This window comes from Lutra lutra, chromosome 1 (assembly GCF_902655055.1).
Source record: "Lutra lutra chromosome 1, mLutLut1.2, whole genome shotgun sequence".
NCBI lineage: Eukaryota > Metazoa > Chordata > Mammalia > Carnivora > Mustelidae > Lutra > Lutra lutra.
The window spans coordinates 8,930,090-9,073,656 of NC_062278.1; the positions used below are offsets into that span (position 1 = coordinate 8,930,090).

At 46.8% G+C, this 143,567-nt stretch overlaps 2 protein-coding genes and 1 non-coding gene across 8 annotated transcripts; all 3 read right to left on the reverse strand.

Annotated features, from left to right (window-relative positions):
* Positions 1 to 4,781: 4,781 nt before the first annotated feature.
* On the reverse strand, positions 4,782 to 111,904 carry DOP1B (DOP1 leucine zipper like protein B). Of its 6 annotated transcripts, XM_047720160.1 has the most exons (39): positions 111,730 to 111,903; positions 105,486 to 105,650; positions 76,924 to 77,105; positions 76,400 to 76,570; positions 70,749 to 70,938; positions 67,820 to 67,918; positions 67,382 to 67,505; positions 65,346 to 65,455; positions 64,971 to 65,085; positions 61,274 to 61,394; positions 59,406 to 59,525; positions 57,547 to 57,649; positions 56,248 to 56,439; positions 53,287 to 53,968; positions 51,161 to 51,432; positions 42,996 to 43,148; positions 42,207 to 42,307; positions 41,317 to 41,507; positions 36,424 to 38,053; positions 35,832 to 35,943; positions 35,011 to 35,199; positions 34,752 to 34,874; positions 32,758 to 32,892; positions 28,362 to 28,417; positions 26,843 to 26,947; positions 26,680 to 26,746; positions 24,683 to 24,827; positions 20,608 to 20,658; positions 19,981 to 20,063; positions 19,631 to 19,740; positions 19,363 to 19,509; positions 18,350 to 18,411; positions 17,718 to 17,846; positions 10,938 to 11,074; positions 7,762 to 7,817; positions 7,385 to 7,540; positions 5,805 to 5,934; positions 5,600 to 5,607; positions 5,061 to 5,278 (listed from the first exon to the last, which is right to left on the reverse strand). In XM_047720160.1, the coding sequence occupies exons 2-39, from the start codon at positions 105,621 to 105,623 to the stop codon at positions 5,248 to 5,250; spliced, it is 6,726 nt and encodes a 2,241-aa protein (XP_047576116.1). In that variant the 5' UTR covers positions 105,624 to 105,650; positions 111,730 to 111,903; the 3' UTR covers positions 5,061 to 5,247. The 6 variants fall into 6 exon arrangements, 5 of the variants coding, with proteins under 5 accessions (XP_047576091.1, XP_047576081.1, XP_047576108.1 ...); XM_047720135.1 differs by lacking the exon at positions 5,600 to 5,607 and having other exon boundaries at positions 4,782 to 5,278; positions 36,424 to 38,050; positions 111,730 to 111,902; XM_047720125.1 differs by lacking the exon at positions 5,600 to 5,607 and having other exon boundaries at positions 4,782 to 5,278; positions 111,730 to 111,902.
* On the reverse strand, positions 104,814 to 104,959 carry LOC125089373 (U4 spliceosomal RNA). The gene has a single exon (XR_007123929.1). It is a non-coding gene; the product is annotated as a U4 spliceosomal RNA (small nuclear RNA).
* A 5,441-nt stretch (positions 111,905 to 117,345) lies between the features above and the next one.
* Positions 117,346 to 124,518, reverse strand: LOC125094716 (carbonyl reductase [NADPH] 3). Its single transcript, XM_047720175.1, has 3 exons — positions 124,055 to 124,518; positions 122,582 to 122,689; positions 117,346 to 117,829 (listed from the first exon to the last, which is right to left on the reverse strand). Exons 1-3 carry the CDS (start codon positions 124,341 to 124,343, stop codon positions 117,393 to 117,395), a joined length of 834 nt encoding a protein of 277 aa, XP_047576131.1. The 5' UTR covers positions 124,344 to 124,518; the 3' UTR covers positions 117,346 to 117,392.
* Between the last annotated feature and the right edge of the window lie 19,049 nt (positions 124,519 to 143,567).

Sequence of the window (143,567 nt, forward strand, 5' to 3'; positions counted from 1 at the left end):
TGTACTGTATACAGAACCTAAAATTTACCATTTTAACCCTTTTTTAAGTGTACAATCGGGTGACATTAATTTTACTCACATTGCTGTGTCCCCTTCACCACCATCCATCCCTGGAAATTTTTCATCCTTCCAAACTGAAATGCTATACCCATTAAACACTAACTCCCCATCCCCCACCCCCAGCCCCTGGTACACACCATTCTACTCTGTGTCTACATTTCTACTCTGTTTCTACATTTCGTCTACAAATGTCCTAGTGATTTACAACAAAGAAGCTATGTGGTTTTTTTTTAAGATTTTTATTTATTTATTTGACAGACAGAGATCACAAGCAGGCAGAGAGGCAGGCAGAGAGAGAGGGAGGGAAGCAAGCTCCCTGCTGAGCAGAGAGCCTGGATGTGGGGCTGAATCCCAGGACCCTGGGATCATGACCTGAGCCGAAGGCAGAGGCTTTAACCCACTGAGCCACCCAGGCGCCCCCAAAGAAGCTATCTTATCAATAGCCCAATTTCCAGAGACAAATAACTCAGTTCCTCAAGCACTAATGTCGCCCTCCCCTCCATAAAAACTGAAGGAGACTGAGGCAGAAGGAAATGGAAATAAAGTTAAATTTCTTCTAAACCTAAATCTCACTAACAAGGACACTTGATAGGAGAAATGTGAAACTTTATCTCTAAACCTCCAAGATAGTGTCAGCAATCATTCCCAAGCATATGACCCACTGATATACATCTAAAGGGTCTCATGAGAAGATTTTTTACTAGTAATAAATAACCTTTATCCCAACAACAGCTAGCCCCTCAAGGTCCTGGAGACCTTGCTTCCAAAATTCCTTAGAGACTAACATCATCCCCTTTGTCCTCACCTACCCAACTCCTGTGTATATGATCAGCCACTCCTCAGGATAGCGGAGCAACATCTCTGTCTGCCTACGGGTCCTGTCCCCGTGCTTTAATAAGCCACCTTTTTGCACCAGAGACGTCTTAAGAATTCTTTCTTAGCTGTCGGCTCCAGACCTCACCCCACTGAACCTCGCCTAGGTTCTAGAACTTCATCATCTGAGACCCTGCTTTCAGTTCTTTTTAGTGGCATTTCTGGATCATATGGTAATTCTATTTTTAACTCTTTGAGGAAGTACCTTATTCTTGTCCTAGACTTAGAGTATTTTAAAGTCTATTTCCTTTCCCCCTTGGCTTAAAGGTGGACTTCCTTGATTTAGATGGAGAACCACTTGGAAGGAGCTCCCTATATGGGAGCAGAAGTAACCTAACAAGCTCAGCTTGCTAGTTTCCTCTTGGCTTCCTTGTAAGTAACCATATTTGTAAATAAATTGCTCTGAAAACTAGTGTTTCTACGAGAACGGTTCAGGAAGCACCTGCGACAAAAACAACTTGTGACACAAGCAAATTCCTGAGTGTCATCCCATCTACTGATCCAGACGCTCTAGGGAGGAGGCTAGGCATTCTGCAAGTTAGCAAGCTCTCCGGGAGGGTCTCCTGCACATCCCAGTGGGAGGATCCCTGCTAAGCATAGTTGCTTTGCTGGATTCCAACTGTAACGGACAGATTGCTGACCTTGGGATACTCATACCTATTCTCAAAAATGCTGGAAGGGGTCTCCTTCACTCTGAACTTCAGAGACAGCACCGAGTCTGGTTGAAGAGGATTGAATAGTCTGGAATGATTACTACAGGACTTAACAAAATATGGACACACGATCGCACACGTGCACGCACATGCACACACACACACACACACACACGACACTCCTGTAACAGTCATAGGCCCAGCTGTTCCTTCATGTAGAATGGGAAAACTCCTTAGTTGGTCCACATCCCGGTCCCAATCATACTTTCTTCTTTGAAGATGTTGGTTTTGCGTGTTCATTGGTTTGCCTCACTGACCCGCAGGTAATACCTCCTCGCAGGTCTCACACTGAAGCATTTTATTCCAACGGCACAGAATTCTGTCCAGTCTCCTGGGTAATCGGTCAAAACTTTTAGGTACAAACTTCATCAACTATTTCCACGAATCTAGCTACTTGTACTCCTAATTTAAATGGGCATAATGTATAACTAATGGGCAATAAGGTTCGTTCTCCTCTAAAACACATCTCACCGCACCTTCAAAGCTAGGAGTGCTGTGGTCTTATACCAGCTGGTTTTACAGGAAGTGATAAATGGGTGGGGTAGTTTCAGAAACTGCCTTCCACACGTTCCCAGAAAGGAGCAGCCACCTCAGGGATTTCCTGTTTCACTTTCTCAGCGCTGAGGTTGAAACATAGGGCTCTAGAGGGAGACAGACTTCCTGGCTCTGCTGAACTTGTAGAATGGGGTAAGCCCCTACTTCCTAAGGAGGTGGTAAGAAAGAAAAGGATTCGGGTAACGCACTTGGTGCCGTGCCTGGCCCCTGGTAAGCGCCCTAGCAGCAGGGATCGTGTTATCCCCACGCACACGTGCCACTCTCCCATCAACACCGCCTGCGGCTCTGGGTGTCCAACTGTTAGAGAGCCTGTGTGTTCTGCTTTGCTGTGGCTGCCCTTGGCAACCCCACCTCTCCCAGCACACTCCCTGCCCTCAGTGCAGTGACTAAGAGCTAAACACAGAGCACCACTTCCTCTGGGAGGAATGGAGTCAGAGCGTTGGCTCCAAAGTGGGGTGCAGAAGGGCCTCTGTTGGGAAGTAAAAAGAAGATACCCGAACTGTTAATCTTGTTCTTCCTCATGTTTCCAGACATTGGGGTGGGCACAGTCTACTTTTTTACTGATGGGTGCAGGATCAAAACTGTTATAGATCACAAAGGCGGCACGGAGATGATAAGTTGCTATGACCCTAAGATACACTTACAGTCGGTATTCCCATTTTATAGCTGAGAAGGCTGAGGCACAAAGTTTTGCTCTAGCTAGTATGTGGGGAAGCTGAGGCACACCCAGGCAAGTTGGCTTTGGAACTTACACTGTCAACTGCTGTGGTATCGCTAACGAAAGACTTAGAGGTACATCATGTTTATAAGACTTCGTCGGTGTTCTAGGAGAAACATAGGGATGTTGTTGAATCCCTGTCTTTTAAAGATTTCTATTTAATAAATAAGGATTAAATGACATACGGTATTTTCAGAAACCATTAAGCTGTTTTAGATACGGGGGAGAAAAAAAATGAAAAACAAAATTTGTAAATCTAGGTACAGATACAAGAACTACCTTCCGCAGCATAATAGCTAATGACATTGTTAGTTTTGTTGTAAATTTTGATATATGAACACATGCACCCACCTTGGTGTTAACTATTCATCAGCAGATGGCTATTTCCTCACAATCTGAATTACAGCTCACTCACAGTGTAAATTACGCAGGAGTTAGAAGTCTACACTTCAATATTTAAAATTTCAGTGACCAAACTTGCACATGTTTTTAAAGATATCCCCTTAGGTGTAAAAAACCATAATTTTCACACACATTTGGATGAATACCCATGTTTCCAGTGGTGCTTTTTTTTTTTTTTCTCTTCAGCCCTTATTTAGGTAATCAGGCGGTTATGTGCTCCCCAGATCCTAGACCAGGGCTAATGATGCGAGCTGCTTTGGCAATGCACACAGACTATTAAGTAGAAGGATGTTAGGAGGAACTTAATGTTGGTTGCATTCCAGAACACCCTGGTTTACAGAAAGGATGGACCTGAGAGCACACATTAGGCCTCGTATGCACCCTCCGGGCGGGAATGAGACTCCACGCAGTGCTCTGGAGGCTGAAAGGGGGACATGAGGTAGGCAAGTCTGGAAGGCAAAGCACGCTTGCTGGCAGAGTGGAGGCTCCCACAGCAGAGCAGGGGCGCCAAGCCAGGACTCTGAATAGGGTAACTGGCAGAAAGACAGAGAGGCTGGGAAAGAGTGGGGTGACCTGCTGCCAGGCGAGAGGAGTCTGTGCTGAGAAAGGGATTATTTTAATGAAAAGGGATGTCTACAAAGTGGGAAAAAGATCCCAGAAAGGACAGTATATGAGGGAAGAGTCCAAAGGGTCAGTTTCTTAACTGTAGCTTAAGGCATTAAAGGCTCCACAATGGAAAGTGCTGGCAAAGCAATTAATTGTACATAACTAAGGTTCCAGCTGTTAGAGTTTTGAAAACCATGTATTTCTTTCGAAGCTGGATGCACTGTGATTTTCTCATGTGATTTTAGAAAAAAAGTTCATTTATCATCTCTGTACCCAATGTGGGGCTTGAACTCCTATAACCCCGAGATCAAGAGTCACATGCTCCACCGACTGAGCCAGCCAGGTGCCCCTTAACATGTGACTTTTTTTAAAAAAAGATTTTATTTATTTGAGAGAGAGAATGTATTCAAGAGTCGGGGGGGGGGGGGAGGGGAGGCAGACGGGGAGGGAGACGGAAAGAATCCCAAGCAGACTCTGCTCTGAGTATGAAGCCCGACCTGGGGCTTGAACTCATAACCCTGAGATCATGATCTGAGCTGAAATAGATGCTTAACCAACTGAGCCACCTACCATGTGCTTTTAATGGGCAAGAGTTAAATACACTCTGGTATCTTCAAGCCCTCAGCACTGCTGAAGCTAATGGTAATGGCAATTATTATTTTCAGAAAATAACATACTTTGGTTTTAAAATATGGTACGAAAATAAATGCTTTAAAGGATATGAGTGAAAGGTTAAAAGTAATATTCAACAAGTGTAAACTTTAAGGGAAATATACTGACAGCCCATATATCTACATCGACAAAGAAAACAACTGATTACCTTCACACTTCATATTACAAATTTTGTGCTAGCATCAGATGATATATTATTTTATTTTCTTTACATAAATTGAGGAAGAAACATACAATCAGATCCAAATATATTACAAGGCATTTAGGGAGGTGTGTTTTGTTGCCCCACAGAAAATTATCTGAAATCGACCTTCAAAATTGAAATAAACTTATTTAAAAGCACTATCCCGGCTCTTTTCTTGTTTAGGATAAATCCTGGTTTTCACAGCGGTATCAGTAAACGGATTTGAAATTCTGTCTTACGTGGTTAACATTCCAGATGTTCCAAAAAATCATACTCAACACATTCTTCTAGTTGTTTCAAGACCCTTGGGCTATCTGTAACAGGAAACTCCAAGACCGGAGGTCCTTGGGTATCAGCAGGCAGTTTACTCTGGGTTTTAAAAGCACAACTGAGAGTCTGGAAGAATGGCACCAGTTGCCTGATGCTGGAAACAGAATGCTGGCGCAGAAGGGGGAATTCATTCTTCATGGTGATCTCATCAGAGCTGCCAATTTCCTGCAAAAAAAAAAAAAAAACACCACCCAATCCCGTAAAGATGATACGGCTTTGCTAAGGGTTAGAGATGCAAGTGAGGTACATGCGGGCTACAGACCTAAGCAGTGGGTTCTTTAGGAACATTCACTACCAGTACTCAGTGGCAGTTTCCAAATGAACTCAAATGCTGGTCTTCAACTGACATTTTCCACCCCAGCCCCTGCCCGTGCCCTCTCCAGCCAGGCTCCAAACATTTTTCCTGCAGGCCTATCCTTAGCATAATAAAGGTACTCTGTGTATAAAACTTCCACAGAACCTGATCCTGTCATCCAGGATGCTTACCTTGGCAACTGGGATGAGAAAGTGACATAAAAATGAGAAAGTAAAGATGGGATTTCTACCACCTCCAAGTTTTAACACTTGGATCAAAGAACTTTAGAAAATTATTCAAAGTCATTCAAGTCAAGCAGCGCGTGAAGGACTTCTCTCGCTGCCTAGATTCGTCCCTTCTGCCACAAATATAAATTGCAAAAAGGAAGACATTTACCCCATATTTTAGTTTTAGAAGTTCCAGAATCCTAACGGTGTGGGGTTTGCATTCTTGGTGACTCTCCTCGAGATCCGACAGGAAGGCAGGGCCCTCTGTGTCCACTTCTGGAACAAATGCCCACCTGTAACTGGACAAAAAAAACAAAACAAAACCTGACATCATGCTCAGAGCCAACTTCAAAAGGAGTTTTAAACAGTTTTCTCGAGATACAACTCACACACCATACGATTCACCCCCCTGAAGTGTATAATTTAGTAGCCTTTCATTTATTTGCAGAATTGTCTATCCATCACCATAATCAACTTCAGGATGTTTTCATCACCTCACGAAGAAGCCCTGCTCCCTTACCTATCAGCCCTCCATCCCTTACGCCCCCTTCATCTAGGCCACCACCCATCTATTTTCTGTCTCTGCATATTTTCTTACTGGGGACAGTCATATAAACAGAATCACAGAACACGTGGTTCTTTGTGACTGCTGTCTTTCACTTCCCATGATGCTGCCAAAGTCCGTCCATGCTGCAAGGACACGTCGTACTTCATCTCTTTTTATTGCTGAGTATTTCATTGTATGAATACTTATACATCGATGGACTTAAGATTTTCTCCACTTTTTGCTTATTACGAATAATGCTGCCATGCATACTCATATATATCAGAACTCACTTAAAAAAAAAAATCTTTCTTCCTTACAGCAGGTTTAGGTTCACAACACAATTGCCTGGAAAGTCCAAAGATTCGGAACTAGCAACAACCCCCAACAGCCTCCACCAGAATGGTATGTCTGTAACCATTGGGGAACTGACATTGACTCGTCATTATCACCCCAAGTCCCCAGTTCAACTTAGGCCTCACTCTTGGTGGTGTGCATTCTATGGGTGTAGATAAATGTACCATGACACGCAGCCACTGTTAGAGTATCAAATAAAGTAGTTTCCCAGTCCTAAAAATCATCTGTGTTCTGATTCCCTCTCTCGTAACCCTTGACCACCTTTTCACTGTCTCCATAGTTTGCCTTTTCCAGAATGTCACAGAGTTGGAATCCTACAGTCTACAGCCATTTCAGATTGGCTTCTTTCACTCTGTAGTCTGCTGTAAAGAAGAATCCACATTGTAACCACAAACATTTCTACATGATTACTCTCTCTAGGGGGATAGGACAGAGAGAAGTGGCATCTGGGGCCAGGCATGAAATTAACCATATGAGCAGCTGTGTTAAGCCCACAGGAAATGTAAGCCAACAGCGGCAAAGTGAGCTGGAGACAGTGTTCCATTTGTTTAATTAGAAACAAACGGATAATGAAATCTACACAAATGCAGGGAGGACCACCAGTCCCGGACTCTTGTTTTATAAACACTCAGTAGCGAAACCCCGTGAACAACCACCCCCCCCCACACTGCCCGAAACCCATCCAAATTCAGGAAACCGCAGGTGTTGCGAGCACTCTGAAACCTGGTCTTCTCGTCGGCCACTAGAAACCACTACCGGGGCTTCCCATACATGGGTCACAACAAAGTAAAAGTGCTGACAAGGAAAGTCACCATTTCAAAGAGGACACATGGTCTTATCTGACTTACATTTGAAATAACGGCATCTTGTCAGGTGGAAAAGAAAGTGCTGTGTCCAGGAATTTGCAAGCTGATAAATATAAGACCAGTTCACTCGGGGGTATCTCCCCCACGGAGGGCCCATTTCCATCGGCAATTTTCATTCTGTTGATTTTATTGCTGTTTCTATAAATTTGCAAAGAAACTCTTGTTACAAATTTGTTCGCATACGCTGTAGTCCATCTGGCTGTGCAAGGTCCATAAGGAGCCTTTTTCGTTTAAGAAATGGTCAAATAGCTGGTCCCTTCCCAAGTACTTCGAGAAAATAACACGGAGTGTTAGATAACCGTGCATCACAAAGTGATGTGCACCACTCACGGATGCACACAGACCCTCGCACAACTCACCTCAACGATTCATCATCGTCTCTCAGATCTTCTTCAAGCTGTATGAATATCTGAATCTTCAAAAGAAAACATAAATACAATTTACTATTTGAGAGCGATGAAACCGAGCTTGATGTTTAGAATGTATATGGCCGGGGCGCCTGGGTGGCTCAGTCAGTTAAGCATCTGCCTTCGGCTCAGGTCATGATCCCAGGGTTCTGGGATCGAGCCCCGAGTTGGGCTCCCTGCTCAGCAGAGTGCCTGGTTCTGCCTCTGCCCACTGTTCTCCCTGCTTATGCTCGCTCTCTTCATCTCTCTTTCTGACAAATAAGTAAAATTAAAAAACAAAAAAGTAACAAAGCAAAAAAATCAGCAACATGAGAAGACAACCTACAGAGAGGGGGAAAATATTTACAAACCAAATATCTGATAAGAGGTCAACATAAAAATATATTTAAAAAGTCATACAACTCAATAACAAAAAAATCAAATAATTCTCAATAACAAAAAAATCAAATAATTTAATGTAAAAATGGGCAAAGGGCTTGAATAGACATTTTTCCAAAGAAGGTATCATGGCGCACAGGTCCATGAAAAGATGCTCTGCATTATTAACCATCAGGGAAATGCAAGACAAACAAACAAACAAAACCCCAGTGAGATATCACCTCACACCTGTCAGAACGGCTACCATCAGAAAGACAAGAAACAACAAGTGTTGGTGAGGATGTGGAGAAAAAGAACACTTGTGTACTGTGGGCGGGAATGTGAACTGGTGTAACCGCATGGGAAGGAGGTTCCTCAAAAAATTAAAAATGGAACTATGCTATGATCCTGCAATTACACTTCTGGGAATGTATCAGAAGGAAAGGCAAACACCGTGTTGACAAGATATCTGCATCCTCATGTTCACTGCAGTGTCAGTTATGAGACATGGGGAAAATCCAAGTGTCTACTGATGGATGAATGGATAAAGAAAATGTTGTAGATTATTGAGTAGAATATCGTTCAGCTATAAAAAAGGAGGAAATCCTGCTGTTTGGAACCACATGGATGAGCCTTGACAACATTATAATAAGTGAAATATATCAGACAAAGATAAATACTGCATAATCTAATTTATATGTGGAATCTTAAAAACAAACACACCAAATTCATAGAAAAAGAGATCAGATTTGAGCTTATCAAAGGCAGGTGTGGGGGAGGGGAAATGGGATGAAGGTGGTCGAAAAGTACAAACTTTCATTTTAAGATGAGTTAAGTACCAGGGCATCATATCCAACATGACAACAATAGTTAAATTGCCGTAGGGTATATATAAAATCATTAAAAGTAAATCTTAAGAGTTCTTATCATAAGGAAGAAACATGTTTTTCTTTTCCTCTTTTTATATCTATGAGATGATCGATGTTAGCTAAACTTACAGTGGTCATCATTTCACCATATATGTTAGTCAAATCACTTTGTACACCTTAAGGTTATATATTACTGTACGTCAACTATATCTTGGTAAAACTGGAAAAAAACAGTTTAAAAAACAGCAAATAGGGACGCCTGGGTGGCTCAGTTGGTTAAGCAGCTGCCTTCGGCTCAGGTCATGATCCCAGCGTCCTGGGATCGAGTCCTGCATCGGGCTCCTTGCTCGGCGGGGAGCCTGCTTCTCCCTCTGCCTCTGCCTGCCATTCTGTCTGCCTGTGCTCGCTCTCTCTCCCTCTCTCTCCGACAAATAAATAATAAATAAAATCTTTAAAAAAAAAAAAAACAACAAAAAAAAACAGCAAATAATATCAAACAATTTAAATCAGTGGAAATAAGCTGATGGTTAAAAGATCAAATATGATTACAGAAGATAAAATATTCTCTATTTAACTAAAACCTATGTGCTACCAACTTGAACATTTTCATATGAAGTTAGATATATATGAAATAGTGCATTGTTCCTGAAAGAGAATTTTGAAAATATTCCTAAATATGTGTTCAGAATCTTAGAACATGTCTTTATGACTAATTTATAATTAAATGTGAGTAAGGAAGAACTAAAATGTGTGGTGTAATTCAGAAATGCTGCTCTTAAAAGCCTACCCACAAACTTACAATGCTTTCTGAGATTAATGGTTGTTAATAGCCTTCCAAACGGCATTAAGCTTTTAATCTTAAATATTTTTTTTGAAGATTTTATTTATTTGACGGAGAGAGAGAGAGCTCAAGCAGGGGGAAAGGCAGGCAAAGGGAGAGGGAGAAGCAGACTTCCCGCTGAGCTGCGGGGCTCCATCCCAGGACCCCGGGATCATGACCTGAGCCAAAGGCAGATGCTCAATGGACTAAGCCACCCTCAACCTTAAATATTTCCCTATAAGATTTGGCTTCAAAGAAACTCACAACATAGACACAGTGAGCCTGTTATGGAAATCTATTATCGGTGAATGTGAACATCTGGCCAGGAAGTTCTTCGACGGAAATATGAGGGATTTAGGAAGGATAATTTTTCATTAGGAATCTTTAGTTATGTGAATTCGTGGTATGGTATGGTATGGTAGGTCAAGGTATGTGATGGTAACATTTCCAGTCATGGGTGTAAACTCTGTAATTTAGAACTTAAAGGATTAATCTGCAGATTATGTAAATAACGTCACCATAAATTACAGTTCACACCAGTAGCTCAGAGACATGATGACCTGACGTCTTCCCTCTAATTTGCTTTTGACTTCACTTGAGATGGCCCCTCCAACCAGATACTGGGAGGGCAAGCATTACCAGAAGATGATCTGACCCTCTTTTCGCCCTAGAGGCACTAGATCTGAAAGACTTTGCCTAGGAACTTTCCTTACCATGGAAGCAGGAAGGTAGTAACTTACAGAGCTTTTTATGTTTCTTGAATTTTACCTTCTTGACCTGTCCAATGGTGGTCAGTTAGTATCGTGTACATAGTTACTCACTGTGCCTTAAAGTTTTATACTCTTCTTATACAAACTACAAAATTTCCCAGGGATGCATTAAATGGCTTTGTCTCAAAACAAATTCCCTATTTAACCTATTTAAGAGCTGATGATGTGCTACCAGCTTGGTTGAAAATTTTGTAGATAAAATTAAGATATAAATGAAATAGTAGATTAATCCTGAAAAAAAGCAAAAAACAAAACAAAACAAAACAAAAAACGCTTCAGCCCCGCTTCCAAGAGTAAAATATTTGTACTTACTAATTCAGAGACCATTATGGGCCACAGTGAAGTCAGATGTTGGGGAGATATTCTTAGCAGCAAAACTCTGAAAAAAAGAAACATCTGAGCAGCAACTATGGATGTCTGTCCAACTCTGAGATTGTCTGTCAGGCGTTCTAAGGAAAGAAGATTTTCAAGATGTCACACAAATATGCAGTTTGAGGTTTCTCACTAGACAAAGAAAAAAAACCAAAACTGTATTTGTTTCGACGTTTAACAACTATGTAGCCTAAGAAATGGTTGCTGGGAGAATGTTTCTGCCCTGCGCGTTTACCACCAGCCCTCTACTTTATGAAGTGAAGCGGTTCATGGTAAGGGGAGTCAAACAACTGGCGCTTCTGCCCCTGCCACAGCTGACCAGAAAGACATCAACCTCTGACTTAGCTTGGAAATCCACCGGATGACCAATGACCACTAAATGCTCTTCTGAGAATATGAAATATAAGACAAAAGAACCCCAGACGGTCCTTGGTGAGTGATGGTGTTGTAGAATCAGACGCTGGCTGGCCACTGACACCCTATCTGGGAGTGAGGAGTGAGAAGTGGAGCGAGTGAATGAAAGGGAGAGGTATTCAGTGAAGTTGGTATTTCATGGCCAAGACTTTTTAAAAAACTTTAATTGCTGTAGGGAAAGAAGGTGTGAGTTCCTCTAGCTCCTAACAGTCTTCCTCACTTCTCTACGGAAGTAATTGTTTGCAGAATGTGATTCCCCCCCCCCCCATAATAATTTAAGGTTTCTTAGGAATATGAAAAAATTGCTATAGCAAACAGCTGAACTTCTGTCATGCTAGTTAAGATTAAACTTCTATTTATCTAAGCTAGCTTAAATAGGTTTTTACGTCTTGCTTTTAAAAATACTCTTGGGGCGCCTGGGTGGCTCAGTTGGTTGAGCGATTGCCTTTGGCTCAGGTCATGATCCCGGACTTCCAGGATCGAGTCCCACATCAGGCTCCCAGCTCTTTGGGGAGTCTGCTTCTCCTTCTGATCTTCTCCTCTCTCATGCTCTCTCTCACTCATTCTCTCTCAAATAAACAAATAAAAAAAAAAAATACTTTTGACTTGGGCACCTGGGTGGCTCAGTGGGTTAAAGCCTCTGCCTTTGGCTCAGGTCGAGCCCCGCACGGGCTCTCTGCTCAGCAGGGAGCCTGCTTCTACCTCTCTCTGCCTGCTTCTCTGCCTACTTGTGATCTCTGTCTGTCAAATCAATAAATAAAATCTTAAAAAAAAAAAAAAGAATACTCTTGGCCGGGGTGCCTGGCTGGCTCAGGCAGTCCAGTATGTGACTCTTGACCTCAGGGTTTTAAGTTCAAGCCTACTGGGGGTGGGGATTACTTAAATAGAAAGAAAAAAATACTCTTGACCAAATGAAGGATCAAGCATAACTCAGACACTTGACAGGTATGTTGGCATTTTTTGCTTTTAAAATTCTTTTTAAATAATCTCTACGCCCAACATGGGTCTTGAACTCAAGATCCCAAGATCAAGAGTTGCACATTTTACTGGCTCAGTCAGTAGAATTTTCTAAAGAGTGGCATTTTTAAGATTTTATTTATTTATTTATATGACAGAGAGAGAAATCACAAGTAGGCAAACAGGCAGGCAGTGTGGGGAGTGGGGAGCAGGCTCCCTGCTGAGCAGAGAGCCCGATGCGGGGCTCGATCCCAGGACCCTGAGATCATGACCCAAGCCGAAGGTGGAAGCTCAATCCACTGAGCCACCCAGGCGCCCCAAGAGTGGCATTTTTAAAGAGTGCTTTGGGTTTCTGGTTCTGGATGAGATGGAAGAAACAGATTACATCCTATTTCTCTAATAGCAATTAAAAAAAAATAACCTGGAACAAAAATACATAAACTGCATCAGAAAACTGAAAAGCGAAGGAAAGGTGACAGGACCGGCTAGGATCCGGGGACTTAAGCAATGACCTGAAGGTGAGTTCCCGAGGGTTTTTAATTTTTTATTTTATTCTGGCCTGGACACCTGAGGAGATGGTAAGCTGGAACACCAAAGTTTCGACCTGAATGAGAAAAGGCATCAAGAGACACAAATACAGAGATGGTAACAGAAGTTTATCAGGAAAGGATTTTAAAAAGATGTGGTCTAAAAATATTCCAATAATCAATTATGGACATTTGAAACAAATAGAAAATGTTAGCAAAGAAATAGGAGAAACAAAGAAGAGCCAGATGGAAATTTTAGAACTAAAAAGTAAAAGAAAATCACTTTTTTTTTTTTAAGATTTTATTTATTTATTTGACAGAGATCACCAGTAGGCAGAGAGGCAGGCAGAGAGAGACGGGGAAGCAGGCTTCCCACTGAGCAGAGAGCCGGATGTGGGAAGCAGGCTTCCCACAGACCCGGATGTGGGGCTTGATCCCAGGACCCTGAGATCATGACCTGAGCTGAAGGCAGAGGCTTCAACCCACTGAGCCACCCAGGCGCCCCAAATAAAATCACTTTAATAGAAAAACCCTCAGTGGTGGGCTCAACAGCACACTGGAGATGACAGAGGAAAGAGGGAAGTCGAAGACAGAATCTGTGGAAATTACTGAAACTGAACAAAAGAAAGAAAAAAAAAGTGAGGGGGGTTAGACGAGCAGGCTCAGGGACCAGTGGGACAACAAAAGATCTAATGTTTCAGTCACTGGAGTCTCAGAAAGAGGAAAAAGGGTATAGGCTGGGAAAATATTTGAAGAAATAATGTCCGAAAACATTCCAAATTTGGTAAAAGATGTACATCTACAGATATAAGAAGCTGAGTGAACTCTAGGAAGGATAAAACCAAAGAAATTATGTAACATTCAGTTACATAATAAAACGTGAAAAAGTAAAGATAAAGTCTTGATAGTGGTCAGAGGGAAATGATACATTACAGTAGTCCCCTCCATCCCCATCTTATCCATGGTCCTGCTTTCTGAGGTTGACCTTGGTTGACTGCCGAAGCAGATGACCCTCCCTCTGACCTATCGTCAGGGGGTCAGTACTGGCCTCACACTAAACATCACATGCCTATGTCATTCACCTCACTTTATCTCACCACATGGCCACCCTTCTGATAATTTGAGGGAGAGAGAGATGACATTCATGCAACTTTCACTATAGTATACTGTAATAATTGTTGTATTATATGTGCCTGATTTATGAATTAAATTAACCACAGGCATGTATGTACAGCAAAAAGCATAGTACATGTAGTATTTGGTACTGTCCATGGTTTCAAGCATCCACTAGTGGTCTTGGAATGTACCCCCTGTAGAAAAGGGGGGCTACTGTAACTAAAAAGGAACAATAATTTGAATGAGAGACTTCCCTCAGAAACCATGGAGTCAGGAAAAAGTAGCACATTTTCCAAGTGCTGAAAGAAAAGAACTTCACCCCAGAATTCCATTTCTCATGAAAACATCCTTCTGGGTGTTTGGTCACCCAGACCAAAAAGAAGGAAGATGAGATAAACAGTCTCCATGAAGGGAAACAGAGAGAACTTGTGGCCAGGAGACCTGTACTCAAAGAACATCCAGAAGGTATTCTTCGATGAATCAGAAATGGTTGGAAACGTGGAGCAACTGAAAGAGCATTCCACGAGTAAAAAAGACATTCTCTATCTTTCTAAACCATGTCGGAAGGTTGAAGCGGTTTTGCTAATGGACCACACTGTGTGAGGTGTTACCAGAGGGAAGCAGGACGCACAGTCACAGGAACGCTCGGTACTGGCTGTGCAGCTCCTTGTCAGTCTTAATCCACTTCGAAATAGAAAGTATTTTTTTAAAGACTTTATTTATTTATTTGACAGACAGAGATCACAAGTAGGCAGAGAAGCAGGAGGAGGGGTGGGGGAGGGGGCGGAGCAGGCTCCCTGCTGAGCAGAGAGCTGATTCCAGGACTCTGGGATCCTGACCTGAGCTGAAGGCAGAGGCTTTAACCCACTGAGCCACCCAGGAGCCCCCAAAACAGAAAGTATTATGGAAAAAGTGGCTTGTACACATATTTCATATTGGTGCTCCAAAGAAGAGCTAAATTCATGAGATTATTCTTCAGCCAAGATGATCTATTTTAGAATCACGGATGTTCTTCAATCTCTAACCCTCCTTCCTTAGCTGAGTGATAAACCTTACAAACCCAAGGAGTTTCTTTGAGCAGAAACGGGGGAGAGCCCTGAGCTCCTACTCTCTCTCCCTCTCAGAGGCATGATTTCCTTAGAACTGCTGGATGCTTAGATCCTGCTGTGGTCAAACCATACCACACTGTTAGAGAAAGGCTCTGGTCTGTTCTTTTCTTGTTCTATACACCCAATACCATCTCTTTAGCTCTCCGGGCCTCAGCCCACTTATTTTAAAGGTGTGTGATGGGAGACGGGGGAGAGAATGAACAGGTCTTTGGTCTCAGGGTGGGAAGGCACCAAAAGGACCATGTGATGCACTGGCCTACAGGTTCTCCTTTCTAGTTTCCTCCTCTTGCCTCCACTGAGAGTGGACTTAAGGCTGCCCTTCCAGACAGTGTTGAGCGGCCAGGAGCATACAGACCACAGACGCTGCACAGACACCTGAGGACAAGTGATTCCTGGTCTTCTCCTCTCCGTGTTTTGTAGGGATGCAACAAGGCTCGGCTTTGACTCTACATTCATTATCTTTTTTCTTTTTAAATTTAAATCCAATTTTGTTAACATATAGTATATTATTAGTTTCAGGGGAAGAACTCAGTGATTCATCAGTTGCATAGAACACTCAGTGCTCATTCCATCAAATGCCTTCCTTAATGTCCATCACCCACTTATCCCATTCCCTCCCCGCCTCCCCTCCAGCAAACCAATTGTTTCCTAGAGTTAAGAGTCTCTTATGGGTCTCTGAATTCAGCCAAATTCTTTGGAGGGCTGCCATCACCCTTACTGGCAATCCTGGCCACCATCTGCCTGAATCAGCAATACAAGAAAGGATCTGTCGATATCGGAACATTTGCTCTCACATATTTCAAGTACTCAGGACTTTATTTTTTTTTATTTATTTTTTTTTAAGATTTTATTTATTTATCTGAGAGGCAGAGATCACAAGTAGGCAGAGAGGCAGGCACAGAGAGAGGAGGAAGCAGGCTCCCCACCGAGCAGAGAGCCCGATGCGGGGCCCGATCCCAGGACCCTGAGATCATGACCTGAGCCGAAGGCAGAGGCTTTAACCCACTGAGCCACCCAGGCGCCCCATACTCAGGACTTTATGATGTGAAAATCTCCTTCTGTGTTTCACTGGTTGAAATTATGTCAGTTTTAGTATAAAGATATTTTATTATTACAAATATAAAATATAGTCATAATTAATAATTGTGAGAGCTATTAATGTTCTGAACTGTAACAATTAAGGCCTTTCAAATAGTTAATCAAGTGGGTATGTAAGCTGACAATTACTACTAATATCAAGAGTCATCAGGATGACTTGGGGAAGAGAATTTGTGAGCTGACAGATATATTTATAAATTTCTTTATATTTATATATTTACTAATGTATACATTGATTAATCGTAGGCTCCATGCCCAGTGTGGAGCCCAGTGCAGGCCCTGAACCCCCCAACCCTGATATCAAGACCTGAGCTGAGATCAAGAGTCAGGCACTTAACCAACTGAGCCACCCAGGTGCCCCAGCTGACAGATATTTATAAACACTTTTTCTTTTAAAGGCCAGAGCAAGAGATTGATATCGTAATTCTACCTGGAAACAACCCGAATGCCCTACCATTGGTGAACTGGTGAGCCAGTCACAGAATGGATACCGTTCAGCAATAAAAACCAACATGCTGTTGATAAATACAGTGCGGACGACTCTCAAAACACATTAGGGAAGTCAAAGAAGCCAGACGCAAAGGCGTCACCCCACCTAATGACATTTAGGATATTCGGGACAAGAGGAAACTATGAGAGGAAGGCAGATTAGCACTTGGTAGGGACCGGGGGAAGGGAAGGGGATGACTTCCAAGAGGCTCAGGGGAACTTTCTGGGGTGATGGAAATGTTCTGCATGTTGACTATGGTGATGGTTCCATGACTGTGTGTGCTTATCAAAATTCACAGAACTGTATACCCAAAAAGGTGACTTTTTTTGTATGTAAATTATACCTTACTTAGTAAACCTGGCCCCCAATAAAGAATTTACACCATAATTCTAATATTTGAAAAATTATTTGATATACTAGTTTTCATAATATTAAACAAAGAAATCCTTTAAGAATTGTATTAATTTTATTTGATTCCATTCAGGCTATGAGTCTTAAAGAAAACACATTTCTATTTGAGAATTCTTTTGTATCTTGGAGAAGGGTGAACTTAGGCAGAATGCCCACTTCACCACCTGCACATTTTATGAGGGGGAAAAAAACCCTTTAAGATCATGTACAATAACGGCAGTAGTTCATTTTTGAAGCAAAGAATATAGAGTACAAAAAAGAGAAAAACTTAAGGAAAGGGACTTCTCCTTCACTAGCCTCGGTTAGTGCTGTGACCTCAAATACCCTGACCGCAGGTGGATCTAGCAGGAGGGAATGCTAAGAAAGTACTCAGATTTTCAGAAACTACCTAAGAAAAACTAACAGCATTATAATCATTGATTTTTAAAATAAAGTTTCAGATTCACTGATAAATTTCCAGAGGTCTTCCACAAGCACTCATTTTAACACTCTGCCATCCGGCCCAACATGCTGTGGGCCACTATGGTAGTTGCCCGAGCTGGGGGTCCATCCACGAGGGGGGTGAGTGCTGGGGCTGAGGGTGGGGTGGCCTTCTTACCTTGTATCAGAGGAAGGTAAAGGTGGTATTGATCAAGTTCTCCACTGAAGACGGCAAAAGCCTGGCGCTTTAGCAGCATGGCTTTCTGCTCAAAACTCGAGAACAGTTTTAAAGAACTGCTCTGCATGTCTAGAATAAATACAGCCGATACGTTCCATTTAGTGAGAAAACCGCAATCAGAGGTAAGTGACAGGACATTCATAATCGTGTCATTTCTATCCTTTCTGGTGAAAAATCATGGTCCTAAGTAATCATCATCTTGTGGTTATTACTGACATATTTATTAGGAAACATAAATACTTCTTGAAGGACATTTAACAATAGAGCATTAGAAGAGGATATGAGGGACAGACAATTACTCCTAATCAATTATGGTAAACCTATCACTACTTTCAAAAGTATACCCCTGTGGTAAAGCTGTAGGGAAAGGTTGTTGGGGCCTTTGGTCAATGCTCTGGAACCGGGAGGCTCATTCGTGAGTCCTGACACATTAGGCACATTACATTACAGTTTGCAGCTTAGACGGCATCGCTGAAGATCCGAGGGAAGTCCTGAGCTATGTGGTAAAAGCGGATTATGAGGGGATCAGACTTTTAAAAGTGTGATTTATGTGCAAGTAACATGCAACTTACTCATTAGATCTTTAAACATTGTTTTCTCGTGAGTCAGAAGATGGTCAATAATGGACTTCCAACTGGATATTAAAAAAAGCAAAGTTAATTAAGTATGTAAGGGATGACAGTCTGATTAGAGGCATCAAGAAAAGAACATGCCCCTTTGAGATCTATTAAAACCTGTTTCCTGAAAAGAAGTTAGTGAAAGGAATAGGTTTTAATACAAGGGAAAGCTGAGCAAAAGCTCTTCATTTATAAACTTAATGACACAGGCGATGAATAACAAAGGAAAGAAAGAATAATTCCCAGCTTATGGTAAAAGAGAAACAGTTTTTTCAAGAGTTGCCCTTGTGCTGATGGAAAGCAGGAGTAGTGATATCAAATACGACTGATTTTCCAAGTGGGCTCCCCAGAAGAGCAACAGGCTTTCAAGGTGAAAGCCACAGGACTGCGAGGAGTTGGGGGTGGGAGGCAACAGAGCAAACTCTGACCGGTCGCTACCTGCCATCAAGGCTATTGATAAAGACGTGAACGTGACGGGGGAGAGCCACTGTGTGGTTCTGTTGACCTTCCAGGAAAGGGCGCAGGGAGTTCACCTCACATCTGTATTTCAGCAGCTACGCCTGGCTGGCTGCACAGTCTCAGTGACAACTCGTGAAGCGTATGCTGAGACGTGGGATAAGGACAGCACGGTGTCACCAGCAGGCTCTGTCATCTTAGCGCTGGGGTACTCTGTGACCCCCAGATGGAGCAGTACTAGGCCAGGGGACACTGGAACCCTGGATTGTGCACTCTGGGGATAACGTGCTCTCGTAACCGAAATCCTTTTGATAAAAAATGCACCTCTGTATTTTTAAAGCACCCAGCCCCCCTGCCATGAACGCAGTTAACACGCGAGCTTGTGACAGGGCCGTCCTAGGATCTGGGCTGATGCTAACTGCTCCCATTTCAAGTAGGAGAATTATGTCAACCAAAACATTTTCTCCACTGGAGGATTTGCAGCAGCCCTTTGTCAGAACAGTGTCTCTTACTGTGCACAGCAAGTGTCCATCTGGAAGAAAGCAGGGTCCAAGAATAACTCCAGGACTTCTTTCTTCCAGGCTCGCTTGGTATAGGCGTAGCCGCTCAGAGAGCTCAGCAGCTGAGCGCCGGCCCGGAAGCTGGGAGTGTTGTAGGCACTGAACACGGGTGGGGAGGGAAAAGGCTCAAGGTCAAAGAGTGTGCAAAGAAAGCCGCCTGGTGCCTTTCCCATACCCGATTTTGCTCCCTACGAGCAGGACACCAGGGAGATGACATTACCTGTGATTGCGTAAGTAAGGAAACACGTAATAAAGCAAGCGGGAGATCAAGGGCACTGCTTTCTCCTTCTCGTCACTTCGATAAACCATGTCCAGGAGAGATGCCAGGACCTACCGGAGCAGGATCACAAGGAAACAGAAACCTTCTGAGGCCAGCGACAGTAAGAATTAGTCCTTGAGGGGCACATAACCTAACAAGACAACTCCCTGGGGCAGCTTGAGGCTGGGAGAGCTCCGGAGGTCAGCCAGGAGGGGCGGCCAGTACTCGCTGGCCCAAGACTGGAGGGCCTGCGCCAAGCTCCGGGCCGGCCGTCACACCATTGAGGGAGGGCAAGTCAGGTGTGCACTGACCTCTGCCAGGAGAGACAGGGCCTGCACGCTGTACACCGACGGGGCAGACGTGGACACCATTGCTGAAGCAGCTGCGGTGGCATCTGCTGACAGAAAGATGTATTTGTGCTTCAATCATGGCGGATGGGCCACCATTTCTGCCCCTGAGACATCTCACAGATGTGAGCGATGCACCCCAGCCTTGCATACTGAGGATGCACATAAGTATCCCTTAGGGGTTCCTTTCTGTTGACATGTTCAACTTCAGGAAGAACCTGGGTATTGAGATCATATAAATCAGCGCTGACTCACTTGTCCTCCTCCCCATCCCTCTTCTCAGCATTGTTCTCAGAATGTCCACATCCCCTTGGATGATCCATCTTACCCTCTGGGCCTCTGACCCCCGACCTCCTCTCTTTCAATAATCTGTTACTCTGGGCCAGCGTGGTCACCCACTATCATCATCACACCCGTGGCCTCACCAATTTCCCAAATCTCCACTTCCAGCCTCCCTCTCTGACCACATCTTGCCTTTCCCGAACCCTTGCACAGACCTCCAACCCTTTGGCCTGGCACTCTGACCACCCACCAACACCTCCGGGTCTGCCCTTCTCGCCTGCCCACCTATACCCGTGGTCTCACATCTACCTGGCAAACATCCTGGGCTCTTTTGCTGCTCTCTCCCTCTGAGGAACTCATCTGGAAAAATGCAAAGCTGGCTAAACCCACAGATCAGCCTGTGGAGTTTCTGTGTAGTTGAACGCTCCGGAGAAAACCAAACAACGATGGAATAGATCTCACTTTCCTTCATGACCGTGAATCTCAAAAAGGACCTGATGCTACCACAGAGTCCTACCAGCCGTGCCCCGGCGGTGTGCTGGCTTTCCTACTCTGCTGCATCATTCTTGCAGGCCTTTCCTCAATAACCATCAACACTCTTCCCTTCTCAGCTGATAACCGCACCTATTTCACTGAGACAATTAATGGAGACAAATGGGAACTCCCTCAGTTTGGCCACATCTCTATGTTCTCTGCGCTGTCTCCTGTTTTGATGCACATGCTCCTGGCTCCTATGGAAGAATAGTAATTCCATTTCTGACATCAAGCCTGGCCCCATGGCCATCGAGGGCTTTGCTTTCGAACTGTCCTTTCTCTCTTTGGTATTTATTTTTCCCTCTCTGCTGCACAATCTGTCACATACAAATATGCTCTGGTATACTCCAATTTAAAAACAAGAAAATAAGGGCTATTCTTTGGCCATTAGTTCTACTCGGTTATTGTCCTATTGACAAGTGAGCTTCAAGGAGTTTTCTGCATTCACGGCCTCCTCCTCCTCTTCTCCTAGCCTCCTCTCCCCCCGCTCCAGTGTTCCCACCCTCGTTGTTCCCAACCTCCATGTCGTCAAGCCCAGTGGGTCTCTGTCGGACCTTCCCCTATTTCTCAGCAGCCTTCCACTGTGTTACTCCTCCCTCCTTCTGAAAGCACCCTCCTCTCATGTTTCATGACTCTGTTCTCTCTTGGTTTCTCTCCTACCCCAGTGACCACTTAAGCATCGTTTCTGGCTCCTTCTCTTTTTTTCTGACATCTCAAATGTAATGCTTGCAAAACCAAGCTCAGTTCCTGTTCCAGAATGTTCTTATTTTGGTCTTCTCCCCCTCGATAAATTGCGTAAGCTAAAAACCAAAGTCATCCTTGATTGCCTTTTTCGTTAACCACCACATGCAGCCCATCAGCAAATTCTGCTGACTCTGCATCTAAATCAGTCCACCTTTCCATCACCCCTGCCTCCGAGCCAGCGCTGTCTCACCCACACTACTGTGAAGTCCTGCTAACCGGCCTTCCCTTTTCCGCTCACTTGATACAGCCCTTACTGCTCATAGCGGCCAAACTGTTGTTTTCTAAAGATGGAGGAAGAGCCCGTCACTGCTTGAAACACATTTAATGGCTTCCACAGCGAGTGGGACGAAATCTAAGCTCCTGACCAGGCTCCCCTTAAGCCCCACAACCCTCAGCTCCCACTCAGGCCCCTGCTCAGTAAGCGCCAGCCAGGCTGGTCTCCTGCTTTCTGGCCCACACCCCACTGCCAGGACTTGCCACCCCTCTGAGCAGTGCCCTCCAGGTCTTTGTGCAGCTGTCCCCTAACTTCTCGCTTCTCGGAGCAACTGTCACCTCCTTGAGGACACACTCTGTAACATCTCCCTGCTCCCAGATGCTCCTTGTAATTGGACTCTTACTGTCCTTACACTAAGAACCACCTGAAATTCCCAGGGTCATTTACTTCTTCTTTTGATCTTTAAAAAGCTTTCATTTTGAAAGAACTTCAGATTTTCAAAAGAGTTGAAAGGTCCCTTTGTTAATGTGCTTTTTGCTTATCCTCTTCCGTGCTGCCCGTGTGCCCAGTGCTGAAGGGCCCGCACGCGGGACACACCACCCGCGGACTCAGAGTGAGAAGCCGCACACCGGGGGCGCGCACACAAACTTTAAATGGGGACAAACACATTATTTGAAGCCTCACTTTGTTTCATGCTTTCTATGGCCCATATGCATACACGTAATTTGTTTAAGTAAAACAAGGGCATGACCTAAACACTCAGGGTTTTTGGTCCTCTATCATTAGCTAATTAGGTTTTAAAGAGAAGCTCCAAAATCACCTCCAGCTTTGGAATTCTCTGATTTCTTTAAACAAAAATAAGGTAATTTCACTCTAGCATTATCTCGAGGTCAAATGAAATCATTGTGCAAAAGCCCGGCCCAGTGACCGTGGTCCGAGTAGTCGGTCCAGCCGCTCTGGTGGAGCAGAAATGACCCCGGGGGAGTGAGCCCAGCAGCGGCAAGAGCCCCCTCCCTGAACCACAGCTCTAAACACAGCCACAGCCTGAGAAAGCCTCACCGCTGCTTCATGTCGGCCAACGACAGGGCACCACTTGTAGCAGCTTCATTACACTATCAAGGGTCATTATTTTTCGTACGCAAACCACTAAACTCGTTACCAAGCCAATATGGCAGAAGTAGCGGCCGGTGGACCACAGTCTGCCGAGAATGCCATCCTTCCTCCTCTTGGGGAGAGAAGCCCCTTCCGGCGGGCACTCGTTTCTCGAGGCTCCCATGCACCAGCCCTTCCCTATCCTCCTCCAGGTCAGCCATGTGGCCCGAGATGAACCACCCGGGGTCTCCGCACGAGACCTGGCTCACCTGAGCCAACTGCCTGATTCCTGCTATGCCTAGAACCAGACACCGACGCAGGGCTTTTCACTTATAGGAGCCAAAGTGTTTTTGTTCTTTTGTTTCTATTATTTCTGCTACCTGTGAGAGAAAAGAGCCCTGACTTCTTGACTCTTTTTTGGCAAAGATCATAGATGTAGCTTTGAGCTGTTGCTGTAACTGTTGCTAATGACAATGAAAGACCCAGTAAAATATCACAGGACAGCTTTTGAACATTGCCTTTGTGGTGGGTACTGTACTATGTAGTTCCTATTGAGAACTTAAATGTAATTTTTTGCCCTTGTGTTCATAAAACTAAGAGCAAACTGGTTTACTCGTTTGGCGTAATCTATACTGGGACTGAGCACATGCTCCTGTCCCCTGGTTAAATAATACCGAGAACTAGCAAAAACAGTTACTTTCTCCAAAATACACTTAATCCTGAAAGAACCACTGAAAACTGACTAAAACAGTTTATGTATCGAAACAGGCAGCGTGCTCGTCAAGATGCACTTCAGGACTCTCACCCTGTGCTGTGCCCACCCATCCAAAACTCTGCCCAATCCCGACCAGTTCCCCACCCTAAAAGATCTGCAACAAAGGACTCGGCCAAGGCCCTGCCACCCTACAAAGGTCCTCCTTGAACTTCCCCAATGAGACGCTACTATGACCCTGCCAAGTCTGTGTCTCCCTGCAGTAGATCTGATCGCCTACGGTCTGCTTCATCGGCAGATCTGTCCAGTGGTCTTCAGGGCACTGGCGATGAACCACCTCCATGGCCGCATTTAAGGCAGACTCCTCTGGAGCACCTGGTTGATCACGGCCAGAGTAGACAGCGGAATCTCCCTCCTCTCAGTGTCTCCTGGCTGCTCTCCTCGGAAGCTGTAACTGAGAGCAAGGCTGGGGTGTGCCGAGCCCATGTGACCTCCACTAGAAAAATCTTCACATACCCGGCAGTGACGAGGCACAAGGATCATTGAGAGGCATGGGCGTGTTAGTCATAAAGAAAAGACACAATCTAATGACTCTAACCGCCTGACGACAGTTCGTTGGTTTACTGAATTTTCTTTCCACAGTTCCACGAAAAGAAAAACATACATTTCCATATTTTTTATACCCCACAGATTTCTTTCACCTAATCTGTGTAGATTATCCTGGGAAGCTACTTTCTTGGATTCTGATCTAGGCTCAGGGAGGGCTGCCATGGCAGCATACGTCACTGGGGGCTCTATCAGTGGAATCCTATTGTTTATTACACACAAATTATGTTGTAAACAGTAAAAACAAACTGTCGGCTTTTTTTTTTTTTTTTTTTTTAAAGTAGGTTCAGTGCCCAGCATGGATCCCAGTGCAGGGCTTGAACTCGTAACCCCGAGATCAAGACCTGAACTGGATCGAGAGTCAGATGCTTAACCATGCGAGCCACCCAGGTACCCCCAGACTGTTTTACTTTTAAGGAAAAACCAGACCCCCTTGCAGTAACTGGCAGCTGGCATTGTCTTCTGACCGTCTCTGTACCTACCACACAAATCTTCCTCAGCATCAGATTCTTCTAGAGAGATCTGAGGCTGGGCCTTCACTTCCAGGTTTCTGCTTAGCCAGCTGGTTTGTTCCAAGGAAGAGCCAGCAATGCTCCCTACGGCTTCTAGGATTTTTTGAGTGACTTCCTGAGAGTAATGGAGAGAAAGAGGAAAGGAGGTTAGCTCAGAATCTAAGAACGCCTACAAGAGCACCAACCAGTAGAAACACAGCCTTCCACTGTGTTGGTCGCGACTAGAACCACACAGATAACATGCAGTTTCCCCGGAACCACATTAAAAATCAGGAGAAACAAGCTCCTAATGTCCAACTTCACACGTCCAAAATACGATCGACTCGTAATCAAAGTAAAAATTAATGAGATTCACACTTATTTTTTGCACGAGGCCTTTGAGATCTGATGCCTGTTTCATACTATGGCACATTCAGTTCAGACAGGCCCCATTCCCCGTGCTTAACAGCCACATGTGACTACCAGCTTCCACACTGGCCACTGCGGGCGCACCGCAGAGAAACGGGAAGTCATGCCGCGCACTGCACCTAGGACTTTCGTTTTCTGGTTTCTCGAGGACCACGGGTTCTTGCTAGAATTGCATCTTTCAGTAACGTACAAGAAACACAAAGAAGAAAAAGAAATGGACTCGAGGAAGGCGAAGTGACGAGTGATCCATGTCAGGAGCACAATCCGCAGAGAAGCGAGTCCCGTGGCTGTGACAGGGAGAGAAATGCTGAGCCCCTTCCTCAAGCCAGCATCACCAAGTGTCACCAGCGGAGACTGGCCTCAGGTCCTGAACATCTGAGAATCGAACCACCCTGACTTCCGCTGTGCTGTGTTTAGGCATGAGGCAAGAGCATGCCCGCCGGCCTGTGGCCGGCAGGGGCGCACTTGAGGGAACAACCTTGTCCTGAGCTTGGGCAGAGGTGTGGTGTGGCTGACCGTGGCGAAAAGAGCAGGAAATGGGACCGAGAGCTCAGAGGAGGTCCCACTTCCCATGCAGTGAGTGATGGGGAAGGGCAGGCCCCGCCTCGAAGCAGGGGTGAGGAGCTGGCATCAGGAGGTTGAGCACTGCGGTACAGAAGCGGCCACAAACGAGCAGGGGCGAGGTGCACCAGCCGTACCAGCTGTGCTAACACCGCGGCCAAAGCTATGCCCAGAATGGACTGAAGGGAGGGGTGTGCTGTGGGCAACGGGCCACAAAGCGGGGCCTTGAGTGGGGAGTTTGGGAAGTGCCGTCCAGGCACTGGTCACACAGCATCCGGGCTTTAATGATGCTTCCGTCGTGACAACTGGAGGCCAAAGGAGACCCTGAGTTTCCTAATGACGACCGACTGTGCTTCAGACAGTGCTCCAGTGGTTCAGCAGTGGGAACTGGACAAACCATTCACCAATGCCCGGGATCGTAAGGATTCGCAGAATTATTGCCAGAGCATAAAACTGATACACGTCCCAGCTGAAATTGAAGCCTTGGCTCCAAAAATCCCTGAATCACTGATTCTCATGGTTGCACAATAGTGACTTCCTCAATCCATCACTCTATTTATTTGTTGCCTTTCTACTCTAAGATTTCCCTTCTCCTAGGGTGAGTTTCACTTTGATTTTTCAGGATTTTTGAGATTTCCTACAAGTATATAGTACTTTAATAAGGGGGGAAAGCAATGTTTGCAGGGAAGGCATCAGTCTGGGAGGAGTTATTAATGTAACGCTGCCGGGGCGGCTCTGGCCGCATCCGGTACCCTGAGGAGTGGGGGCACCCTGTCATCCCACAGGGGACTGCTCAGGTCTGACATGAGAACTCAGGCAGGTGACTCTGGCCGGAGTCTGTGGAGCCCTCTGAAGACAGTAACAGCGGAAGCCAGCTGTGAGGACAAATGCGCATCTAAGAACGATTCTGCCCAGTGTTGCCGATCCACAGGCACGTCCTCTAAAGGTGGACAGCGCTCCCGGAACGGGCACGTCTCCTGGACTTCTCACACACAGACCTGCAGGTCCTTCTGGTCCTTCTTGCTTTCCAGGTTGGGAGTTCTCGTCACAAAATCGTTCAGCATGCTGTTGAGAGACAACCAGCTTCAGACTAAGAATGCTGCAGAAACGAGGGATGTCCTGGCAGAAACACACGGTAACATGAATGCTGGGTCCCAATACCTGAGAAGCAGAAAGTATCCAGGGGGAGCTAGGTTCAACTGTACGGATTCCTTCAACACACCCAGCAATGAAGGGAAGTTCTCTTGCAAGGCTGTGACTGGGAGCCTATTTAAAAAAAAAAAAAAAGAAAAAAAGAAAAGGAAAAACAACAACAAAAAAGAAACAGGAAAAAATACCCAACTGTGAACAAGTCAAAACACGTATTACAAGCACATTTTAGGTCTGGGCAGTTGTAAAACAGAGGTAAGATGGAGTATCTGACTGACCTGTTTGTTCTTTTTTAGATTAAAATATGCACAGACGAAATTTGTGTACTTGGGCAAGAACCCGGAGTGTGGAGACCAGAAATCCTGCTGCTGACAGGTCAGATGCTCCTGGTTTCCTGTCTATCAAATAAAGGCCTTGAACCAGAGGGCTGTCTGATCCCTTGGGCCTGTCCAGCTTGAGTATCTGGCCTCCCCAGTACTGCTGGTACTAGTCGGCCCCCAGGTCCCAAGGTCACCCATCAGGAAGCTCATCTTCAGCAGCTGTCACAGGGAGCCCACACTGAACATGCTGCAGCTCAGCCGCAGCCCGAGGTCCCTGGGTTCAAGGCCTGGTGCCTGACGTACTGCCTTGGGAGTAACCTCGGCAGTGCCTCCTCTGCAAGGGGAGGGTAAAATCCTAACCTGCTGCTGTCTGGCAGCTCACGTATCACGCAGACCGCTGTGGCAGACACTCGTTAGCCTGACGACGCATGGCAGCTACCACCAGGAAAGACGTGACTGGCTTCTCTATAAATCCCAGAGGAAGGAACTCGAATGATGCTTGGGTGAAGCATCAACAGCTGGTCTGAACGGCACCCCAGGCCCGGGAACTCCTGCGATTCTGACCCCCCTTGATCGAGCCTCCTGCAACCTTAGGATGTGGTGAGTTCGAACCATGGAATGGGAACTGTGTTAACCAAGAAGCTCGTATCTGGTCGTCGGGCTGCCCAACTGCGTAACTCCTGCCACACATATGAGGACTGGGTGGCGTCCTTGAGAGGAGGGGCTCTACCCCCACTTCCCCCTTGTTACTGCAACAGAGATGGCCCCACACAGTGGAGGGGCTGCGAGCTGTACCCGGATGTGCCCATGTAAGACCCGAGCAGCCCGGGAAGCTTTGTTTTCCACCTGTGGGAAATCCAAAAGCGCTAGTGAGCTCGGGACACCCAGGCAGAAGCCCCGGGAAAACACTGAGGACAGCACCCAGAAGAACCATTTCTCCTTTTGCTAAAGGAAGTCTTTAACACGTTTAACACTGAACATAAAATGTTTGACCTACAGCACCTGGATTTTATAAAGTCAGATTAGGTCTTTATAAGGAAGGAAAAGTAAGATCATCAGGGTGTTCTCACACCTCAGGAGGAAATTAAGACCCTGTCAAGACATTTTCTGAACTAAGGCTCTCCAGCTGTCAGCAAGTACCATCAACGTTCCATTTAGAACCACTGCGACGGTATATATCATTGAGACGTGTTTGGGAAGGGCTGTGTTACCTTTGGACGAAAGCGTAGCAAAACTGCAACACGGGGATATCCACAAGGGGTGCTTTCTGAAAATAAAAAGTGAAACCAATGACTCCAAGTTGGTAGGAAATGAGGTTAAAAAAAAAAAAAAAGAATTACAATACAAAACGAAATTGAGTCTATATCCTCACCAAGCAAAGGTTTTTAAGCCAGAGCCTTTCAAATTCAGTAACACGTGGGAATGCATCCCCCAGGTGTAACAGAACAAAGCTATGAGGCCCCGAAGCATTACTGACCTTCCTAGCAGACTTCCAGGGCGAGCCCACAGCAGGCTTTTAACAAGTATTCAGGGAAAGTTTGGTGTAATAACTGAACGTCCCTGAACAAAAAGTGGTGGCCGATGCTGACCCTCACTAGTGCGTGCAACCAGCTACAGACAAGAGACGGTAACAAAATTCTAATTCTTAGCTCAGGGAATTTCCTCACACTCCGGCCAGACAGCTTCCCTGAATCCCAAGTGGCTGCAACTGCTTAGAAACTGGTTTTGAAAACACATTTCCCCCCTCCTTGCTTATAAGAAGTTATCTGTAGAGGTTACGGAAGTTGAACTAATTAAACTAACTACACAATGTAATTCTGTTCCTTGAACAGCCAAAAACCAGCCAGTCAGGCTAACTGAATTTAAATAAAACAAATAAACAAATAAAAAACCCCACCAGCCAGATGAGACCTAGTTTTTTGTTTGCAGAGGCTCCTCCTGGAGGCCAGCCTGCTCTGGGGCTGCAGCCAGCACAACGCCCATAGGAAGGCACCACTAGCGCACAGGGTCACTGTCCTGACACTTGTAGCTTGCTCAGGGTTATAAACACAAAGTCACTGTGGATCTGACGGCCCCTCATCCCCGCTCCTCTCTTCGGGGTTGATTAATATTTATGTACAAGAGTGAAAGGTAACAAGACTACTCGGCAATCGTGGGAGGCCCAACAAAGGCCACGGATGTCTCCCACATGCACTGCACATCTGATTCCTTGTTCCATCACCTGGCTGCACGGCTGGCCTATCCTCTTTCCTCAACAAGGACACAGCTAACTGGGGGCAGAAATAGTTTCACTACTTAGGATTCCTTACCACCGAAGCACAAAGCTGATTTTCAATTTTGGAACAAAGGAAGGGGACCAGGGCCCTGAGCGCAACTGACTCTTTGGAAGCCATGACAGGCCTGCCACGCACGGACGTTTCTGCAGAGGCTCCTGGTGCCATGTGCCAGGGCCCCTTTCGGAGGCGGCGCCCAAGGGAAGAGTGCTACCCTAAGACAGGTGAAGCTATAAAAACGGCTCAAGAAATTCTCGGACAGTTTTCTCACTTACAGGTGAGATGAGGATGAAAAGATGGCTGATTCCCAGGTTCAGCTTTTCTTTGCCATCCCCAGTGTGATGACCTTAACATCAGAGCTGTATTCCTTTTACTCATTATAAAAACTTTTTATCGTGGTAAAATATATATACATGGGGCTCAGATGGTTGAGCATCCAACCCTTGATTTTGGCTCAGGTCATGATCTCAGGGTCCTGGGATCGGGCCCTGCGTCAGGAGGGAGTCTGCTTGAGTTCTCCCTCTCCCTCTGCCCCGACCCCACTCGCACTCTCTCCAAAATAAATAAATCCTTAAAATATACCTAAAATTTGCCATTTTAACCATTTTTCAGTGTCCATTTCGGTGGCGCTAACATTCACATCATTGTGCAACCATCGCCACACCATGCACCTCCAGAACTTCATGTTCCCCAAAGGAAACTGTCCCCATTAGACAGGAACTCCTGTTCCCTCTCCTCCTGCCTCTGGCAACCACCTCGCTCCCTTCTGTAGAAAGTATGTATGCAACAGACTACTCCCAAGACCGCAGGTACATGGAATCACGTTTTTGTGACTGGCCTCACTTGGCATGTCCTCAGGGTTCACGCACCGTTACAGCAGGTGTCAGAATTAACTTCCTTTTTAAGGCTGAATGATATTCCACTGCACGGATAGATCTCATTCATTTATCCAATCATTCATCAATGGATACTTGGGTTGATTCTACCTTTTTACTATTTTGAGTAATTCTACTATAAGCACTGGTGTACAAATACCTGTTTGAGTAAAACTCTGTTTTTAAATAATCATCTTGGGGCACCTGGGTGGCTCAGTGGGTTAAAGCCGCTGCCTTCGGCTCAGATCATGATCCCAGGGTCCTGGGATCGAGCCCCACATCGGGCTCTCTGCTCAGCGGGGAGCCTGCTTCCCTTCCTTTCTCTCTGCCTGCCTCTCTGCCTACTTGTGATCTGTCTGTCAAATAAATAAATAAAATCTTTAAAAAATATAGATCTATATAAATAAATAAATAAATAATCATCTTGTCCATTCCGCCAGTTTTCATTTAGGGAATTATTTCTTATTTTTTTCCTAACAATTTTATTTTTTAATTTTTTTTTCATTTTTTATTCTATTTTATTTATTTTTAAAGATTTTATTTATTTATGTGACAGAGAGAGAGAGAGAGAGAGAGACAGTGAGAGAGAGAACACAAGTAGGGGGAGCAGCAGAGGGAGAGGGAAATGCAAGCGCCCCATAGAGCAAGGAGCCCAATGTGGGGCTTGATCCCAGGACCCTGGGATTATGACCTGAGTCAAAGGCAGACACTTAACCGCTGAGCCATCCAGGCACCCCTATTTATTTTTAAAAAGATTTTATTTATTTAAGAGTGTGTGCACGTAGTGGTGTACATGAGTAGGGAGGAGGGGCAGGTGGAGAGGGAGAAGCAGGGTCCCTGCTGTGTAGGGAGCTGGACGTGTGGCTTAATCCCAGAACCCTGAGATCATGACCTGAGCCAAAGGCAACTGCTTAACCCAGGCGTCCCTTTCCTGATAATTTTAAATCATGTGACAGGAGGCAATTATTTCAAAGTCAAAATAAATCCCTGGTTTCTATCAAATTAAGAATAGCTTCTACACTTTCAACAAGGCACCCTGCTTTGGTAAATACAAAAAGCTCTGGGGTGCCAGGCTGTCTCAGTCAGTGGAGCGTGTGATTCCTGATCTTGGAGTCATGAGTTCGAGCCCCACATTGGGTATAGAGATAATTTAAGAATAAAATCTATTAAAAAAAAAAAAAAAGCTCTAAGGGCATAAAAACACGCTAAACCACAAAGTCCTCTCTGTTTCAAAACCACCGCACATGACTGGCAAAGGCCTCAAGGCAGCAAGGACTCTCTTGGCTGCTGTGTAGAAGTGGAGCAGCACAACTCTGGGCGCTTCACGGTTCCATTCTGGTGCCCTTTACCCAGCACTGATGCCACCGCGGCCACACGAAGCTCTTCCTTCTCAGAATGCCTCGAAGGAGTCCTGTCCCCGGACCTGTACTTTTCACTTTTACATAAAAATTATGCAAACTATTAACCTGCCCTTTGACAAAAATGTTCCTCTTCTCTCTGAACTCTGGTCAGGGCTCTCTTCTCGACTAGGCCTGTGGGGAATAGGGCTTTCAGCAGGACTGACTCTATGCCCTAAGCTGAACGAACAGTGCTGTGGTTTCTAGCAGCTCAGGGTGGGGCTCCTCATGATAACCACTGCCCCTTAAAATGCCTGCCCAAGAGAGCTCAAGGCTGCCAAAACAATCTGCCATTTGTTGAGTCAACACGGGATAGGATCTTGACCTCCCTTCTCAGAGCACTTATTAAGAAAAGCATAATTATAAATCCTTCTTTTAAGAGGTACATGCATCTCCTACAATAGAAAATGTCTTTCTCAAGGACCTGGGAGACATCCTCGGAAATACTGCCACTGAAAGAGAAAGGGCCCCTGTGTCCCAGGCTCCTGGAGTGTAGGAGCCTGCCTGCCACGAGCACCAGTCAGCAAACCCGGATGACCACTCACAAGGAGCAAGTCCTCTCCCCCACCTTCTTGGAATTTTCCACTCCCTGACTTTGTTGGAGGCCCTGCTTGTTCACTCTTCGTGCTCCCCCATTTTCCAGCTCAAGTGCCCTGCCGCCCCTGCACAAGCCAGAACAGAGGTCAGCTCCCCCGCAGTATAGGAGCTACTGAACAAAGTCAGTCTCTGCCACCTCTAGCAGTATCTGGCTCTGCTTCCCCAGGATGCCTTTTAGGCTGCAGGTACTTGGTAAGAACCCATTCCTGGGCAGGGCGTGTCGCAGCCGGGGTGCACAGACGAAAGATGGGCCCGCCTCCTGCGGCAACCACCTTCAAACAGGTGCGCCGAAGCCCATTAGGCACACCTCATGGGGTCTCCCCCAAGCCCAGCAGAACACCTCCGTGCCCCTGCCCCAGGAAATCCAAGTTGCTCCTTCGACCACTGCTTCCCTTCCAAACAGTTATAAGACGCGGAGACAGGAGGGTGCTGCGCATCCATCCGGAAGATCCCCAGGCTTCCCACCTCATCCCCTCGGATTTGCGGCGGCCTCTTCACCACCTCCTTCGCCAGGTGCAACACCGTGTCTGTCTGCAGGGTGCTGAGCGCACAGACCAGGTCGACAAGGGTCAGCTGGGATGCACTTGCCACTGGGACAATCTGCCAAGGCAAAAAAATAGCCCCTTAAAGGTCACAGAGAGAAAACAAAAATAGGAATGGTGCACAGAAAGTATTCTACAATAGCGGCCCCGCGGAGAAAGAGCTTTAATCTTTTAAGTAAATATTTAAACAAAAATTGGGTAAAGGACTCTACTGGTAGGGATAAAGAGGAAGTTGAGCATTTAATCACAGGAACGTAGTCAGGAATACATTAGGAATAATGGTCAAGAGATGATGGGGCAGTGACAGTGGTATGTTCAAGCGCAGAAAGCATGTCATTTCATTTTTTTAAAAAGGAATCTCTATACCCATCGTGGGACTCAAATTCACATCCCTGATTTTGAGAGGTGGATGGTCCACTGACTGAGCCAGCCAGGTGCCCCTCAGAAAGCATTTTAGAAACAGACCCACTTAATTGGAAGGAAGCAGTGTGGCCCTGAGAGAGCCCTGAAAGTATGAGGGCAGTAAAAGAAAAACCAGATAAACCAGGTTCTCAATAGTTGGTCTTGGCAGGAAAGCCCTGGGATGGGAGGTCCATTCTGGATGACGGAAGTCTGCATAACGTGGTCGCACGCACTTGGAAGGATCAAGTTTACCACCAGGGAAGACCCCACAGGTGCTAGGCAGGGAGGCCTGGACCACCGACCTCTCGTGCATCCTCAGGGAACAGGAGCCTACGCTGAGCACTGAGAAAGTTTCCAGGGGGTGGGACTGACCCTCTGAGGGAGATCTGAGATAGGAAACTAGAGGGTCAAGAGAGAACAAAGGAAGAGACCTGTTTTTTTTTATTTTGCAGAAAAAAACCATGTCCCTGAAGGACTCAGAGATGGACCATTTGGTGGTTAAAGAACGGGTGAGTTGTGAACTGAAGTTATCTTTGGGAATAGGAATGGGAGGATGTAAATCAGTAAAAAGCCTATGGAACCTGATGTGTCAATGTAGGTTCATGACTGGAACAAACATACCACTTGGGGGGGGGTTGCTGATCGTGGGGGAGACCATGCACACGTGGGGTGGGGGGCATTTGGGAAATCTCTGCGCTTTCCCCTCAATTTTGCTGTGAACTTAAGGCTGCTCTTTAAAAAGAGTAGTCTTGGGGCGCCTGGGTGGCTCAGTGGGTTAAGCCTCTGCCTTCGGCTCAGGTCATGATCTCAGGGTCCTGGGATGGAGCCCCTCATCGGGCTCTCTGCTCAGCAGGGAGCCTGCTTCCCAACCCCCGCCTGCCTCTCTGCCTACTTGTGATCTCCCGCTCTGTCAAATAAATAAATAAAATCTTTAAAAAAATTAAAAATTATTAAAAATTTAAAAATAGTCTTTAAAATAATATTTTAAAGAACAGCTGTAAGATGGACTACAAGCAGGGAAGGATCCACATGTTCTCATAGGAAGGATAAGGTACCATTCCTCGAGCTGGGTGGCGGGTCCACGGTGGTTTCTCTGGTCTGTGGCACACACACACTTGTATGTATGCTAATAATTACCACATTTAAAAGGTTTACCAGAAGTACTAGGTATTCATTACACAGAGATCTGAAAGCCAGCCAGGGCCAGCCCCACTCCCCGACTTGGCCCGCCCACAAGCCTCCCCGGAGGCACAGCTGTGGTACCTGTGCGTCCGCCTGGAGCGCTGCATGTCACACTAACAGTGAAGCATGGACACTGCCTCAAAAACTCATGATGTACTGTTTGGTGACTAACGTAACACAATGATAATAAAAAAAAAAAACCCTAAAAAATAAAACAGTGAAACCACTCCAGCAGTTTCCCCTGCCTGCCTCTGATGTCACCTTTGGTGACAAGCCACCGTGGTATTTCTGGCGGAGTGAGTTCAAGCACAACTTGAGTTCTTAAGACTCTACCTTCATCTTACTGAGGCGCCGCGGCTTCTGTCGGCTCCACACTGTCGCGGCCGCGGCTGTCAACTGAACCCCAAGATGGGCCGCCAATGGGTTCAAGAAGTCTAAGATTTTCTGTCGCATGGTCTAGATCGCGGGAAAGAGAAGAGTTAGGGCAGAGTAGTACCAGGGCTATCATGTTATACATATATTCCCGAACATGTTTATTTTGGGGATATAACACACGACGAAAGAAATAAAGCCACAGAGGAAGTTCTCTCACTTTGGTGGTTTTAAAGTAAACGGAAGAGGATCCCTTCGTGGCTCCAAGGAGATCCACGGGTCTCTTGTGAGTCTCCTCCTTTCTGAGAACATTCCAGAGAAGGGCCATGGTGTTGACAATTCGAGGCAACTCTTCCAGAATGGCATTCTTGGCATTTTTCAAACTGGTAGGATCGCTTACAACGGTGGTCTGAAATTGAAAATGAATATGAGACTCAGCTGTGTGTGTGGCACTGGGTCCCTTCCCACGAGGCCAGGGCACGGGCCGGGTGGGGGCGGTAGTCTGGGCCCGAGCACTCCCCCGAGCAAGTCCCACCGGCCGTGGTCTGGAAGCAACATGCTTCCTGTGCACGTCAACCTGTAAGCCTTCCTTTCTGGGCACCTGGGAGTCTAAGGCTCCACGTTAGACTCAAGTCATTCGGCCAAGGCATGAGTTGCATTCAAAAACTTAATCCCCAAAAGGACAGAGCAACTGACAGCTAAAATGGCTTCAGATTGCAGATTTCACAAACACCAGGAGGTCAAGTAAAAAATACACGTGAAAGAGATGACATTTTATCCCATTTGGTTACTAATAAAACAACGGGCAATGGGAAGGCACCTCGGGGAGTGCCCGAAGAACCAAACTACATCTGCGTTACTTTTGCATATTTGTGCACACATATTTGCATACATGCTTGCATCATTTGCAAGCATATATTTCCATATATATTTATGTTCCTTACACGTGCACATTTCTTATTTGAACAGGTCATAATCTAATGAAGACAAAACAATATATGAAATTTGCCTGGAACTCAGCTGGGGGGAAAAAAAACTTACCTTTTTGTTTTGGTTGGGCTGTTCCAAAAGACAAAAATGACTAATGGTTGTCAGACCTTCCAAAAGAGTGAGCGGGTAATCCGGAGAAATGTTCTCCCTCTTGGAGGTTAAGCTTTGGTGAAGAAATGAGAAACTCGTTCTGAGAATTTTGAAGAATGAGGCTGTTAAGTTTTTAACCCCACCTCTACATGCAGAAACCAGAAGCAAGCATTATCTTCAATAAACTGGGGCCCTCTTAATGAAATCGTGTTATAATAATGAGGGGCATCTTGTGTGCTATTTCACATTCATACAGTCCCTTTGGAAAAAATGTTTTCAGATGCTTTAGACTTTCTGTGAAGGTGATGCATGTTTTTATTTCTGTTTTGCAAAAGTCACGGAGAGTGGCTGCAACGCTCAGCTTGCCTGGGTTTTTGTGGAATCAAAAATGAAGGACGGAAGCATTTAGTTCCGGGTTTCCCCCTCCTGATGACGCTAAATCGGCTTCTGATTAGGCTGAAAATTACCCTCCGCCAGGCTTCCCTCGCACACTAGTACTCATCGCAAACACTGGCCTCAAGGTAGTCGGCGCATATCACGCGGTTTGCCATACCTGATAGACAGCTTCACAGATTCGCTCTCATACTGCTTGACCAGCTCGTCCAAATTTTTGCAGATCTGGACAATGAATGGAGTCACTGTCCAGCCCAGGGACTTTCCGAAGTACGGTAAGGAATGCGTGACCAGGCTCACCCAGGCCGGGTGCATGCCGTAGCCATAGGCCGGCTGCAGCCCCCGCACCACGGCGGCCACCAGCAGCCCCTGGGAGGTAAGCGGGTGGGGCTGCACGTACTGCACGGCGCTGATGGCCTGCTGGAAGTTCAGGGCCCTCCGCCACTCCCGGGACAGCTCCGGCTGACTGTCGGCCTCCTCTTGGACCTGGCCCAGGTGATGCTCCAAGACAAAGAGCACCTGCAGCAGCTTCAGCAGCTCGATCTGCAGCGGGTGCTCGCTCCAGATCTGATCCCGGCCCAGGTTGATGAGACTCTCCTCAAAGAGGCTCTCCTCCTGTGGGGCCCGGCCTCGCTCGGCGGTGGCCAGCCCGTAGCGCTTCTGGCTCGTGTACATGGAGGCGGACAGCGAGAGCAGGACAAACTCCTGAACTTTGCACCTCTGCAGCAAGCTGTGAATGAACTCCACGTTCTTCCCCTCGGCAGACTTGGCCACGGACACCAGCTGCGTCATTATTCTAATCAACACCTCCACGCTCTTGACCTGCACGTCCCGGTTGCCGAGGACGTCTCGGTGGGAGACCTTCAGGTAACAAGGGTAATAGCTGCGCAGGAAACTGAGGCACAGGTAGGTGAGGAGCTCGATCAGCAGAGAGTGGGGACACACGCTGGGGGACTGGGTCTGGAGCTTTCCATAGAAACTCTGGCCAACAAGGGCCTCCTGGTGGCGAGCGAGGAGGTTGGAGATGAGGTTGAGGTGCGCGGTGGAGCTGGTGTCCATGCTGGTCCTGGACACCGCCTCGATGAACTCCTTGGGATTGGTTTTGAGCACGGCCTCTAACACTGAGAAGGCATAAAGAACCCGCCGGGAATCGTACGGCTGCAGGTAGAGCAGAATGTGCTTGAACAAGGCCTCGATGGTCTCCTGCCTCTCCCGCTGCTGCTTCAGCAGCCGGGACGTGCTGAGGGCCTGGAGCTCCAAGTCGGCCTCCTCGTCACTGGAGAAAGACTCCGAAGCCTGGGTCTTGTCTGAGTCCACGCGAGTCAGGCTTAATTTGGCACCAGACTTGAAGCCTTCCGCCTGGAAGGCCGCCAGCAAGGCTGAGCGCTTGGGGTGAACCCTGCCGCCCATGGGGATGGGCGCACAGCAGCTCTCTTCATTGCTCAGCTCCTGCGGGTCGTGGGAAGGGGAGGAAAAGGAGGACGTGTTCTCGCTGTCTGTGTGGGCAGAGCTCGTGTCTGCAGATTCTGTGTGCTCGCTGCTGTCTGGGGCGCTGCAGGCCGTCCTGTCGGGAAGGTCCATGTAGTAGGGAAGGTCATCCTCGCTCAGCTCGCTCCCCAGTGGACACTTCTCTGGTTCCTTCTCCACCTCGGCCCAAATGGCCTCACGGTCAACGGTGGTGAACTGGCTAAGCGGCATGCCTTCTTCAGAGCTGCCTTCCTGAGCCTCGGGCACGCCACAGGGCTCTTTGAAGGGGGTTTTCTTCCTGTTAAACCAACGGTGCAAGTCTTCTGAAAATTACAAAATGACAAATGACTTCAGGACAGAAGAGGGAGCTCTGATAAGTTAATTCTAGAATGATCTTTATCTGAAACCCAGACAGAAAGATCTATGTTAATAAAATTCCCCCATAGAACTACAACGCCAGAGTCTACATTGTATTATGGACAAGAGGCAGACCAAGTAAAGGTGAACGGGTCTTTTAAAATGTTCAGGGCATCAGAGAATATTGGCTACACTATCACAGAAAATACAAGTATTGCAACTTTTACAGGGAGGGTGATTTAAAAAAAAAAAAAAAGCATATTATGTTGTTCCTTTCAAGAAATGAGTTTCCTGGGGTGCCTGGGTGGCTCAGTGGGTTAAAGCCTCTGCCTTCGGTTCAGGTCATGGTCCCAGGATCCTGGGATCAAGCCCCGCGTCGGGCTGTCTGCTCAGCGGGGAGCCTGCTTAGCTCTTTCTCTCTCTCTGCCTCTCTGCCTACTTGTGATCTCTGTTAAATAAATAAATAAAATCTTTTTAAAAAAAATTTTAAAAATTTTAAATTTTTAAAATTTTAAAACAATTAAAAAAAAAAAAAAAGAAATGAGTTTCCAGGACGCCTAGGTGGCTCAGTTGGTTAAGCCACTGCCTTCAGCTTACGTCATGATCCCTGGGTGCTGGCATCGAGTCCCCCATCGGGCTCCTTGCTCAGCAGGGAGTCTGCTTCTCTCTCCAACTCTGCCAGCTTGGGCACACTCTCTCTCTCTCTCTCTGACAAATAAATAAATAAATAAAATCTTAAAAAAAAAAAAAAAAAAAGAAATGAGTTTCCTTTTAAGAAACGTATCCCACAGAAATGTCAGGTTTTCAAAGCGGGAAGGTATTCGGTGAACTCTCAAGTGTGAAGACAAGCTGGAAGGTGAACAAAACATGACAAGACTGAGATAACTTACAGCACAAGCTCACCATCGAGGACTATCTGGGTTTTTCAAAGACACATCTGTGGGTACTGATATGGAGCAATGTACAGGATGTATTAAGTAAAAGAAGAAAAACCAAGCCACAGAACCATGCTGTGCTGAACGAGCTCACTTAGGGGGCAGCACCTATAACACGCAGCTCTGGAAAAATCTGGAAGACCGTCCACCAGCCACCAACAGGACCTAGTCCTATCAGCGAGCACCGCAGGGGACTTCTGTGAGTGGTTTGACCTTCTTATTACTCCAATTGTTAAAATAAGCACGTAAGTACTTCTGTAATCAGAACATATGCAACGCTTTAAAATATTCAGGTCTCCTCAAAACGGAACACCACCCAGAAAGAAGTCTTTGGTAGGTACCACCAAACCGATCTTTACAGGCAGCTCTCCACAAAACTGTGCTGTGAGCATCAAGCAAGATTAGGGAAGGAAGAAAAACAGATGTTAGAAATACATGAGCTGGGGCGCCTGGGTGGCTCAGTGGGTTAAGGCCTCTGCCTTCGGCTCGGGTCATGATCTCAGGGTCCTGGGATCGAGGCCCGCATTGGGCTCTCGGCTCAGCGGGGAGCCTGCTTCCCTTCTTCTCTCTCTCTGCCTGCCTCTCTGCCTACTTGTGATCTCTGTCAAATTAATAAATAAAATCTTTAAAAAAAAAAAAAAAAAGAAATACATGAGCTGCCTAAAGCTCACGGTGATGTTTTCAAAATAGGTATCTACAGAGATAGGGTGGGGGGTAAAGCAGAACTCTTCTGGTCGCTTCCAGGGGAAGGACAAGGCAGGGAAAAGACATTTTCTCCTATTAGGGCTGTAGCAGGAAACATGGGTTAGAGCAAGCAGCAGGAAGTGCCCAGAGACTTTGAAAACCGGGACGCGCGGTGTTAGGACTTTCTTCTTAATGCAAAGGAACTCTAAAAAAATTTAGCTGCCATAAATGAGAGCCAAACTTTTTTTTTTTTAATCATTTTTTTCTTAAGATTTTATTTATTTATTTGACAGACAGAGATCACAAGTAGGCAGAGAGGCAGGCAGAGAGAGAGAGGGGAAGCAGGCTCCCTGCAGAGCAGAGAGCCCAATGTGGGCTTCGATCCCAGGACCCTGGGATCATGACCTGCGCTGAAGGCAGAGGCTTTAACCCACTGAGCCACCCAGGCGCCCCGAGAGCCAAACTTTGAAGAAGGTGCTTTACTTTCTTATAACATGGAATAACAGAATGCCTTTTCTTTGAGAAGGCAGACAGCTTTCCTTCCTAAAGGAAAGCTAGGGGTTCCAGTTTGGGTCAGGGAACCTTGTAAAGAGAGGAAGTGTCTCAGAAATGACTGCTTGTGGGGGTGTTAGGCTGCTTCTCCCTGTAAGTTAAGACTGGTGCGAACAGAAAATTCACAGCCCAGTGGGCTAAAGAAGCTAAGTCAAAGCTTGTGAAGTCATCACTGAGAAAATGGCAGGAAGTCATAAAACACCGCTAACGCGGGAAGACATATTAGTTCATGAACAGTGCTAGGCACTAATCACCCAAATATAATGTGCTCATCGGGTTTATTTTAGGCTCGTTTCTCTTCTTCCTGCCTATATTCTACTAATTTGCGCTCAAGATGCCTCCGGGAGTGCCTGGGTGGCTCAGTCGGGTAAGCCTCTGACTCTTGGTTTCAGCTCAGGTCATGACAAAAAAATGAACAGGCAGAAAAGAAACCACTCTCCTTGGTGTCGAACGTTCACAAATAAAAGTTATGTTTTAGATACGTACAACCGACCACATGACATGGAAATTTCAACTTCTCGGCTGTTCACAGCTGGAGGCAACCTAAACTACCCCTCGGTCTAAGCAGGGATCGGGAGAGAAGCGTCAGCCTAGCCAGACACTGAACTGCAACTCTTCTAAGCGGAGGTACACTGGGAGACACTGGGGCGGAGGGTCTGTTATCCTTTCCCTCTGCCTTAGGTGCACTTGAATTGTTTTCAGTAGCAGAAGAATAAAAAAATCAGCTATTTTTATTGGAACATGGGTTACTAACAATTTCTTTTTTTATTAAAAAAAAAATCTGATTTTTCAGTGAAAACAACAAACCCACTCCCTAGCATTTCTAAGTGCTGGTTCGTCTGCTCCTTACATTTTAAGAGTCCTCACAACTTTACAAAGTGCCCTCACACTGCCGGTATCCGGCCAAACCACTGAGCAGGGCTAAGTGCCTCAACTGTCCCCCTTGGCAGCTGGGGTCTGGAGCTGGGTCCAAGGGTCCTAGAGCCCCTTGCTCCCTCCCAGGCCCAGGGACACTGGGGACACAGTGCTCCTCCGGCTGCCCTGAGAGGTGTGCTCACCTGCTGTGTTCTCCTGCTTGAGGCAGTGAATGGAGGTCCTCTGGGTTTTGGGCTGGAGCAGGAGCAGAAGCATGGGTTCCAGGATGCGGGCCACATCACCTAGGGAGAGTGCACGCACCAGCCAGCCCTGGGCTGCTGCGCTGATGGCGCCGTCCGTGCAGGCCAGGCTGTCCAGCACGACAAACAGGGATCTGTGGGTGGGAGGGCTATCATGGAGCCAGCATCTGGCAATCCCATGCACCAGGATGCCCCTGGGGAGCTTCATCCATGCTGGGCCCAGGAGACCCAAGCAGACAAAGACAAGGGGATTTCTACTCTAGAATCACTGGAGGAGCTTTTTAAAATCCTGATGCCCAGGCTTCACCCCAAATTGATTAAATTGGCTATGGGGGTGTCCCCCCACCATCAGAATCAGCTGGCATTTCTCTAAGGGTGTGTGTCTGGCCCCACACCTAGTTTTGGAAACAAGGAAGGGGATTTTTTTTTTTAAGTGCAACAGACTGTACTGCAATAAAATTCACATCTCAAGCACACGGTTGATGACACTCAAGTGTCCACACTCAGTGCAGCTACGGCCCCAATAAAGACCCAGACCACTCCACTTCCCTGGGAAGGTCCCCTCACAATGCATGATCTCAAAGCTGCTCAGGTGATTCTGCTGCATGGGCCTCCTGCCCCAGAACCAAATTAAAAAAATCCCTACTACACATCCACACGAGTCTGGCCTGAAGTCACTCAGGGGATCATGGGAATTGTCTGCTGGGCATCTAGAAAATGGGGTCATGCTATCCATTTCACACGCTTTCCTCTCCCGGCCCAAGACCCCACCAAGGAACATCGGCAAAGTCTCCTTTGCATTAAGAGTAATGTACCCATGAGGACCACCTTACCTGTCAAAGGAGCGATTGTGAGATGTCACACGACTGCCCTGGGTCTCTCTCGTCAGGTGCCAGATGACAGAAAACCTAAACAGAGCTTCCAGTCTTGTTCCCTTGATGAGGAAATAAACAGAGTGAGGCACCTACTCCTCTCACAGCACACTACAGTCATAGCAAACCCGGCTTTGGTAACACACACGAGCTCAGCAGAATGACGGCAACATCAGCAGCGGTGCTGGGGCTCTCAGTGGTCTCACGTGGCCCAGGGGAAAGGAACCGGCATCCTCTCCTCCTGGACATGATAGAGCACATTCTCAAGACTCCACATTAGCTCATGTCCAGGGTCATACCTGGGCCTGTGGTCGAAGATCACAAGACCACGAAGAGCACGTGTTCTCACGTACCTCAGACGTGCCAGGCCCAAGTGGCTCAGAGCACAAGGACACAACCTGACCGCCAAGGATGGCAAGGGTGACATATTCTCTATGCTGCTTACATCATCAGTAACTCTAGGATCCCTGCAAGCACTCAGGGTCCTGCAAACTATGGGAGTTGGGGGAGATTTCCCTCGTGGTCTTAATATGGATACAACCCATATTTTTAGGACTCTAAAGGGGATGGCCAGTCCTTCTGAAGGCCTCCCAATCCTAAGATCCTGTAACACCTCTGCTTCGTGATTAGGATGACCACTGAGCCCCAGAAGGGCTGAATACATGTAAGTCTGCCTGGGTGCATACAGGGATGGGTGGCCTGGCAGTTGGGATCTTTGCAGGACGCAGATGACAGGCTGCAAAGACCTACCTTGTCAGGGTCCAGGAGGGCATGGCAGATGATGTCTTCACAGATGTTGGCCGTCGGGGCCAGGCAGTGCAGCCGGTAGAATAACTCCACACAGGTGATGTGATGCTCCCGGGTCTCCTTGTTCAGCTGATTCCAAAGCACACGAGCCACCCTCTGGGGCAGAAGGCAGAATGTGGGAACACAGGCAACACCCATGCTTCCTCCTTGTGCCAGTCCAATCCTAGCCCCAAGGAACTGGGTCTTTAATATTACAAAGGAGTACCACTAACAAACAAAAGGAAGCAAACCAAACCCCAAACCAAACCAAACCCTCACCAGGTGACGTTACAGGTTAAACTTGGAGGTGTCTCTATACCCAATGTGGACTCAAACTCATGACTCTGGGATTGGGAGTCATGTGCTCTCTCAAATGAGCCAGCCAGGTGCTCCTTGAAACGTGGAAGTTTGACCTTGTAGCTAAGCACACTGCAGCTCTCGCACAGATATTAACATTATTTCAGGGAAGAAATCAACAGGAAGCAAGAACCTACCGGCTGACATATCCTTTCGACAAGACAAGCAGACTTGACCAAGCCTTACTATATGCTGTTACCGGGGGTTCCAGAGCTGTGGCCCCCAGGAAGTGTGGTGGATTTGCACCGGTCGCCAGTCTCGAGGCAGACACACTCACAGCACCTTACCACCTACGGTTGGCTTACACTGGTTGCCACATGGTACTGACAAAGAATCATGGCTGTCTGCTTTAATTCCACAAACCTGTCTGTTCCCATTACTCTGTGCAGTGCCACGGCAGATGCCCAGTTCACTTTCAGGTCACAAATCACACCCAAATCAAGTCTTCTACCTCCTCAGTCCTGATCTTAGCTCTTTAAACCTACGGGGCCTAGACTGGCTACAGCCCCTCCCAAAGTCCCAGGGAGCACCCGGGGGTGGGGGGCGGCCCCTGACCCAACCAGATGAGACTCAAAGGGAAGGATCCACTTCCGGAAGGGAATTTCTGAAGGCATTCTTCCAGGTCATGGGAAAAGACCATGCATCATAAACTGTGATATTTTATAAATACATCTCAGGTCAAATGACGTTTTTTGACCCACTTATTTCTATTTGACAAAACTATGCTCTCTGTTAGATCAAATTAACCGTTGACTGGCTGGAGCCCCTAACCATTATTTTCATTACTTTTTTAATCTAAGGGAATGTGACCAATTACCAAATTGCAATGAAACATGATATAAAACTTTTAATTAAGCAGAATAATCCCCTTACTTGTCATCCCTGTGGGCAAATTTATGTGGAAGAAACTCCTTTTGGGAGGTTTAGAACCATGCTTTTTGAAGGGTTAGGGAGCTGATGTTGATCACAACACACACCCCTGCTCCTTCGTCGGTGTTGGGCTTCTCGATCCCTACGTTCTGAACACTTTCTTAGTGACTGAAGTCTGCCATTACCACCTGATTGGGAAGGTCAGGCCACTTGTGGGATAGTGGACCTTATTCTCTGCATCGTGGGCAACGCAAACACTGGCATGTGGGCTATTCTGTGGGAATGAGCAGAAGATCGGAGCCAGCCCCACACCTGGAGCCCAAGAACAGGGGCAGGGCCCGGCTGCTGGTGTGGGCGGCTTCACTGCTTCCCACCCAGCATCTCGCGACGTGGGGAGCAACCAGCTAATGCTGCCATTCTGGATGGCTTTACACTCTACAAAGTGCGATCCAGTGCCTAGCGAGTGGTAAGCACTCAGATACGTACCAAATATGACTCAAAATAAAAATGAAGGCTTCAGAAAGAACTCAGAGAAGCCTGCCTTCCAAAAACATCACCAAGGGTACATCGTTAAAACAAGAGTGTTTAATGCAATCATTGTTATTCTATTAATAGCTTTCCAAAGACTCACAGACTAAATTCTTCCTTCTGTTCCATTCCCTGTGCCTTATGACACAATGACCCCACACTTCTCAGATACACGCAAGAGCAAGAAAGGACTTGCCCAGTCACTGCTACTATATCATAGTGACACTGTTCTTGCTCCGAGATCCACACGGACTCAACTCTGGTAAGAAAGGGAGTGGGTGTGGGATAAGGTGCCCAAGCCAAACAGCAATCAGATGAGGCTCCACCAGGACCTAACCCCACAGATGGGGTCTGAGTACACAAGTTAGTCTGGCTGTGTGAGGAGCTCTGTGAACTCTTCCAGAAAAAAACTACCATAGCTGATGAAAATTATTAAAAAAAAAAAAAATCACCAAAACCCACAAATCAAACATTTAGAGTTTCTGGAAATTATCCTAAGAGCCTCAGGCAATAAAGAAATATTTATTCAAGAAAATCTACTAAATTCCAATAAAAGCAACAGGTCTGTGGCAGTGGAACTGTGACCCTATCCACCCCAACTCAGCCCAGCTTGGTGTGACAAGGAACGTGACTATCCACTCCAGGTGGAGTTCCCTCCCCCCAGCTCCCAGTCCAAGGCTCTGCATCTCCGTGGAAGGGGCAGGCCACGGCATTTCACGCCTCTTCCTCGCTCCTGGGAGGAGGCTGTATCCAGACACTGCAGGCCAGGAGTGCTGGAGTTCCCATCGTTCTTACCCTAGCGTGCTTGTGTGGGGATGTGATGTGCTCCAAGAGGCAAGCTCAGACGACTAGGGGCCACCGCTCCTGTGGAAGACCTCCTTCCAAGAGAAAACCAGTAACTGTCTCAGTTCCCAGCTCTTCCTGAGCAACTGCCATGACCCAGAGAGCTCCCTCAAGCAAAGTGTGAGGAAATTCAAACCTAGCAGTGCTCTCAAGAACAGCGGAATTCTGTAGTAAGTAATTACCACAAGCCCACTAGCCCCACAACAGCAACATGTTAAACCAGAGGCCAGCTTGTTTACCAGAAGTAACTGGGACGAGAGACAGCTAGGAAGAACCCTCATGGGTAAACAAAACAACTCAAGGTCTGGCCTCAAAAAATGATCAGACTGTGGAGTAACATAGGCCTTTGGGCACTGCTGAAAACACGAGAGCAGGTAGCCAGCCAGCAGTTCATGGGGCCTAACAGCTGTGTGTGATGGTGACAGAGACAGCCCCACAGAGAGAGCAGGGAAAGAGATGGTCAGTGAGAACCCTGCTAAGACTGCCGTCAATGCAGGTGACTGCACGTCCCTCCAGGGAGCAGCGCCAAAAGACTCACACGGCAGGGGAGACGGACTCACCAGACTAGGCAAGTCACCAAACAGTGAACAACAGATGAGGACAAAGTAAGATGGGGGGGTGGTCAGAATACAGTGAAGCTGCTATGATACACTATCTAAAATGTCCAGTCTTCGGGATGCGTGGGTGGCTCAGTTGGTTAAGCGGCTGCCTTTGGCTCAGGTCATGATCCCAGCGTCCTGGGATTGAGTCCCACATCGGGCTCCTTGTTCAGCAGGGAGCCTGCTTCTCCCTCTGCCTCTGCCTGCCACTCTTTCTGCCTGTGCTCACTCTCTCTGACAAATAAATACATAAAATCTTAAAAAAAATAAAATAAGATGTCCAGTCTTCAAAAGAACAGTAAGACATGCAAAGAAACCGGAAAATCCAACACTCGCACAAGGAAAAAAGTGAGCAGTAGAAGGTATCTGTGAGAGCAAACAGGTGTCAGATTTATACAACAAAGACCTCAAAGTAGCCACTGTAAGTATGTCAAATACTAAAGGAAACCATATTATAAAAAGTAAAGGAAGGCATGATGACAATTTCTCATCAAGCAGACAATAGCAACAATGGCTCAGTTGGTTAAGCGTCTGCCTTTGGCTCAGGTCATGACCTCAGGGTCCTGGGACAGAGTCCTGCTTTGGGCTCCCTGCTCAGTGGGGAGCCTGATTCTCCTTCTGCCTCTGCTGCTCTCCCTACTTGTTCTCTCTCGTTTGCTCTAGTCAAAATCTTGAAAAAAAAAAAAAAGAAAAAGAAAAGGCTGAGTAAAATGCGAGGTACACAGATATCACCGGAACATGCAGAAACACACTTGCGTGGAGCAGCACAGAGGAGGGAGGCAGGAGCACAGGGTCCACCGGGGGGAGGCTATGGCCCAGGTACAGACCGAATCCACAAGTCAAGGGCCAGGAATGGAGGTGGAAAATGGTAAAAACAAAAAACAAAAAAGCCCCCTAAAACCAAAACAACAACAACAACAACAACAAAACCATATGGAAATTCTGGAACTAAAAGTATAATAACTGAAATGAACCTTTCACCCCTCGGGGCTCAGTGGCTCATCTGAAAGGATGGAAAGAAGACTCAGTGAAGAAAATGGATTGACAGAAATGATGCAATCTGAAAGAGAGAAAAAAGAATGAAGAGAAATGCACAGGGCCTGAGAGGAATGTGGGCCACTGTGAAGTGCAGCAGCACACCCATGGACGGGAGTGCCGTGGGAAGAGAAATAGAAAGGAGCAGGGAAAATACGTGCAGAAATAACGGACAAAAACTCCCCAAATTTGATAAAAAAAAAAAAAAAACAACAAAAAAACATTAACCTACATATCCAAGAAGCTTGTGTGGAGGCCAAGAAAAACAAGGCTGTACCCACCTGGAGTCTAGCCCTGACATAAGTACAGCCATCTTGGCAAAGCGGAGGCTGGCACCTTGCACCCCCTCTCCACCCGCTCCCCTCCCCTCGGTGGTATGTGTGACATTCCTCAGCCAACCCTGGCTGCCCTAAAAGAAAAACAAAGAGTTAACTTGCAGAGATCATAGTCCTGCAAGACAGGAGTCTCCCTTGGCTTACAAGTGTTCTAGAGATTTACAACAAAGAAGCTATCTTATCAATAGCACAATTTCCAGAGGCAAATAACTCAGTTCCTCAAGCCCTAATATCACCCTCCCCTCCATAAAACTGAAGGAGACTGAGGTAGAAGAAAATGTAAATAAAGTTAAATTTCTTCTAACAAGGACACTTGATAGAAGTGTGAAACTTTATCTCTAAACCTCCAATAGTGTCCGCAATCATTCCCAAGCATATGACCCACTGATATACATCTAAAGGGTCTCACAAGATGATTTTTATTATTGGTAATGAATAACCTTTTCCTCAGACAACAGCTAGCCCCTCAAGGTCCTGGAGACCTCGCTTCCAAAATTCCTTAGAGACTTACATCATCCATAACCCCCTTTGTCCTCACCCACTGCCGAGTCCACCCCTACTCTGCCTTTAAAAACTCTGACTGTAATCTGGCTCGGGGTCCAAGTCCCTACTCCGCTGTGCCGAGTATACTTGGGCCCAAGCTTAAGCTTGTCAAATAAACCCTCATGTGATTGCATCGGTGCTTGGCTCCTTGGTGGTCTCTCGGATGCGAAAACTCAGGCATAACACTTGAAGCATTCGTAGTAGGATACACTCCACACGATCCGGAATGGACATATCACAATGAGATGCTAACAGACAAAGATGAAGAGAAAATCTTGAGGGCAGCAAGAAGAAAACCACTCACAGTATAAGGGAAACCTAAGAAGATCCAGAGCGGCAAGAAGACAGCGAGTCACGTATCCAAATGGTGAATCCCAATGTGAATTCAAACATTCACATGAGCATTTGTTACGGGATTATTGAAAAAGTGCTGTTGGGGCATCTGGGTGGCTTACTCGGTTAAGCATCTGACTCTGATTTCCGCTCAGGTCATGATCTCAGGGTTATGAGATCGAGCCCCGAGATGGGCTCCGTGCTGGAGCCTGCTTAGGATTCTCTCTCTCCCTCTGCTTCCCAGCCACCCCCTCCCCTGTGCACCAGGCACACATGCTCTCTCTCAAAAAAACTGCTGCTTTACTTAAATATTGTATATTCAAGCATATTTGGGACTGATTAAAGTATATTTATTCTTATATTCTAAGTTTCGAAAGAACAGAAAAAAACCTAACCAAGAACATTATATCTAGTAAAACTACCTTCCATAAAAGGAGAAATAAAGACATCTCCAGATAACAAACACTGAGTGAAATTGTTGCTAGTAGACCTGTCTTACAAGAAACACTGAACGAAGTTCTGGGGGAGGGGGGCAGTGAGAGGGATGGAGTAACTGGGGGATGGGCACAAAGGACAGCACTTGATGAAATGAGCACTGGGTACTCTATGCTGGGTATGTGTATCACTAAATTCTACCTCTGAAATTCTTAACACATTATATGTTAATTAACTGAATTTAAATTTAAAAATAAATCAAAACAAACACTAAAGGAAGTTCTTTGATGTGTAAGCAACTGACCCCAGATAGTTAATCAAATCCATACAAAAAGCACCAGTCAAGGCAATTGTGTAGCTCTAAAAAGACAGCTTAAATGCCTATCTCCTTTCTGTCAGATGATTTTTTTGAAAGACTGAGTAGGGCACCTGGGTGGCTCAATCAGTTAAGTGTCTGCCTTCAGCTCAGGTCACGATCTTGGCGTCCTGGAATTGAGCCCCGTGTCAGGTTCCCTGCTCAGTGGGGAGCCTGCTTCTTCCTTTCCCTCTGCCTGCCGCTCCCCTGCTGTGGTCTCTCACTCACTCTCTCTCTCAAATAAATAAGTAAAATCTTAAAAAAAAAAAATTTGTGTAAAATGCAACGCACACAGGCATCACTGCACTATTACTAGAACATACAGAAACACACAACTCCAAAAATATACTGAGAAAAACTATCAGAGCAATTAAAACATTACACAGAAAAATATCCATTTGCCGGAAAAGAAAACTATAAAGGAAAGATTAAAAAAAAAAAATAGGGAAAACACTAAGTAAAATGACACACTTCTGCGACTACGGTTAAAAACCACTGAATTGTATACTTCAAGGGGGAGACTTGTATGGTAAGTAAATTTTATCTAACTACAGCTGTTATTAACAACAATAACAACAACAAGAAACAAAGCCGAGAGGTAGCCTCAGTTATGTGACCTGCTTGGGAAGAGCTCATCCCAAACAGGAAAAAGGCAGCCTGTTTCTTTTCTTTCTTTCTTTCTTTTTTTTTTTTTAAAGATTTTATTTATTTATTTGACGGACAGAGATCACAAGTAGGCAGAGAGGCAGGCAGAGAGAGAGAGGGGAAGCAGGCTCCCTGCTGAACAGAGAGCCCAATGCGGGGCTTGATCCCAAGACCCTGAGATCATGACCTGAGCTGAAGGCAGAGGCTTAACCCACTGAGCCACCCAGGTGCCCCAAGGCAGCCTATTTCAAAGGCTTTCAACGCACAGGTTGTTAGGACCTGAAGGGACAGTAGAGTTTCCACATCTCATTCACCCATAAATTATATAAAATATCTCTTCCTAAGTGTCAAAACTTTCCAGGGTGTCTGCGGCCCCATCCCCGAAGGTCCTAGTGAGTGGGCACATCCCCATCTGCCCCACATGACCTCCTACCCCTTGGCCCCTGTCACTGCTGTGTAGGCTGGAGAAGAAGGCGCTGACCCAAGGGTGCCTCACTGACAGACTGTTTAACAGCCCCAACCCGTTAGCTCAGGCTTGCGGGAAAGATATATGAGCATCATTATCTATAAGAACCAAACTTGAGGGTCATGAGGCAGACTGAAGGTGACGTGGCAACCAAGTTTGTTAGGTGACCCCTGGATACCACCTTGGCCAAGCGAGGTGCAGAGGGAGCAGCCTCAGGGTCTAACAGCCCCCAGATGAGACCCCATGAGACCCAGCTGGATTCCGCTCTTAACCTTTGACATCTGTGGGCACTATCTCTATAAGAAACTTCACTTTTTCTCATGAGCTCACCAGAACTGCTTTTAGCTTTTTTTGCAATTAAACGAGCCCTATCATATGTAGCTTTAAGTGATTTTACTTTGACCCCTCAAAGATGGACGCAAGACCCGCTCACCATCTTCAGCGATAATATTCCCTAAATTTGACAAGTACTAAGCTTTCCTTGAAGTGAACTAGCTTCAAAGCCTTTACCCTTATAAATTAGGGCACAGTCTCTTCTTCCATATATTTAGATAACTTAACAATCCTTACAGATGAAGTCCAGTCAGCCTAAAACTGAGCAGAGCCAGAAACTGTGCTGCAGCCTGGGAGAGAGGGACAGACAAGGCGGGCACAGGTCTCGAGCAGCCCTCTGGGGCTGTCATCAGAGCCGCCATATCCCTAGGAGAGTGACCACCATGTCGCGGACAGCTTTGAACAGATGGTTGGGAAGAGGGTCTCGCCCACCTCCGCCCAGTGGGGGATACCTGATAGAAGTCGGTCTTCTCTGCGATGACTTTCAGTATCCCTGGAGCAATGGGAGGGACTGTGACCATCTGCAGCTTGCCGAAGAACGGGTTGTGTCCAGAGCTTTTATAACGTTTCATCTTGTCTTCGATGACAAGCGCTAGGGACTGGGAATGGTTGATCACCTCCAGCAGGGTGGAGATGGCCACGTTCTGGAGGAAGCAGTCGTTCACACAGCAGCTGACAGTCATGAGGGACCTCAGCCAGGACGGGAAGCTGCAATCGCCGGCCCCTGCAAGGAAGCCAGTCAGAAAGACAGAACCACGTGATGATGGCTCGCCGTTTGCAGATTTGGAGACACTCTGAGATCCACAAGTCAGGCGGCCAGCAGTGTGATAGTAACCTTCTGGTGGTGCCATGATTATCAGTAATCATTCAGGGCCAGAGGACAAAGGACCCTGAGTCTGCTTTCAAAAGCTTGTCAGGTTATTCGACTTCTGAAAATGTTAATCTCAGGGCTTTGAGATGACTCAGAGTGCCTGCCTTTTATTTATTTATTTAGAAACTTACATATAGTGGAACTCATATTAAAAGTTTCTTTTAAATTTACATATAGTAAATCCACATTTGTGGGTATAGAGTTCAAAACATTTTTTAAGGCTCTCTTGATGGCAGGACACATGGCATCAAAGAGGCCCAGAATAGGGGTGTCTGGGTGGCTCAGATGGATAAGCGTCTGCCTTCAGCTCAGGTCATGATCTCAGGGTCCTGGGATTGAGCCCCACATCGGACTCCCCACTCAGCAGGGAGCCTGTTTCTCCCTCTGCCATTCCCCCAGCTCATGCTCTGTCCCTGTCTTAAATAAATAAATAAATAAGATGTTTAAAAAAAAAAAAAAAAGAGGCCCCAAATAAACTGTGGACTTGAATTCTAAGCGCCTATCCTCCAAGTACAGTGTCATGTGCGGCTAATGAGCCACGAGGAAACTGCAGAGGAAATTAACTGTGATGACTACAAGAGGGGACGGCTTGGTCCTGTGTTCCTTAATCACTTCTTTCTTGTTTTCCACCTTCCTCTCTTTTTTCTTTTAAGAGTTCACTGCCTGCTAAAGACTGAATTGTGTCTGCCCCAAATCCGTATGTTGAAGCCCCTGTGTGCAGATTTCCTTTTTGTAAGGACATGGGTCATGTTAATGTGATGATATTCAGAGGTAGGGCCCTCATGACGGCATTAGCACCCCCGTAAGAACAGATGCCAGTGAGATGCCCCCATGCCCCCAGGATGTGAGCACCCTGTGAGAAGGTGGCCGTCTACAACCAAGGGGAGAGCTCTTATCAGAAACAATGCTGGCACCCTGATCTTAAACTTCCAGCCTTCAGAACTGTGAGAAAGAAATTTCTGTTCCTTAAGCCATTCAGTCTATGGTTTTCTGTTGCGGCAGCCTGAGCTTCTAAGACACCGCCTGTTATGGGGTGAATTGTGTCCCCCTGACTCCCCAAAATTCTTATGTTGCAGGTATAAGTCCCTTTAGGACCTCAGAATGTGACCTTATTTGGAAATAGGGTTGCTGCGGATGTAATGAGTTCAAACAAGGTCATATTAGAGTGGGTCCCAATCCAATATAACTGGTGTCCTTATAAAAAGGAAACTGAACACAGGACGTATAGACATACACAGGGGAAAGCCATGAAAAGACTGGAGTTATGATGCCATGAGCAAAGGAACTACCAGAAGCTAGGGAGAGGCTAAAACACATCCTTCTGAACCTTCCAGAACAGCCCAGCCAATATGCTGATCTCAGACCTCTGCCTCCAGAACTGTGGGGCAATGCATTTTTGTTGTTTAAGACACTTAGTGGTACTTCGTTACAGCAACCTTAGCAGACTAACACAAATCTTTAATGACCGGTCTCATGAACTAGTCTATTTACTATTTATCATGAAGCACCTTTTACGTTCCAGGCCTCTTAACGAGCTTTGTGGGACTCCTCAAGTTTAAAAATACGGTCCCAACCTCACCAATCTGCCACCTTTAAGAGGCAAGTCAAAAGCCCACACCACGAACAACAAAAACACACGTGGCAGAGAGGGTGTGGGCCACGTGACGGGACTCCTCAGGGTGGACCCCAGGGGGGCAGCCCTCTCACCGGGAAGCTGGAAGAGCGCTTCGCAGAGCCGCTCCGTCTCCTCCTCGGACAGGTAGACGGGGAAGGTGGCGCAGTCCAGCAGCAGGTGGCAGGCGGCCGCGAAGGCTTCCCTGCAGCCCTCCCGTGAGCTCAAGTCAACAACCACCTGCTCCATAGCCCAGTCCTCCTCCTTTATTTGGCCGGGGCTCCTGGGCGGAGGCGATGGCAACTCTGCACTTTTTGTCTTAAACGGAGACCCTCGAGCTGTGAACAAGTCTGAGAGCATCTGCTTAAACTGGGGCACGCTGATGGGCTTCGTGTCCCACGGGTTCTTCCTGTCGGAGTCGCTGCCCGCTGAGCACGGTGGCCCGTCCTCGTCCCTCCGGCCCACAGGCTCGTCACACTTGTTCTCTTCTCCGGCCCCTGTCAGCTGTGCTCCAAAAATGTTCTTGTTGGCAAAGTTGGCGATCAGCTCCTGGATGCAAAGAAACGTCCTCTGCATGCTCCCACCCTTCTTCCAAACATCGTCTTTCTCCGGAGAAACCCTGGGGACCCTCAAGTGCTCCGAGAGTTCTGGCGACGAGGCACTCAGCCCGATCCCGCTGTCTTCAGATTTCAGGGGAGGAAACGAAGCATCTTCATCAGCCGGAATCACTGCCTTTGTGTCTATAATCACTTCACTGTTTTCACCTTTTACTGGACTCTGCGGAAAAAAAAAAAAAAAAAAAAAAAAGGAAATTTGTGTTGTACACATCTCCTAAGGCCAAGGGATTCAAATACCAGCTGAATCGGGCAAATCATGAATAGGTTACTTCCAGTTTTTTGAAATCCTAATTTTCTACACCAAGAGAACCCCTGTGTAAAAGTGTATAATACAATGAAGAAGGCACAACAGGGGAAAGTAGGGGGGCAAGCCCAAAGAGGAGGCTGCTGGGCTCCATACTCTCCAGGAAGGCGGGCTTTGAGCCCACTTTGTATTATTTATTTAGGTTCAAGGTTCAAAAATGTTATTTAAGGAGAGTTTCTGGCATATTTAAATTAAAAAACTGAATGAGGATGTCAGTCTGAGGGCAAAATAAAGGCATAAAGAAATAAAATGAAAGCAGAAAGCCAGAATAAAGTGTTTACCCATGTAGATATAAGTACCCCTCCACTGACCTACTGGTGAGTGTGTGTGTGAGTGTGTGTGTGTGCGTGCGTGCGCTCCATCGCTTTTTCAAAGGGACGACACTATGATCTTTAATCGGTCAACCTCTCCTCTTAACACTGCTAACATCATTAATATCCCATTAAATTTAAAACATTCCAGCATTTAAACCACTGTGCTCTACAGGGAAGAATAAAATATTCCACGCTTTGTGAAACATCGATAATTATGTTTGAAGACACATGCTTAAATTTTGTATCTGAAATCATTTAAGGGACTTTTTTATTAGCTAATACAGCTAGGAAAAAAAAAAAAAGACTAACTCTGGAAAGGGAGTTAACAGTCTGTGAGTGGGTCTGCACCCCAGTGCAGGCCTAGCCCTGAGCTCTGGGAGCAGCTCCCTTTCTGGGTGTCCGCCACCCAGTCGGCCTGCGCTCCAGCCCGCAGCTGCACTGGACGGGTGTCAAGGGCCGAGGTTTCAAATCTTTAAGCAAAGTAGAAAATAAAAATAACCCAAAGACTACAGGTCCTCAGGGCGCCTGGGTGGCTCAGTGGGTTAAGCCTCTGCCTTCAGCTCAGGTCATGATCCCAGGGCCCTGGGATCGAGCCCAGCATCGGGCTTTATGCTCCACAGGGAGCCTGCTTCCTCCTCTTGCTCTGTTTGCCTCTCTGCCTACTTGTGATCTCTGTCAAATAAATAAAATATTAAAAAAAAAAAAAAAAAGACTGCAGACCCTCAGCTCCTGACTGGTTACCGTCTTCTGGGAGGACCATTTGGCAGGATCCGTGCCAATTTAGAAGGAGCGTTATCTCTCCAGTTTAAAAGGAAATGGGTTTGACTGCAACCCACGGAGAGGGACTGACCCTTCAGAGAAACCTGTGACCACGAGCCAGCTGCGCAAGGAAGCTTAGCACAGCACTGCCTGTAACAGTGAAAAACCAGAAATCACCTAAATGCCCTTGAGAGGAGAAGCCCAGGAGACATGGGAAAGCCACACCTAGACTATCGCACAGAAGTCACCCAAGAGTAAGAAGCTTCTACATAAACCGGTATGGAATGAGGTCCCCAGAACACTTTTTGAGAACCAGAGCAAGTCAGAGACTAGTGTATGTTATGGGTTGAACTGTGTCCCCCTCAAAAGATGAATCAGTCCTACCCCCGGTACTTGGAAATGTGACCTTATTGGAAACAGGCACTTTGCAGATGGTCAAGTTAAAATGAGCTCATTAGCATGGGCCCCAATCCAACATGACCCATGTCCTTACAAAAAGGAAATCTGCACACAGGGTGGGGATGAAGACAGAGCAGGATGCTGAGTCTACAGCAGGGGGACCCCAGAACCTGCCAGCACCACCAGAAGCAGGGACAAAGGATGGAGCCGACTCCCCCATCCCTCCCCAGAGAAAATGATTCCCGCCCACACGTGGCCTCAGACTTCTGACCTCCAGAACCAGGAGGCAGTAACTCCCTCCCGTTTAAGTCCCTCGGTCAGTGGTACTTTGTTACTGCAGCCCAAAAAATGAGCATCTCACTTATGTGTCTAAAAGGACACCAACACCACACAAATACACACACACACATAGCAAGGTCTGGACAGTGAGCCGAATCAAACCAGTACCTGCAGGGGGGAGTGGCGGGGGTGGGCAAAGGAAGGGGGGTGGTCAGCTTCCACGCTAAAAGCTTCTGGGAAGCGTTTGAGGATTCTAGAAGCAGATTTTAGGTAACACCTTTATATCCTCTGGTCTTTACTTCTACCCTAGCCCACCCCAATTACTTCCCGCTCCCAGGAAGTAAGCCAAGCCCAGAGAACCACATCCGTTCCCCAGGGCTGTACCGTGCTTCCACTCGTGGGCTCCATGTCCAGGTAGGAAGGTGGCATCTGGACCTTGCTGAGCACTTTGAAACACGTCTTTAAGGCTTGGGTGAGCTCGGGTAAGCTCAACGCCTCCATCTCCTCAGCCAGAGGCTGCACCAGGCAGCCCAGCACCTGAGGGAGGTACTGGGTTTGCACTTCAGAGTAAAGTTCCTGTGGAAAACAGACATGCGTTTAACTACAGGTTTCCAATTTCTGTTCAGAAAAAAAAAAAAAAATGGTGCCTTAGAAAGTCCATTTTTTAAAAAGATTTTATTTATTTATGAGAGAGAGAGAGTGAGAGTGAGCGGGGGTGGGGGGGGTGAGCAGAGGAACAAGCAGACTCCCACTGAGCAGGGAGCCCGATGTGGGGCTCCATCCCAGGGCCCTGAAATCGTGACCTGAGCCAAAGTCAGACACTCAACTGACTGAGTCACCCAGGTGCCCCTCAAGTGTCTTTACCTTTCTTAATAGAAAATCATTGCCAGGTTTATTTCTATATTAAGGAAAACAGTTTCCTTTGAGAAAATTAGCCAATGGCACAATTTTACGTAGAAATACCTTTACTCCCACTCCTGAAGAACTGAGGTGCAGGGTGATGCCAGGTCATCTCTGCTGGACAAAACTTTGGCTCAGGCCACTTACAACTGGCTCAAAGTTATAACCTCTTTTATTTCTTTAAAAGATTTTATTTATTTATTTGACAGAGAGAGATCACAAGTAGACAGAGAGGCAGGCAGAGAGAGAGGGGGAAGCAGGCTCCCTGCTGAGCAGAGAGCCTGATGTGGGACTCGATCCCAGGACCCTGAGATCATGACCTGAGCCGAAGGCAGAGGCTTGAACCCACTGAGCCACCCAGGCGCCCCTATAACCTCTTTTTTTTTTTTTTAGATGTTATTTTTTTTTATTTATTTGACAGAGAGAGGGAGATCACAAGTAGGCAGAGAGGCAGGCAGAGAGAGAGGGGGAAACAGGCTCCATGCTGAGCAGAGAGCCCGATGCGGGACTCGATCCCAGGACCCTGAGATCATGACCCGAGCCGAAGGCAGAGGCTTAACCCACTGAGCCACTCAGGTGCCCCCCTATAACCTCTTTTAAATAAGACATAAAAGGCATAGGAGATTACATTCAGCTACATCTTCCACGCCAAAACAAACACTGCAGGTGTGCATTTACGTGCACCCACTTTTCAGGAAGGTGAGGTTTATCCGGCCAAAAACACTAACGAGAACGTGAACAGCAGCAAGCACAGAGCCGCCTCCTCTCGGCCAGGGGCCTTACCAAGGGGATAACGTCCAGGAGGAACACCAAGAGGGTGCAGAGTTCTGACACGGTCGGGGGAGGGCCGATGCTCTTCCCAACAGGAAAAGTCCTCTTCTCTGGTCTACACAAGTCACAGGAAAAAAAAACAAATCAATGTTTTCTCCTTTAATAACTTCAAGCATTTCTTATGATGAGCAAGCAAGTTACCCTATTTCAAACATAATGAAAGGCAGCTCTGTCATTCTGGTAAGGAAGATCCAGTGACTAAAACTATAGACACAGAGTGTCAGTCTGTGCCTTGAATTTGCTTGTCTCCAAAACAGGTTCACTCAGACCTGAACGTCACCAGTTCAGATGAGGGCAGATCCAGGCCCAGGTGGGATGCCACACCCAGTGGATCTGGAGCTCCAGCAAGGAGTGATGCTAGGTGCCCCCACAAACCATGTTCCAAGGGCAGTCTGGGTAGCAACATTTTATTCCTTGAAAAAAAAAAAAAAATCTGAAAAACAATGGCCAAGTGTATAATTTCAGTAATGGGTGTGTGTGTGTTTGGCATTATTTCTTATTCTTTCTTACATTTGAAATTTTTTGTAGTTGATTTTTCTTTTCTTTTTTTTTTTTTCTTAAAGAAAGCACACCTTTGTAATTCTGAAATGGAAACAGGCAGACCAAAATATACTCCAGCTTCAGTTCAGCACGGCCTTGCTGCTACCCCTGGATCTGGCTATAGGTAACTGATTCATCACAGACTTGAATGCCCACCGGGCCCTGGCTCTAGAGGACACAGAGGGGCACAGTGGGGAGCAGCTGAGAGGTCAGGCATTCCTGGGTTCCCGCCTCAGCTGGCCGCTAATTCCTGTGCAATGCCACACGATGGGCCTCTTGTCCCTGGGCTCTGACTTTCTTATGTGATCCAAATGTCTGCTTCTCTTTGGGTGTCCTGAGGAGATAATGAGTATACCTGGAAGGCTTTCAGGCCAGAGGAGAGCCCACAGCAAACAACAAGGAAAACTTCTATTGAGTTGCCAGGTAGGGAAAGAACAGTGACAGCAAGGAAGTCTAACCGCGTGACTCAGGACAAGACAGGGTCTGAGAGATGACACTATTCCTCCCGCTGTGGGGAGAGGGGCCTGGGATAGGCTGACAGGGAAGCATGCGGTTCCCCAGAGCGTGCCACGGTCCACAACGGCGAGGTGTTACAAGTCAGTGACCAGATGAACGGTGACATAAAGCTGCTCATGGCAGCTTAAGACCTTAATGCTTTTATCTGACCAGTGATACAAAAATTTCAGTAAGAATGTAAGAAGACTAATGATTTTTTTTTTTTAAAGAAAGTCAAACTCTTTTTTTTTTTTTTTAGATTTTTTTTTTTTTTTTAATTTATTTCTTTGACAGAGACAGATCAGAAGTAGGCAGAGAGGAAGGCAGAGAGAGGAGGAAGCAGGCTCCCCGCTGAGCAGAGATCCCGATGCGGGACTCGATCCCAGGACCCTGAGATCATGACCTGAGCCGAAGGCAGAGGCTTTAACCCACTGAGCCACCCAGGCGCCCAAGACTAATGATTTTAAAACCATGCACTCTAGTCACAGAACCACAGATCTCCACCCCTTTAAACAAATGAGCTTCTGGGAACACTGCGTACAGATGTATCTGGTCAATGTAACAAGAAAATGCAGAAGGTTTTCTCGACTTAGAATTAATAAATAAGGAAGCTCGAGAATTATGGGGCACAGAGTACCTGAGGCTTCTTCCTACAATTTTAAGAGAATTCTTTCCCATCATGTGCTCAGCAGAGACCACCCAACCTGAGCCACATTAACAGCTATGAGACCACAAAAGCCTCCTGAACATTCCATAATCCCAAACTGGATACTTACCTAAAGCAGTCCTCAAAACACCTGGTCATATAGTCCCAGAGAAAGTCTGTGCTGAGGGACGTGATCAGCAAATTCACTGTTTTAACAATCTCAGAGGCATTTCTGTTTTCTTTTATTGCACTGTAAAGGAAGGCAGATGCTCATGAATGCATCTATGAGAAGCCGTCTATCATGAGAACACCATGTCTGAAAAACTGTAATCTGTTTACTTACTTCTAGAGAGACAGACAAATCCCAATAAAGGTAAAAATGTTACTGGCCTGATATAGGAAAGAGTCTGCATAACGCCATCCTAAACAATATTTATACTGTATAAACAATATTTACACTGAGGCGTTCTCTTGGGAGTAAGTATAAGAGCTACTGTGAAAAGAATCTGGTAAAGGAAAGCAGTTTTAGCCCATCTGTGAGGCCTTAGACACCCTGCTGGTGAAATAACATGGTACACCCGTTTGGTCAGTCAGGGTTTATTTAAACAAGTATAAATCCTTACTGAGGAGCCTAAGGCAAAGTTACGCTCCATTGCAGAAGACAGAAGAGCTACCCACAACGCATTAAAAAAAAACAGGCAACGGAATAGCTAACGTAATTCCATCTTTGTATATTATTTAGAAGGAGAGAGCGATTGAGCGTGCATGCAGGAGCTGGGGGAGGGGCAGAGGGAGAGGATCTCAAGCAGACTCCCTGCTGACCGTGGAGCCTGACACGGGGTTGACCCCATGACCTTGAGACCATGACCTGAGCCAAAATCAAGAGTTGGACGCTTAACCGACCCAGCCACCCAGGCAGCCCTGTAATTCCATCTTTAAAATAAAAGATATGCAGCTATATATTAATGTATGCATTCAAAGTCTGGAGAGAAATGAAAATGTTTCATGTGTTTCTCTCAAGGGCAGTGGGATTGTGGGTGATATCTTTTTCTTGATACCTTCAAATATCGGTATGTTCCACAAATGGCATGTATTACTTTCACATTCAGGAGATAATAATTCTAGGAGAGAAGAACAAACAATCTAGGAGAAAAAAAGCAAACACTCAGAACTCTTGGTACATTTACAATTGAGAAGCCAGAGAAATCTTCAAATAGATTTATATTTTCAATATACCCAATGCCAATTCAGGCAGAAGGAAATTACATCAAGGATAAAGTAAAAAGTAAGAGACTGTATTGTCTTAAAAGGAACAAAAGCAAGGGGCACCCAGGTGGCTCAGTCAGTTGAGTGTCTGCCTTCGGCTCAGGTCATGATCCCAGGGTCCTGGGATTGAGTCCCGTGTGGGGCTTCCTCCTCCACAGGAAGCTTGCTTTTCCCTCAACCCTTTCTCCCCACCCCACCACCAGTCTAGTAACAAATCCTTAAAAAAAAAAAAGAACAAGAACAAAACCCAGGGTTGAGAGAAAACCACACGCTCCAAGACAACACCCCTGCCAGGTCCTGAATCCCACATGCTCTGCCTTCGGGGTCCTGCAGCACATGTCCTCGGGGAGCCCCTGGCTGGGTGTCCCCTCTGCCGCTGGATCCTCGCTCCACCTCCCAATCTTCTCTCAGCCCTCACCGCCCTCCCTTGTAAGTCCCCGCATGGGGACACTAGATCCAGCTGCCCTTAAACAGTTTGTGCACCTGCCAGTAAATAGGGTCTGTACAGCCCAGGCTGGGCAGAGACTAGCTCACATGCCTCTGACGCCAGCCGATAGGAAACAGGCCATTCGTGGTGATGGACTCAAGAGCATCAGTTATCTTCATGGCTGGTGTGATGCCTTGTTTGCCCATGTTCTCTAGCCCCAACAATTTCTAATAAACAGCAGGGAAAAGAGATTCATGCCGTAAGGGAGCGGGGAAGAAGCGTGAAGCTGGGAGCCAAACCCATACCTTATTAGCGAGTTTCCACTCTGGGTATAACTAAGTTTAAGATCGGAGCCGAGCGCATCTCCGCAGTAAGAATAAAAGGCCCGGATGACTTCGAGAAACAAATCCCCAACCACTCGAGGCCCTGCAGTTAAAACGAAAATGGTCAGAGAAAGGTGAACAATCCATGTTTACATCAGTAAATGACACATGCGTGAAAAGAGAGAGCATAACTGCACACACAATTTTATTGTCTAAAATGCTCAGAAACTTCAGTTTGGCAACGACGACTTTAGCTAGGGAATACCATCTGTGAAAATGGCCAATATTTTTGTAGTGCTTACCATGTGCTGGACACTGTTCTAAGCATTTTCTATCGGTTAAACCTTATTTAATCCTTACAATAGCCATAAGACCAGGTACTGCACTACTGCACTGATGACAGATAAGGGACAGGCACCGAGAGGCGAAGGAACTCATCCAAGCCAGACTCTGTCTGGGGGAGCCAGGATGTACGCTCAGGGTGTGTAAGTGTGCACGAACTGCTTGGCCAGAGATGCTACTCAGCATAAATACCAATGAGTAGGACCACTTTTCTATCTTACATTCTTTTAAAATTTTTTTACATTTTTATGTATTTATTTTTTTAAGATTTATTTATTTTGGAGAGAGTGTGAGCGAGCACAGGGGTGGGAAGGGCAGAGAGAGAGAGAGAGAAACCTAAGCAGACTCCAGGCCGAGCGCAAGCCCAATGCAGGGCTCAATCTCATGACCCTGGGATTGCAACCTGAGCCAAAACCGAGTCAGACACTTAACCAACTGCCCCAGCCTGGTACCCCTATTTTATTTTTTTAAGTAATCTCTATACCTAGCCTGGGGCTCGAACTCATGACCCTGAGATCAGGAGTCACATGCTCCACCGACTGAGCCAGTCAGGTACCCCTCCAAAATCTTTTTTTTTTTTAAATTTATTTATTTGACAGACAGAGATCACAAGCAGACAGAGAGGCAGGCAGAGAGAGAGGGGGATGCAGGCTCCCTGCTGAGCGGAGAGCCCGATGTGGGGCTCGATCCCAGGACCCTGAGATCATGACCTGAGCCGAAGGCAGAAGCTTTAACCCACTGAGCCACCTAGGAGCAGCCCCCCCAAAATCTTTTAATCATGAGCTGGTATCCCACAAAAGCAATGCCACCACTCCTGAAAAGCTTACTAAATGGCACAAAAGAATGGAGCCAGCTGCAGGTTAGGGAACCATTCCTGCCGATCAGGCAGGTGGAAGGCGGCTAGACATATCGGCTGCGTACACAGCAACCACCAGGCAGGGAAGGGAGTGACCTCTCACCCATGTGTTCAAGGGAGGAAAACTGGATCGATTCAGAGGAAATGAAAGCTCTGTCAACGTATCTGTGTTAAAAAGCAGCCAGAAGATCAATCCATTCTTTTATGCTTCTTTTTCACAAAAACAGAGGATGTGCCTCTGAGAAAACTTTTTTCACCCAAAGCCCCGCATATATATTTTATCTACAGTGTAAAGATGCTGAATGCTTTTTACAAATGATGGCAGGTTTGTTGCTGTGACTGAAGGAGAAAATGAGGCAGCGGGGGACGCCTGGTAGCAAAACAATGACCGCCCTGCCCCTTCAGCTCTACTTCTGTATAATCCACTCCTCTGCCTCCCAAGTATGTCTTCCCTGGGACAACAAAAGTAACAGACAGGAAAATCAGATGGTTGGATCGGGCAGAAGGCTGCCATTCATCCCCTTCTGGAAACGCCAACCTGGAGCCCAAGATGACAGCAACACTTCACTTGGCTCACCAAGACATTAAACCCCCAGCCTCCAAAATGAGGTTACATTTCTTCTTTGGTCATTTCCCCAAGTTATGCAGGAAGCTCCCAATACACTTACAAAGCTCACTTCATTTTTTAGTGGAAATCATGATTTTTCTGAGTTGCAGTCACTCCACACAAAGAGGGAGAGCCGTCGCCGGTGGACTGAGGTAGCAGAGGAGGGGAGGGACGGGGGAAGGGCACAGGGCACGCTCAGGGGCACTTAAGGCCAGAGTTTGGAAGGACAAACGCTTCATGCTTTGAGTCTGGCCAAGAGCAGCTAGAGCTGTACACGTCATGGGATACAAGGTCAACCGAGTTCCATGACCGAGCATCTCGGGTGTGGTGGGTCTGCGTGCAGTCAGGTAAGCAGCTGTGTCCTGTCGGAGAGCTTAGCCTCTAGAGTCAAACAGACCACATTTTAATCTCAGCTCCCAGGCAGCCTCTGGCAAATCACTTACTCTTGCTCAACCTTAGTCTTTCCATCTGTAAGATGGGAATAGTGAGAAAACCCACTTCAGGGTTGTTGGAGGCAAGGAGGTACATAGGGAGATGTAAATGATGTATATAAATCACTTCACAAACAAAAAAATGCTCAAAAAATGTCAGCTGTTATGATTAACAACAGTAAAAACACATGAGGTCCTCAGAGTCTCCCTTCCATACAACTTGACTGGATGCCTTTTCCCCCCCTTGCATCCCTAGAGCCTAGCATCATCCCTGCCACACAGCAAATGCTCCATGCCTGTCCCTGAATGAATAAACGGTCTCCAACCTCCACCCCAAGAGCAGAGGGAGAAGGGACCTCAATAAAGCCCTCGATTCTTGTTCTCTGCAAACAGCTACCAGGCAGTGTATAAATCCTGAGCACTCAGACAACACCATCAAACTTGAAATCTCAGGGCTCCTGGGTGGCTCAGTCAGTCAAGCATCTGCCTTCAGCTCATCCCAGGGTCCTAGGATCAAGCCCCACGTCTGCTTCTCCTTCTCCCTCTGCCCCTCCCCACACCTGTGCTCTCTTGCTTTCTCAAATAAAATCTTTAAAAACAAACAATAACAAAAAACCCCTTGAAATCCTATGGAGAAGATGGAGACCCCATTATGGTGTTCAAGTGACCGGATATTAAGATCTTTTTTTTTTTTTTTTTTAAAGATTTTATTTATTTGGCAGAGAGAGAGCACAGGAGCATGAGCAGGGGAGGGGAGCAAGGGGAGAGGGAGAAGCAGGCTCCCCGCTGAGCAGGGAGTCCGCTGTGGGGCTCGATCCTAGGCCCCGAGATCATGACTTGAGTGGAAGGCAGACACCTACCTGACTGAGCCACCCAGGCACCTTGGATATTAAGATCTTAGTGTGAATGGATATAGGAGCAATTTCTATTCTTTAAGCAAGGGAGAGAAGGTCATTTTCTCAGCTGAGGCTCACAGGGCCACAGTGTGTATCAGGGGACCCTTTAGGAACCGGAGTCTAGTTCAGCTCTGTTCCTTTGGCAGAGGAACAGCCTGAGGCCCACATGACAGAAGTGCCTGCCCCAAGTCACAAGGCAAAAAGAGGGAGGAGGGTCTCCTACTCCCTTGAAAATAAAATCAAAGCTCACTTGAAGCCTAATATTTGACAGAAAGAACGTTCTCGCGAAGTCAGTACAGTATGCGCTTTGTTCGCACACACCAAGATGTGCACAGTAGGAGCTCAAAGGATTTCTCTAACAAAAGTGCTCACGTTATTGTGCAAAACTCTAAGTGGTGCCTAGATATGGCCTCTGAACACATAACCGGGCTGAAGTACTTCAAGATTTGGAAGCTCTGATGGAATTACACTCAAAGTAACATGCTGATGTGTCTCGCAAAGGCAATCCACATCGGGCTCATGATGGCGACCACGCTTCGCACGTTACCTATTTCCGGCTTGTCGAGCAGACTGATGAGGACTCGGAACGGCTTCAGGTACGCGTGGTGACGTTCCTCTACGTCGGCGTCTGAGAACTTCTGGTGCAGTATTTCAGCTAGACCCTGTTTTGTTTTTTTTTTAAAGCCACAGATCAGGATATTGTACACAGCACAGTTTGACATTACTGGTTGTTCTACTTGTAAAAACTCTGGGATAGAGAGAAAACCAGTCACGCGGCATGGAATGAGCACAGAGAAGGTTTCCCCACTGTGGATCCAGGACATGCCCCATGTCTGCTTTGAGGTCCTGCCCATCAATTCACAGAGGAATCATGATCAGGAATGTTCTGACCGGGATCTACTTCCCAGAAAGGCTCCTTTACCTCAACTAAAAGATCCTTGGAATATCTTTCAAAAAAATACGAGGACTGGTCTTCGTAAGAATTTGAGAGCTCAGATTCTGGCACGATGGTATTTCCTTTAATATCTGAACCTATAAAAGAACAAGGATCATGAGCTGTTAACAAGATCTACAATTTTAAAGTACATAATCCTGCGCAAAGGTCTCATGCTCCAGCATTTTTAAAAATAGAATTCCTCCAACAGAAAACCAAATTCCAATCTGGCAAGACTAAGTCACATTTTCTTCTTTTGAGAAAAACGTGGGGGTACCAAGGACTCCGCTTCAACGGACATCAATTTAGTTTGTCCCGAGAATTCACCCTCGAGGTCTCTGATTGTCTGATTACAAAGATCTAAAGGAAGGAGGAAGAGTTTTTATTTTTATTTTTTTAAAAGTTTTTCTTTTTTTTAAAATTTCCTTTTAAGATTTTTTTTTTTTTTAATGTGTTTATTTGACAGAGAGAGAGATCACAAGCAGGCAGGCAGAGATAGAGGAGGAAGCAGGCTCCCCGCTGAGCAGGAAGCCCAATGCAGGGCTCCATCCCAGGACCCTGAGATCATGACCTGAGCTGAAGGCAGAGGCTTTAACCCACTGAGCCACCCAAGCGCCCCGATGAGGATCAGTTTTTAAAACCAGTGTCTGTATGACAGTATGTGAAACCAAGCTGTTCTCATATATATGCCCTTATTTTGAGCTTTGGGTAAGTCTGCAGGTCTTTGGGGCAAGGGAGGGCAACTTGTGGTACAAGGAGAGAGCATGGGCTCTGAGGCTGAGGCTAACAGGCTGGACTCAGCACTGGACTTGGATCCTGGGTCCTCTCTATACACAGCAAGTCAAGGTCAACCAGGACAGAGCTGATCATTTAGCAAAATCATCCTTTTGATAAAAATGCTTAAAGAGCCTGTAAATATTCTTCTTGAAATCCTTCATGAACTTCTATGCAATGGGTTCTGAAAGTTCTGTAACTAGGGAGAAAAGAGGAAAGAAAGGGTACAGAGAACTTTCTGCCTCTGGTGTGAAAAGACCTCCATGTTGAGGATTATAAAATCGGTGAAGCAGAAGACTTTTTAGGGCAGTTAAGACTACTTTGCGTGGATGCTGTCCTGGTGGACACACACCCTCACACATCTGTCTACACCCACAGAAAGCACATCAGCAAGAGCGAGCCCTGATGGAAACCAGAGAGTCTGGGTGATGACGTGCCAGCGCTGGTTCATCGACTATGACAAATGTGCCACCCTGGTGGGGGGGAGGGGGAACCTGGGGGAAGCTGGGAACTCTCTGTACCTTCCTCGTAGGTTCGATGTGAACCCAAAACTCCTCTTAAAAAAGAAAAAAAGCTATGGAGTCCCTTCATGGTCGCTTTGTATACCACTGCTGCTCAGGAACATGAACATGGGAATTTATAAAATTCAGAAAGTGCTCGCCTCCTAGCCCTGTGGTTTCCTGGACTCTTGTCCCTATGAAGACTTCCAACCAACAGTCAGGGGCTCTTATTCTACAAGTTTACAGGCCGTCTGCAGAAACAGAAGCCTGGGTTCTCAAGCTTTCCCCTTAAGTCATCCAAATGTCTTCCAAAACTTGATGTCAATGCCACAGACATTCTCATCCAGGCCAAACCTTCTTTCACCCCAAATCTGTAACATTTGTGGGTCTTCTCTCATACCCCCAAACCCATGAGACTTCTTTACAGCGACAGGCTTCTACTTGAACAAGGTTTAGCTACCATTTTTTTTTTGGTGGTATTTCAAGCTTCTTAAAATGGGATTCAATGTTCAATATTCAATAGATATCCCACTTACTTACGTCCCGGTTTTTAAGTATAATACCTGTAACATAACCCAAGCTACAGTACAGGCAGAACTCAGCTGACCAGGCCCTATTTAATCAGCGTGTTATCTTTCCATATCTTATGATTCAGAAACGTTATCACCACGATTGAAACTTGTTCCAAAAATCAGCACTGAAAGGTTTCACGTTAACTTTGACTTTCACTTATTGGATACTGCTCAGTACCTAGTAACCACGCATAAAGTCTTCTGTTCAGAGACATGTCTCTCCTCAGTAGGGTCTGGGTGGCCGCTGACAGGATCTGCACGAGGTCTGATCTGAGCAAGGGAATGGCTCTCTCACTGGAGTCCTGTTGGAGGACAGAGAACACTTTATCGCAAAGGGATGATGGAGCTTTTGGACACATGGTCCCCCTTACCAGTCTACAAAGCTTTATCTTAAAAACAAAGTCCTCAAAAGGAGTTGGTTCTTTGCAATGCCCACGGCCAGAAGCCATGCAGTTTTTGCTACGGAAACATCCTCCTCACAAAAAGGAACAAGAACTGAAAAATTGTTTTGGCTGAAAGCAAACGGTGATCACAAAGTGGCTCTGAGGTCCAACCCACCTGCCCCATGTCCTCAGGAAACACCAGTGACTTCCGCGGAAGAACACAGATGACTTACCAGACAGGTATAAAATGGAAAGAAGAACAGAACAATTTCCAGGTTATTTCTTTGCACCAGGACATTTGAGTCCAACAGTGAGGCACATAGAGACTTTACCTGTAAATGATAAGACAGCATGACCATTTCACTCCCCAGATATTTAGTAGTACTTGGCGGGCTACTGCTTACAGTCACAGAAATGAGAGTAACTTCTACTGGGAACCTTCAAACCACCGTGTGAAGCCAGGAACTGAACAATCAGGTGTAAATGTGGGAAATGTGGGTTCCAGCCCTAGACCCTGGGGGGCAACTTGTGCTGGAGGAGGTCATGGAAAAGACGTGACCTGGCTGACCTGTGGAGCTGGCAGCGCCTCATCTCCTCCCGGGTCCTGGAATGTGCACACTGCTTGCCTTGCCTGCTCAAGTTCCCAAGGGACATAGCCTTGTGACAGAAATGTGGTCTTGAGAACACTCGCGCGGTATATGTTACTGAGCCCGGTTAAGGCTGCTATGTAGACTTTTAAGATTTGGCAGGTGGGTGCGGAATTGTATGGATGGAGGTTTCTGGGATTTGTCCTGCATAACCAGCCACCCTGACCTGCACATACACAGGTAGGTTAAAAAATGTGTTTGAGACTCGTGCCGCAAAGGTGACCTGGGGATCCTGGTTAGTGGACATCCACTGGCCTCTCAGTCAGAATGGCCCTTCTGGTCTGGACGCCAAGAGCCATGAAATTTGCTTTGCATCCCCTCCTGCTCCAGGCTGGGGCGGTCCCCCGGAATGGAATCCGGGAGGGGAGGCCAAAACACCCAGCCCAGGCTCCTTGAAGATGTAAAGACATGGTAACATAGGAATGCAGCTAGCTCCAAACCGTATGGAGGTGAATAATTGTTTAACTTCAGACTCCGTCATCTGCCCTATAAATCCTGCCCTATGGGGATGGTCAGTTGGAAGTCCCAGCTGAGGGGAGGACGCTCCACCCAGGCCTCTCCACCGGGACTCTGGCCTGGCTGTCTCCACAGGCCTTCCCCAGCTAGCGAGGCCGGCTGCGGTGAGGACCCAATTTGATGGAACTCTGTCTTTTATTCTCCTTTACTGGTTACTACTGCCCTCACCTGTGCACAGATTTCCCTTTTCTTCTGTTTCAATTAGATTTTTATAGTATCAGTAAAATGGTTTTTTCCCCTTCAAAACTGAGAGTACGGCTGCTGTGAATCTTTTCTTCAGAACAGATGTGGAGCTCTACTGGACCTGTGGCCACCCAAGACAAGCCTCTCTAGTTCTCTTACTTATTCAACTGGCCGCCTATGGATCTGGAGCGGCTGGCCTCTCTCTTTGGTCTCTCCCTGCCTGCCGCATATGCGGGCCAGTTTTAGGTGATACCCAGAAGCCCCCAAGGAGGCTGGAAATGGACAGTGCAACACCGGAGAGTCGGTTAGCTGCGGGCCTCGCATGTTCCAGCTGAGACCTGGAGGGGCTTGGACCAGAGGGTGAGGTTCTAAGACCTCAACTTCCATGATCCTAGAAAGGAATGTCTTTCAGTTCCAAAAGGAACTTTTGGCTAACCTGAAACTCCAAAGACATTCTGTTAAATGGATTCCAAACCAATTCAATACACATTTTGTGTCTTTTCTAAGTATAAAGAGACAGGATACAGAAGAGCCGTAAGAAAAATGCTAATAAAAAGCTATGAGAATTCTGAAGAGGGGAGGGAAAGATCTTTCAACTGGGGGAAACAACAAAACTCTGTGAGAAGGCTGAGCTAGAAGGACAGGGAAGATGTGTGTGGAGATGGTGGAGAATGGATGCGGAGTGATTGCAAGGAGCAAGGTGGTGTCACAGACCTACAGGCCAGGCTCGGCATCCATTCAGGAGGGCAGAAGGCCTGAAGGGAGGGCAAGGCATGGGTAGGTTGGGAGTGGACTTAAAATAGAGGGTGGCTGGGTTATAGACATTGGGGAGGGTATGTGCTATGGTGAGTGCTATGCAAATGCATAAGCCTGATGATGCACAGACCTGTACCCCTGGGGCAAACAATACATTATATGTTAATAGAAATAATTTGAAAAAAAAAATACTCTCAAGTTTGGACTTTATCTGTAGGCAAGACGAATCCAGATATTTTTCAAGCACAGTGTAGATATGAGCGAAGCTTTGCTTTAGCAAAGCAAAGAGCGAAGAGTGATTAAAAAAAAGGAAAAAAAAAAAAAAAAAAGCCTGGATGGGCAGAGGACGGGTTGAAGAGGAGCCCGTCGGAAAATTATGGCAAAGTCCAAGCTAGCATCTGAAACTGAAGGAAGAAAGGCAGTGAAAATGGAGACACAAGCTGTTAGGGTTTACCACTAGGTGGCGAAAGACCGCAGGCCATTAGACACACAGGACGTAAGTTTGGGAAGAGAAAGATCCAGCAGAGTCATGAGAAGGGATGGCCTTGCCAGGGAAGCAAGCAGCCCTCCAAAGGGCCTGAGGATGGACACCGGAAGGGCCCTGACAATCTAGATTTGAGAGAGGAGTGGAGAGGATGACAGCTGGAGCAGGACTGAGAGACAGTGACCGGAGGAGCAGGGAACGAGATGAGCAGACAGTGGGCTGTGTGACAAAGGCCACGGAGGAAGCAAGGTTCTAGCTAAAGCAGCAGACTCTGCGAGACCCCTGGGGCACCGCTTACAGCTAACCGTACTGGCGGGGCCTCCAGAAGGGCCCTCTTTAGGGGCAAACATGTATCTGTACACATAAATTGTTAATGCATATGTGAAAAACAAACACCCCAGTCCGGGGTTTATCCTGCGTACGGACACCTCCTCGTCTTGCTCAGCAGCAGAGCGCACATACTCTGATGCCTGGAACACCTCTATTTCCCTGCTGCTCTCCACTGATGCCCCTTTGCAGCCCCAGCTGACAGCCTGTGCATGAGGAAGCCGGCCCTGTGAGGAGCAAAGCACCCACCGTGAGCTGGTAATCCGTCCCCAGCATGTACTTCTGCTCCTTGCCCGGCGAGTCCCTGCTGATATGGCCCACCACAAAGAGAGAGGCAGGAAGGCGGATGGATGGGCTCACCAGGACGCTTCCCCAAAGGGCAGCGTAAAACACCTCTTTGCCGACCACCAGGGACAGCCTCAGGAGCAGAGCATCTGTTCTGTGGACAAGAGATACAGACTGTAAGGGCTTGGTCCGAGCAGCCACTGCTCGCTCGGCTTTCCCCCCGCTGTGAAACCCCATTTCCTCATCATCCTGAGTGGCTGCCATCTCTCGCCTTTCTGTTCTGTCCACCTGCCAGCAGTCACTGAAATGGGAGTTTGCTAAAACAAACGTGGCCCCGAGAGGTTCGGCTTCGCAGCCCATGGGAAGCATCTGGCCGGTCGTGTCACTGCGGCACAGAGAGATCTGTCCCTCTCCACGGCTTTGCTGTGGATCTGCAGGGCTCGGAGGAGGGGATGCTCCAAGACGTTGGTGCGACTGACTGGAGACGTAGGTGATAATAAAGTTCCCCCCACCTGAGCACAGCCGGGGACATGTGACTTCACAAACACGGGGGACAAAATTCGCCTGGGCCCCCCATCCGACACAAATTCCATAAAGCCTGTCACTCTGCCCACAGCATGCCCCTATGTTGACTTCCGCTCTGGGAAGTTCTGCTGATGCCTGACGTTTCTTTGTCCCTTATCTCTATCTGGGTCTCTATCTGGGTCTCTCTCCCTTGACATGCCAACAGCAACTTCATGTCCATCCCTTAAGCAGCGTCATCAGCAGGTCCAGGCTTGTTTTTTCCACAGATACTGACCAAGGCCAGGCCACCCCTCCCTGCAACCCCACCCCCGCTCCGTGGCCTGTGTGCAGCTGACGAGGGCATCTTCCCTGTCAACAAGGAAAATGGCTTTGCCAGGCCAATGATAGCACCTGTCAGTAACACAGCAGAGGCAAACTCCCACAAGGGGCTTTCATTGAATGAGTGGACGAACTCAATTCCAAAAGAATTCCATCCCTCACATCTCCTATCTGCAAAGAAGACACACAAACATCACAGAAGGAACAGGCCAGTGGGATGCAGTGGGCTACCCAGGTTCCTGGAGTAAGGCCTCTGTCGTCCAAATCCTGTGTCTGCTTCCTGGCAGTGGTCCCTAGGACGAGTTTACTGTGTGCATGTTAGCTGTCGGCTGTGAGATACAGAAGTGAGGGGAAGACGTTCTGAGCAGGACCAGAGGGTCTCATGTAAACCTCTGCACAGGCAAACAGTCAGTGCTCGGGCCCCACTGCCTGCCATGACCACCGGGTCTGCGCTGTCTGCTGATGCGTCCTTACTCCAGATGATCGACGGACACGCAGCTGGCGTGCAAAAACACTGTGAAGTGAATGCCACCCTTTCCCTTTTATTATGACTCAAATCGTCTCGGGCTTACTTTTCAATTATCGGTCCAGAGTATACAAAGATTTTTCATACAAAAAAATTATCTACTACCATTTTTTTAAAAGATTAATTTATTCTTATTTAAAATTTTTGCCAGAGAGAGCACAATCAGGGGGAGCAGCAGGCCTAGGGAGAAGCAGGCTCCCTGCTGAGCAAGGAGCCCGATGGGGGACGTGATCCTAGGAACCTAGGATCATGACCTGAGCTGAAGGCAGCCACTTAACCAACGGAGCCACCCAGGCATCCCAAGATTTATTTATCAGAGAGAGAGCGTGTGTGCACACACGTGAAGGCGGAGAGGCAGAGGGAGAGAGAGAGAGAACCTCAAGCAGACTCCCCACTGAGCATGGAGCCCAATGCAGGGCTCGATCTCAGGACCCTGAGATCATGACCTGAGTTGAAATCAAGAGTCAGGCACTTAACCGACTAAACCACCCAGGAGCCCCTACCTTTGTACATTAACAGCGAATTTTGTTCTCTTTAAAGCTAGTCTAAACTTTTTTGTCTCATAAAATACTTGAATTTTACCGCGCAAATGATGCACAGTATCATCTTTACAGAAAAAAAACAAAACTGAAGAGGCATGAGTTCACAGCCAAATGTTTAGGAAACACGCACAGAAGGGCTTAGTGGCGAAAGATACCAACTGATCTCCTACTGAGGCTGAGCAAACAAATACAGCTTATCACACCCAGCTCTGGAAACAGCAGAGGTGTAGACGGTGGGGCCTGTTGTGGGTCACTGTCCCCTGGGCAGACAGGATGTCCCCAGGCTAGGCAGATTCCTACAGAAGGAGATTAACTGAGAAGGCCCCCGGGAGTGCTTCCCTCTCTCCAGGATCCCTCTCAAGGGAAGACTGATGCTTAGATAAAACCCACTGCAAACACTACAATGTACGCATTAATATCACGTCTCCCTTTGCTCAGAAGAGTGTATTCCCAAAGTCAGTTCCATGGAACACTGGCCACGAGCTGTTCCACAGACAAGAAACCTGTGAAATGCCACCTCAGCTATCCCTTCTTCAATATTGAGTGCACCGGCTAGTTTTATTAAAAAAATGCAGCTTAAGTCTCATTTTATCCTAAAAAAAATTAATAGATATTAAAAGCCCGAATGATGCTGTGGTTCACAAAAGGGCAATTAGGACGAGACTTGGCTATGGAGAGCACAGTGGAGAGCAAGATAACTGGGATGAGTCAAGTAACTATTAAATAAGAATTACTCTTACCATCTCAGATGTGAAGCTCCAAGACTCCAAAATTAGCAGAGCCCAGGACTCGAATCTTTCCTATTCAGAATCAACCAGGAACCTCCAAACCCCTCCTGTTTCCATCCCTCCTGTCCCACTCTGGCCGGTGTGCTCATGCCTCCTGCGAACACCAGCTTCCTCAGACACCAACACGTTCTCCTCTCGTCAACAGACAGCAAGTGACACGGACTGCTTGCCATGAACCCAATTTTGGCCCTGTAGCCACTTGCCTAATGGACAGTCCTGGAAAGCCAAACTGTCACTGGACAAAGAGCTAAAACAGAGCTTTGGGCATGAGCATCCAAATGAGCTCAACATTGACAACAGCATCCTGTCCCACCATAGGTCAGGTCCATGCCCAGAGGGGCAAAAAAATTCAGAACCAGCAGAGCTCATCATGCTGTCTGGAATAAACCAAAAGAAAGGTCAATAAATATGTTTCTAGGTGCCTGTGTGGCTCAGTCAATTAAACATCTGACTTTTGATTTCGCCTCAGGTCATGATCTCAGGGTCATGGGATCCAGGCCTCCGCTGGGCTTTGTGCTCAGCGGGTGTCTGCTTGAGATTCTCTCTCTCCCTCTGCCCCTCCCCCTGCTCCCTTGAACATGTGTGTGCTCTCTCTCTCTAAAATAAATCATCTTAAAGATACATATGTATGTTTCAGCTACTATTTAATTCAGGTTTTCTAAACCCGGACACGATGGACCTGGAAGCCAGATAAGCCTTCATTGTAGGGACAATCACATCACTGCAGGGAATCTTAGTGCTAAACGCCAGTGGCACCCTTTCTACCCCCTGGTAACAGCCAAAAGAAAGATGCCAAATGTCCCTGGGGGGGACAAATTATGCCAGCTGAGAATCGCTGACTCACACTTTTGCTTGTGTACAAACCTCTGAGAATAGTCACCTCTCCCCCAAATCCTCAGAAGAGGATTTGGTACTTTATGGTACTTTTTCCCCACTACTCCTGCTTTATCAGTGCAGCAAAACACAGCTGTGAAGCTACTTCATGGGCACTTTAAAGACGACAGTCTGGCCAGGAGTAGTCTGCAGGCACACAAGGGTTAGAAAGGCCAGGGTGAAGCATTAGTCCTAACACTGGCCAGAGTTTCCGTTCTTAGGGTTCACGGACACACACAAGCCAGGAACAACTCCAGGAACCTGTGAGTCACTGGGCCTAACTCAGTCCTCTGCGTTTGCTGCCAGTGGGGACATCAGGTCCCTCCCTTTGCCCTCTCTTTCCTATCCTGCACACGGTTTGCTGGGGGTGTCTGCCTTTGCTCCTGAGCACTTAGGGGAAGAAAGAGTTGTGACTTCTCTCAAACTAACATGGATACAGAGACCAAAGACTCTGGAGCAGTCATCCCAGTTACTCTGGCCATACACACCCACTCAGAGATTCTAGAACCCTCGACCAGCATCCACCTCAGAGAGCTGATAACGAACGGCTTTGGGGCGCTGCAGACATGGGGCCTGCTTTTCTCTCATGGCTCCTTCCACTCGGTGATTCATGCAGCTCTACTCAGCTCTTGGTTCAATGTCAAGAAATCTCACCAAAAAAAAATCCAAGTGAAGCAACTTTAGCAACTGTTCCATTGAACCCTCACTGATCAACTAAGAGAACACACAGAAACACACCAACTATTTACACTCTTCTGGCGTGATTCATTCTTACAAATTAAAAAGAAATTGCAATACATTTTGGGAACTGATGTGTTCATCTGTCAGATGATGGAAAAAACATTCATATACACACATACACGGATCCGTCTGGGAACAAGGAATGGGCCAGAACTTCTAGGAAGAGCCTGGGACTAGAAGTCAAGAGACATACCTGGTAAGGGTCCTCTCACTGACTCCTACATGACCTTCCCTTCATTCCCTCTGCACACCTACCAATCCTGCGTGCAGCCATAGGCCTACAACAGCAGGGAGACAGACTCTGCCTCCTAAGGAAGTGCCTCCTACCAACCCCACCCACTTCGAAGGTGGACTCTTCACTGGGAAGCGGGAAGCCACAACACACTTTATGTGAAAGCCTAAAACGTTCGAAGTACAAATTTTTGGTTAGGTTTTGTCGAATTCTACCACAAGTGCTCATGACTTAAACGTACCTGTGGTCACTAGCCACGATCCCTCAAACCACTCTAACTCTCTGACTTCTCTGAATTAGGGGAGAACTGCAAACAGACCTCAGATTGATTCCTCCATTCCACCCCAGCCCCCCACACCCCCCAGTCACAGCCGACATGGCAGACAAAGGCGGTGTGGCTGGGGCCTCTGGAGTGGTGTCATCAGACGGAAACTTCTGCAAGCACAGAGGTTTCTGAACCTCCCAGTCAGGCTGCACATGGGTTCTTAAAGCAGGTCCTAGTAACAGAGGTGAATCACAGCACTCAGAATGGTTAATATGATGGGAGGGAGCTCTTACGTGATAATTCCCCAGAGAAACAGGATACTGTGTATACCCAGTAGTCTGAATGGAATTATGCTTTCTTCTGCTCTTAAGCATGACCAAAAATTACCCCTGCATGAACTTTTACGTGTATGAGCTTTACAAATTTCCGCAAAGTACTGCTGAAATTTGTCAAGCTGTTCTGCTCAGCATCGCCTCTGCAAGCCCCAGCCATCAGTGAAGCATGGCTCTGCCTTGACTGAGAAGCAGCCTAGTGTGATGGGAACAAGGAAGACTTCGGAACCTGACCCACATGGCTTAGGATCCCAGCTCTGCCACTCACTGACCATGCGACTCTGGGAAACCTTCTCACTTTCTCTCACCTGTGACCAGAGGCAATTCCCAGGAGGACACAGTATTTGGTCAATCGGGGACCGCACAGCAATGTCAAGCATCAAGCCGACTTCTGCGCCTTTCTCTGTACCTCCTTCCCTGCTTCTCCCAAAGCTCAGCATCACACGCAGGCCGCAGAGCCGGATGAGACCCACCTGTCGTAGATCTCAGAGCCCTCCTCCAGGCCGGGCAGCAGGCCCACAATGAAGGCCTGCAGACTGGGCAGGAGCAGCTTCTGCAGCGGGAGAAAGTATTTCTCATACAGGCCGAGCAGCACAGGCCTCACCGACATGGCCGCGTTCGCCAGAAGAGGAAACAACCCACAGCTTTGGGAAAGAAGAGAGAGGAGGGGTAAATGAGACACGGAATCGAAGTCTGGAACAATCACCCAGCCAGAGGGAGCTTTCAACAGCAGCCAGCCAGCCGCTGGGGCTGCAGACGCTTGCTTGTCACAGGATGTCACAGCGGACTGTCCAGTACGGAGGCAGCAGGTTCAGAACACACTTAAAGAATGGCCTGGGAGGATGCGCTCCAGAGGTGACCGCGGCTTATCTCCTGCTGGCGTCCTGACCATGAGTTGTTGCTCACCACTCCCTATTTTGTTTGTCTTTTTCTTATCTTACGAACTGAAATATGGTTATTCAGGTAATAATGTAATATGGTAGGGAAGCTACTATACCTGTAGAGGAACAAATCCTTGGCCAGCCATTTGGTCCCCACAATTTTGAAGATAATCTCATAGGTTTCTAGGGCTTTTAGGTGCACACCGCTGGGCAAGGCAGGATGCAAGCACTGAGCTAACCTCTTGCTGATAATGAGCCGTCTTGGCAATAAGGAATACCTCAGGTTACTCTGAAGGGCCTGGAAAACAGGAGGGAGAACATGAGGAAGAAGGCAGCAACATTTACCACATAAAGTAAACCTGCAGAGGCTGGAAAGACAGGAGCAGACGCAAAAGGAAGACAGAGGGCCTGCGCAGGGAACACCAGGAGGGCCGTGAGCCAGGCTCTGGGGACACGGGTATCAGCAAAGCCCCTAGCAACACTGGAGATGAGTCAGGCACTAGGATCAAGAGCAAGGGAGACTCTGCCACCATCGGACCCACTCCTCAGTCACACATGGAAACCTGGGTACCGGAGAGGGCTCCTGTCCACACATGAAGCCAAGCAGAACACAGACTATATCAGGGGACGTGACACCCCCCCCCCCCCCCATCCCTAAGACGACCCTTGTCTGCGTGCCGGGGAAGCCTTTGGAATCTGCCTGGGGAGAAGAAGAGGTCTGAAGTATCCCCATCGCTCCCCCAGCTCAGCTTCACAGCCAGGGGCATCTGAGTGAGGGGTCACCCCCAGAAGAAACAGGCGGGCACCCCTCTCAGTCACGACTCCAGGCATCTCCGGCCACTGGTGATCCTGCGGGGTGGGAAGGACCCCGCCCGCAGGAGAAATGCCGCACTCTGCCAGGATGCAGCAACAGGGTTCCCGAGCCAGGCCTCTGTGGCCGGGCACAGGCCTTGTCTGCGCCGAAGCGGCCTGGGTACCTGTGGTACCTGAGGAACCCGGTCCGGAGGGTGAGCGGGTCACCACCGTTCTGCACAGCCTCGAGCGACCGCGGGCAGAGTGCTGTGGCGGGGTGGCTCCTCATGACTCAATCTTGTAATACAAAGTGTCTGTCATTATGGAACAACCGGCAAATATTTGCTCAAAGCCTACAGGGTGAAGTCCACGCTTCTCAAAAAGCCACTCAGAGGCCTCCACGGCATGACTCCTGCCCACTTTGCCTCCCCCACTCCCATCTCTTACTACTTCGGCTTCGAACTCTGCAGCGACACAGATCCATGTGTGAGTCCTGCCTGTGCTCTCTGCCCCTCTGCCCAACCTCCTTCCCGTCGACCTGGCTAATCCTCCCCACAGGAGACTGAGCGTCCCCTTCCCTGGAAGCAGAATGGTCCCCGCCCTGGCAGGGCGCTCCATCCCGCATGTTTAGTTCCTCCTGCCCTGGGCTCCATGTGCACATCTGTCACCGATTTACAACACTGTCCTAATGAGTATCAGCTCCAGGGCTGACTTAGGCAGGGAGAAACTTGAGGGCGGGGTCTGTTGCCTTCCCCTCTGTGGTTTTCAGCATTCTGCACAGAGCCTAAAACAAAGCAGGCCTTCTTGAAGAACAGAAGATGTGCCAACTGCATTCTATCTGTGTCTACCAACGGCTGGCCCTGGGACATACGGTCTTAGGGCCATGATAGCTTTTTTTTCATAATCAAAGAAAATGATCCTGTCCCTAAAACATGCACTGAAGTTATGCAGGAAGTAAAGGGAAAGGAAGGAAAATAATATATTTTTCATCAGAAGCCTGTAGTCTAACTGAATTCTCAAATTCAATAAACTCGTATCTTGGAAAAAAACCCATGTAAGTAAAGGTCATCAAGAAATACCTTAAAATATTATGTATAAAAGTCTCATATTTTAAAACAAAGGGAAAGCCAACAAAATAATTTCTTTTAAGATTTTATTTATTTATTTATTTGAGAGCAAGAGAGGGGGAGAGAGAGAATCTCAAGCAGACTCCATGCTGAGCACGGAGACCAACATGGGGCTCGATCTCAGAAACCCTGAGATCGTGACCTGAGCTGAAATCCAGAGTCGGGCACTTAACCAACTGAGCCACCCAGGTGCCCCCAAAATAATTTTTTTTAAATGTGCTCCTGTCAAAACAAATCCTGAGGTAAGCCGAAACACACGCTGTAACAGGGGATAAGAACAAAGTGAGACAGCTTTGGCAGAGGGGACGTGAATGTGCCAAATGTTCAGGAAACTGCATTTTGTTATGCACATTTTTGAACACGTAGAAAAGCAGGTGGAGCAGCAGCATCAGCATCACTGGGCTTTGACGAGTGTCAACTGCCAGCCAGTCCCGAAGAAACCATGTCTGTGCCTCAGCTGGCTTATCTACGCGGCTGTGGGCTTTCTCCAGGGATTCAAGAGCAGGAGAGACGGCCTCTGTCTTCACCTGCGGTAACTGTTTTTGTCAAAATCAAGCACTTGCATTTTTTTTCCCCTAAGATTTTATTTATTTGAGAGAGAGAGAGAGAGAATGAGCCAGGGGAGGGGAGAGGGAGAAGCAGACTCCAGCTGCGTATGGAGCCAGACCCTGGGCTCAATCCTAGGACCCCGAGATGATGATCTGAGCTGAAGTTAGACGCCTAACCGACTGAGCCACCCAGGCGTCCCCACGCACTTGCTTAGTAAGTCACACCCACTCTCGTACTGCTCAGCGTATTCCAAGGACTCCTGCTGTTTGAGGTGGAAAAGTCAGGGCACACTCACCGTGGTGGTCATCTGGGACTCACCAGCATTTGCCTTGCTTGGGCTGTGCATGTCCATATCCCATTTCTCTGCCCTTTTGACCCTGGGTATGGCAACATGACCGAGTCTGGCCAGCGGAATGAGTAGAGCGATAAAAGTTGGTTAAAAGCTAACTCAAAGCTTGTCGGGTTCCCTTTTCTTGACTCTAAGATCATGGACATGTGGGTTGAGCCGAAGCCCCCCCCCCCCCCGCCAGCCTGGCTCCCTGAGAACCTAAAGAGCAGAAACCACGTGCTGACCCAGTGAGGCAGAACTCAACCACGTAAAACTCACTGAGATAAGGCCTTGTTTGTTACCATGGCATAACCCTCTCTATCCTAACTAATAAACCTCTTCCCACATAAATGCAATTACAATGAACCAAAACCATCCATTCCAAATGAATGAGGCTGCTTGCTATTTCTTTCTCATTTGAATGTGTCACTTAATTTGAGAAAAGACATAGGAAAAGAAACATAACAAGTACTGAGGCTGTGACCAGTGAACGTGGAACTGGTTATTCACTGTTTGCGGTCTGTGTTAATCCACGAAAATACAGCATAACTGAGAAAGGGACTCAGTGCTGTTGAGGGAAAGGTAGAAAGAAAAAAGGAAGCTGTTGGATCTGAAAATTCAGCAAAAACAAAGGATATAAACAGACTATACTTAGAAGAAGGAGAAGCTGCTTGCCGTTCCTGGTAAGAAAAATGCAATTAAAACTACAAGAAAATACCATTCTCTTCACCCATCAGACTGTCAAGCTAGATCAAAGCACACAAGTTCAGGAGCAGAGCAGAGCCACCGAGAGATCATGAGCTGAGTTACGTTCCTCACACTGAGTCAGGATGTGGCCAGACAGACTTTAGGAGCCTGGTCCTTGGGGCAGTGGGAGAGTCAACCCTTCTGCATCATTTTCACCACTAATCACGGGGCTAAAATCATGCCCAGGTCATGGTGGTTGTGCTAACCCACTTCCCACAGAGCCAGACTTAACAGGTGCTTCCACACTGAGGCTAGGCAAACAAATGAGACTGAGATATTATAACACTGGTTTAATATGTGAGCTTGGGGGTCAGAGCCGGGCATTCCAGTTCTACCATTTGCTTGTTTGGCAAGTTCTTTAAACTTTCCAGCTATCGTTTCATCTATAAAAATGGAGATCATGGCACCTCACGAAGTTGCAAGCATCAAATGAGACACCCCATACAAACAGTACAGCAACTGGCACCCAGGAAGCAGCCAGCAAACACAACCTCTTATCACGACAAACTGAAAATGAAGGACAAGACTCCCAGAGATGGAGAGAAGATGCATTTTAAAACAATCCACTGAAACCCAGTTGTTCACAGATAATGTCTTTATTGGCCCAAAAGCAAACAAGGACACTAGTTGGGTGTGTTGAGGAAGAAGGGTGAGAAATACATTGAATCAGAAAAGCAAAGTTCAGACTGCTCTATGTTTGGAGTTAAGATGCCTACAGACCCAAAATATGATGAAAATCCCAAGAGACACTGTAGCCGAGGAGGAAATCGGCACCCACGAGATGGAGTTGGGGAACATGAAATTTCCTTTTAAGAAGAAGGAAAAAATAAATAGTAATTAATATTTAGCATTAAGAGGGAAAATAAGATACATCCTAAATGATATTTAAGGAAAACTTCTAAACAATATTTTCCAAGTCTTTTTTTTCTTAAAGATTTTATTTATTTATTTGACAGAGAAGATAGGGAGAGAGAGAGTATAAGCAGGGGGAGTGGCAGGCGGAGGGAGAGGGAGAAGCAGGCTCCCTGCTGACCGAGGAGCCCAAGGCTCTGTCCCAGGACCCTGGGATCATGACCAGAGCTGAAGGCAGACACTTAACCGACTGAGCCACGCAGGTGCCCCAACATTTTGCAAGACTTAAAACTGAAGATTAGAATCACTAGTTGAAAATGCTTTGCCTGGGGCGCTGGGTGGCTCAGTCACTTAAGTGTCTGCCTTGGGCTCAGGTCATGATCATGGAGTCCCGGGACTGAGCCCCCAAGTTGGGCTCCTTGCTCTACGGGGAGCTTGCTTCTCCCTCTCTTCCCCACTTGCTCATGATCTCTGTCGCAATCTCTGTCTGTCTCACTCTCTCAAATAAAATCTTAAAAAAAACTCTGCTTTGCATGCAGTGGATCTGGAGCAGTCTGGAAACAAAGGATTCCCCCGAACAGAGCTCCTCCTCCCTCAGAGCGACAGACTTGATGCAGGAAATGAGGCTCTGAGTCCTATTTAAAAACACCTTCTGTGAGCAGGGAATGTTTTTCCATCTCTTTGTGTTTCCTCAATTTCTTTCACAAGTGTTCTGTAGTTTTTAGAGTACAGATCCTTTCTCTTTTTGGTTAGGTTTATTCCTAAGTATCCCATGGTTTTTTGTGTAATTGTAAATGCGATTGACTCCTCAATTCCTATTTCTTCTTATTATTCGTGTATAGAAATGCAACTGATTTCTATGCATTGATTTTATATCCTGCCACGTTGCTAAATTCCTGTATGAGTTCTAGCAACTTGGGGGTGCAGTATTTTGGGTTTTCTACATAAAGTGTCATGTTGTGTGCGAAGAATGAGTGTGACTTCTCTGCCAATTTGAATACTTTTTATTTCTTTTTGTTATCTGATTGGGGAGATTAGGAGTTTTAGTATTATACTGAACAACTGTGGTGAGAATGGACATCCCTGTTGTGTTCCTAATCTTAGGGGAAAAGCTCTCAATTTTTCCCCACTAAGAATAATAACTGATGTGGGTTTTTCATAGATGGCTTTTATGATATTGAGATATGTTAAAATATCTATGGTACCCAGAGCAATCTACACATTCACTGCAATATCTACCAAAATACCATAGACATTTTTCAAAGAGCTGGGATAATCCCAAATCCTAAAATTTGTATGGAACCAATTAAGACCCCAAATAGCCAGAGGGATGTTGAAAAATAAAACCAAAGCTGGGGGCATCACAATGCCATACTTCAAAATTACAAAGCTGTCATCATCAAGACAGCATGGTGCTGGCATAAAAACAGACACACAGATCAATGGAACAGAATAGAGAGCCCAGAAATAGACCCTCAACTCTATGGTCAACTAATCTTCGACAAAGCAGGAAAAAAGACAGTCTCTCCAATAAATGGTGTCGGAAAAATTGGACAGCCACATGCAGAAGAATGAAACCTGACCATTCTCTTACGCCATACACAAAGACAAACTTAAAGATGGATGAAAGACCTAAATGTGAGCCAGGAATCCATCAAAATCCTAGAGGAGAATCCAGGCATCAACTTCTTCAACCTCAGCTGTAGCAACTTCTTGCTAGATAAAGGCAAGAGAAACCAAAGCAAAAAAATGAACTACTGTGACTTAAGATAAAAAGCTTCTGCACAGCAAAGGAAATAGTCAACAAAACTAAAAGGCAACCTACGGAAGGAATGGAAGAAGATATCTGTAAATGACATTATCAGATAAAGGGCTCCTCTCCAAGATCTATAAAGAACTTATCAAACTCAACACCCCCCAAAAAACAAATAATCCAGTCAAGAAATGGGCATGTACATGAACAGACCTTTCTCCAAAGAAGACATCAAATGGCCAACAGACACATGAAAAATGCTCCACATCAACTGGCATCAGAGAAATACAAATCGAAACCACAATGAGATACCACCTCACACCAGTCAGAATGGCTAAAATTAACAAGTGAGGAGACAACAGGTGTTGCCGAGGTTGTGGAGAAAGGCGAACCTTCTTACACTGCTGGTGGGAATGTAAGCTGGTGCAGCCACTCAGGAAAACAGTACGAAGGTTCCTCAAGAAGTTAAAAATAGGGTTACCCTACGACCCAGCAATTGGTCTACTAGGTATTTACCCCCAAAATACAGATGTAGTGAAAAGAGAGGGCACATGCACCCCAATGCTCATAGCAGCAATGTCCACAATAGCCAAACTGTGGAAGGAGCTGAGATGCCCTTCAGCAGACGAATGGATAAAGATGTAGTCCATATACACCATGGAATATTACTCAGTCATCAGAAAGGATGAACACACACCATTTGCATCAACATGGATGGAACTGGAGGGGGTTATGCTAAGTGAAATAAGTCAATCAGAGAAAGACAATTATCTGGTTTCACTTATACACGGAATATAAGAAACTATGCAGAGGATTGTGGGGGAAGGGAGGGAAAACTGAATGGGAAGTCAGTCATCAGAGAAAGAAACACCACGAGAGACTCTTAAGTGCAGGAAACAAACTGAGGGTTGCTGGAGGTGGGTGAGGGGAATGGGGTCACTGGGGGATGGGCATCAAGGATGGCACATGATGTGATGAGCACTGGGTGTGATGCACAACTGATGAATTACTGAACACTACATCTGAAACTTAATGATGTACTATATATATGTTGGCTAAGTGAATCACACACACACAGAGAAACAAACACCTTCTGGGTGAGCAGTATTAAGTAGCATCTCGCCGACGTGCCTGAAGGGGAACCTAAGCCAACTCCTGGTGGCTTTAAGGAAACAGTGGCCACTGTGAAGGTTCCCACTCTGGCTCCCCCAAATTCTCTCTTTGTAAGACTTTCCCTTTAGGTTCACTGAGGGCTAATGCATGTCCATGAGGGGACCATCTCTGTGTTTTCAGGGCAAACTTAAAGGGGAGGGAGTCATCCGAGGATTCATTCCCCCACTTTGGCTGCTGAAGATGCAGAGCTCAGGGTGGTGGTTCGGCCACGGTGGTTTTCGTCTGCCGGCCGCCACTGACTCAGATCTCCTCCACTTAGGACTATCGACTCAGGCATCCCTGGACACAAGAAGTGCTTGGCCCATGTGGCCGGCCCACTTTTAGGATGTGAAAAACACTTCTCAGTAGGAAATTGGAGGCTTTCAGCTGCATCCTTTCTGAGAGTGAGATCAAGCCAAACACCCAGGGCTGTCGCTGCTTTTGAAAAAGAAAATGTTCTATTTAGAAGAGGCCTGGCCTAGGAGGTTTCAAAACAGAGTGCTGTGCACTGCTGGTGGGAATGTAAAATGGTACAATCGCTATGCAAACAGGATGGTGGCTCCTCAAAAGATTAGGGGTGCCTGGCTGGCTTAGTCGGCAGAGCACGTGACTGTTGATCAGGGGGTTGTAAGTCAGAGCCCCACGTGGGGTGGAGAGTTTACTTAAAAAAAATAAATAAATAGGGGCACCTCGGTGGCTCAATCGGTTAGGCCACAGCCTTCAGCTCGGGTCATGATTTCAGGGTCCTGGGATCGAGCCCCACATCAGGCTCTCTGCTCAGCAGGGAGCCTTCTCCCTCTCCTTCTGCCTGCCGCTTTGCCTACTTGGGCTCTCTGTCTGCCAAATGAATAAATAAAATCTTAAACTATAAATAAATAAATAAATAAATAAATAAAATTGTTTTAAAAAGATGAACTATTTGACTTGTTTATCAAATGACTATATGATCCAACAATTCCACTTCTGAGCTCATGTACAAAAGCACTGAGACTCAAACAGGTATTTGCACACCTGTGTTCACGGAAGTGCTATTCACAATAGCCAAAATGTGAAAACAACCCAAACGTCAATGAATGGAGCAATAAAACGTGGTCTCACGTACAGCGGACTGTTACTAAGCCGGACGAGGAAGGAAATCCTGAAGCACGCTACCATATGGATGAATCCCGAAGACACCCCAGTCAGTGCAGTAAGCCAGACGCAAAAGGACACACACTGTATGATTCCACTTACACGAGGTCCCTGGAGTCATCAAAGGGACAGACCCAGAAAGCGGAACAGGGGGAGGGGGCCAGGGGCTGGGGAGGGGGAGGGGAGCCTGTGTTTAATGGGAACGGTCTCAGTTTTGGGTGGTGGTGCTGGTTGAACGACAAGGAAAACACACTGAATGCCACGGAACGGTACACTCGTAAACAGTTAAAATGGTAAATTTTATGTGTATTTTATCACCCAGAAAGAAAAAAGAAATGAATGCTGTGTTTTGCCCAACTGGTCCTGCAGCTTAGCTGCAAGAACCATGAATCCTTCCTTGAGTGACACTTGGTTGTTGAAAACAAACTGAAAACTCTTTCCTCACCAGAGAACAAAGGGACTCTTTTTAATAAATCCTGAAGGGACCCAGGGACTGGGTCCAGCCTCTCCTGAGTGTGAGGTTATGGTGGTTTGGTTTTGTTTTTGTTTTTAGGAGAGAGAATACTTGTGGGGAGCCTGGGTGGCTCAGTGGGTTAAGCCTCTGCCTTCAGCTCAGGTCATGATCTCAGGGTCCTGGGATCGAGCCCCACATCGGGCTCTCCACTCAGCGGGGAGCCTGCTTCCCTCTCTCTCTCTGCCTGCCTCTCTGCCTGCTTGTGATCTCTTTCTCTCTGTCAAATAAATAAACTAAATATTTTTTTTTAAAAAAAAGAGCGAGAGAATACTTGTAAGTAAGCAAGGGTGGGAGGGGGAGGGGAAGGGGTGAGGGGAAGGGGTAGAGGGAAGGAGAGAGAGAGAGAGAGAACCCCAAGCAGACTCCACACTCAACGCAGGGCTCCATTTCACCACCCTAAGATCACAACCTGAGCTGAAACCAAGAGTCCAATGTTTAACTGACTCAGCCACCCGGGCACCCCTGAGTGCGTCTTTAACCCCTAATTAGCAAAATAGCCACATTAACTGAGTCCACCTTCTAGCACTTAAAAACTCCTGATTTCCTCTTGACCCGCTTCCGGCAGTTTGAAAGCTGCTGAGACTGGGACCCTGGTGTGGGTCAGGGAGGGCCACCCTGACGCTGCCTTGCTCTTGCCAGCCTCTATCCAGGCAGTGTGCTCCTCTAGCAGGAAAAGCCCAGTATTTCCAGGGAAGTTTCATTGTTTGGGTTGTGTTTTTTTTTTAGAAACCAGAAACCTGAGTAAGCTTAACAGACACATTGAGAGATACAGATACACAAATATAGTATATATTTATATTACATATACAACACATGTGATAAATATTGCATAAAAATGATGTATACTAAAAAAAAAAAAAAAGATGAGAAATGTTCTTCAGCTATAGAATAGATACCTCAAGGAAACTCATAAATCTGGAAGGAAAAAATGGCCACGTTTTCGAAATCACTTTGAAAAATGCTAAACAGGAAGGAAAAGCTATGATTAAAGCAGAAATAAACCTTCCTTCCTTCTTTTCCTCAAGAATGACACTCTTTTAAAAGCATTCCTTCAGCTAATACAAGATATAATAGTTGGGACCTCGTTGTATGCTCATTGGCTCAGCAGGCTGACCTGAAAATAATAAAAAATCTATAAAACCCAAGTTTGAAAAAGAAAGGTCTGAACCACATCCAAGCTTGGTTAATAGAGACCAGAAAGTGTCTCGCTTTGCCCCAACCATGATAATGTCTGCTCTGCACTTTGTTTTCCTTTGACATCACGCTACCTGGCAGGACTCTGAGCATGACGCAGACTGGTGCTGTGTAAGAAACAGCGTTAAAAATTCCAAAAAGGTAGGCCACAGACTCAGTACTTTAATACACTTGAAAAATGTTTAACGAGAAGTTTAACAATACGGGAAGGGGGTGAGTTACATTTGATCTTAAAAAGTTCCCAGAAGAGATCGCCCAAACCTGCTCTTCCCGGTGGTAACACGGACCTCCAGATGCCAGATGCTCGTCTGTAAGGAGGCGCAAGCGAGCCAGTCCGAAAGGAGCCTTGCGTCAAGAGAACGGTAAAATACCAGCAGGCCTTCCTTCTGGAAGGTGCTCGTCTTTAAAAGGCTGTTCGTTTCATGCCACGAAACCGAAGCCGTACCGTGAGTAAGGCTGGCCAGGTGACACAAGCTTGAACGCTCATTAAATACTTGCCAAGGGACACCAACGGTGCCCTTCAGACAGAAGGAACACAGGACAGGCGCTGAGGAATAACAAACTGGCCAGGACTTCCCACACGAAAGTAGGACGAGTCCTGAAGGCGGAGATGGTGAAGAGTGTCATGTCCTACCTGAGATGGCAGTGACTCAGCCACCGTGTCAGCCTGGGAGGAGGACGGGGACGGCGACAGACAGGAGAAGCAACAGGCGAACAGGCACGACAGGGAGTTGGGGTTTCACAGAGAACCCACGAAGTCCGCTTCTTTTTAACTGGGGGAGTGACACCTGCACAACCCCTCTGGAAAAGAGAGCTTCCTTCCTAACAAGGTCCCCGACGGAAACATGCTGTGTGGCGCTGACATAAAAGCGGACCGCCGAGGGCACACCTGCCGAGCAGTGACCCCGGGGAGTCGTCACTGCGCCTTACAACCTGCACATCCCACGACCTCGGCTTGCAGCAGAGCTGCTGGCAGGGCACCGTGTTCTCAGCATCACCTGACCTTCCACGCAAGGTAGAGATGCATCAGAACACATGTTTTGGTTTTAAACATGGCTCACAATTAATTTTATTCCTTTTGGATCAGTTCTATCTCGCTGCCAGAGCCAATACTAACTCACACTTTCCGAGCAAACACCACGCTGCCTGCTAGGAGCCCCACCAAAGGCTGAGCACACACACTGCGGGAGGATGGCGGCCCCAGGCCAGGCCAGGGCGGCGACAGCAGGCCGACCCCGGGCTGCCACTGACCACGCATCCACAAGCCCGGGGCTGACACCTTGGCGGGACAGTCTGGGAAGCTCATTTTTCTCAGCTGAACCAGAGCTGGTTTTGCTATGGAGGGAACGCGTTGCTGGTCAAACTTATGACAAAGCAAAGCAGGGGCAGGGGACATGGGACAGCACAGTCTGGGAATGAGCTAACTGTGGCCCGGTCAGGGCACCACCCTTCCTCAGCTGCCCAGCCCAGCACAGGTTTCCTGAGCACGGGGACCTGGTCAGACAGACGAGACTCGAAAGGAGCTGAAACACCGGGGTATTCACGCCATTCCCACTTGCCCAGGGCATGAACACTGGGTCCAGGCTCTCGGTCAAGAGGACTTGGGAATCTCCACGCCGGGTCAGACAACTTCTTAAAACACAACAGCGGTGCCTCGGTGACTCAACTGGTTAAGCACCCAACTCAATTTCGGCTCAAGAACTCAAGGTTGTGGGATTGGGCCCTGCTCTAGGTGTGGAGCCTGCTTGAGATTCGTTCTCCCTCCCTCCAAAAACAAAAAGCCGCCACCAATAAAAAACCCCAAACAAACCACCACACAGCATTGCTACCTCATAGAAAGCAAGTGGCGACACAAATGTCCAAAGATTGCTCTTTATTTTTCCCTTGTGAGTTTATTACAACATCTATTGTAGAAACCACTCCCTCTCACCACCAACAGCAATTTTCCCTATCTTCCCACACACAAACTTTAGACGGCTAGCTGTAGGATCTTCCAGGCTTCCAGACTTACATCGCATTCTTTTCCCACCACAGTGCAGGTCCTAAGCCCTCCCTGCCAGCCACGCACCTGCCCGTGGGTCTGCAGCGCTGCCGTCTGAGCTGAACACCTTACGCTGAACCAGAAAGCCTCAATAAAGCTTCCCTCAGCGTCCTCCCCAGTAAAAGGGTTGAGCAGCACCAACTTCGGAGGATTATAGGTTTGAGAGACAATGAGTAACAAGCTCATAACAGGGGCTCACTAAAGGGCATCGTTCCATTTTGGGGACTATGAGCCAAGAGGGTGGTACGATGGACAAGGGTGGGAGGAGGTCAAGGCAGCAGAGTTCGACAGTGAACCACATAAAAGGAAATGAACATGTGAGGCAAACATGCCCTTCAGGACTAAACACTGACACATATGTGATGCAGAGAATACTAAAATACTTAAGAATTTATAGCCGCAAACCAGAAGATGTCATAAAAGTGAGCATAGCATTAAGATACTAAGTGACTTGCTGTCTGGACACACCTTCTTTTCTGCTTTTTTTTTTTTTTTTTTTTAAGATTTTTATTTATTTGACAGAGAGAAAGAGATCACAAGCAGGCAGAGAGGCAGGCAGAGAGAGAGGGGGAAGCAGGTTCCAGGCAGAGCAGAGAGCCCGACTCGGGGCTCGATCCCAGGACCCTGGGATCATGACCTGAGCCGAAGGCAGTGGCTTAACCCACTGAGCCACCCAGGCGCCCCTTCTTTTCTGCTTCTTAAATGTATTTTAACCCACATACAAATGATCTATTTAACAAACAAACCAAAAGCCTATTATATGGAAACCAACTTGTTCAAGTCAGAGCCAGAAAAGCCGCAAGAACATCTTGGGGAAAGAGTCTCATTACAAATCCCAAACAAGCTCCAGTCCCAAAAGTTCTATGGGTAGAACTCAATATTCTTTAGAATTCACACCCAGAAGAACAGAACTGGCACACTCAAATGAGACGAAATGTTATCTCCTCCTGCCAGAGCAGGTTTCTCGAGATCTCCGGAACAGCACTTCCCAATCCTTGGTGTTGAAGCAAAGTGGGTCCAGAAGGGCTGTGTGCAGCTTGGGGACACCCTCCCCGAGCGCTCTGGTTCTGCCAGCCCACAGAGCCTCAGGCACGCACTGGAAGCTGGGATCACGGGACCTACGCAGGCAGCAAGGGTAATTCAGAGTCAGGGTTGGCAGGGGAGGAACACAGCTCTCCAACCCGCTCTGCCTGTTGGCTCTCATCTGAATCTGACCTGTGGTTCTCCTCCTCCATGGTCCCCTTTGCTTCCCCGGCCCTGAGATAATAAGCTACCTGGACAGAAGCAGGCAGCAGTTAAAGAACAATGATGGGAGGAAGAAGGCTGCGGACGAGGTACCCGGGAACTGAGGCAGGAAAGCCTGGCTCGCTCAGATCTGTTCAGGCCCAAGCGGGTTCTGCTCTCCAGAACCCAACAGCTCTAAAACGGCCCGAAGCACCCAAAACCAAGAGGCTGAACACACGGCTGGCATAGAGCAGGCATTGAAGGAACACTACCTCCTCAGAAACACAACGGGGCTTATGCAGTGAGGACGAAACCAGGACTTGGAGACAAAATCCTTGCCGTTTCTCTGTCCGTGCCTTAACTCCAGCCAGAACCATGCCAAAGCAGATGGCGAGGTTGCCGACCAGCATGGCACATGCTGCATCTTTTAAGGACAAACACCTTTACTGTTGAGAAACAAGTGTGCCTGCTTCTGCCCACAGAGGAAACGGGTTCCCGTGGGTTAAGGATGGTCCGACACTGTGGACTCAGTTACCAAGCATCGGGCGGTAAAGCAGAGCACATCCAGCTACACAAATCGAAATGAGGAAATGTATCACCTCACCCAAAGTCTAGAGCAGTGCTTCTCAGACTGTGGCAGTTCTGCCTCTGGGGGACACTGGACAATGTCTGGAGGCACTACAGTGGGGGCTGGGGGTGGGACATGCTATTGGCATAGAGCAGACAAAGGCCAAGAGGCTGATGAACATCCTAGAAGGCACAGGACAGCACTCCCTGCCCCGTCACTAAAGGTCAACAGTGCCGAGGCCAAGCAACTGGTGTGGGGGGGCATAGTCCTGTATTTCGCTGATTCAAGGGCTCAGTGACATCCTAAAAGGACAAGCCTTTGTGTGCTTCCATGCTCCTCGTGGTGAGCTGACTTCTCCTCGGCCTTTTCCTGCTGTGGCCTCAGACGTCTGCTGCACATCAGGCATTACATGCTCCCACGATTAAAGAGAGGAACAAAAAAGTCAAGTGTTTGTTCGTTTCCTTTCCAGAAGTTAGCTGGCCACATCTCATAGGTCAGGGAAGGTCACATGCCCATGTCTGAGTCAATCCCTGCCAAGGAAAACAGAATTCCTGGGAAGTCTGAGAACAATAACTTACTGCTGAGGCTGGGAGATGGACGCTCCCCCGTGCGGTGCTTTCCCACCCGATCCCTAAGACAAAACTGAGAAGGCAGAGGGTGAACAGTGGGGTAGACAAGCAGCACGTGCATCTCAACCTCAGAAGTAAGTGGTGAGCCTGAACGTGACCCTGAGAGCTCTTGCCTTCTCTCATCCCACAACATCTGCATTATCATACCTTCCAGCAGATTTACTTCCAAGGCCCATCTCAGGTGCTGGGAGAATCAGTTTGAGTATCATCATCACCAAAAGCATGTGAATAAAACGTTAAGGCATAAACGTGTGGCTTTGAGAAAATTCAACAATCTACAGACCGATCAGGTATTGAAATGGCATACTTTCCGGCCGTATAAAGGTAAGACGTTGTTCAAGTTAGTAAATAAAGACTAAACCGATGTCTCAGGGGACAGCAATCCCATGGGCCTGCGGGGCTGAGATAATCACGAGATCAAAATCAGCACACACCACGTGGGGGTAGGGACTGCAACGTCCACCCGAATCACGATCCCCACCCCTGTGGCAGAGGTGGGGGCTGGGCCCTGGCTCCTCCGCCACAGAATATTCTTCTCCCTTGAAGACATACCTAGAGGAAATGTGTGCCATTAAGATCTATGCACGCTCCTATATGCTCTCCTCGCTTCTCGTGGAACAGAACGGCAGCGAACAGAGCAACTCTGGAAGCCATGTGTTAAAAATGGCAGAGTCCCAGGCTTGAGTCTCCAGAATAACCATGGGGAAGAGAGCTGCCCAATCTGGAACACCAGGCTGAACTGACAGAGGAGCGAGCAACTTCTACCTTATTGGTGGCCCTGACTTTGTGGACGGCTTTGTTATAGCAGCTGACTTTACTGTAATTAATACACTGCAAGTATCACTATTTAATGCCATTCCATAAAATGCTAGCAAAATATCAGGAAAAAAACCCCCACACAAATTCAGTATTGATTCATGATACCTATGCTTGTCTAGCCACAGAACTCAAAACCATCAGCTGAGAAAAAACTTAGAAATAAATTCACAAAGATGGCTAGTTTCCAGACTCTATAAATTAATCGTTTTGTCCACATCAATAAGTTCAAACAGAGTGGGAAATAAACCCATTGACAGCAGCAAAATACATATACAGAATGTACAGAGAGTCGAAAAGGGAGAGGGAGAAGCAGGATCCCCGCTGAGCAGGGAGCCCAATGGGGGGCTCGATCCCAGGACTCTGGGATCGTGACCTGAGCCAAAGGCTGATGCTTAACCCACTGAGCCACCCAAGCACCCCTCTAATCTGCAGTCATTTAAATGGGAAATGCAAAAGCCACAAGGAGCTACTACTACGCTTGCACTGAAATGGTTAAAATAGAGACTGCCCATGACGAGTGTAGGCATGGATATGGGGTAACTAGAGTTCCCGTACCCTGCTGGAGGGGTATAAAATGACACAACCACTTTGGAAAACGATTTGCCAGTTTTTTAAGAAGTATTTATCTATCTACTGGAAGCAACCCAAAATGTCCATTAATAGGAAAATGGACAAATAAATGGTATACATCCATGGCTTCCTACTCAGCAGTAAAAAGGAATGAACTATCCATCTACACAACGGCCTGGCTGACTCTCTGACTGGTGCTGCCGAGGGACAGATGCCAGACCAGGAAGTAAAGGGTAGATACCGTATGCTTCTGTTTATATAAAATTTTAGAAAATGCAAACTAGCAGATCAGCGGCCGCCTGGAGATGGGGGCAGAGAGGGAGGGGAGGTAACTTTTGCGGGGGACAGATACATGCCCATTATCTTCGACGGGTGTTGGTTTCACAGGTATATACAAATGTCAAAACTCATCAAATTATACACTTTAAGTATATGTAGTTTACTGCATGTCAGCAAAGCTGTTTAAAAAAAATGAAAAGACCATTTAAAAAAGATAAATGGGGTAGCTGGGTGATGGATATTGGGGAGGGTATGTGCTGTGGTGAGTGCTATGAATTGTGTTAAGACTGATGATTCAGACCTGCACCCCTGAAGCAAATAACATATTATATGTTTAAATAAATAAATAAACAAAATTTTAAAAAGATAAGTAAATCGGAATGCCTATATTTGGCTCACATACAAGCTTGAATACAGGTGTTCACATTCAATCAGCTGTCCTTTTTTGAAAAATAGCGAAGTTTAACTTAATTCCTTCTGTATTAGTTTGCTGGAGCGGTTGTAACAAAATGTCCCAGACTAGGTGGCTCAGACATCAGAATTTATTTCTTACAGCTCGGGAGGCTAGAAATCCAAGATCAAGATGCTAACTAACTCCGTTCTCTGCCTGGTTTGTGGACAGCCACCTTCTTGCGGTGTAAAAACATGGAGGAGAGACATCTCTCCCTCTTTTTTATAAGGCCATCAATCTATTGGGTTAGGGCCCCACCCTAATGAATGACCTCCTTCAATCTTAGTTACTTCCTGAAGATGTATCTCCAGATATAGGCACACTGAGGCTTAGACCTCTAACATACAAGTTTGGTAGGGTTGGGGGAGACATAATTCAGTCCATAGCACCTTCCTTAGCATGGCCTGACGTGAAATTTCTAATTTCATAACTTCTGGACAGAATAGATAAAACGTAAGCAGACAACAAGCTCTTTCATTACCCATAAACTCGATTCTGCTAGACGAGCTTTTTCTTCCCCAAGATGAGCTTTTGCCATTAGATTCCAAGTAGAACAACTCACCTGCCCAAATCTGGACTATTTCCACCTCGCCAGCAGATCTCAAAGTTCAGCAAAAATGTCCTCTGTTCACATGTAAAATATATACATTACCCTCACTATAAATTACTGAAAGCATACCAGTCTCCGGATTTCAGCAGAGAAATGTTCTTTCAAAGGACCATGTCAGCCTTACGTGGACATGTTTGAGTGGCTCAGAGTGAGGCAGCTCCCACAAGCCCGAATCAGCAACACCCTTGCCCATTCTGAGCTCCCTCCAGAGAACATGGGACAGGGCAAGAAGCAATAATGCCCCCTGAGCCCTAACACATCACCTACCAAAAGGAGGAGGACAGAACAGCAGCAAAGGACTTGACGGTCCCTGCCACAGTAGGATGGGGAGTTGCACCTGACATTCTATTAGCTACGTCTGCTAACTCCCGGTGCCAAGAATGTCAGCACACTGCCAGAAGCAAATGGGCCTGGTGCTTACCACTGTCCTGCAAAGAACCAGTTCTACTTTGCTGACACATGAAGAATCAGTAATTGCCACAGACAACCTTCCAATCTGGTCTCTTCCCAGAAGGCATTCAGGCCACATCTTTCCAGAATGACCCTAACATCACACTAACCTGACCGCTTCTACCCTCAGGGTCACTGCCACAGGTAGCAGCAGATGGCTGGAAAACGACTAAAACAACTGCCCCGAACTGAGGTACCACACTCTCACAGGCGGCCCCTCACAGTGAGGTGACAAGAAGGAACCAGGCGTCACAGAGACTCAGAGCCACAATTTGAAAACAAGAAGGCTGAGAGGGACTCAGGTCCTGCCCCACGTCACCGACTAGAGGGAGTCTGGTCCAGGGGATCAGGAGCGGTGATTTAAACTACATCTCGGGGCACCTGGGAGGCTCAGTGGGTTAAAGCCTCTGCCATCGGCTCAGGTCACGATCTCAGGGTCCTGGGATCGAGCCCCACATCCGGCTCTCTGCTCGGCAAGGACCCTGCTTCCTCCTCTCTCTCTCTGCCTACTTGGGATCTCTATTAAATAAAATAAATAAAATCTTTAAAAAAACCAAAACTGGGATGCCTGGGTGGCTCAGTTGGTTAGGCAGCTGCCTTCGGCTCAGGTCATGATCCCGGCGTCCTGGGATCGAGTCCCACATCGGGCTCCTTGCTTGGCGGGGAGCCTGCTTCTCCCTCTGCCTCTGCCTGCCACTCTGTCTGCCTGTGCTCACTCTCGCTTCTCTCTCTATGACAAATAAATAAATAAAATCTTTAAAAAAAAAAAATAAAAAAATAAAAAAAAATTAAAAACCAAAACTACATCTCAATGAATAAGTAAAATTAACCGCATCTCAATAGAAAGAGGAAGAGGTTGGGGAGGAGGACATAGAGAGGCACATGGGAAAGGCCACCTGGAAGGACAACACCCTCCCCCACAAAAGATGCCCCACAACAAAGCCCCTGCAAGAAAGCTGGTGCAGACCTTGTGAGGTGAAGTCACAGATGGGACACGAATCATCGGTGTTACGGGCTGAATGTCTATGTCCTGCAGTACGTTGGAACTGGGAAGTGGGGTCGGGAGATAACTGGTCATGAGGGTGAAGCCCTCAGGATTGGGATTAGTGCCCTTATAAAAGGGACCTCGCAGTGCTCCCTGGCCCCTTCTGCCACGTGAGGACATAATGGAAGGATGGCCGTCTGTGATCCAGGAAGCAGCCCACAAAGACCCTGAATCTGCCGGTGCCCTGATCTCGACCCCCAGGCTCCAGAACTGTGAGCGAGGAAGGCCTGCTGTTCTGTGTCTGGTCTGGCGTACTCCGTTACGGCAGTTCGCAAAGACCGAGACAGTCAGAAAGTTCTTGGCACACATCGAATCACCACACAAGCCAGAATTGAAGATCTTCATGATGCTGCAGGGCAGTAAGAACAAGATCAAAGAAGTAATGCTCTACCGTTCAATAAGGGGTGTGATGGAAAACCATCTGGGATTCCATCAGAAATGAGCTTTTTGAAAAAACTGGTACATGGAGAGACAATCTGCACTTCATTGTCAGACCCTGTTACAGGCTAAATCGTGTCCCCCAAATTCCTGTGTTGAAACCCTCACCCCTAGTACCTTATTACAACGTGACCGTATTTGGAGACCCGGCCTTTGGAAAGGCAATGAAGGTAAAATGTCACAGTCTAGGTGATAGGTGATGTCCAATATGACTGAAGTCCTTTCAAGAGGAGATTAAGCCACAGCCATGCACAGTGGAGACCATGTGAGGACAAAGGGAGAAGGTGGCCACCTACAAGGTAAGGTGAGAGGCCTCAGAAGAATCTGCCGGGACCTTAATCTGGGACTTCCAACCTCCGGAACTGTGTGGAAGTTAATTTCTGTTAAGTCGCCCAGTGTGTGGGATTTTGCTGACAGCGTAGCCAAATAATACAGACCTCAGATTAAAGAGGCTTTATCTGAATACTATCTAATAGAGAAAAGTAGCTGATTAGGGCTAGGGTAAACATCAGGATCCAGCTCAGACTCATCAACTTTTCAGGTAGAAGGGTCCTGAAGCGGAAGCTGTAGACCAGAACAGTTCACCTGGTCTCCTATCTCCAGCCTGTTCTTCCGGAAATAACACAGCGCTAACTCTGAAATGCCACAAGAAGGCTCTGTGTTAACAAGGAGGTGGTGTCCTTAAGTGCTAAGACTTGAGAAGCTGAAACTAACAATACCCAGAACCTCCTATTTCTCTTGCTATTCATGTCACCTGCTTTCGTCACTTTGTGAAACAGCAGGGTGCTAAAAAGCAGCAGCCAAAAAAGGTGATTCTTTTAAGACCATTATGAATTTTTTTTTTAAGATTTTATTTATTTATTTGACAGAGAGAAATCACAAGTAAGCAGAGAGGCAGGCAGAGAGAGAGGAGGAAGCAGGCTCCCTGCTGAGCAGAAAGCCCGATGCGGGGCTCGAACCCAGGACCTGGGATCATGACCTGAGCCAAAGGCAGCGGCTCAACCCACTGAGCCACCCAGGCGCCCCCCATTATGAATTTTTTTAAAAAGGAGTTTCAGGGGCGCCTGGGTGGCTCAGTGGGTTAAGCTTCTGCCTTTGGCTCAGGTCATGATCTCGGGGTCCTGGGATGGAGCCCCGCATCGGGCTCTCTGCTCAGCAGGGAGCTTGCTTCTCGCCGCCCCCCCCCCCCCGCCCCCCGCCTGCCTCTCTAGCTGCTTGTGATCTCTGTCTGTCAAATAATAATAAATAAAATCTTTTAAAAAAATAAAAATAAAGAGGAGTTTTAAAGATAAGGTTTTGGTTTTTTGTTTTTTTTATTTTTTATTTTTTTAAAGATTTTATTTATTTGACAGACAGAGATCACAAGTAGGCAGAGAGGCAGGCAGAGAGAGAGGAGGAAGCAGGCTCCCTGCTGAGCGGAGAGCCGGATGTGGGGCTTGATCTCAGGACCCTGGGATCATGACCTGAGCCGAAGGCAGAGGCTTAACCCACTGAGCCACCCAGGCGCCCTTTTATTTTTTTTTAAGATTTTTATTTAAAAGATTTTATTTATTTATGTGACAGGCAGAGATCACAAGTAGGCAGAGAGGCAGGCAGAGAGAGGAGGAAGCAGCCTCCCTGCTGAGCAGAGAGCCTGATGCAGGACTCGATCCAGGACCCTGGGATCATGACCTGAGCCGAAGGCAGAGGCTTAACCCACTGAGCCACCCAGGCGCTCCTTGTTTTTTTGTTTTTAAAGATTTTATTTATTTATTTGAGAAAGAGCACAGGAGCACAGGCAGATGGGAGGAGCAGAGGGAGAAGCAGGCTCTCCGCTGAGCAGAGAGCCCCTGGGGGGGTCGATCTCAGGATGCTTGGATCATGACCTGAGCTGAAGGCAGATGCTTAACTGACTAAGCCACCCAGGCGCCCCAAAGATAAGGTTTTTAAATGCACAGAGCTTATTCATTTCTACCATCCTCTGTTTCCATAATCAAAGTTTTAACCCAGGCTTGGCAAGTGGTTGAGTTCAACAGGACTCAACATGTATTTGTTAATCAAAATTTATCTAAAAATAATCAGCAGAAGATGATGGCTTGAAGTCTCGGATAAGCAATTAAGCAAAAATTACCCCATTCAGGGGCGCCTGGGTGGCTCAGTGGGTTAAGCTTCTGCCTTTGGCTTGGGTCATGATCTCAGGGTCCTGGGATTGAGCCCCGCATTGGGTTCTCTGCTAGGCAGGGAGCCTACATTCCACCCTGCCCCTGCCCTGCCTGCCTCTCTGCCTACTTGTGATCTCTGTCAAAATAAAAAATAAAATTTAAAAAAAATCTTAAAAAAAAAATTACCCTATTCATGTTGCTATACCTGAAACCCATAAAAAGTAAACTTTTCTCCAATACATAAAATTCTGAAGAAGATACCAGAAGTTTAAAAACTGATATAATTAGAACTCATAGATAGTCTGACAAACCAAGACCTCTTGGAGCTCAGTTTTCTCACTTGCCAAGAGTTGAGCTAGATGAGCCTTCTGTTCTGTCTACGGTTAATGTTTTATAGCCAACAACCACCTACCTTAATTAAAAAGCATCTTGACCTAACCTTATTATTAACCTACAGTATTGTTTCTATTTGCAGTATAAAGATCTTTTACTAATTCGTCACTAATTTACTCACTTGAATTTCTGTGTACATGTAGGAGTCTAAGAAATCTGACCATTGCCGAGGCCTTAACCTCCTTATTCACATCAACTCTCATCGGGTTCCCCGAACACAGAAGTTGTGAGTCTCCCAGGAGTGAAGTAACTGCTGACACTGACACGGGGCTCGCTCCACCCAGCACCTTCCCAAATCCTCTGCCCCAGTACCTCTGATCTGGCTACACAAGCTGTCCACTGCCACCGCAGCAGGCTCACTGCCACGCATCAGCCAGAGGGATGCTTCCGGCAGGGAGGCCGCCGGCACCTTGCTCAATGGCTCCTCCTCCCTTGCAGAACAGGAGCCTGTGACCTGCCCTGGCTCCCTCTCCTCCCTCCTCTCCTATCACCCCTCCAGCCCAGCCACACCCGCCCCCTACTGTACCTTGGACACAGGCCCATGCCCCAGATGGTCTCCCTGCCAGCCCGCTCACTCATCCAGGCTTCTGCTCAAATCTCAAATGTCACGTTATCAGAGCCATCTCTGTCTGAACTAAACTCCACCTTCTTCCTCCCTACCCTATTTCCCTGGCCCGCTTTATTCTTCCTCAGTGTTCTGCACCCGATGTCACATATTAATTGTCTGTCTTCTGCCAACAAAGCCTTATGAACGTTGTGTTCAGTGTCACATCCCCAGCCCCTAGGTGTTCAATATGTCTTGGTCTCACCACTGGATCAGTCTGCCAGGCTGTGGTAACATGGCACCACATGCTGGACAGTGTAAACAACAGAAACGGGTTGTCTCTCAGTTCTGGAGGCCAGAAGTCCGAGATCAAGGAGTCAGCTGGTTGGTTCCTTCTGAGGACTCAAGGGGGAATTCACTCCAGACTGCTCTTCTTACTTCTGGCAGTGTGCTGGCAATCTCTCGTGTTCCTAGCCTTATAATCACATCGGCCAGGTCTCTGCCTTCATCTTCACATGGTGTTGTCCCTCTATGCATGTCTGTGTCTGTGTCCAGATTGCCCCCTTTCGGAAGGACTCCAGTTAGAGTGCAGCACGACCCACCCTGACGACTTCACTTTAACTCGATGAGCTCTGTAAAGACCCAATCTCTAAATAAGGTGACACTCTGAGACACTGGGGGTTAGGACATCAACATACTGGTGGGGGGCACCTGGGTGGCTTAGTGGGTTAAGCGTCTGTCTGCCTTCGGCTTAGGTCATGACCTCAGGGTCCTGGGATCGAGCCCTGGATCTGGATCTCTGCTCAGCAGGAGTCTGCTGCCCCCCTCTCTCTGCCTGCTACTGAGCCTACTCGTGATCTGTCAAATAAATAAATAAAATCTTTAAAAAAACAAAACAAAACATATTTTTTTTGAAAGACACAATTCAACCCAGAACAACCACTCAGTAGCCATGAGACATCGGGCAAGTCATTGGTAAACCTTCATCGGTAAAATGAGTTTTAGTAATTCACTGCACCTGCTTCATGTGGACAATGAAGACAGTGCCCCTGACATCAGAAAGGTGCATCCCTGCCCCCATATGTGAGCCAGGCAGACAGTGACATGAAGAAAGCTCCAGACATGGGCTTGCAGCCAGGCTTTGAGCTCTCTCTGCACTTGCTGGCTCTCATCTTGCAGAAGTTGCTCAGTCTGAGACCAATCTCCAGATACGTTATATTATAAAATAATGCACATCGAGTCCTTAGCACATGGTATGCTCTCTAGCAATGTCAGCTGTCATAGGCAGGGCTGAGGCAAAGATGGACAGTGTCACCTCATCCCACTGATGTCTTGCGAATTTTTTTATTCATCACTTAATCATACATAGAAACAGAAAACAGGAAGCTCCAGCACAGAAAACATAGTAGTACCATTACACAGAACTGGGTATCAACTGTAATAAAAAGTTGTCTTTTTAAACTTTTATTCAATATCACTCATAACCAGCTGCCTACAGACATCAGATGGGGACATCGACCAGACACCTCAAACTAGCCTGTCCCAAAGTGAACCTCTGGTCTCCCTGCCCCCTCCATGGAGCAGGGCTCTCCCTGGGCTTCCTCCCCATTGCATCTTGTGGCTTCTGGGAGAAGACCTGTGAGCCCCACTTGCCTCCTCTTTTTCTCTTGTATCCCAAGTCCAATCCATGAACAAATTGTTATATCTTCAAAGTATATTCAAAATCCAAGCCCTTCTCCACTGGCCCACCTATGTTACCGCAACAACTCCTAAATGGTCTCCCTGTTTCTGCCTTGCCTGACCCCACCCATTCTCTACCCCCTACAGAGAAGCTGGAACCTGCTCTAGCGTACTAAGGCCATGCTGCCGGCTCAGCTGCTCTCCAGGGTACCCCCCAGCCCCTGACTCAGGGGCCACTGTCAGACTCCAGTTTTACAGGACCTATGAGATTGGATGCCCTCTCCACCCGTTATCTCTATGGCCTTGTGTCCTATACTCTCCCCATCCCTTGCTTGCTTTGTGACCTCACTGGCCTCAGACATACCAGATCCCCTCCACTCGGTCAAAGGGTACCTTCTCAGCAAGTCTCCCATAAAGATCCACTTTGTATGCATCCTCAACACTCACCATCCCCTTCCTTCACTGCTATCTACCATCCTGTATATTTTGTTTATCTTCCAGCTTTCCCCTGGTCCCCATGTGGGCAGGGGCTTGTTGGTTTTGCTCTCTTCTGTGCCCCGATGCCTAGGACAGTACTAGCACATTGTAGGGACTCACACAGCTACTGAATGCACGAATAGCTAATGCTTTTAAAGCTCCTCCAAGAAGAGTTCATCTGTACTTGATAACCAGCATTTTTTAAAAAGATTTTATTTATTATTTGACAGAGACAGAGAGAGAGAGAGGGAACACAAGCAGGGCAAGTGGGAGAGGGAGAAACAGGCTTCCCTCTGAGGAAGGAGCTCAATGCAGGGCTCCATCCCAGGACCCTGGGATCATGACCTGAGCTGAAGGCAGAAGCTTAATGACTGAGCCACCCAGGTGCCCGATAACCTGCATTTTAAAAGGTGGGTTAAAATGATTAAACATTTTAGGAAGTTTTTCAGGCATATTGAAAGTGGGCTTGTTTAATAGAATACCTCATGGCTTGAGAATTGCACTGACCAAGTTTATTATTTTAGCTAGCTCAAAATGTGTATGTTCCTAAATAAATCGAAGATGTCCAGTGTTCATGGACTTGGAAGACAATATTGTTCACATGGCAATACTCTCCCAAGTGATCCACAGAGTCACTGCAATCCCTATGAAAATCCCACCTGGCTTGTTGGGAGAAACTGACAAGCGGATCCTAAAATGCATACGGAATTTCAAGGCACCCAGAATAGCCACAACAATCCAGCACAATAAAGTTGGAACAACAAAGTGATTTCCCATTTCAAAACTTATTACGAAGCTACAATAATCAAAATGTGTGGGGCTGGCCTAAGGATAGATAGATAGGTCAATGGAAAAGAAACAGAAGTCCAGAAATAAAGCCATCTACTTATGGCCAACTGATTTTCAACAAGGGTTCCAAGGCCGTTGGGAAGAGCAGGCTCTCCAACAGGTTGTGCTGGGACAACTGGATTTCCTGCAAAAGGTTACACTCAGAGCCTCACTTCACACCATGCATACATATTAGCTCAAAATGGTTCAAATGCCTGAATGTAGGAGCGAAGACTATAAAACTCTCTGAAGAAAATATAGGGGCAAATCTTCATGATCTTGCATTTGGCAATGGTTTCTTAGATAGGACACCAAAAGCACAAGCAACAGAAGAAAAAGTAGGTAGCTTGGGACTCCATTAAAATTAAAAACTTCTTTGGAGCCTGGGTGGCTCAGCCAGTTAAGCATCTTTTATCTCAGCTCAGGTCTTGATCTCAGGATCATGAGTTCAAGCCCCGTATTGGGCTCCACGCTGGGTGTGGAACCTACTTAAAGAAAAAAAAAAAAGAAAAAGAAACAGAAACAGAAATTTAAAACTTTTGCATAAAGGGCGCCATCAAAAAGGTAAAAAGACAACCTAAGAATGGGAAACAAAAATTTGCAAACCATATATCCAATAAGGGCCTAGTAACCAGAATATGTAGAGAACTCTTACAAATCAACAACAAAAAGACAAACAGCCCAGTTTAAAAAATGGGCAAAGTATTTGAATAGAAATTCTCCAAAGAAGATACACAGATGGCCAATAAGCCCATGAAAAGATAGCCAAATTATAAGTCACTAGGGAAATGTAAATCAGAACCACAATGAGACAGCATCATGACAGCTATCATGAAGATAAAAAAAAAATTGTGAAGCGTTAGTGAGGCTATGAAGAAATGGAAATTCTCGTTCATTGCTGGTGGCATGAGAAGCAGCGGAGCCTCTGAGAAAGCAGGCTGCCGGTTCCTCAAGCAGCTAAACATAGAATTACCATGTGACTCTGTAATTCCACTTCTAGGTCTATACCCCCAAAGCAGTGTAGACAGGTGTACGCAAACTTGTACACAAATGTTCACAGCAGCACTAGTCACAACCAGCCAGAAGGCAGAAACCCAGATGTCCGTCAACAGATGACTGGATAAATAAAATGTGGCGAATCCACATAATGGAGTATTATTCAGCTGTAAACACTGATGGAACACTGACACACGCTACAACATGGAAGAACCAGGAAACACTCTAAGTGAAAGAAGCCAGACACGGAAGGATACTGTACGTGTGTATGTATATGAAACGTCCGGACACAGAAAGTCGATCCGTGGTTGCAAGGGCCTGGGCAGGGGGAGATGGGAGGGTTTCCTTTTGGGTTGGTGAAAACGTTCTGGAACTAGGTGGTGGGGACGGTCGCACCACACTGCGAATGCAGTAAAAGCCACGTGACCGTACACTCGGAAATGGTTAAATGACAAGTTCTAGGTTTTGTGGGATTTTACCTCAACAACAAAAATAATGAACACACCCCCTCCCAAAGTAAGCATGCTATTTTTAGATGCCAGGAGAGTCAAGTACTAAATGAAATACTGAAACACCCAGAAGAACTTGAATATGCCTGAATCCCATTTCAGCACTTCTCCCTTTCCCCTAAAAAAGAGATCCACCTTCATGCAAGATGCGACGGCTCTCTTCAGCTTGCAAATTCCTGAGCTCTACATACAAAGGAGTCTCAAGCTCTTACCTAAAAGCTGCTTCCCCACCTCCGTCTATCCCAGGCAGGCCAGCCGTGACACTCGCATGTGGTAAATACACTTGTGAGAGACCACACAGCTTCCCGGCCACTACCCATCATAACTGCCAGCCTTCCTCATGCCCTCCCCGCATTCCCCGAGGAAATAAATGGAGAAATTTTTTCTCTTCATTAGAAGACCCCAGTGTGTGTAACCTCATGAGTAGAGATCTGAAGAGGAGGTATGTGCATCTCCCAAGTCCCACATGGCACTGCGGTTCCAAAGTCAGATATTCTAGGCAGGAGCCCCGGCCAGGCAGCAACGGAGCCCAGGAACAGTGTCTTCAAGCCCAAACCTCTTCTACCTACAGTAGAAGCACTGGGCATTACTAGGTCGTCCTCCTGGGCAGGATGGGAACATTCAGTGGTCCCATCTACAGAACACCAGGTCAAGCATGCACGGGACCAGTTTTGGTCTTCCTAGACCAGACTCTTTTCTCCTCATCCAAACATGCTCACAATTTCTGGACAGATTTCAATATTTAGGTCACCCCTTGGTCTTCCATGAGTTACCGATCAGCAGTCAAATGGCCAAAAAAGTAGACCAAAGAAGAAAAAGTCATAAAAGTCCTAAGTACTACATTGGGGTGGGTATGTGCTATGGTGAGTGCTGTGAAGTGTGTAAACCTGGCGATTCACAGACCTGTACCCCTGGGGATAAAAATATATTATATGTTTATAAAAAATAAAATTAAAAAAAAAAAATAAAGATGGCAAAAAAAAAAAAGTCCTAAGTACTAAGAAGTACATGAAAGATAATTCATCTTTGGGGCACCTGGGTGGTTCAGCATCTCTTGGTTTTGACTCAGGTCATGATCTCAGGGTCCTGGGATCGAGCCCTGCGTTGGGCTCCAAGCTCCATGGGGGAGTCTGCTTGGGATTCTCTCTCTCCCTCTGTCTCTGCACCTCCCTCCACTTTCTCTCTCTGAAATAAAATCTTAAAAAAATAAATAAATAAAAATATAATTCATCTTTGAATAACTAATTGGTCAATTTTCAATTAGCAATAATCGCGCCTCGGATAAACCTCATTGGCTACGATACTGCCACTGCGCAAAGCTGACTAATTGATCCATTTTAAAGTTTATCTTATTTAGACGTAAATATAGTGGAGAAAAACACCGTTCAGCTATTCCATCTACAGTATAATTCTATGCCCAGAAAAAAAAAAAAAAAGCTGGAAAGAGGTAAATATACTGACCAGGTTAACAGCAGGCAACTGGAATTACAGAATTACAGGTAGATATTCTTATCAGCATTTTCTAATTGTTATAATCAGCATGTCATGTAATAATAAAAAGAATTCCTTGAGATAATAAAGACAGGGGCGCCTGGGTGGCTCAGTGGGTTAAAGCCTCTGCCTTCGGCTCAGGTCGTGATCTCAGGGTCCTGGGATCGAGCCCCGCGTCGGGCTTTCTGCTCAGCGGGGAGCCTGCCTCCTCCTTTCTCTCTTTGCCTGCTGCTCTGCCTACTTGTGATCTCTGTCTGTCAAATAAATAAATAAAATCTTAAAAAAAAAAAAAAAAGATAATAAAGACAGCTGTGTCCCCGCCTCCAGGCGATCTACATATTCTACACCCCACATACCTTGTTGAGCTTGCCCAGCGAAGATATGAGATCCGCCCATTCACTTGAGGACTCGAAATTTCTTAAAGCCTTTTCAATCACCGAAGCGTAATTTCTGTATCTGTAATCATTCAGGAGTTCCTGCTCTTCTGGATCCATCTTACATTCTCACAGCGGAGAAAGTATCTAAAAGCGAATCAAGAAAGAAATGAGGGAGCTACTCAAGGACACAGAGCCTTCCCAGCCCAGAGCTACAGAGGACACGTGTCCACAAACACTCCTGTGCACAAACACACTCAGCGATGCAACTCAAATATTTAGCAAGGCTCCTGGGCCCGGCACTGTGGTAGATAAAAGATAAACAGTTCCGGTCCTCTTGGATTCTTATGGAGACAAATGAACAAAGCAGAAAAGCAGCAAAAATGCCAGGATTCCTCTTAACTGACCAAATTAATTCTGGAGTGAAAAGTACAAAGCCGCTCACTAAATATTGTTGCCTGCTGGTAATTCCGAATGCAGGTGGCCCTTCCTACAGTGGGGCATTCATAAAAGCTAAGGCAAAGCAGGTCAGTGCTAGTAATCAGAGCAACCTCTTTAGTGATCTAATCCTTTGCAACTAGACTATGTTAGAGGATTGGGAATATTCTAGAAGAAAATCTGATAGGGAAGAAAGAAGTTTAAAAAATAAGGATGTAAGAATGCAGTGTCTGACATCAGTGTTGCCAGAAATCCACCAGGTGCCTGTTCAGTAACTAAGCTCCAATCCCCCGCAAATCCCCGCCAACCAGCCACTGGGCTGACAGTTTCATGCCTCCTCCATGTGTAGAGCCTGGACATGGGGTGGTGACGTCAAGGCCAAAGCAATCACCACTTCATTCTTCTTGCCCTTGTATATTCTTTGACGGATTCTTTTGTTTTTTCCCTGTGGCTAGATGCATTCATTATGTATAAACCAGTGCAGCTATTATAAAGCCTAAGACCGATATGGTCTCATCCCGGCGCCAACAGCAACCATTTCCTCTTTTTATCTCCAATGTGACAAAAGGAAACAAAGAACAGCACGGAATGATGCACTCATTTGACTTCATGAAAATATCTGTCATTTACATGTGACAATGGACGCAATACGAGTGCATGCTTATGTCAAGCTTTGTTTTTATTCCTTCATTAACAACAACAAAAAATCTGTGGGTCAACCTACTAGTTTATTCAAACAATAACGACTGTGAAATAGTCCACAAGATATGGAAATGTTCAACGGTTCCCTTGGTCTGGCACCAAGTTCCATACTTAGGCATTTTCTCAAAAGGGATGCATTCGGGCTCTGATTTGCCCTCCTTCTTTAGTCGTCATCTGATTAAGATCTACTCAAAGCGTGGCAGGCATCTACCCTGAAATTCCTTGTCCCTTTTCCATACTAAGGGAACCCGAATTTTGCTCAAGGTAGTGCTAACAGCTCCCCACCTCCCTTGCAGCTGGGTGGCCACACACAGCTCTAGGCAACAAGAGGTCAGTAGAAGCTGGTGGTGGGGCCTCCAGGAAAGCGGTTTGAAAGGAGGTAGACTCCTCTAACCTGGGCCTCTTGCCCATTACTCCTGCCCATCTTTCTGCCTGGAACAAAGGTTTGATGTTGGAGGTGAAGCCACGTGTGGCAAGCAAGAGGAAACAGCCAACCGTGGTGTGTGACTTTTGTGGATAAGGGGAAAGACAGAGCGGCTGAGGCCACAGATGACTTTAAGGCGGCACCATGTCAACCCTGAACTTGATGTTTTCTGCACAGAAGAGCTGATCTAAGTCACCGTGCAATCAAGTTTTCTGCTACTCACAACCAAACACAATCCTGATTGACATACGAGGCTAATATTTCACTAGTACATAGTCTGAAAAGACAATAAAATACAGAGCAACATGATATCATTAAACACATGGAGAATGCTGTAGTTGGCTAACCAAGTTGCATGTCATCAGGCAAAATGGCAAACATCATAGACGAAAGAAACTGAACTGTAGGTACAATGAATCTTTCATTTATTGAATCTTTCATTTATTGGCCATGGTGAATTTCTAAGAATCCCATGGTATCTGCTACTTCACTTTCTGGTCATTCTGGGCCCATTCCGATCTGCCCGAGGCCACCACAAATTTCAAGTTTCCAGTGTCAATGGACTTTTTACCTAGGACTGTGCAGTAGACCATTCCCTCCTTCCCAAAACTGCCTCCTTTCAGCCCATACCCTCCCCAGGCCCTGCCAGCCCTGTGCTGGTTTCCACCTCTCCTCTGTTCCTTCTCCTCTGCTAATCCTCCTCTATCCTGTTTCCAAATATGGCTATTACCTGGCACCAAGTTTTGTCCTCTTTCTATCCTTGGTCATCTCCCCATTCCTACAACTCACAGATACCATCTTTCTGCTAATGACCCACGATTTATAATGCCTGCCCAAATCTCCCCCTCTGAGGTCCAGATTCAAGCAAATACCTACTTGACTCATTTGCCCAGATGTGGCATAGGTGTCTCAAACTTAGTACATCCCAAACTTTCGTCAACAAAATAAGGTCTAGCCATACAAGGACCAAAATACTGATGTATGCTACAGTAAGGGTGAACCTGGGTAATACATAACATAGTGGAAGAAGCCACACAAGAGGCCACACTGTATGATTCCATCCACATGACATGTCCAGAACAGGTGAATCTGTAGAGACGGCTAGTAGATAAGCAGTCGCCTAGGGAAGGGAGGAGTAACAAGGAAGAACTGCAAATGGGCACAGGAACCTTCCTGGGGTAATGGTAAGGTGCTAAAGCTGAATTATGGCAATGGTTGCACAACTCCGTAAATAGACTAAAAATCACTTAATTGTACATTGAAATCAATATATAGACTTATGGTCTATAAATTACACCTCAGGGGGCACCTGGGGGGCTCAGTCAGTTAAGCGTCTACCTTCAGCTAGAGTCATGATCTCAGGGTCCTGGGATGGAGCCCAATGTTAGACTCCCTGCTCAGCAGAGAGTCGGGTTCTCCCTCTCCCTCTGCCCCTCCCCCACTCTGGCTCATGCTCCCTCTCTCTCCCTAATGAATAAAAATCTTTTTAAAAAAATTACACCTCAGTGAAGTTGTTTTTTAAAAAACCCTATAGTCTTGATTCTACCTGCTCAGTGCTCCTTCTCCAGTCTTCCTTTCCTCAGAAAGTAGCCCCACCATTCTTGGGACATTTGACATCACCCAGGACTCTTTCTTCTCTTCCCCTGCCTCACTCAACCCAAGTCCTGCTTCTCTTCTTCTAAAACACCTGTGGACTCAATTGCTCTCCACCTCCTCCACATTACTGTGCAAGCTTCCCCTACAGGATTGCGGACACTTCTGTTGGTTCTCCTTCACTCTCGCCCCTCTCCAATGCATTTTCACAGAGCAGTCCAAGAAGACTCTTAAAACATAAATCACAGCACATCCCCACCATGTTTGAACTCTTCCCATTACGCTTACAATAATCCAAACTTCCCCACCCCGTGGCCTACAAGGCTCCAGCTACTTTTCCCTTCGAGGCATTCCCCTTGCCCTAAAACTGATTCAGCCTATCACAGAGCCTTTGCACATGCTGCGGCTCTCTGGAAAAATATACTGTACTATGTATATGATCGTACACAATAAGACTACCCACTGGTTCTGGGAAGGCCTCTTTTTCTGAAATAATAGCCTTTATACTTTTTTAAAAAAGATTTATTTATTTTTAGAGAGAGACAGAGAAAGCATGTGTGCAAGCAGGAGGAGGGGCAGAGGGAGAAGGAGAGAATTCTCCAGCAGACTCTGCACTGAGCGCGGAGCCCGACTCAGGGCTCCATCCCACAACCCTGAGATCATGACCTGAGCCAAAATCAAGAGTTGGTCGCTTAACCAACTGAGCCACCCAGGCACTCTTAACCTTCCCACCTTTTAAAAATATTAGAGAATGGCAATGAAAGATGTCAATTTATTTTCCCTGTAAGATGTTACTACATCCAAATAGTCCATAATTTACAACATCTCTGAACCATTGCAAAACTCCATGCACAGTCTTCGTCATATCTAAGCACTGGGCAAAGAAACATGGGGAAAAAAAACAAACACAGGGTTCCACTTTCATTGTTCATCATAATACGAGAGGAAATACCTAAACACATAATTTCAATTTCAGGTGACACACACATTGACAGAAAGTGTCCTGAGTTCACACTGGCAAAAGGAAAAAAGACAGAGGAAGCCCAACTACCAGCAGAGGAGTGCTCAGACTCAAAGTCTGGGCGGCTAGTTGGTAGGAAGAGAGCCTTGGGGCACCTGGGTGGCTCAGCTGGTGGGGCATCTGCCTTTGCCCCAGGTCATGATCCCGGGGTCTGGGCTTGAGCCCCATAAGGGACTCCCAGCTCAGCGGATCTCCCTCTACCTCTGCAGCTCTCTTGCTTGCATGTGCTCTCTTTCTCTCTCTCTCAAATAAATAAATAAATCTTAAAAAACAAAAAACAAGAGAGAGAGGCTTCATCTGCCGTAGTTTGTAATTAGGAGCTGGGGTGGCAAAAGGGCACCACTGCATGGCAAGGAAGGTGTTGGCCAGGTCAGAGCAGGTAACTGGAGCAGTTCAATGTTATGGTTGGCTACCCGAAGAAAGTACTATTTGTTTGACTAAAAGCACAGATGAGAAGTTTAAAAGTAATAATTCAAGCAAGCTCCTTTATTTCAAAATATGGGGCGTTCAATACTATACTACTAGGCAAGTCTTCCGGGTGGGCTTCGTAAATCCAACATTATACATGCATTTATCTTATGCAACACACAAGACTCTTATGACATGGGTATTACCTTGAGGCTGCTCAAGAGGGGTATATTGGGAATCAGTCCCCCCGCTCCCAAAATTGCCCAGGGCCCTCAAAAATCAACCAGCAGAGCTGGGAATCTAGCTCAGGTTAGCACATGGCACAAAGCCTTTATTTACTATATTATGCTACAGGTAAAATGAACAGTTCAGCCGCTAAACAGCTCTTCCGAAAACGCTCTTGCAACCTATCCTGAATACCCTTCCTGTGAGAGACTCAGCTCAGCAGAACGGATAAGAGTTCCACTGCCTACCAACAATTCCATACACAAAGGAGTAATCGTATCTGCTCCAGTATATTTGAGCAGATATACCCGCCTTAAAATGGAAAATGCCAGCAAGAAATCTTCCATCTCATCCGTTCTTCGAATTCCATTTCTTAGAAAAACAAGCTTGGGCGAAAAATCAACTGCCAGATCAGAAGGAAGTCGATTGTAAAGATGTTTATATGAAGGAACACGTGAATTAGATGAAAACAGAGTGAAAAATCACAGACAGCCGCCCTCTCACGAGCAAGAACATTAGATAATGACATAGCCAAAAGCACGGAAACTCTTCTGCCATTGGTTTAATCAACTCTGGGGCACATTATTTTGAATTTGGTCTTTCAGAGTGGTAATTAAATTGCAGTGGAAACATTTTAAGACACTAACGAGAGCAGGCTTGGGGGGGGGGGGGGAGGGGAAGGCCTCCATCGCCTTACCAAAAAACCCTGCAGAGGTTTCTCCAAATACCGAGCGACTGTCCCAGGTTAGGGAAACACCTGCGGGTAACAGTCTCCATCCGCAGCCGCCCTACGAGTTGCTAAAGGTCCATCCACCCGGCAGCCGGCGATCCTGCAGACTCCCGGACCGGGAGAGCGCGCGCACTGCGGCTCCTGTCCCTTCTCCTGGGGACAGGCTGGGAGACTCTAGGGTCTTCCCTTAACAGGAAAGCCCTCGGTTTACAAAGGTTTCGGTCCGAGACCCCCGCCGGGACCAGGACAGCGCAAGCAAACAAAGGCGCGGCTTGCCGTCGTCTGCCGGCGGAGGTGAGGGGAGGGCGGGCGGTGACCCACCTGACCTCCACCTGCCGGACTGGAGGCCGCGCGGGGCTGGCGAGGCCTTGGCCGCACTTCCTTTGCCGCTGGGGTCCGAGGGGACCCCGCCCTGCCCCCGGGCTGCCCCTCGGGGGTCCCGGGCCGGAGCCCACACCCACGCGCGGCCTCGCCGGGGCCGTCCCCGCACTGCAGCAGTGCAAGCCGCGGGCCCGGGCCGCGGTCGGGGAGCCCCCCTCGCCCCGGGACCGCCCCCACAGCTCCGCTCGAACCCTGCGCACCCTGGGGAGGACGCCCAGGCCGCCTCGTCGCTCCCGGGCCCGCGGGAGGAGACGCCCCAGCTGCCCTGGTTCGCCCAGCGGCCGAGGGCGCGGGTCCGGCTTACCCGCGACAGCAGCGTCCCTTGTCGGCGGGCGCGCCCACGTGCGGCGCGGAGGAACCGGCCGGGCCGTGGCAGGTAGGGCGAGCGGCCGCAGCGTCTCAGCCGGGAACCGGCACCGGGTAGGAAGCGCCGCGCCCGAGCCCCAGCGGCCGCGGCCCCAGGCTGAGGGGCGGGATCATGAGGAGGGCCCTCGGCGTGGGGGGCGGGGCAGGGCCGGACGGGGCGGGGTCAGGGCGGGCCCTCGGCGCGCGGGGCGGGGAAGGGGCGGGCCCTCGGCGCGCGGGGGCGGGATCAAGGGAGAACCCTCGGCGCGGGGGCAGGACCAGGAGGTGGGCCTTTGACCCAGGGGGCGGGACCAGGAGGCGGTACTCCAGAGAGCGCGGGGCGGGCTCTGGACGACAGCTTTGGGGCTTGGGGCTTGGGGCTCTAATCCCGAGTCCTCCACAGCTTCCGGGCGGTGGGCGTCGCTCTCAGCTGCTGGAGCAAACTACCGCCCTCGCAGCGGGGCTGCTCCCGGGAAGGCCTGCGTAGGTGGGCGGGCTGGCTCCGTCTCTCACCTGGGGCTCCCCCGACACACCCAAACGGAAGGGGACAGCAGTCCGTTTATCACCGTGTTCCAAGAGGGGCTTTGGAGTTACAGGCGGGAACCGTGGGGCCCAAGAAAAGTGGGGCCGATGGCATCCGACTCACCCCATTCTTTTCACTGGAACCACACCCAAACCCTCGGGGAGGAGGTGAAATGAATCCTTCTATACACGCTGGGACCCTAGGAGGTCCCGGGGACCTGGTTAAGTCGCCCCCGCCCCCAGAGGCCGCACCCTTCTGGCCCTTGGCATCAGAGGCAAGGGAATTAATTCGTGGAATGAGTTTCATTATGTGGGTTCTGGCTCAGAAAGGAGACAAGAGCATTGATATTTCCAGATAAACCCTAACCCCATTCTGCCGTCGTCAGGAGCCTCCGGACCTAGACAGTTCAGACCCACCCAATCTGGCCTGACAGCTGCAGGGCCAGAGGCACCTTGAAGGACTGGAGTCACCTGTGCAGAGTTCACCTGTGCATCCTGATTGCACCAGCTGGGGCTCCCAGCCAATCAAAGCAGCGGCACCTGTTGGTGGAGGTAGTAATTTCTCTACAGGCCTCTGACCATTTAACCCTTGACAGCCCCTTAAGGAATTTTCAGATCTAGTCTGGGTCTCCTAAAAGCTAGGCCGCCGTGAAAGACTTAGGAGGTGGGAATGGGAGGTCCACAGACATTTCGAAGCTGTACACGACATTTTGTGTATATGTTTCTGGAAAAGGGTTTAAAGTTTGTATCAGATTCCCAAGGGGATCTATCACTGCCCACAAATCACCAAGAATATTTTCATGGTTTGGGATGCTGGGCCAGTCCCTGGCCTGCCCAGGCTTCTGATTCTGATTCCATCTGCATTGGACATATGCCAAGTGCACCAGATGTGAATCTTCTGATGGTCAATTTTAGCAGTGGTCTTAAAGTAGAAGCACAGGAAAGCTAAAGGATGGAGCATTTACTAGGAAAAAATTCATTTCATGAAGCTGATTTCCTGATGGAGATATGAGAAACTCTATTTTTACAAAAACAGCTGCCAAAGAGGTGAGGTGGGTTTTTATGTTTTAAGTTCCTCAAACCCTAGCCACACTCCACACTGCATCTAATAATGAAAGAACCACTTATACTCCCGACTGAAAGAGAGAAACAGTCTATTCATGTCAAAAGCACTATGTGTAACTTTGTCCTGATACATTAAATAAAATAAAATGCATGCCTTGTATTTGTCACCTATCGCTAAAGACCTCCAGGTGTGTGGAAAGCTCATTTAAATTAATTTTGACAGATTCAAGTATCATAAACCCTAAAAAAAAAAGCCACTACATGTGTAATCAGGATTGACAGTAAATGTACAGCATTAAGATTCGAAAGTTCATTCCCACATGAAATCTGTTTCCGTGGGTCAAGTTGTCACTCTTAAAAGTCTCCTAGGCTGTGCTTATCTATTCAAGACATATAAACAGAGCCTGTTCCTCGCATAATAACACACTAATCAGAGCATCTCAGATTTAATTTGAACCAGAACTTTAATCCTTACTCCTTCTGATAATAAAGAAGGGGTTATAAATCAGACGTGACATTCTCTGGCTCAGGCTGGCCCACCTGTTAGAGAGATTGGCTGGGCAAACACATTTTGAGTTTCCGTATGCAAATCCTGGTGATCCTCTAACTCCGTCTTTTCTGTAAACTAGACTCTCCACCACCCCATCTGGACAGAGTCCTGTGTGGTTCTGTATTTGATGCTGTGCCCACTTTGTGGTTGACTTGCAATAACAAGGAAACCTTTGTCAGGATCGTCATTATCACCGGTTTCATCTCCACACTACATCACTGTTCAGGATCTTGGTCTGTCACACTCTTTGATGAAGTTCAGTAGGTGAGGGAGAAGCCCAAAGGCCAGGCCTAAAGCTGATACTATGTGTGGGTTTAATACACCTGTGTCAACCTAGAAAAATGTATCACAGAGAAGTTGGTTTGGACAGAATCACTGGCTCCATTTGATGTCTCAAAAACACACAGAATGGGATAATCCACTTAAAATATGCCGCATTGAGGGGCACCTGGGTGGCTCAGTGAGTTAAGGCCTCTGCCTTTGGCTCAGGTCATGATCCCAGGATCCTAGTATGTAGCCCCGCATCGGGCTCTCTGCTCAGCAGGGAGCCTGCTTCCTCCTCTCTCTCTCTCTCTCTCTCTCTCTCTCTGCCTACTTTTGATCTCTGCCTGTCAAATAAATAGAATCTTTAAAAAAAAAAAGGGAAAAAAATACGTCACATTGAAATACCATATTTTATTTACCTATTTTATGGAAAAGTTCACACAGAGGCTAAGTGGGGAATCTAATAACCATTTGGCTTACAAAACACTTGGATTTGGGGCGCCTGGTGGTGGCTCAGTGGGTTAAGCCTCTGCCTTCGGCTCAAGTCATGATCTCAGGGTCCTGGGATCGAGCCTCGAATTGGGCTCTCTGCTCAGCAGGGAGCTTGCTTTCTACCCCCTCTCTCTCTCTGCCTGCCTCTCTGCCTACTTGTGCTCTCTCTCTCTGTCAAATAAAAACAAAAACAAAAACAAAAAAACTTGGATTTGATGTATCATCTCCCCTAATTTTTACACCCAGGGAGTTACCCTGGTCTCTAGACTCGTAGTATTGAAGCACTAGTAATATTACTAGAAGTAATATGCCAAGCACTAGGCACCAAGAAAAACCAAGGAACTGCTGTTAGATAATCCTGGATATGATCCTGGCTCTAGTCTCTTAGCTGTGTGATCTTGGACAAGTTAATCAACTCTCCAAGCCTTTTTTCCTTATTTGAAAAATGATATGAATGCCTATCTCAAAGGACACTGTAAGAAATACCTAAAACAACACAGGGAAAATATTAAGCATAACATATGGCCTAGTATGCCATGGTTCTCAACTCTTTTAACTCTTTTTGTTTTTTTTCCTTTTCATTCTAAACGTAGTTCTTTTCTCACTACAGCACACCATGAACCATTTTCATGCACGTGTATTAGATTCTTTTCAGTTGCAAGCAGTAACATAATTCAAAGTAGCTTAAGGAATAGGAATATTTCTTTTAAGGAATATTAAAAGAAATATTCCTTAAAATATTTTTTAAGGAAAATATTTTTTCCTTAAAAAATATATTTTTTAATATTTTTTAAGGGAGCATCTCCTCGAATCTGATCTCAGAAACAGTCTGAGATTAGGGGTGCCACTGCGTGGAGGTGGGACAGTTCCTCTTGGAGCCGCTCTGTAAGTGTGTCTCTTGAAAATTGGTTTCCTCTTTCTCCAGCCACATACTTGGTTCCCTCTGCACCTTAGACAATGTGGGGTGGGGCAGGGCCACTCACAGTAACAGCTCTGAGTGTTCCTGATCCAGTCTAGCTGGTCCTTCTCTTTAGAAGACAGGCCTACAGCTGGAACCGTCAACAGAGTCTAGCAGGGCAAAGTCACCTTGTGGCTGTTGTAGCTCCAAACATGGGAGGAAGCAGTGGGAGGAGGGTGCTGGGCAGTCGGCCCATAAGGGTCGATCTTTCCATAAACGTGAGACCTGCTGTTCTGATCAGCAGCTTACAATTAAGGGTCTTCTAAGCGGGTACACACTGATCCAAAAATGTCAAGGTGATGGTTGGCTAGAGACCAAAAAGGGAGAAGAAATAAAAGGAACTGGCCTGTTCTCCTGTGACTCCATTAGGCAGAACCTGAAAGTACTCCGTGGTCGTGGTGCTACTGCTCATCATTGGCAGGGTTCTGGAAGCTGCCTATGGAGGGAGACCAGAGTATGACAGACATCGAGGAAACATATCAAAAACCATTAAAATGTTTTTAGAGCCAGACAAGAAGTCATTAAAATGTCTTGGGAGCTATGGTCCTAGACAAATATAAGAGCAAACTGGATTTAATCAGGCAAGATAGAGATGGCTAAAGGAAGTGAGATGCATTTTGGGTGGGATTCAGATGTCCCTCCACCCAAAGTGGATGAAGCAGTGAGGTGTGGGTTGTCAGAGCTAAATGACACTTTGCCCCACTGCCATCGGTAGGTTGGAGAGTCCAGAAGCACTTTGCATGCTGTGATAGACCAGAAATAACAGGGTTACCTGCAGAGTCCTGGTTCCCCCAAATAAACCTTGAGCATTTCCATACTGCGCAGCTTCTCAGAAGGAAGATAGTCTTATCCTTTATTTCTGCAATGCTGTCGTCAGGTGATACGACATGATCTTTGTGGTTCTAATCAAGTGACAACATTGCTTTATCTCACGGTGAACTCTCCATCATAACCTTGGTAAATTTGTGGTCTCTTTCCTTTGTAGTTTGTCCGTCATGCACCTGTTGTGTTTCTGTTGTTTGGCTAGCCATTCCTTTTGAGGTCTTCACTTCCTAGCTAACGTTCTTCACAACTATACTTTTCTTTCATAAGATTCTTTAATTTCCAAGTCCTTTTCCTACAGTGTATAACCAGAAGCCAGGAGGCAGATTACAAAACCAATCCCATTTGAAAGCAGTGGATGTGGAGTTGCTTATCATCAGAGACTACAAAAGGGGCTCAGGTAGGCATCCGAAGAGTCACCCTGGGCTGTAGCCCAGAGAGAAGCAGGAATAGGTCAGGGAGAAGGTATCTGTATGTGTCAGAGCAAAGAGATGGTCTGGAAAAAGTTGCCCAGGCAGGAACAATTTGAAAGAAGGTGCAGAGCAACTTTGCAAACCTTTTGGCAACACAGAACGCAAAACCCAAGTGAAAACCCCAGTCCGGGAGAAATCATACCCCAATGGAAAAAAAGACATTCTCCCTGAGTCTTTCAAGCCATACCACTGCATAAGAACCAATGAAAATACGCCCAAATATAATGAAACAGAATGTGATACAAAGTAGGATTGCAGAACTATGGACACGGGATAAATCACATCCTTAGGGAGTTAACAATGCAGAATCATCGAGGGATGGCTGGACCACGGCTGAGGCTTTAACCCACTGAGCCCCCCAGGCGCCCCCCGAGGGAGATTTTAATCGACATTCCCCAAGGACAGAAACAGAAGCAGACTGCAACAGAATTCATTCATTCATTCCGCAAACATTTATTAAGCACCAAAGCAGACCTTCACCAGTTTTGGACGACTCTGTCATGGACTAGCTGGCCATGAGGCTCGGTAGCATCTGGGGGCAACAGGGCCAAGTACACAGGGGTGTCGGCTCCCTCCTCCACCGTCCTGGGGCCATGAGCCCCGCCAATGTCCGTCTTCACCCACCCCGGGCAGCATGCATTCAGCAGAATCCTGTCACCTTTTCTCTTCTCATCCAGACGCCGGGCCAAGATTCTCGATAAGACCGTGACCCCCAGCTTGGACACCCCATAAGCCGAGTTGGGCCAGCCTTCCCTCTCATGCACTTCATTGTTTGTGTCCTCCACAAACTTCTTCATGAGGTCCACCAGGTCCTCCTCCGTGAGCGTCTCACACCGGAACTTCTTCTGTAGATCTGTGCTGCAATTTTCAAGAGCTTTTGAGCCCTCTAAACTACTAACATTCACCACCCTGCCTGAAACAGAACAGTAGAAACACGGAAGCATGTCACACATGAACAATACCCAATGTGTAACTGACTCATACGGCAGGTTTAACTGCCGATATAAAAAAAAAAAAAAGACTCTAGAAGGCACCAGTGGGTTTTGACCTTATTTCATGCTCTCTTCCCCCAAAGGGAAGGATGCATTCCCATCAGCAACAGGGGCTAGAGAGTAGTGATTATTCATCAGGTGAGGAGGAGTAAGTCTGTAGTGAAATCACCAGGTGCTTTTATAAAGACATCCTTCTGCACCCACAAATACTCCAGGTGCCTGTGAGCTTGCTTTCCTTGAGACGGCACCTCACCCTGAGGATTAAAGCTATTTCTTGATTTGCACAGTTTCCTAGGGCCAAGGGTAGCCACCTCTTTATTTCCAAGTACCAGAAATCAGGGTGAGGTAATGCCTTGTCTATCCTTAACGATGGCTACTTTCACACGTGGTGTGGGTTGATTTTCCATCCCAGTTTTGATTTTCATCACTTTTTTTAGCCCATAGCCAAAAAGTAAATATAATGTAATTAATGAGTTAATATTCATAGTAACAACAATTCACAGCTACTAAAGATACCGTTAGGTCTATAAAAAAAAATATGCAGGCCCCAAACTATAAGATAATTTGAAGTATTGGTGGAAATTCCCAAAACCAGAAAATGTGTTAATTTATACAGTTCATCCAACATCAAACACCACCACATTTAGGGAGTTCTTTTCTTACATATTATCTTGAATCCATTTCCTGTGCATCCAACAGGATAATCAGATTTTTTTTAAAGTAGGCTCCATGCCTACTTATGGAGCATGGAGCCCAACATGGGTCTTGACTGAACTCACAACCCTGAGGTCAAGACCTGAGCTGAGATCAAGAGTTGGACACTTAACTGACTGAGCTACCCAGGTGCACCAGGTTAATTGGATTTTATTGCATTTTCTGAGTGGCATTCATTCACCATCTTTAAAAAGATTTTATTTATTTCTCAAAGAGAGAGACAGCACAAGCAGGAGGAGGAGCAGCTGGCAGAGGGAGCAGCAGACTTCCTGCTGAGCAGAGAGCTCGATGTGGGGGGCTTGATCTCAGGACCCACCTGCGCCAAAGGCAGAGACTTAACCGACCGAGCCACCTGGACATCCCAGGTGTGATTGTCTTAAAATCAGATTCACTTCAATAGGTTGGCCCGGAATACTACTACTACTTTGATGACGTGTTCTCCATTACTTTCTTTTTTTTTTTTTAAAGATTTTATTTATTTATTGGACAGAGAGAGATCACAAGTAGGCAGAGAGGCAGACAGAGAGAGAGAGAGAGGAGGAAGCAGGCTCCCCACCAAGGAAAGAGCCCGCCGCGGGGCTCTATCCCAGGACCCCAGGATCATGACCTGAGCCAAAGGCAGAGGCTTTAACCCTCTGAGCCACCCAGGCGCCCCTCTCCATTACTTTCTAAACGACTTTGTTCTTAATCACCTGGCTGCCACAAGGAATTGAATTCAAAAGGAAAAGGAGAAAAGAAACACCAATTACAGAAGCCACTCTGCGCCTTTGGTGGAAATCAAAAGCTTGTAAGGGATGTCCTCTCTGATCTCAGGGACACCTCTGGGAGAGGCCAAGGGGTGACTGTCTCTACAGCCAGATGGTTCCAATCAGCCCTAAGAAAGGCTGCACCCACACCCCCCTTTGCTGAGGGCCGAGGGGGCCCACTGGTCCAGAAACCACCCCTACCCCCCTTCTTAGAAAGAGTGTGCAAGTAGCTCCCCCTAGTGGGAAAACACTTGATTAACTTAGTCCCTCAGAATCTTAAATGAGGAAGAGGGATGACTTTCTTTAAAGATAACGTAACACTAAATAAAATGTGGCTTTTAAGTCAGTTTTGTTTGGGGGGGGAAATGATTCCCTACCAACCAGGAGGCAATAATCCTCAGCTTTTTGCCCTCCAGGTGAACACTGAGTTTTACCGAAAAATCACGAATATTCTCAGTGTGTTGTAAACCAGATTCCTACTTTGGGAGGACTGGTTAAAGCCAGTCATCACTTGCTCTGGGTTGTTGCCTGAGCCTCACCCTCCCCACAGCCACCTTTTATCTTTCAAAAAGGCTTGGTTTGCAATCATTTGGCGTTATGATCCTTCCCTTCCCTGGAACTAATTATCCTGATTTAGTTGAGGGGTGAAGTCAGGAAACCTGAATACTGTTTCCAGCTCTATGACTACCTGTCTGTTCACATCTTTTTTTTTTTTTTTAAGATTTATTTATTTATTTGACAGAGAGAGAGACTGACCACAAGTAGGCAGAGAGGCAGGCAGAGAGAGAAGGGAAGCAGGTTCCCCGCTGCGCAGAGAGGGCTCGATCCCAGGACCCTGAGCTGAAGGCAGAGCCTTAACCCACTGAGCGAGCCAGGCACCCCTTGTGTTCACATCTTTGCGTCTCAGTTTCCTTCTCTGTAAAATGAAGACCCAGGAATGTAAGGTTTCTTTAATAACGTGCAGCTTTCAAATTCTAGGATTCTAAAGCCCCTTGAGGGAAGACTTCAGACACTTGGTAAAAGGCACCCTTGCAATGGAATACTATGCAGCTATAAAAAAAAAAGCTTTCTATCCTGATCTAGAAAGAGTCCCAGATATACTAAGAAAGCAAAGCAGCAAACTTTATACTTAATGTTCTCTTTGTGTAAAAAAGAGAGCAAAAAAAAAAAAAAACTTTAAAAAAAAAAAAAAAGGGGCGCCTGGGTGGCTCAGTGGGTTAAGCCACTGCCTTCGGCTCAGGTCATGATCTCAGAGTCCTGGGATCGAGCCCCACATCAGGCTCTCTGCTCAGCGGGGAGCCTGCTTCCTCCTCTCTCTCTGCCTGCCTCTCTGCCTGCTTGTGATCTCTCTGTCTAATAAATTAAAAAAAAAAAAATCTTAAAAAAAAGAGAGAGCAAAAAAATAAGCATTTAGATTTGCATTAAAAAATTCCACCCTGCGGGCATGCTTGGGTGGCTCCGTCAGTTAAGTGTCCAAGTCTTGGATCTCAGCTCAGTTCTTTATCTCAGGATGATGAGTTCAAGCCCCAAGTTGGGCTCCACGGAGTCTACTTAAAAAAAAAAAAAAAAAAAAGAACAAAACAAACCTCCATCCCCTTGGCCCTGGGCACTCACCATCTCCGTGCACCCGGACCCAAGGCTTTCTTCAGCCAGTACCTGCCACTCTGCCTGTTGAGTGGGAGCTCAACCCACTAGGAAAGGATAAAGGGAATTGCCTGTAGAGCTCGGGGATAGGAACTGAGCAAGTAGGGGCAGGAGTTTGGGTGCAACTCTCACCATGCATCTTTTTAGATTTTTTTGAGATATTTGCATGAGAGATCATCTTTCTTCAAAATGTTAAACTGAGAAAAGCACATTTTTATTATGCAGTTATTTTAATTAAAAATGCATGCATAACAGGAAAAGGAAAGCAATTCTAGACACTGCTCCTTCTAGTCTGACTGGTTGTCTGAGATTTGGAAGCTTTTTTAATGTATTATTTGTTTCAGGCGTACAGGTCTGTGATTCATCAGTCTTATATAATACCCAGTGCTCATTACAACACATACCCTCCCCAATGTCCATCACCCAGTTACCTCACTCCTCTACCCCCGCTCCCCTCCAGCAACCCTCAGTTCGTTTCCTATGATTAAGAGTCGCTTCTGGTTTGTCTCCCTCTCTGGTTTTGTCCTCTTTCATTTTTTTCCTCTCTTCCCCTAGGATCCTCTGCCTTGATTCTTAAGTTCCACCTGTTAGTGAGATCGTATGATAATTGTCCGAGAAAAGCACATTTCTAATAAGAACCACAGAGTTCTTCTTCCTAAGAGTCCCAGTTGCCTTTCTGGGGGAAGGGAGCCCTCAGGGAAGCCTTCTCTGCCCCCGCCACCCGTCCTCAACTACAGTCTGCTCTACTAGACTCAGTGCTCTGTGGTCAGGATTCTCCCTGTCCATGGAGCTTCCCACTGTGTCCCCAGCACCCTGGGTTAGGGTAGACCCTCCAGTATTTGTGGGAAAAGTAATGAAAAAGTCATAAAGGTTATTGACTGAATACTTGGGAGTGTAAGATACTCTGTAATAAACTTCTCTGGGAGGTTCTGCATCAGCTTGAAGAAGTGAAGAAAGGAACATGGGGAAAGTCATAAAAATGCTAAAAAAAAAAAAAAAGAGAGAGAGAGCCTTCCCTCAGGCCCCCAAAGAGACTAGGGTGGCCCCACCACCCTGGGGAGCTGAGAAGGACCCTGAGACTGCTCAGAGGCCAAGAGGCCCCTGGGGACTTCCCTATTATTCTAGGGTTGAATTTGTGACTTGGCACCAAAGAGCTTTGCCATGTACCATATGCCGTTTATTTTTTATTTTTATTTTTTAAAAGATTTTTATTTATTTGTTTGTTTGTTTGACAGACAGAGATCACAAGTAGGCAGAGAGGCAGGCAGAGAGAGAGGGAGGAAGCAGGTTCCCCGAGGAGCAGAAAGCCCGACGTGGGGCTCCATCCCAGGACCCTGGGATCAGGACCCGAGCGGAAGGCAGAGGCTTTAACCCACTGAGCCACCCAGGCGCCCCTACCATATGCCTTTTAAAGCTGAAATGTGCAGGTGAATGCTTAGGAGAAAACAGTGCAGTTTTCTGTGTCCCCCACACAGAGAAATGGCATCCCTAGGTCACTCCTGAAGGACAGCCCCCCGGCCTACTTCTTGTCGAGGGTTACAACGTGACAATCCACGTGGCTGGACTTACCATGAGGTTTTATTATCGGCAGTAATTCGATGCAGACATTTCTTGTGGCAAAAAAGTTTGTCTTCAGCGTTATCTCAGCTTGGATGTAGAAGGGCGTTGGATCATCCGCTTCCAAAAAGAGAAGGAAACAAAGTCACGCTTTACCCCCTGAAATGTACACAACAAGCGCATCTTATCTCTAACTACAAGAAAAACAAGCTAACTTTAAAACGATTTTTAGACCCCTAGGTCGGTAGTTCTCAAAAGTTCAGGCGTGTCTCTGAAGCACCTGCAGGGCGGGTTAAAACACAGAGTTCTGGGCTCCACCCCCCCGGAGTTGGGGATGGAGAAGGTCTGGGGTGGGGCTCCAGAATGCGCTTTTCGAACGCGTTCCCAGGTGATGTGGCAGCTACTGGTCTGGCCCCACTTTGGGAATTCCCGGCTTTCCCGGCCGCTGCTCAATCCTGACCGGGTATGGGACGCACCTCCGGATTCTGTTCAAACGCAAATTGTGATTCAGCAGGTGTGGCAGGAGGCCTTAGCGCAGGTGCCGCTCGTGCACGGCCCACACTGTGGAGGGGGCGGGGGCTTCCAGCCGACTTGTGTTCCTGGAAGAGGAGCAGCCAGCCACCAACCCGTCCACCGGCCGCCGAGGTCTGCTGCAGCAGGGGTCTGCCCCTTCCCGCCGGCGCTCCCAGACAGCCCGCAGGCTGAGCTGGAGGTGCGGATGCACAGCCTCGGTGAGGGGTCAAGGCCGGGGCGGGATTCAATCGAGGCCTCACACTAGTTTTGTTGTCTCTTGGGTGTCTCTTCCCCACTAGGTTGGTAAATGAGGTTGGCCTATTTCTACCCCCAACACAAGGCAGCTCAACTAATTTTCTCAATGGAGCAACAGAGAAAGTAACCTCTTTGACTTTTTTTCCCCCCTCCAAAGATGCTACTTAAAATCCCACTTAAAATGTATGTTTGATGACAAACCTAAATGCCCGGGGGAGGGAACAAGGCTCGCTTCCTTTCTGCCTGAGCCTATCAAAGCTCTCCATTAAACAAAATCTCAAGTCCACTAACGTGCACAGTGCGCGCCCGTCGTGTCTCCGCGATTCATTTCCTGTCCCGAGCAGATGCCTCCGGGCATCTATGAATTCACCCTTTCAAGGAAAGCGAAAGCCCCAAGGGAGCTCGGAGACCCTTCGCAAGGACAGAAAGCTGATGAGCTTAGCAGGGCGTGGCCCCCCTCCCAGGAGGCCGGTTTTCTGGCAAACTTCAACAGCAGACCGCTCGGGGAGGGCCCTGGGCTGCGCCCCGTCCGCCCTGCGCCAAAGCGAACGGCTCCGGCGCCTCCGTGGAAAGCGAACCAGCCGCGCGACGCCAGTGCTGAGAGCGTCCTGAGGAGCCGGCGCTGCGCTCCGCGGTCACTCTAGTAGGCGAGTGGGGGTTGCCTGCGGCTCTCTGCCCCGAACCCGTGGCGCGCCCAGGGACCCACCCGCGACTTACGCTTGAATGCGATGCCCGCGTTGTTGACCAACACGTTGAGGCCCCCGTACTCCTTGCGCAGGAAGTCGCGCAGGGCGCGGATGCTCTGCAGGTCGTCGATGTCCAGCAGGTGGAAGCGGGGACTCAGGCCCTCGGCCTGGAGCTGCTGCACGGCCGCGCGACCCCGCGCCTCGTCCCGCGCCGTGAGCACCACGTCCCCCGAGAACTGCCGGCACAGGTCACGCGCGATCGCGAAGCCGATGCCCTTGTTGGCCCCGGTCACCAGCGCCACGCGGCTGCAGGACGACATGGCCGGGGGAGGCACTCGGAGAGCGGACGGGGCTGTGGGCCACCGGGGAGCGCGCTGCAGAGGCGCGGACACAGAGCAGCCACAGAGCCCTGAGTTCTGGGATTCAGTGCTGCGACTTCTAGAGAACGAGGCCCCAGCCCTTGGTCCCTCCCCTGCGAGGAGTGGCGGTCTGTTCCCGAAGGTTTCGTAACGGCCCGCTCCCGGGCCCGCCCCTTCCCTCGAGCTGCGAGCTCTGGATCCCGCCCCCGAGTCGAGCGGTGGTCTGCGGGCTGGAGCGGTGGTAGCTTTCCCAAAGCCAAAGCGGATGGTGATGAGTCGATGGGTGCTAGAGATGCATTGCATTTGGATCGAAGAAACTATTTTAGGAAAACCCCTAAACGAGAAAAACAAGGGCTGAGTAATTTTCTTGGGCGTGCGCCTACCATCCACAGCAAAATGAAAATGTTTGCCGTTTCCTCAAATGCGATGAAATTATTTAGACACGGTAACTGCTTCTGTGGTCATAGTTCCCTCTTTTTGCTTAAACTCAGGAAAGAATGAGAGAAAAAAGGTCTTATGAGTGGATTCACAGGTGGGGGTAGGGTTCATCTCTGGGTGTGATTCCCAGCGCGCCCCCAAGGGGGAGGGAGTGTTAATGAAGCTCTTGCTGTGTGCCAAGCCTCTTATTGGAATGTTTTTACTTAAACCTTACATAACTCCTGTGGGTGCCAAGTGTCTGAGTTTTAAGTTTGTCCAAGGAGGATGGATATCGATATATTTTTTCCTCCCAGTGAAACCTGTGCATTCACAAAGTTCAAATGAAAATGAATCTCCAGGTGTGTCGAGGTCTGCATAGGCAATTAGGACCCCCCCCTTCTTTAGTGTAATCTGAAGGTGTTTGATTAGTGACGCTTAAATTTTTTGGAGAGCTGGGACCTCATTATGACTCAGCTTTTCTCAGGCGGAGCTGGCTAAGCTGCTTGCCTCTGTCACTTTGACTCCAACCTTCTCCAAATCAACAAGGGCGGTCAGGAAGGTGGGCTCAGGGCTTCAGGGTACCTGGGCGGCTCAGTGGGTTAAGCCTCTGCCTTCAGCAAGTCATGATCTCAGGGTCTTGGAATCAGCCCCGCATGGGCTCTCTGCTCAGCGGGGAGCCTGCTTCCACCTGCCTCTCTGCCTGCTTGTGATCTCTCTTTCTGTCAAATAAATAAATAAAATCTTTAAAAAAAAAAAAAAAAAGCACATGTCCTTTAAAAAAAAAAAAAGGTGGGCTCTTCCTGTGTGGTCCCCTACTGTGGCTCAACCTGCAGTTTTTTCCCCCTCTAAAAATTATTTAGAACTTTATTTTAAAGATGTCGGGCTATTCAGGGTTTCTATTTCTTTTTGAGTGAGGTCAATTTGTGGTTTTCAAAAAATTTGTTTATTTCATTTAAGTGGATTGTTTTGACATGAAGTTGTTCATGATGTGCTCTGACTAGTCCTTTTAATATTGATAGTGATGCCATCTCCCTTATTCCTCATATTGGTCATTTGTGTCTTTCATATTTTTTCTCCTGCTCTGCCTGGGGAAAGGTTTATCGATTTTATGGGTTTTTTTTTCCCTTCTCAGGGAAACATCTTTTGGTTTTACTGATATTTTTCTCTATTTTTTTCCAATTATAATTTTATTCTAACCTTTATTTCCTTTCTTTTGCTCACCTTGGGTTTTGTTTACTTTTTCTAGTTTTTCACCATGGATGCTAAGGTCATTAATTTGAGATCTTCTTTTCTATAGGCGTTAAGGGCTATTAATTTCCCTTTATTTTTATTTATCTTTTTTTGAAAGGGTGGGGGAAAGAGAGAATCTCAAGCAGACTCCATGTTGAGGGGGGAGCCCTATGTGGGGCTCGATCTCATGATTCTGAGATCATGACCTGGGCCAAAATAAAAAAATCAGATGCTTAACCAGCCGAACCACCCTATTAGGACCTAGGGTCCTATTAATTTCCCTTTAAGTACTGCTGTTGGTAGCATCACATAAATATTCATATGTTGACTTTTCAATTTTAATCAGTTTAAGATACTTCCTAATTTGCTTATTGATATCTTCTCTGGCTCGTATTTAAAAGTTATTTTAAAAAACATTTTTAAAAAATATTTTAAGTAATCTCCACACCCAACATGGGGCTCAAACTCACAATCCTTGAGATCAAAAGTTGTATGCTTGGGGCACCTGGGTGGCTCAGTGGGTTAAGCATCTGTCTTCAGCTCAGGTCTTGATCTCAGGGTCCTGGGATGGAGCCACAGGCCAGGCTCCCTGCTCAGTGGGTTCGAGTAGCACAGTGGGTTGATTGGTTAAAAGCGACATGATCTTCGAAAAAGTGTTTTCAAAAGAGAGAAGCTGAGAAAAGCTTTGGCACAGGTTATTGTGGTAGATAGACGAAGCAATGCTCCCAGGGGTTCATGTCCTAATCCATAGAACCTTGAATGTTACTTTACTTCACCGAGACCAATCACATCACGTGCAGATGTGATTCAGTCAAGGTCCTTGTGATGGGGTGATTATCTTGGATTATCTTGGTGGGCCCAGTGTAGTCCCCAGGATCCTTAATTGTATTTTATTTTATTTTATGATTTAGTAACCTCTACATCCAATGTGGGGCTTGAACTCACGACCCTGAGATCAAGAGTCACATGCAAACACTGAAAAGAAATAAAATTAAATGAAAAAGCAACAACCACCACCAGTCACATGCAGTACTGACTGAGCTAGCCAGGGGTCCCTGCCAACCGGTCCTGCCAGGGTCCTTATTAAAGGGAAGCAGGGAGCTCAGAGCCAGAAGAGATGAAAGATAAAACAGAGGGGAGAGAGGGAAATTGGGAGATGCTGTACTGCTGACTCTGAAGACCAAGGAAGGAGCCAGAAGCCAGGCAGCTTCCAGAAGCTGGAAAAACCAAGCAAACCTCCACTCCGCCTCCACCCCCAGCCTCCTGAAAAAATGCAGCTCTGTTGACATCTTGACTTTAGGGCGCACTGCCTCTATGACTGTAAGATGGTAAACTTGCGTTGTTGTAAACCACCGCGTTTGTGCGGATTTGTGCTGGCAGCCATTGGAAACGGATAGAGTTTTCTTTGAGGATTCCTGCCTCACCACCTCCAGAATGTCAGGAAAACACCCTTTCCTGGTACCCAGCACAGCATCACACGGAGGATTGGCATCTAGAACACATTCTTAAAGAAAAGGACTGGTCTGGGGAAAAAAAAAGCTTTGACACGTTTTTGAAGATTGAGGAAGAATGAATGAAAGGGAACAAGAAGCTTGACATCATCTGTTTCGTGGAAAACTTGAGTCGGTTGGTGGTCTGTGTCAACCAAAAGCAGAAGTAAAGGGCAAACTCCTGGGCCTGATCCAAGCGGCCATCATTTCAGTAGCTGTGGGTACCTATTCCGAAGAGTTAGGGGTTCTGGTGTGTGTGTGTGTGTGTGTGTGTGTGTGTGTGTGTGTGTGTGTGTGTGTGTGTTTACAGCTGTGATTCTTCTCCAGCTGCCTTTGCACTCAGGCTACTATCCCTTCGTGTTTCTTTTCTTTTTCTTTTTTTTTAAAAGATTTTATTTATTTATTTGACAGAGATCACAAGTAAGCAGAGAAGCAGGCAGAGAGAGAGAGAGGAGGAAGCAGGCTCCCTGCTGAGCAGAGAGCCCGATGTGAGGCTCGATCCCAGGACCCTGGGATCACGACCTGAGCCGAAGGCAGAGGCTTTAACTCACTGAGCCACCCAGGCGCCCCTCCCTTCGTGTTTCTTAAATCATTAGGGTCAGAATCAAAGTATTCCCCAGCAGCATGGTGTGTCCATGGTTCTGCTCCAAAAGGCACGTTTTCACCTGGGGGACTGGGTGTCCATGGCATTCATTCATCTGCATCCCTCTGTGGAATATTTGAATATCAGTTAGGTTCCAGGCATATTTAGGAATGAAACAGTTAGGGGAAAGCGTCCTGCCCCCATGGAGCAGCTCTTAGCTTTGCTGCTTCCTGGCTGTGTGGTCTTGGGCAAGCCTCAGTGTGGCCGTTTGTAAAATAGGAGCAATTACAGTGCTCAGTTCTTAGGACCGGTATATGGGTTGAATGACTTAATATTATAAAGGTGCAAATGGGAACCCTTTAGACTTGTTTGCTGTTATTTCCTCCAGCAAGGGGAAGCAGACAGTCCTCTAAAACCAACACATCCGGGCACTTACAGGTCCGTATTGAGGTCTGGCTAGAAACAGGAGCGGTGCTAGGCATGGTCACAACTGCTGACACTGCTTTGCTGGAGGCAGGTAGCAACGTAGGCAGAGGTAGGAGATGAGGAGAACCTGCCTCCAGCCTTGGCTTCAAGGAAGTCCTGTTGACTCCCTCAGCTTCTCAGAACACTTGGGATGCTGAGGCAAGCCTGGGCAGGAATGGGGCCCATTGTCTTTCTGGAAGCAAGATTAAGGTCAGATTCCTGAGACCAATGAAGAAGTCAATGCAGTTTGGTAACCGCTCTCCTCCTCCTCTTCATCCCTAGGTCTTCGGCCCTGCCCTTCCCAGGAGTGCACGGTGAAGTGGTTCAGGGGCAGAACCGTGGGGCTGTTGAGTGCCAGGTGGGTGGTGGGGGTGGGGAGGCAAATCCTGGCAGCGCTGCCTGCTCTGCGGTGCCCCCCCCCCCAACCGCCTTCCTGTCCTCTGTGCTGTGCACCTGCCTGCGGACCATGGGGTCATCCCAGGTCCCGGCAAGGTGTGACCAGGCAGGCAGGAGGCAGGTTAAGCAGTTGTGGGATGACTCTATTTCTTCTTCTTCTTCTTTAAAAAAAAAAAAAAAAATATATATATATATATATATATATATGTATGTATATATATTTACTGTTGTAAGGAACACGTAACATAAGCTGTCGCCCCTTAACCATTTGTAAGTGTACAGTGTAGCAGCATTGACCATGTGCATATTGGGGAACAGGTTTTCATCTTTTGTAACTGAAACTTTGTACCCCTTGAACAATTCCCTGTTCCCTCCTGTGCCCCGGCCCCTCGTAACCGCATTCTACTTCCTGTTTGTACACGTTTTTTAAAAAATATTTTATTTATTTATTTGACAGACAGAGATCACAAGTAGGCAGAGAGGCAGGCAGAGAGAGAGAGGAAGAAGCAGGCTCCCTGCTGAGGAGAGAGCCCGGTGCGGGGCTCAATCTCAGGACGCTGAGATCATGACCTGAGCCAAAGACAGAGGCTTTAACCCACTGAGCCACCCAGGCGCCCCGCTGTTTGTACACATTTGACCACTTTAGGGCCCTCCTGCAAGTGGATCAGACAGTTTTTGTCTTTTTACAATTGGCTTATTTCCCTTGGCATAATATCCTTAAGGTTCATCCCCATTGTGGTACCTGGCAGGGTTCCCTTCTTTTTTAAGATTGTATAATACTCCGTTGTATGTATACATCACGTTTTCTTTTTTAAGATTTTATTTTTTATGCACATGCACACAAAAGTGTGCACAGGAGTAGGAGGGAGGGAGTAGAGAGAGAAGCAAGCTTCCTGCTGAGCAAGGAGCCTGATATGGGGCTCAGTCCCAGGACCCCTGGATCATGACCTGAGCCAAAGGTAGATGCTTAACCGACTGAGCCACCCAGGCGTCCCGCACCACATTTTCTTTATCCGCCAGTGGACACTTAGGTTGCTGCCACCTCTCAGCTCTTGTGAATAACGCTGCAGTGATCACGGAGGTGCACATTCCGCTTTCTTGAAGGCCTCCAGGATGAAAAGCAGGTCTTCAGACTTCCGGTTGAATTTTCTCTTGACTACATTATTATCTGGACCAGGACCAGGGCTGGTGCCACTAGCAGGTCCATTCAGGTCTTATTTCTATTAAACTACCCAAGACTCAAGGGATCCTATCCCTTTCCCAGCTTTACTGAGCTCCAACGTAGAATATTTTTTTATGATTAAAAATAGTTTTTGTTTATTTTTCTTTACGGAAAACATCACATTTTTGTTTCTTCCCCCCCCCCCCAGCGTTGTGGAGGTATGATGGGCAAGCAACAATTGTACGTATTTAGGTGTGCAGTGAGATTTTTTTTAAAGGTATACGATGTGATTTAATATACATACACATTTTTAAAGGTATACAGTGTGATTTAATATACATACACATTGTGAAATGATCATCCCAATCAAGTTAATTAACACATCTGTCCCCTCACATATAGCCCTTTGTTTTATTTTTGCTTATTTTTTCTTTTATCGCTTTTCCCCCAATATTTTTAAAATTTAAATTCAATTAATTAACATACAGTGTGTTACTAGTTTGAGGTGGAGGTCAGTGATTCATCAGTCCTCTCTAACACCCAGTGCTCATTATATCATGTGGCCTCCTTAATGTCCATCACCCAGTTACCCCATGTTTACTTATTTTTAAAGGTTTTATTTATTTATTTATTTTAGAGAGAGAGAGAGAGAGGGAGAGAATGAGCGAACCAGAAGGGCAGAGTGGGAGAGAGAATCGAACCTCACGCAGATTCCGTGCTGAGCATAGAGCCTGATGCCGGACTCGATCTCACAACCCTGAGCTCATGACCTGAGCCAAAACCAAGAGTTGGACGCTTAACAGACTGAGCCACCCAGGCGCCCCAGTAGCCTTTTGTTTTAAAAGCCCTAGCATGTGCGAGGGATTCTGCTAAGGCCTGTACATTGTATTATCTCATTTACTCCTTTGTGTTATATTACCCATTTTCCTCCTTTATGTTGTCTCATTTACCCCTCGTACCAATCTGTGAATTAGGCACCATTCTTATGTCGACTTTACAGGTAAGGAAACTGAGGTATGACGTGCAATGAACTTGTTTGGTACTGTATTACAGACTCTATGCCAGTGGCTATCAGCTACCAGTGATTTGGGGTCCGCCACCCAGGGGACATTTGACAATGTCTGGAGACCGGTGTTGGTTGTCCCATGATGTTGGGGGTATTGCAGCTGGCATCAAGTGGGTGGAGACCAGGGATGCTGCTACACACCCTACTATATGCAGGACAGCACCCCCAGTCTTGCGCCTGACAACGGATTACCCAGCTGGAACTGTCACTAATGCCCAGGCTGAAGAACCCTGCTGTGTACAAGGGATCTACTTTAATCCCTACAACAACTCTGGTGAGAAAGTCGAGGTTCGCAGGGGTGAACTCAACCACCCAGGCACCCAGTTGGTCAGGGGCAGACCTGAGGGTTGAAGCTGCGTGTCTAATTCCTAAGCCAGTGGTTTTAACCACAAGGGTAGCCTGCTCCAAAGGTGTTGTGTATGCTACATTTCAGGGATGGAGAAGAGGAGGGGGCTTGGGAGTTCGGATGTGGGGGCACTGTCATCAAGATGTGGCTATCACCGTGGGTGAGCTACAACTTGGGGTCTTCTGTGGGAGCACAGTGTTGAGCGGGGGGGAACTGTGTTCCTGCTTGACACCAGGGGGAGGGTACATCAGCACTAGGTACCTTCTGATGGGAGGAAGACATCCCATAAATGGATTTGGTTGCAGACTCCATCCAACCATCCATCCATCCATCCATCCATCCATCCATCCATTCACCCATTCATCCATTCCATGTTTCTTGAGCATTGACCCTGTGCTTGGTGCTGGTGATATGATGGCAAAGGAGACAGGCCACTTGGCTGGCCCATTGAACATAAATATTCAAGTGGGGAGATGGACAATATGCCAGCCAACAAAATCCTAGAATGTGATTAGCACCTTGAAGGAGACAAATAGGGTGCTGAGACCAAGGATAGGGGGTTGGTAAGTATTTTACAAGGGTAGTCAGGGAGGCCTTCCTGTTGTGGGACCATGTTGACCATCCGAAGGCTGGGCAGGAGCCAGGGGAAGGTGACTTCAGCCAGCGGGAATGGTGAGGACAGAGATCATAAACCTGACATGTTCTAGCAACACACAGAGGCTAACCTACAGGGCTATTGAAAGCACCAGTCTGTGGCTCTGTGCCAGACTATGACATGGTAAGGAGCTTACTCCAGAGTGCACAGTATGCAGTGCTTAATTCAACGAGAAAGTCTTGCTGTGAAGAAAATGTCAGTAGAATCTAGTCGCGTGTATTAATGATGTCGTTAATCAACATTCTGGCCCAAGCGCCTCATCTCATCCCAGACTGGTTACATTTTGTAGAAGGGAGCTGGTGTGAGGACTGTACACTGAAGGAGCTGATGGATTTCTAACCAGGTCCCTTCAGTCTATCCAGGTGGTCACAGTCCTGTGTCTTCCAAAGAGTGTTCCCCAGCCCTGGATGGGCACCTGACAGAGCACTGGGAAGTTACATCCCCAGAATGATTTTCAACAGTGATAGATGGGACATGGTGGATGAACTCCCCACCTTCTTCACTCTGAACTGGGATGACTTGGAGGTATGACCTCACAGAGGGTCCCCAGCGGAGCTGAGCCCCAGTTGTTCACAGAGGTAATCCACTCATTAATACGCCTGGTTTCACTTACCCACTCGTTCCCCACGCTGCCTGGGATCTTCTCTCGAATTATCTACTTGAATCAAAATCCTTGTCTCAAGGACTGCTTCTGGGAAGACCCTAATGGGGAGTGTGGCTGCACCATAATATGCAAAGGGCAAATGATGGCAACAGAGGTCACATAGCTGTGCAGGACAGATCATGCAAGACTTTGTTGACTGTGGTGAGGCACTTGGACTCTCCTCTAAGCATGTGGGTGCTACTGAAGAGCTTAAGCAAGGGGAGGTATTACTTTGATCCACTTATAATTCAAAAGGCTCCTTGGGTTCCAGTTTGTATAATGGGTTGGCTAGAGCGGGAGTAGAAGCAGTGGGCCAGTCAGGAAACTGTTTGCAGCCGTCCAGGGAGGATCTGGTGGTAGCTAAGGGGTGGTGGTCCAGATGGAGGCACATGCATAGGTCTGAGATCTATTTTGGGAGATAAAACAATAGGACTTGATGGTGTGTGGACTATGGGGGCAAAGAAGAGTCAGGATTGACACCTTGATCACTTGATTCCCAGTGCGGGTTGAGAGAGCTGGGGGGATTTTGCCCCAGGAGGCACTAAGGAAGACTGACGTATAATACTGTGTAAGTTTAAGGTGTGAAACATAATGATTTGGTGCATGTATATAGTGTGGAATGATCACCATGCTAAGTTTAATGAATGTCCATCACCTACTTTCTTCCAGCGATGAATCTTTTTACCATCTATTTCCTAGCAACTTCAAATATACAAGACAGTATTGTTGATTGTAGTCAGCATGGTGTGCCTTGCCTTGCCAAGACTTGTTCATCTTATAACTGGAGGTTGTGAGGTGGTCTCTCACAGTTTTGATTTACATTTTCCTGATGATGAGCGATGTTGAGCACCTGTTGGTACCTGTTTTATGTACCTGTTAGTCATTTGTATATCTTCTTTGAAAAATGTCTATTCAGATCCTTTGCCCATTAAAAAAAAATGGATTATTTGTTTTTTAGTAGTTTTTTTTTTTTTGCTATCGAGTTGTATGACTTTTTAATATACTTTAAAAAATTTTTTTAAAGATTTTATTTATTTATTTGACAGGTAGAGAATACAAGTAGGCAGAGCAGCAGACAGAGGCAGAGAGAGAAGCAGATTCCCCGCTGAGCAGGGAGCCCGATGTGGGGCTCGACCCCAGGACCCTGAGATCATGACCCGAGCCGAAGGCAGCCACTTAACCGACTGAGCCACCCAGGCACCCCAACTTTTTAATATACTTTTGTTATTAACCTCTAATTGGTTATAGGGTTTGCAGATATTTTCCCCATTCTGTAGGTTTTTTCATCTTGTTGATGGTTTCCTTCGCTGGACAGAAGATTTTTATTTTGATGTATTCCCACTCATTTTTTTTTTGTTTTGTTGTTTGTGCATTGGATAACATATAAAAAGAAATATTGCTAAGATCCATGCCAAGGAGCTTTCCTCCTACTTTTCTTCTTATGGTTCCTAGTCTTACACTTACACACTTTTAATCCTTTCCAAGTTAATTTTTGTGAGTGGTATAAGATGGGAATCTAGTTTCTTTTTTTTTCATTTGACTAATTTTCCCAGCACCATTTTTAAAAATTTATTTTTATTATTTTTTATTATGTTAGTCACCATACAGTATGTCATTAGTTTTTGATGTAATGTTCCATGATTCATTGTTTGTGTAAAACACTCAGTGCTCCATGCAATACGTGCCCTCCTTAATACCCATCACCGGGTTCACCTATCCCCCCACTCCCCTCCCCTCTAAAACCCTCAGTTTGTTTCCCAGAGTCCATAGTCTCTCATGGTTTGTCTCCCCCTCTGATTCCCTACCCCCTTCCTTCTCCTAATGTCCTCCATGCTATTCCTTACATTCCACAAATAAGTGAGACCATATGATAATTGTCTTTCTCTGTTCTGCTCGACTTACTTCACTCAGCATAATCCCCTCCAGTTCCATCTCCAGCACTGCTTTTTGAACAGAGAATGTCTTTTCTCCACTGGGTATTCTTGGCTCCCTTGTCAAATAGTATATGCCTGGGTGTAAGGACTGTTGTTGTGGACACCATGGTGGCTATCCCTGTGGTTTCAGGGCTTGGTGCTCAGAGGGACTCAGGGAAAAGGGATGCTGCCTATTAGAAACATCATAGTCTTGGAGTAAGACCTTCTCCCCACAGTGTGGTATGAACCAGCGTAAGTGTGGTGTCTGAAAGGCTGGGCTCCACGCCTGAGAAGGGAATCAACTATGCCCATGCTTGGCTGGAGAAGTTTTGGAAGACTGGAGATCTTTAGTATCCATCACAATGGTGAGTTCCCTGCACTAGGAGGTGTGTGTCTAAGGTCCTTAGCTCTGTCCTTGGGACCTACCTCACTGCTTGTTCTAGAGCAGAATTGCCAAGGTTGGGAGAAACCCCCATTCTTGTACATTTCTGGGACATATGTAACAGAGTATTACCTTCTGTCTTTTTTTTTTTTTAAGATTTGATTTATTTGACACAGAGAGACACCGAGAGAGGGAACACAAGCAAAGGGAGTGGGAGAGGGAGAAGCAGGCTTCCTGCTGAGCAGGGAGCCCCAGTGGGGCTCAAACCCAGGACCCCGGGATCATGACCTGAGCTGAAGGCGGACACTTAACAACTGAACCACCCAGGTGCCCTAGGCCCTGGCTTTTGAAATTAAGAATATGCATCAGAGGGGGAGACAAACCATGAGAGACCGTGGACTCTGAGAAACAAATTGAGGGTTTGGGAGGGGTAGGGGGTGGGGGGTTGGGTGAGCCTGGTGGTGGGTATTATGGAGGGCACGTATTGCGTGGAGCACTGGGTGTGGTGCATAAACAATGAATTTTGGAACACTGAAAAAAAAAAAAGAATATGCACCTGTTCTGGGGAGGGAAATTGTTGGGGGGAATTAACCTACAGGTACCCTCTCCTGGGTACAAAAAGACAGCAGGGCAAGGACGTTCTTTAAAAGCTCCTAGCCAAGTTGTTGCGAAGGTTACAGATTATCCAGCAAGATGGTTGTAATTTTTTAAGTGATAAATTATAACTTATTTACCATCATTAAAAACGTGTAAGTGTTTGGGCGCCAGTGGCTCAGTGGGTTAAGCCTCTGCCTTCGGCTCAGGTCATGATCTCAGGGTCTTGGGATGGAGCCCCTCTTCAGGGGTGGGGGGTGTTCTCTGCTCAGCAGGGAGCCTGCTCCACCCCCCCCCTTCTCTGCCTGCCTCTCTGCCTACTTGTGAACTCTCTATGCCAAATAAATAAATAAAATCTAAAAAAAAAATCAGTGAGTGTTTAAAAAAATGTAAGTGTTTAAATTGTCTGAACACTGTACGGCATTCTCGGTAAACTTAAGTAATTATCCTGGGCTCTGGTTTACGTGTATGCAGGACATGCTGGTAGACAGCCCCCTCTGGTGGTCAAGGGGCCAAACTTCAGGCATCTGGATCTGTCTCCTGTGGCTGGCACATCAGGTACCACAACATGGGGGCTTAAAACCACAGAAATGTATTCTTTTACAGTTCTGGAGGCCGGCAGTGCAATATCAAGGTGTTGACAGGCCATGCTTCCTCTCAAGGCTCTGCGAAGACTCCTTTCTTGTCTCCTCCAGCTTCTGGTGGTTGCCGACGATCCTTGGGGTTCTGTGGTTTGTGGCTACATGGTCCCAGTCCCTCCCTCTTCTCCTGGGTCGTCTGCGTGTGTCCTCTTCCCTTCTTATCAAGACATCAGTCGTTGGATTTAGGGCCCTCCCTGATCCAGCATGACCTCATCTGCACTCATTACATCTGCAAAGACCCTCTTTCCAAAATAAGGTCATGTTCGGTGGTTGCGGCGGACCTGAATCTTGGTGGGGGGCACCATTCAACCGCCTACCGAATCTTTCCTTAACAGTTCTGTTGATTCATTTCAATTAACCTAATGAATGGCTTAGTCCTGAGCTGTTTATCACTGATAAGGATTCTTGCCTGCATACAGAACACTAATTTTCTTTTGCCCTAATCTGTTCTGATACCCACACTTTTTTTCTACCTCCCTGGGGGTTATAGCTGCTATCTTTACTGTTGTTTTTGTTATGGGGTATTAGGTATCTCTAGTACCTCTAAGGAGCTTAATTGGCCTGTTACCTTTCTCTTCCCCCGCTTGCTCCTTGGCTTGTAAAATAAATGACAGCTGATCAGCTGAGTTCTTGCCCAGAGCCAGTTGCTGCTTTTAGTACTTCACACCGCAATGCATCCCGTTGTCACACAAGGCTCGCTACATCGTGGAGTCAAGCTGGGGGGAGCCCTTTTGAAAATAAACTATATGGGGAGCCTGAGGGGCTCATTCAATTGGGCGTCCGGTTCTTGATTTTGGCTCAGGTCAGGGTCTCAGGGTTCTGAGATTGGTTCTGCTCTAGCTCCATGCTTAGCAGTGAGTCTGTCCCTCTCCTTCCCCCTGTGCCCCTACCCACTGCTTGCACAGGCGCGCTCTCTCTCTCTCTTGCAAATAAATAAATACATCTTAAAAAAAAGACTTTAGGGACGCCTGGGTGGCTCAGTGGATTAAAGCCTCTGCCTTCGGCTCAGGTCATGATCCCAGGGTCCTGGGATCGAGCCCCGCATCGGGCTCTCTGCTTGTCAGGGAGCCTGCTTCCCCTCCTCTCTCTCTGCCTGCCTCTCCGCCTACTTGTGATCTCTGTCTGTCAAATAAATAAAAATAAGTTAAAGAAAAAAATATATATATATTTTTAAGATTTTATTTATTTATTTGACAGAGAGAGATCACAAGTAGACAGAGAGGCAGGCAGAAAGAGGGAGGGAAGCAGCCTCCCTGCTGAGCAGAGAGCCCGATGCGGGACTCGATCCCAGGACCCTGGGATCATGACCTGAGCTGAAGGCAGCGGTTTAACACACTGAACCACCCAGGCGCCCCAAGAAAATATATTTTTTAAAAAAGACTTTAAATCATCTAGGTAGTCACACTGATTTTCTTTCATAGCTGTCTCTGCTTTCTGTTCCTTTTGGTTTCAACTGGGGATGGCTACACTCAATTATCCACGGTCTACAGAAGAAAAGATTCTTTAGCAATCATTTTCCAGACCTTACATTCCTTGGAAAAGAATCTTTGTGCAGCTGTCAAAAGATATATTTATCTCCTGCTCTTTGGCAACTCTTGTTCTTTGAACCCTCCCTTTTTAGAAAAGCAGCTTTGAGACATAATTCACATACTGAACGCTGTACCCGTTTAAAAGCCTACACAGTTCAATGGTTTTTAGTATGTTCACAGAATTGCGCAGCCATCACCACAATTTTAGAACATTTTTGTCACCTCTCTGAAAGAAGCCCTATACCCATTAGTAGTTCCACCCATGCCCCCAGCCCTAGGCAACCACTAACCTAATTTCTGTCTATAGATTTGCTGATTCTGGACATTTCATTTGAATGGAACCATAAGGTGTGTGGTCTTTCATGACTGACTTCTTTCACTTAAGATAATGTTTCAGTTTTCATTTGTGTTGTACCGACTTTTGAAGTTCACACTTAGCAAGTCTGATTCTTTTTTTTTTTTAAAGATTTTATTTATTTATTTGACAGAGAGAAATCACAAGTAGGCAGAGAGGCAGGCAGAGAGAGAGGAGGAAGCAGGCTCCCTGCCGAGCAGAAAGCCCGATGCGGGGCTCGAACCCAGGACCTGGGATCATGACCTGAGCCGAAGGCAGTGGCTTAACCCACTGAGCCACTCAGGCGCCCCTAGCAAGTCTGATTCTTGATAAGATTTTATTTTATCTGTTTTTGAACAAACATTTTATTTATTTATTTGAGAGAGCGCACAAGCAAGGGGAGTGCCAGAGGGAAGGGGAGAAGCGGACTCCTTGCCAAGCAGGGAGCTCGAAGCGGAGCTCGATCCCAGGACCCTGGGATCGTGACCTGAGCCAAAGGCAGATGCTTAACCGACTGAGCCACCTGGGTGCCCCTTAATAAGATTCTGTAATGAACTTTTAGTTCATAGAAATATTTATCTTTAAAAGTATTAATTGGGTATAATAAAAGTGATACAATAAAGACATTATAGACTTTACAGCTTTCAAAATAAGTTTTTCAAAAGTACACATGTGAATATGTTGTCAGTTTTTCAGAGTTTTACATAAAACATTTTAATATCTGATTTGCTCATCTATGCTTAATTTTTTTAAAAAATGGATTTGTTTTAAAGTGTTCTGAAGAACTGGCTGATGTAAAACATTTTTTTTTTTGTTTTGGAAATATCAAATTTGTGAAACTGTCAATGTCTTCAATCTCTCAAATACTTTGTATCTAAATAGAATTTGACAGATATAGTTCCCCATTACCAATTCTAATTTTAAAAATTAAAGCTACGAAAATTAACAAGTCAGGAAATGACAGATGCTGGCGAGGATGTGGAGAAAGGGGAACCCTCCTACACTGTTGGTGGGAATGCAAGCTGGTGCAGCCACTCTGGAAAACAGCATGGAGGTTCCTCAAAAAGTTGAAAATAGAGCTACCCTACGACCCAGTAATTGCATTAGTAGGTATTTACCCTAAAGATACAAACATAGTGATCCGAAGGGGCACGTGCGCCCGAATGTTTACAGCAGCAATGTCCACGATAGCCAAACCGTGGAAAGAGCCCAGATGTCCATCAGCAGATGAATGGATAAAGAAGATGTGGTATATATACACAATGGAATACTATGCAGCCATCAAAAGAAATGAAATCTTGCCATTTGCGAAGACTTGGAACCAGAGGGTATCATGCTTAGCGAAATAAGTCAATCGGAGAAAGACAACTATCATATGGTCTCCCTGATATGAGGAAGTGGAGATGCAACGTGGGGGGTTTGGGGGTAGGAAAAGAATAAATGAAACAAGATGGGATTAGGAGGGAGACAAACCGTAAGAGACTCTTTACTGTCACAAAACAAACTGAGGGTGGCTGGAGGGCAGGGAGTAGGGAGAAGGTGGTGGGGTTATGGACATTGGGGAGGGTATGTGCTATGGTGAGTGCTGTGAAGTGTGTAAACCTGGCGCTTCACAGACCTGTACCCCTGGGGCTAATAATACATTATATGTTAATTAAAAATAAGAAAATTATTAAAAAAATGAGGTCACATATGTAGGAAGGATGAGTAGCTTTAATACAAAAGACTGATAAGGAATTCCACGGAACATTTGCAATGTAATTAATCAATCATCTGCTTGTAGAAGTACTTCTAAACCTATTTAACAACTTGGAATGTAACACCTCTGAATAACTTCCTGCACTTAATGAAGAAAGTCCTTACTACTCTAAATTTCCATACCACAGAATAACACCAGAGTTGTAGAGTGGCTGTCTTTGGTTTTATCGCTAGTCCCTATCAGTCAAGAAGGGCACATTTGTCCCCATATCTGTGCCACTGAGTATTGTAAAACAATTGAAAGTAATTTAAATGCCATATAAAGTCTTTAAGGAATTAGATATTTGTTCAAAAGACAAATGGGAAAGTATCCCAGAAAGGAATTTGGATCTGGAAATGAGGAGGGTAATAGGAAAATTTAGCTTGTTTGAAAATAGAGAAGAGTTGCTGAACTGACTTCACCGAAAGGCATGGAAAGGGGCATAAGTTGAAACCAAGACCTATCAGGTGGATTTTCAGACGTGGTTTGTTTCCAGTACAATTACTTACAATTGGTGTTCATCCATTGCAGTTCTCTTCTCTCCCCTTTTCTAGAAATGTGAACATGGTTAGACTTAATAAATATCTATTAAATAAAAAAAATAAAGCTGTGGTTTAGCAACTTATTGCTGCAAAAGTTATTACTACATAAGTGATTGCTGAATAAGTTATTACTCCAAAACCCAATGGTTTCAAATAAGAAACATGTATTTTCTCACAGTTTCTGGAGATAAGGAATTTTTATTTTTTTTTTAAGCCGGCTACAGGCTCAACACCGGGTTTGAATTCACAACCCTGAGGCCAAGAGCTGAGATCGGGACCCGGATGCTCCGCCCACTGACCCCCGCCCCCTCCCAGCCACTCCCATGGAAATAAGGAATTTGGATGTGCTCACTGGGTGGTTCTGGTCCAAGGTCTCTCAGGAGGTTGCGGTTAGACATCAGGGGGGCTGCAGTCATGCAAAGGCCTTACTGGGGCTGGAGGATACCTTCCAAGATGACTGACTCATTGGGACTTTGTTTGGAGGCCTCGTTTCTTAGCCAAGCGGACTCTTCATAGGCAGCTGGAGTATCTCCGACACTGGCGGCTGGCTTCCGCCACAGTGAGTGATCCAGGAAGAGAAAGAAGCCAAAATGTCTTTTATGGTCTAGGTTCACAAGTTGCAGGTCATTACTTTGACATGTTGTCTGGGCACACAGATCCACTCTGATCCAGTGTGAGAAGAAGCTACATGAGGATATTAATAATAGGCAGGGATCATGTGACAGTCTTGGCTGGTTGTGCTGGAAAAGTCATCTGATTCCCCAGATTGACACGGTCCAAAAATGATTTGAAGTTGCTCATTAGGCAGTAAATATTAGGTCAACTCTGGGTGTGGTTTTTAAAAAAATATATTTTTTAAGATTTTATTTATGTATTTGACAGAGAGAGAGAAAGAGGACAAGTGGAGGAGGCAGAGGGAGAGGGAGAAGTAGGGTCCTCCCTGAGCAGGAAACCAGATGTGGGACTTGATCCCGGGGCTCCGGGATCATGACCTCAGCCAAAGGCAGACACTTAACCATCTAAGCCACCCAGGTGCCCAGCTCTGGGTGGGTTTTAGCTAGCCTCTGAACACTTGACCTTAAAGAATATTGCACAGACCACGTGGAAATATATTTTATATGTGCACATATATATGAATGTATATTGGAAAAGTTTGCATTTTTAAAGCAAAACTGCAACTTTTGAAAAGGTATCGATACTGTGTACTAGCAATCACTGGTCTAATGAGATTGAATCCTGAAAAAGAATTAGACAGTAGAGTAACATCTGTACCTGTTTCAGGAGAGGCTTCCTGTTACTTTAGAATAAAGCTGTGCTGAGTCCAACATGGTAGCCGCCAACGACAAGTGATTACTGAACACTTGAAGTGTAACTAGTCCACGTGCAGCTGTGCCATAATATTGAAATTAAAGACTTAGTTAAGAAATTGTAAATGACCTCACTAATATTGTTCATAATCGTTACATGCTATGGTGATGGTATTTTTGTGGTGTTGGGTTAAATACATTCAAACTAATTTTACCGGTTTCTTTTCACTCTAAGGAAGCTATTACAAAATTTAAAGTTACGTGTACGTGGCTCACGTTCTATTTCTTCTGGGGAGTGCTGATTTGAAATGGAAACGTTTGTCTGAACTTAAAATCCTTTGGCAGGATCACAAGCAAACATTAATCTGTGAATAAAAAAGAAGCTGCTAGATTTAGAGAATGGATCATTTCCCTGAACTCTGCATTAAAGTGATTGAATTATCTGAAACCTGGTTAGTGGCAAGAACAGAGAATTTTTGGAAAATGGGGAAACAGTCTCCTTTTTGTTACTGCCTACTTTTTTTTTTTTTTTAAAGATTTTATTTATTTGAGAGAGAGAGAGAGAGAAAGCAAGCAGGCGGGGGTGTTTTAGGGGCTGAGGGAGAAGCAGACGCCTTGCTGAGTAGAGAGCCCAAAGTGGGGCTCCGTCCCAGGACCCCGGTATCATGACCTGAGCAGGACCTGAGCAGAAGGCAGTCGCTCAACGGAATGAGCCTTTCAGGCACCCCTGCTACTGCCTACTTGGGCAAATGAAGCTGTCCCTCAGTGGTAAGTCTAAAAAAATGGGAAGAGATCAACTTTAGAAAGTCGTCTTGGTCAGGGAGTGCATACACGGTTGGTCCTCATTATTCATGAACCCCTGTTTGTCAATTTGCCCCCTCTCTAGGATTCGTTTGTAACCCCCCAATGGTTGCTCCCAGGGCTCTTACAGTCATTGCAGATATGAACAGAGTGGCAAAGTCTTTGAGTCGTCCAAAGTGCAGGTTTCCAGCTGAGGTTAAAAAAAAAAAAGACTCCGCCTTCTTGATTATTCTCTCGTACTGTATACAGGTGTCCTTTTTGTGGTTTATTTATTGACCTTTTTTTCTCACATGTCTGTGCTTTTCATTGGTGATTCTGCTGTTGGAAATGGCCCCGCGGTAGAGCCATAGTGCTGTCTAGTGTCCTAAGCCCGGGAAGGCTGTGATGTGCCTTATGGAGAAAATCCACGTGTTAGATAAGCTTCCTTCAGGCAAGAGTTTGTGGGAAAGGAAACATAATTGTCCCTCTACTCTTCTGGGTTCTTAGGTGAGACCCCTGTAATAAACAAGAGAGGGGCAAATTGTTTTGTTTGTTTGTTTATTGCTGTGTAATTTGCTTTGCTTTGTTTCTACTGAAGACTGGTTGACACATAATGTTCCATGAGTTTCAGGTACAACAAGTCTGGAGTTGTGCTCACCGCTAGTGTCACTGCCGTCTGTCACCATAGGACGCTATTACAGTGCCGCTGACTATATTCCCTGCGCTGTGCCTTTTATCCCCATGACTTATTCACTCTGAAACTGGGAACCTGTACCTCCCATTCCCATTCGCCCATTTTGCTCGCCCTCCACCCCCTCCCCTCTGGCAACCGGCAGCGTGTTCTCTCCACTGCTGGGTCCTTGTTTGTTTCTTCCTTTGTTTTGTTTTTTAGATTCTACATGTAAGTGAAACCGCATGGTAGTGTCTTTCTCTGTCGGACTTATTTCACTTAACACAATACCCTGTAGGTCC

Coding starts and splice junctions, on each gene's coding strand:
- LOC125094716 (XM_047720175.1), bottom strand. CDS start 124,343: ATGTCGTCCTGCAGCCGCGTGGCGCTGGTGACCGGGGCCAACAAGGGC. Junction 122,690..124,054: donor CGCGGGCATCGCATTCAAGC/GTAAGTCGCGGG, acceptor TCTTTTTGGAAG/CGGATGATCCAACGCCCTTC. Junction 117,830..122,581: donor GCCGATAATAAAACCTCATG/GTAAGTCCAGCC, acceptor GTTCTGTTTCAG/GCAGGGTGGTGAATGTTAGT.
- DOP1B (XM_047720125.1), bottom strand. CDS start 105,623: ATGGATCCAGAAGAGCAGGAACTCCTGAATGATTACAGATACAGAAAT. Junction 65,456..67,381: donor ACTTTATGCGTGGTTACTAG/GTACTGAGCAGT, acceptor GTTCTTTTATAG/GTTCAGATATTAAAGGAAAT. Junction 7,541..7,761: donor GACGATGATGAATCGTTGAG/GTGAGTTGTGCG, acceptor GCAAATTTATAG/AAACAGCAATAAAATCAACA.